The 144,179-nt window shown below is 44.1% G+C and overlaps 1 long non-coding RNA gene across 1 annotated transcript; it reads left to right on the top strand.

Moving 5' to 3' along the window:
* Nucleotides 1-55,956: 55,956 nt before the first annotated feature.
* Nucleotides 55,957-99,352, top strand: LOC138750350 (uncharacterized). Its single transcript, XR_011349276.1, has 3 exons — nt 55,957-56,049; nt 91,882-92,023; nt 99,057-99,352. It is a non-coding gene; the product is annotated as an uncharacterized lncRNA (long non-coding RNA).
* The last annotated feature ends 44,827 nt before the right edge of the window (nt 99,353-144,179 follow it).

Raw genomic sequence — 144,179 nt, 5'->3', positions numbered from 1 at the left:
GTATGGACAACAAAGTTTTTCAACAGGCTGAACTGAGAACTCACAACCCATCTTCAAAACAAGATGCCAGCTTGCCATCTCTATCTCTCTCTCTCTTTCTCTCTCTCTCATTCTTTTTAGAAAAAGCCTATTTGGTCTCTCCTCTCTGCTTGCAAAACCTTCTTAGAACAGCAAACTGGTACCAGCCAGATGACTGCACTGGACCCAAACTTCTGAGTCCATTCATCTGTTGCTTTAAAAACAATAATCCATTTACACCTGCTTTTGAAATTCTTTAGTAAAACAGTCTCCTTGTTTTGTCTTTGCAAAGGCTCTTGGTGCCAGAATGACTCACTCTCAGCAAAGCTCTTGCATTTTAAATAAGAGCTGTTTTGTGCAGTGTATGTGTTTGCTTGTGACCTAAACGACTCCTCCAATCCATCTCTTTCAAAAACATCTCTATATACAATGTAAAATATATAATCTGTCACAGGAGAGATGCAGCAGAGGAGTTGTGATAAAATCAATGGTGTCCTTCCAAAAAAAAAGTGGGAAGATGTATAATCTGGTGAGTGGAGTTTGTAATAGTTTGAAACTTGAACCTCTATCTCTATTTCAGGAGACAATTTACTGTCATGTAATTAAAAAGTGCCAGAAAAGTGAAAATTGCTTTTTTCCTGCTATAAGGCAGACAGACTCACCTCTGGCAGAAATTGCCTGAAAAGCCTCTTGCAGTCAGAGAAAGACTGAGTGCTTTCCCCCCCCCCCACCACCTCAAACCCTGGGCCAAGTCACTGAGGGTCTGTGGATTCTCTTTCAATGCTCACAGACCATCCAAGTCATTGGCAATGTGAGCTCCAGTTTTGAACCTCTGACATAATTAGGAACCATTTAGCACTCACTCGTATCCCAGGACTGATACCTGACACCCTTTTAGCCAGTTTAGACCCAGTCTCTAGCATTCCACAGCCTGGTGTGAGTTCCTTGACTGCTATGTCCAGAAGCCCGCAGCCTGCGTGGGTTCCTCTCTTGAAGTCACCAACAGGAGACTTCTTAGTTACAAATTAACTAAGAGGAGAATCTCACATGTCTAGAGGGATGGAAAGGGCATTATTACAAATTGAAGCCTTATATTTGAATATTCAGGTGCCAAATTTGCAAATGCATAGAATATATATTTCTCAAGCTATTTGTAATCTTTTTCCAAAGGAATACAACCTTGAATATTTGCATGTCATCTTGGAATCCCTAAAAATATATGTATATCTTATTTCCAAGTAAGTGCAATACATGTCCTCATCACCGCTAACGTTAATTTAACAAATTTCAATTGATATATTAATAGATTTAATTTGGGCCTTGTTCCTTCAATATTTCCTAATAAAAATAAGGTCAGATTCTGCGGAAAAACATCTCCTATAACTTGTTCCATTAATATTGTAATTCTCCCCAAAAAGATCTTGCATTAGGACAAAAATAAGTTTAATGCAAGAAAGTTGCGACATCTTCTCCACACCTAAAACATTGATCTGATAATTCTGATTTTATTCTATTCAATTTCACTGGTGAAAGAAGTAACTGAAGAAGAAAAACTAGTCGTGAATTCCTTCCTCACTGCTGCAGTGTGGAACTCTGGTCAATAGATCCAAAATGCTGTGTTGAAGTGAATTAATACAATTCCCCTGGATCACGTGATCTCTATTGCCAAATCAGCTTCCTGAGGAGCTTTTCAAATCCAACAGCCTGAGTCACCTGACTCCAGGTGCAGCTTTCAGATAAATTCCTTGCTGAAAACTGCTACATGACTGATGTAAAAACAATTATACTGAACTTATTTATATCTTGCATTGAGATCCTTATATGGATATATATATTTGCCAATCAATTACAATATTCAGATCCATTTCCCACCTTTGTCTCAACTTATGAACTTCTCATTTAAAAGTTCCTACTTGTAATAAAGAGGACATCATCAAATAATTTTTTTTTAACACTTCCTCATATAAGGAGTTCTATTTCAGTACAACATGGTTGGTCCTAACTTATCCTTCAAATATGCTCTTAGTTGGAAATAGCAAAAGAAATTGCGATAAGTTATATGATATTTATTTCTCAGTTGGTCAAATGACATTAATTGACCTCTTTCATAACAATCTTCAACATCTATAATCCCCTTACAAAACCAACTATCCAGAAATTGATGATCCTTTGAAAAAGATACGAGGAATTTGAATCAAAGCAATTCTGGGTGATATACATCCACTTGTCCGTGAACTACTCTTTGCAGATGATGCCGCTTTAATTGCCCATTCAGAGCCAGCTCTTCAGCACTTGACGTCCTGTTTTGTGGAAACTGCCAAAATGTTTGGCCTGGAAGTCAGCCTGAAGAAAACTGAGGTCCTCCATCAGCCAGCACCCCACCATGACTACCAGCCCCCCCCCCACATCTCCATCGGGCACACAAAACTCAAAACGGTCAACCAGTTTACCTATCTCGGCTGCACCATTTCATCGAATGCAAGGATCAACAACGAGATAGACAACAGACTCACCAAGGCAAATAGCGCCTTTGGAAGACTACACAAAAGAGTCTGGAAAAACAACCAACTGAAAAACTTCACAAAGATTAGCGTATACAGAGCCGTTGTCATACCCACACTCCTGTTCGGCTCCGAATCATGGGTCCTCTAGCGGCATCACCTACGGCTCCTAGAACGCTTCTACCAGCGTTGTCTCCGCTCCATCCTTAACATTCATTGGAGCGACTTCATCCCTAACATCGAGGAACTCGAGATGGCAGAGGCCGACAGCATCGAATCCACGCTGTTGATGATCCAACTGCGCTGGGTAGGTCACGTCTCCAGAATGGAGGACCATCGCCTTCCAAAGATCGTGTTATATGGCGAGCTCTCCACTGGCCACCATGACAGAGGTGCACCAAAGAAGAGGTACAAGGACTGCCTAAAGAAATCTCTTGGTGCCTGCCACATTGACCACTGCCAGTGGGCTGATATCGCCGCAAAATGTGCATCTTGGCGCCTCACAGTTTGGCGGGCAGCAACCTCCTTTGAAGAAGACCGCAGAGCCCACCTTACTGACAAAACACAAAGGAGGAAAAACCCAACACCCAACCCCAACGAACCAATTTTCCCCTGCAACCGCTGCAACCATGTCTGCCTGTCCCGCATCGGACTTGTCAGCCACAAACGAGCCTGCAGCTGACGTGGACATTTACCCCTCCATAAATCTTTGTCCGCGAAGCCAAGCCAAAGAAAGAAAGACATCCACTTACACCAATTTCATAATTTATTTTATTCCATATATTAATCAAATGTTTCAAAAATTGTGTATCTTTATCACCAACCATTAATTTTGATTCCCACTTGTACATAAATTCTTCTGCTTTTCCCTCTCCTATTTTATTTGATTCTATTTTAACCCTTTCAAAAAAAGAAGCAAGAAATCTCATTTGAGCTGCTCCATAACAATTTTTAAAATGAGGAAGCTGCAGTCCTCTCAATGCGGAATTTGCATTGGGTTATTTGTAACATGGAATTCAATCGGAAATGGGTTCACGTGACATAAAACCACGATGCAGAATGTTTTCTAAGAATGGAATACAAGAGGAGGGTTCACTAGGTCTCCAGCAGGATATAGATCACAAGATATAGGAGCAGAAGTAGGCCCGTTGAGTCTGTTCCACCATTCTTCCACTCACCCCCACTGCCCAGCACTCTCCCCGTTACCCTTAATTCCTTGATGTATCAAATATCTGTTAATCTCTGGGTTTCACGACCCACTGACAAAATCAATTTTTCCACATTTGTTTTAAATTGACACCCTTTTATCCTGAAATTATGCTCTCCTGTCCTAGAATCCCCAACCATGGGAAACATCTTTGCCATATGTACTCTGTCCAAGCCTTCCAGCATTTGAAATGCCTCTGAGGTCCCCCTTACCTTTCTGTACTCCAACTAGTAGTCAAAGAGTCGACAATTCACTAACCCTTTCATTCCTGATATCATTCCAGTAAATCATCTCTGACCTTCTCCAACACCAGCACATCTTTTCTCAAATATGGCACCCAAAACTCTAATTCTGATTGAATGGAAAGGGAATTCTCCAATGACACAAACACAACGGTTACATGATATTATGTCTTGTTGATATTTACCACTCGGGAAGGTTCTTGTTGGTTTTCAGATAGAGGTGTGTTGTTCAGGGAAGCATTAGTGTTTTGGTGACTCAACGTACCAGCATCTGAAGTCTGTTATCTCTTCAGAAAAGCTTGATAGCTTACCCCACTTCTAATTCTAAGTGCACGTGTGTGTAATGTGTGTGTAAGTTCAGAAAGGTTTTTTGGTTCACAGTCCAATCTCACTTCTCATTCCTCCAAGTTCACTAGTTGCAGGCCATTCTTATACTGTGCACAGAATTCAACATATATAAAGTTCACCAGATTTGGTGCTAGAAAGGTAAATAATTACTGTTCAGGATGGTTCTTGTTGGTTTTCAGAGAGTGGTGTATTGTTCATGGAAGTATTAGGGTGTGTTTGACTCGACATACCAGCATCTGAAGTCTGTTATCTCTTCAGGAAAGCTCTGATAGCTTTAGCATGGAGCAGAGCTGAGCCACAACTTTGCAGGTATTTAAGGGAGTGTGTGGGCAGGGTTTGTTCTGGACCAACAATCTCACAAAATTACTCTGCTTGAAATCAAGATTCAAACCATATTGAGGAATACAACAGGAATTGTTCAACAAGAGCCTTGTGTTCCCTGAGGAGTTTTCTTTCAATAGTGGAAATTATTTTTTTTTAAAGGCCCATTAATCTTCCTGATACAGATCTTTGTATTTAACTTTCAGGTTGCTATCTGTTGTTAACTTGGAGGCCTTTAATGGGGTGTCTGGGTGGAATCTGCTTTAACCAAGCAGTTCGCTGGCAATTTTCCAGCTGTAGAATGCAGTGCAGTTGCTTGAAAGTTTAGCAAGTGGGATTATGATGTGAAACTGCAAGTCACAGCGTCATTTTTGTTTTTGAAAATGCCAATGTGTAAATTTTAACTGGTCTCCTTGGTTTGTTTAAATTTACAGAGGAGACGTTGGGTCAAGCTGAGAAGACAGAGTTGGATGCCCATTTGGCAAATCGGCTGGGCAAAGGAAAAAGCACAAAATGAGGTACTTAAAAAATAATGAAGGAGACTGAAGTGCCGTTGAACCAAACCCAGGTAAAGAATTTAATTTTGTGCAGCGTACTTAAGAGGCTAAACAATTTGGGCTTTTAGTGGTGACCTATTTAAATGAACAAATCTGATTAGAATTGAAGTTTATGGAATGTTTGGAAGTTGCCACAAAAAAATGGAGCATATAAATTAGATGTTGTAATTAAGATAAATGAACAATACAATGAGCCTGGTGTCACAGTATCTGCCTCGCTCTACCGTACATCACCGTTAAACCTTCTCCCCAATATGAACCTTATGTCAAAATATCTGACTCTGTTAATCGTACATCAATGTTAAACCTTCTCACGAATGTGAATCCTGTCTCAAAGTTTCTGCCTCAGTCTATTGTACATCAACGTTAAACCTTCTCCCCACTGTGAACCTGGTGTCACGGTATATATCTCAATTTACAGTATATCACCGTTAAACCTTTTCCCCAACGTGAACCTGGTGTCACAGTATCTGCCTCAGTATACCGTACATCACCGTTAAACCTTCTCACTACTGTGAACTTGGTGTCACAGTATTGGTCTCAGTCTACCGTACATCACTGATAAACCTCCTACCCACTGTGCACCCGGTGTCACGGTATCCATCTCAATTTACCGTACATCACTGTTAAACGTTCTCCCCAATGTGAACATGGTGTCACAGTATCTAACACAGTTTATAGTAAATCACTGTTAAACCTTCTTACTACTGTGGAATCCATCTCACATTTTCTGCCTCAGTCTACCGTTCATAAACATTAAACCTTTTCCTCCTGTGAACCTAGTTAAAGTATCTGCCTCAGTTTAACGCACATCACCATTAAGCCTTCTTACTGCCCTGAACTCAGTGTCACAGAATATGCCAAATTCTACTGTACTTTACCGTTAAAACATCTCCCCACTCTGAACCTGGTGTCGCAGTATATCACACAGTTTATCGTACATGACTGTTAAACCTTGTTAATGTTGTGAACCCATTGTCTCAGTATCTCTTATCAGTCGACCATACATTATCGTTAAATCTTTACACATCTGTGAATGGGTGTCACTGTATCTGACACAGTTTATCGGACATTACTTTTCAATTTTCTCATTGCTGTGAACCCAGTGTCACAGTAACTGTCTCAGTCTACCGTACATCATCGTTGATCATTCTCCAACTGTAAACCTGGTGGCACAGTATCTGCCTCAGTCTTCCGTATATCACCATTAAACCTCCTCCCCACTGTGAACCTGGTGTCACTGTATCTGCCTCAGTCTACCATACATCCCCGTTAAACATTATCCACATTGTGCACCTGGTATCACTTTATCTACCTCAACATACCGTACATCATCATTAAACCTTATTCTCATGTGAGCCTGGTGTCACAGTATCTGCCGCAGTCTACAGTACATCACCGTTAAACATGATCCCCACTTTATTCCTGGTGTTAAATTATCTACCTCAACATACCATACATCACTGTTAAACCTTCTCCCTCTGTGATCCTGGTGCCACAGTATCTTACACAGTTCATAGTATATCACTGTTAAAACTTCTCACAAATGTGAATCCTACTATAAAATAATACTCCCCTTCTAAGTCTCGCTGTATTCGCATCCCACCTATTTTAAAAATTCCAATAAAAAGAGAAAAATCAATCCCAAAACAAACTAATCAAAAGTAGTAGCCCCCTAAATATCTGGGTGTGGTAAAGTCCACAAGTGGCAGGTGACTAAAGGACTCAGTGTCACCCACCCCCAGTCAGACTTTCACAAAGTACTGAAACAAACACATTCAACCCAATGATTCCAGTCCCACTGATTGTTCCAGATCTTCAATATCGAGAAGACTTTGCGTCAATTCAACTTTTTTCCCATTCTTTGCATATTTTTCAATCTTTCCATTTCCATTCCCATTGACCCTTCCCTTCGGTGACAATGGTGACGATCGCCCATTTCCTCGTACATCTGGCAATGAATTAGCAAATATTAAAGCATCTTGGTCATTTTCAAAAAACTGAGATTGAAAATTCCTGTAAAAATCTTTCAATACTGCCGCATAACGAAAAGCAAATTTATATCCTTTTCGCCACAATACTTCTTAGGCTGAATTAAATTCTCGGTCTCTTCTGATAATTTCTTGACTCAGATCTGCATTAAAAAAACCCTATTATTTTGAACCATCAGTGGATCCTGATTTTGCCGTGTTTTCTGCACCACCAATCGGAGGATCATCTCTCTGTCTTGATATTTAAAACAGCGAATCAAAACTGCTCATGGTAATTGGCCTGGAAACGGTTTCTTCCTTAAAGCTCTGTTCACTCGATCTAATTCCAGTCCATCTGGAACGAATTACCTGCCCTAAACTTCTGGGATCCATTTCTTCAAAACCTTCACCGGATCCAAACCTTCCATATCTTCCGGAAGACCTACTATCTTAACATTATTTCTACGACTTTGGTTTTCTAATGAGTCAAACTTCTTCAATAATTCCTTCTTCTGAATCCCCCAATCTACAAAAGGATCTTCCACTATTTCCATTTTATCTCTATTATGCTCCACTTGACTCTTGCATTCAAGAAAGCCTCCTCAATCTTTTTAAAATGATCTTGCACAGTATCCACTGATCGTGTCCATCTCATAACATCACTCTTAACTACATTAATATCTTGCTTCATAAAAGTTATTTCTTCACACACAGTGTTCATTTTAGTTTTCATTTCTGAAAATCCTTGAGTCATATGATGAGTCATCTGCATTGATATATTTGCCATATCTTCCATGAGCTGAGCAATCCCTTCCAGAATTGGAAACACAGAATCCAGTCCAGGATCCATCACCTCCCGTTGAAGCCGACCGTCTTTTGCCTCAGTCCCCAGTTCTTCAAACTCAAATGAAGTTGAGCTCTCTTCTTACTCCAAAGCAGTAGGTCCTCTTCCAGTGCGGCTGCGGGTCTGGACACCCGACAACAGTATGCCTACCTCGTCAGCTGGCCATCACTCGGGCTCCCCCATAGCCCACACCTTCTCCAAAGGTTCGTGGACCCTCGGCGCATGGCGCATGCCTGGTAGGGCCACCCACCGCACAGGTGCGTCTTCCGACGCTACACTGCACACCCCCGGACCACCAGGCAATGCTGCAGGTACGCAGCTGGCCCGCCCTCGCGCCCGAGTTAACAAGCGTATGAGTTGAAACCGGCCGAACACATCGCTGAGCCTGCACCATCTTGTGATTGCACAAGATGGTGCCGGTGTAATACTAAGCCGGGCAGGAGTCTTCTGAGGCTTGGGGACTCCAGTCAATGACTCCGTTGCTTCAACTTGAACTTGGCCTCGATTCTTCAACACTTTTGTAAGGTAATTTCTTCTGTAACTGAGTTTTCGATTTTTTCATATTTGCAGCCATTTCGATCCTCCACTATTCCAAAGTCTATAATCACTTTTACAACTTTTAAAATTGAGCATTTAATAGTCTAACTGGGGAAGGGTGGAACCACACGTCTACCCTCTGTGCCATCTGACACAGTTTATAGTAAATCACTGTTAAACCTTCACATTACTCTGAATCCCGTCTCTTAGTTTCTGCCTCAGTCTACCTTTAATCAACATTAAATATTCTCCCCCTGTTAACTTGGTGTTAAAGTATCAGCCTAAGTTTACCACACATCACCATTAAACCTTCCCCCCAGTGTGAGACTGTTTTTACTGTATCTGCCATAGTTTATCGTAAATCACTATTATACCTTCTCACTACTGTGAACTTGGTGTTACAGAGTCTGCCAAAGACTACCAGACATCATCAGTAAACTTTCTCCCCAATGTGAGCCTGGTGTTATTGTATCTGCCACAATTGATTGTACATCACCGTTAAACATTCTCCCCCATGTGAACCTGGTGTCACTATGTTCACCAAAGGTTATCGTACATCTCTGTTAAACATTTTCCCCGCTATGAACCCAGTGTCACAGTAACTGCCTCAGTTTCCCATACATCACCAATAAAGCTTTTTTTTTCCTACTCTGAGCCCAGTATCAACATATCTACGTAGTCTCCCGTACATCACCATTAACCTCCTCCCCATTGTGTACCAGATTTCACAGTATCTGCCACAGTTTATTGTACATCATTTTAAAACCTTCTCACTACTGTAAACCAGGAGTCATATAATCTGCCTTATTCTACCGCACATCTCTGTTAACCCTTCTCAATACTATGAACACGGTGTCACAGTATCTGCCAAAGTCGACTATACATCACCGTTAAACATTCTCCCCACGTTGACCCATTTTTCACTGTTTTTCTCACCATTTATCGTACATCACAGTTCAACTTTCTCCCCACTGTAAACTTGGAGTCACAGTATATTCCTTCTCTGATATACCTTCTCCTCATTGTGAAAGCGGTGTCACCGTATCTGCGTCAGTCTTCCGTACATCACCATAAACTTCTCCCCAATGTGAACTTGGTGTCACTTTATCTGACACAGTTAATATGACATCACCATAAAACCTTGTTCCAACTGTGTACCTGGTATCACGGTATCTACCACAGCTTATCATGCATTACTGTTAAACCTTCTCACTACTGTGAACTTGATGTCACAGTATCTGCCAAACTCTACCGTATATCACTGTTAAATAATCTCCCCATTGTGAACCTCGTGTCACAGTATCTGACACAGTTTATTGTACATTACTGTTAAACCTGCCGGATAAGCTCCAGATAGTGAAAGAGGAGTTCTCGCATCTGCAGGAACTGGGGCCTCGCCGCTCCATCTGGTCCACAGCCTCCGGTGGCTGGCGCCCCTGCAGAGATTAGCGATGGCTTAATGACACGACAGTATCTGACCGTTACCCCATTCCTCTCATTTAGGATTTTACAGCCAATCTGCATGGCGCAAGGTTATTCTCCAAGGTTAATCTGGTGTGCGTGTGTCATCAAATCCCATTGTAGCCTGAGGACATCCCCAAAACGGCTATCATCATCCCCTTCGGCTTGTTCGAATTTCTACGCATGCCTTTCGAGCTCAAAAACATCACCCAGACTTTCCAGCACCTCATGAATATGGTGCGCAGGGATTTGAATTTCATGTTCATTTATCTGGATGACATTCTTGTCGCTAGCAGAGACTGGGCACAAATCAAGTCTCACCTGCACTGGCCGAATTTGGCCTAACAATCAACCTGGTCAAATGCCAGTTCCGGAAAGAGTCCATGCAGTTTCTGGCCCACATCATCATGGCCGAAGGAGCTACACCAGCTGCTATAAAGGTCACTGCAATCAGAGATTTTCCATGCCCGGACAACCTCAAGGGGCTACAAGAGTTCGCAGGTATGGTCAACTTCTATAACCGATTCATTCCAGGAGCTGCACACATCATGCAGCCACTCTTCGCCAAGGACAAGATACTCGCCTGGACTCCAGGGCATTCAAAGCCACGAAGGTTGCCCTCGTGAAGGCTACCCTGCTCCTCCACCCACGTACCGACCTTCCTATGGTGCTCTCCATCGATGCCTCTGCCATTGCCATTGGTGCTGTCTTGGAGCAGCAGGTTAATGGACAGTGGAAACCACTGGAATTCTTTAGCCAACTTCTTCATCTGCCAGACCGCAAGTATAATGCTTTCAACTGTGAGTTGCTGGGCATGTACCTTGCTGTGCCTCATTTTCGCTATTTCTTGGAGGGGAGGCCTTTCACAATTTATACTGACCACAAACCCCTCACTCAGGCTCTCGCTATAGCTGGAGATCCCTGGTCGGCCCACTTACACCGTCACCTGTCCTTTGTATCGGAGTTCACCATCCACATTCAGCACAAGGCAGGGAAAGACAATGTGGTCACTGAAGCATTCTCCCAACCGGCCATTTGCTCGCTGATACCCAGCCTAGACTACGACCAGCTTGGCCCGCATCAGAAGTCCGATGAGGAGATGCAGGCCTTCAGGACAGCCATCATGGGCCTACAGTTCCAGATCCTCCTGAATCCTCTCAGTGATGAGCACCCTGCGACCACTGGTTCCACAGCAGTGGCGCAGGCAAGTCTTCACCAGATCCATGACATTTTCCACCCTTCCATCAGGTCCAAGGTTAATATGGTGGCAGAACACTTCGTCTTGCACGGGCTTCGAAAGCAGATTGTGGATTGGGCCAGAACCTGCACCCTTTGCCAGATTTCCAAGATACACAGCCACACCAGAATGCCCATGCAGGATTTTGAACACGTCCGAGAATGTTTCAGCCACATACATGTGGACATTGCCAGCCCCTTACCCGTTTCCTAAAGTAACTGCTACCTTTTCACAGTAGTAGACTGCACCACTCATTGGCCTGAGGTGATCCCAATGCCAGATGCCTCCACGGACTCCTGCTCCCAAGCACTTTTGACCGGTTGGGTTACCTGGTTCGGTGTCCCGGCCCACCTCACCAGCGAATATGGCACGCAGTTCACCTCTGCACTCTGGGCACAGCTCATCAATAGACTGGGAAATGAACTGCATCACACAACGGCCTATCACCAACTTGCGAATGGACTGGTCGAACGATTGCATTGCCACCTTAAGTCGGCACTTATGGCCTGCCTCACCGGCCGCAACTCGGTGGATGAGCTGCCTTGGGTACTCCTGGGAATCCGCTTGACACCCAAAGAAGACCTGAAGATATCATCTGCTGATCTGGTCTACGGTAAACCACTAGCCCTCCCTGGTGAGTTATCAATGCATCTCACAACCTGCAACGGTCACCTCACGGTTTACTTCTCTGCCTCCAGGCCCAGTTGGACTCCTTCACACTCCCACCACTGCCCAGACATGGCACACAAGCCTTTACATCCTCATTGAGCTGTATTTCGCAGAGTATGTTTTTATCAGATGAGGCCCTTCCACAGCACTCCTTCAAAGACCATATGAAGGGCCGTACAGAGTCATCCAGCATTCGGGATCAACCTTCACACCAGACGTCAGTGGTAAGAGGGAACTGTTTACTGTGGACAGATTAAACACAGCACACCTCGACCCCAACGAGCCAGTGGTCGCGGCTCAACCCAAGAAGCGATGCCGCCCGGCAAAAAAGGCCATTGGTGCCGGTTCTGGGGGGGCTGTGTGGCGGCAAGCCAAGAGGCAGGCGATCCAGCCCCTCATGTCACGCACGTGGCGGGGCAGCCAGCCAAAATGGCGCTGTCGGGGTTTTCTCCCTGACCTCGGCATCAGACTCAGAAGCCCGCAACCTGCGTCCTAAGTGACCCCCCAGCGACGTCAGGGCCCCCGGTGTGCTTCTCAGCCAGGTCCGGGCTGGGAGCATAAGACCAGCCAGGCAGACCTGAATAAAGGAGTTTTTGCTCACTGAACTCAACCCGTCTGGTTGTGAGGTCATTCAGTAACAGAGTAGCCGCCGCTACAGTAGTATCTTAGTTTATTTTCCTTTCTTTTCTTTTTTATATGTTATCAACATATATTTGTAAACACTGTAACATTGTGATTTGATATTAATTGTTATAATATTTGATTAAAAGGAGGCTGGTCCAAAAAAGGCATAAAAAAGATTTTAATATGGGGACAGGAATAAAAGAAAAACAGAGGGTACTGGTGTGAGGGAGGGAAGGGTAATATTGTTGTGGGGTAGGTTCAGATGGGTCAGCTGAAGGGACTCGACCAATCGATCCATAATTTGTCCAGCATCTTGCTGCCATGTAGTGGTGAACCAGGGTGTTGCCTGATGGGGACACGGTCCTCTGAGCTCTGCACAGATAGATTGTGCTTTTCTCTAAAACACACTTCTTCAGGTAAAGCAGAAGAAGTGGAAAGGCCCTAGTGTGAAGGGGTAGGGAGGGGGGTGATGGGAAGAGTTGGGACCCTCCAAAATCATTATGATCAGGCCTCGGAGACAGCATCTCTATCACTCGTATTTCTCTTCCCAGGAGAAGGAGCGATCTCAGAGACAAGACACGAGTCCAGAAGAACCTCGCATCCCAGCTGAACAGAGGACGGACAACATCATGATGGCTTGAATCTCTCCCCTTCTTCTCCCTCTGCCCTGCCAACCCCATTCCCTGCATCTTCCATGTCTCTTCACCCACTTGCCCCCCTTCTCCCCTACCCCTCCTCCATCCCAACCCCCTCCTGCTTACCTTCCCCTTCCCTCACACCTATGCCCTAACCCCAGCCCTCCTCCCTTCACCTCCCCTTCCCCCTCCCCCTTTCCCCTTCCTACCCTAACCTAGGGGAAGGAGTGGTAGGGGAAGGGGGTAGGAGAAAGGGGGTAATGGAAGTGGGTTGAGTAAGGGGTAGGCTTGGGGGTGTGGGTATGAGATAGAGGTAAGGGGTATGGTTTGGGGAAGGAGATAGGTGTAGGGGATAGGGGTAGGGTTTAGGCTTGGGTTGGGTGAGAGTCAGGGTTAGGGCCGGGATAGAGGTAACATCATGGTTAGGGTTAGGAGACATGGGCTAGGATTAGGTCTCGGTTTAGGGTTAGGTTTAGAGTTCGGGGAAGTGGGTTTGTATTAGGTTTAGGGGAAGGGGGTAGGAGTAGGAGGTAGAGGAGGGGTGAGGGTTTGGGTTATAGGAAGGTGGGTAGTATTAGGGTTGGGGTTAGGGGATGGGGTAGGGGTAGAGTTAGGGGATGTGGAGTAGTGATGGGGGTATCGGTAGTGTTAAGGTTAGGGTTTGTTAGGGGTTAGAGTTAGGAGTAGGGGTATGGGAAGGGGGAGGGGAACCGGGAGGCGAGCGGGGGAAGGAAATGGGGAGGGGAATGGGCAGGGGAATGGGGAGGGGAATGTAATGGAAGATTTAAACTGTGTTTTTTTTACTTTTGCAACCTTTGCTTCTGCAAGGCTGATAACCTGCTTGTGTTTTAGAATCAGCAGACTTAAGCTAAATTCCACCAAGGGGCCAGAGATGCAGTTATCTGACAAAAGGACATCTGTGTACCAAGAACATTTAATCTTCCTCCTTGTTTTGGAACAGACTGTCAGAGGCCTAGCCTTGATGCAAAATAACCATTGTATTCAAAGTGATAAGCTGAAAATTATGTTATTTGTTAGAAGCCTAACATGCTAGCTTGCTCGCTTATCTTTCTTACTGCGCTGGGAATAGATGCTTGGGTAAGCAGTTTTTGGGTAATATAAGCCATGGTCCCGCTGCTGAAGTTTGAGACTCTCCGAGAGGTGGCAACATCTTTCAGCAAGAAGAACTTCTAGGGTCCAGCTAACGTCCCAGTCGAGGGAGGTCGAGAAGCTGCTACCGGCGCCCGACAACCTAAGTGTGCAGTCATTGCCTTGCTTCGGCAGTTGGGACCAGTCCAGGCGTTGATAAGTATAATTGGGAAGGGCTTGCATAATTTAGTTTGAAATCAGCTTTTGAATTTGTAATAAACATTTGTTTAAACTGAACTACTCTCGGTGTGGGTGTTTATTTTCTTTCGGTAGCTCGAACACTGTGACCAATCTAAAATGAACAAAGTGAGAGGTACAAGTTGACCCAGGACAGGGAACAGGGTGGAGGAAAGGGGAGGTGAATGGAAGAAGGTATCTCTACCCCCTCCCTTCCTCACCCCTTCCCCTACATTATCCCTGCTTCTCCTCTCCTCCTTCTAGCAGAAGTGGGGCCTCATTCCGGCCAGAACCTCCCTGTAGTTTCAGAGCCTCGGTTTCAGGAAGTGCCTTCGATGCTCGCTGCTGGACAGACATCTTGTCTCTTGATTCATTCTGTACCATTATTATTAAATTAAAAAATGGTTGGGTTTTTGTAAGCTTGAACTCAAAAGGTGGTCCAGATAGACAACACAGAAACAAGCCCTTCAGCCCCTCTCTCCTGCTGGCTGAGCTGTTGTAATCAGTCCATATTCCTCTCCCCCTTTTCATTCTTTGCTCCCAGCCAGCTCATGTTGCCTTGTCAATCTCATGGCCTGTGGGAAGAAGCTGCCTGGCTGTCCTGCTTTTATTCCTCCATATCTCCTTCCTGATGGCAGGGGGACAAAGAGGCTATGTGCTCGATATCTATTTACAAATCCCATCCCTGCAAACAATCAGGGGTCCCTTGCCTTGAGGTGGCACCCATGTTGCCTCTCCCTCAGCACTCTCTCCTCAGAACATGACTGCACCCTCCTTCCCCTCCTCTGCCAAGTCTCAGTATCCCGCTGACAATTCCAGTCAGCTGCCATGTCTATACCCTGCCCCACCTAAACCGATGGATCGATCAGCACCTTCTCCCCTCAAGAGTTCGAGGAATCCACTCTCTCGCAATGTCCTGCTAATGAATGTCCTGCATTCTCCTTCCCCCTTGGTTTCCTCCTGTTATCAGGCACCTGGATGGACCCCACCCTGTTGAAACTACCCGTGTTCTCACTGATTTCTCTGCACCTCTGCCCTCCATCCAAAGGTCTTGGTTGTCTTGTGGGGCTGGTGGAGAACAAAGCACCAACTCAAGGAGATGGGGAGCAGTACAGAGACCCCCAGCTCCAGGAGATAGGGAGAACCACAGAGATGCCCAACTCTGTCAATTGAATAAATTCTGATCATCAGTTGCAAGGTGCAAGGAACTCTCGGTACTGCTGCACGTGGGGCAGGTGTGGCCCATCCCCATACCACCACCCTGGCAATTCCTAAAACAGATTTCCTATTCATGTGGGGGTCCAAAATGGATAGAGTCTAGAGAAGGACCATGTACATGTTCAATCAATGGGGGCAAGGGTATAACTAGCTTGGCCATCATTGTGTGTGGCTGTGTGTGGAACCAAAGTGCAAGGGCACCAAATGGCGCTATGTGCTGAGGTTCAGGTATTGCAAAAGAGTGGTCTGGCCCTGGTGCCGTTCAATGACCAGGTCAGCAGGACTTTGCCCCATCACCTTCCTAGGAATGTTTTCATAAACAAACACTTTTGACCACAAGGCTATCAGCCAGTGGTCAGCAGAGAATTGCTGACACAGAGACTCCAGGACTTGATGGGATACTGCGGGGTGGTCCACGGAGCAGAGCATCCAGAGACAGACATCCAGAACTGCTGGAAGACCAGAAACTCAGTAAAAGATGCTCTTCGGTCTGCCTGAAACCCAGATGAGAGTAGCAAACACTAGAAGGCATCTGGCAAAAGCAAACGGAGGAAGGATTAGGGCAATATCAGAGGTATTTCTTTTTACACAGAGTTGTGGGTGCCAGGAATGCCTTGCCAGGAGTGAAGGCCAAAACTTTAGGGGCATTTAAGGGGCTCTTATTCACATTGAGGGGCTGAGACCAAGGAATATATTCTCCAACAGCAGAGGGTGGCAGTAACCACAAGATATCAAGGTGGTGGCAAGGAAGCTAAACAGAGACCACCTAAGGCAACTGTTGGCCCGGCTGCAGGACTTTGGACTTACTATAAACCTTACTTAGTGCCAGTTCAGGCTGGATACGTTTGATTTCCTGGGGCATCAAATCAACAGGCACGGAACTAAGCCCCTGCTTGAAAAGGTAGAGGCTGTTCAGTGCTTACCCAAGCACACCATAATGAAGGGGCTGCAAGAATTCACCAGTACAATTAATTTTATAACCAATTCATACCAGTAGTGGCCCACATCATGCGGAGAAAGTTAAAGACATTACCTGGGACAATGAGGATTTGGAGGTGTTCCAGAGGGCCAAGGATGCACTGGCCAACACAACCCTTGTGGTACACACCAGGCCAGAGGCACCCACCACACTCACAGTAGATGCTTCCAGCACAGCAGTAGGGACAGCACTGGAACAATTCATTGAAGGGCAATGGCAGCCCCTGGCCTTCTTGAGCAGACACCTCTGGCCACCCGAACTCAACTACAGCACCTTTGGCTGAGATCAATCGGTGCTGTACCTGGCAGACTGAGGCAGGTAACCTGACCACAGCTTCACAGTGGGGAGAATGTTTCACGGAGATGTACGAAAAACTGTCACAAACACTGTGACACTGGGTTAACAGCAGTGAGAAGGTTTAACACTAATGTACGATAAACCGTGTAAGATATTGTGAAACCAGGTCCACAGTCGGGAGAAGGTTTAATGATAATGAGATAGATACTGAGACAATGGGTTCACAGCAGTGAAAAGGTTTAACAGTGATGTATCATTGACTGAGATAGATACTGTGAAACTGGGTAAACAGTGGGGAAGGATTTAGCGGTGATATATGGTAGACTGAGGTAAATATTGTGACACCGGGTTCACAGTTGGGAGAAGGTTTATCAGTGATGTAAGATAAACTGGGGCAGATACTGTGACACCAGGTTCACATTGGGGAGAATGTTCAACAGTAATGTACGATAAACTGTGTCAGATACTGTGACACCAGGTTCACATTGAGGAGAATGTTTAACAGTAATGTACGATAAACTGTGTCAGATATTGTGACACCAGGTTCACATTGAGGAGAATGTTTAACAGTAATGTACGATAAACTGTGTCAGATATTGTGACACCAGGTTCACATTGAGGAGAATGTTTAACAGTAATGTACGATAAACTGTGTCAGATACTGTGACACCAGGTTCACATTGAGGAGAATGTTTAACAGTAATGTTCGATAAACTGTGTCATATACTGTGACACCAGGTTCACATTGGGGAGAATGTTCAACAGTAATGTTCGATAAACTGTATCAGATACTGTGACACCAGGTTCACAATGGGAATAAGGTTTAACGGTGATGTAAAATAAAATGTGGCAGATACTGTGACACCAGGATCACAGTGGGGAGAATGTTTAACAGTAATGTACGATAAACTGTGTCAGATACTGTGACACCAGGTTCACAATTTGAATAAGATTTAACAGTAATGTAAAATAAACTGTGGCAGATACTGTGACACCAGGTTCACAGTGGGGAGAATGTTTAACAGTAATGTTCGATAAACTGTGTCATATACTGTGACACCAGGTACACATTGGGGAGAATGTTCAACAGTAATGTTCGATAAACTGTAGCAGATACTGTGACACCAGGTTCACAATTTGAATAAGATTTAACGGTGATGTAAAATAAACTGTGGCAGATACTGTGACACCAGGTTCACAATGGGAATAAGGTTTATCGGTGATATAAAATAAAATGTGGCAGGCAAAGTGACACCAGATTCACAGTGGAGAGAGGTTTAATACTGATGTATGGACGACTGAGATCCTTACTGTGACATTGGCTTCACAGCAGTGAGAAGGTTTAACAGTAATGTACGATAAACTGTGTCAGGTACTGTGACACCAGGTTCACAGTGGGGAGAATGTTTAATGAGATGTACGATAGAGGGAGGCAGATACTGTGACACCAGGCTCATTGTATTGTTCATTTATCTAATTTATATGCTCCATTTTTTTGTGGCAACTTCCAAACATTCCATAAACTTCTATTCTAATCAGATTTTGTTCATTTAAATAGGTCACCATTAAAAGCCCAAATCGTTTGGTCTCTTAAGTACACTGCACAAAATTAAATTTTTTACCTGGGTTTGGTTCAACGTCACTTCAGTCTGCTTCATTATTTTTTCAGCCCCTCGTTTTGTGCTTTCTGCTTTGCCCAGCCGATTCCCCTAATGAGCATCCAACTCTGTCTTCTCAGCTTGACCCAACGACTCCTCTGTAAACTTAAGCAAACCAAGGAGACCAAAGTTAAAATTTTCACATCTGCATTTTCAAAAACAAAAATGACGCTGTGACTTGCAGTTTCACATCATAATCCCACTTGCTAAACTTGCAAGCAACTGCAACACATCCTACAGCTGGAAAATTGCAAGTCAACTGCTTGGTTAAAGCAGGTTCCACCCAGTCACCCCATTAAAGGCCTCCAAGCTAACAACAGATAGCAACCTGAAAGTTAAATACAAAGATCTGTATCAGGAATATTATCGGGCTTTTTTAAAAAAAAATCATTTCCACTATTGAAAGAAAACACCTCAGGGAACACCAGGCTCTTGTTGAACAATTCCTGTTGTATTCCTCAAAATGGTTTGAATCTTGATTTCAAGCAGAGTCATTTGGTGAGATTGTGGGTCCAGAACAAACTCTGCCCACACACTCCCTTAACTACCTGCAAAGTCCTGGTTCAGGTCTGCTCCATGCTAAAGCTATCAGAACTTTTTTGAAGAGATAATGGAATTCAGATGCTGGTGCATTGAGTCAAAAACACCGTAATACTTCCCTGAACAACACACCTCTCTCCGAAAACCAAGAAGAACCTTCCTGAGTGGTAATCATTTACCTTTCGAGCACCAAAGCCTGGTGAACTTAATATACGTTCAATTCTGAGTATAAAATGGCCTGCAACAAGTGGACTTGGAGGAATGAGAAGTGAGATTGGACTGTGAACCAAAGAACTTTTCTGAACTTAAACACACGTGCACTTAGAATTAGAAGTGGGGTAAGTTAAGTAAATTAAGTTAAGTAGTAAAACAATGATAAGTTAAAATGTAAATCCGTGTTCATGTTTAAAAATAATTAAAATCAATTTTTGTTTCAGTAATCATTTGTTTTGGTGAATATCTATTGCTGGTTAGTTTTGGGATCCTCTGGTCTCGTAACACAGCACCAAGCTTCCGGTTATGATAATAGTCCAAAAAAGGGACCCGGCATCTTTTGCAAATTATTAATTGACTCTTCAATAATTTTTTGTAAATATCAACAAAACATAATATCATTTAACTGTTGTGTTTCTGTCGTTGGAGAATTCCCTTTCCATTCAATCAGAATTAGAATTTTGGCTGCCGTATTTGAGAAAAGATGTGTTGGTGTTGGAGAAGGTCAGAGATGATTTACTGGAATGATATCAGGAATGAAAGGGTTAGTGTATGAGGAGCAATTGTCGACTCTTCGACTGTACTAGTTGGAGTACAGAAGGATAAGGGGGACCTCAGAGGCATTTCAAATGCTGGAAGGCCTCGACAATTAAAAACAACATTTGTTAAACTATCGCTTTGTCTTGGTGATTTCCTATTGCTGCTAGGTTTTGGGGTCCTCTGGGCCTGTAAAAGTCCCAAGATGAGGTCTTCTACTCCAGGACACCCAAAATGTCTTATTTCTTCAATAAATGCAGTTTCCCCCATACTGACTTTGATAAAATCTGCACCCGTATCTCCAATTCTCTTTCTGCCCTTACCCCACCTCCTCTCCAGCCGAACAAGGACAGAATCCCTCAGGTTTCTCACTTACCACCCATCAGCTGCCACATCTGACACGTTAACCTTGAACACTTCCAACTTCAGCACCATCCTCTAACCTGCTCCACTCAGATCTTCTTTTCACAGGGGCACATCTTTCTGTGACTCCCTCGACGGCACTTTCCTCTCCACCCACCACCACCTGATGCACTTCCCATTGAAACCGCAGAAATTGCCAAACTTGTCCCTTCCTATCCTCTCACCTCCATCCAAGGCCACAATCAGACCTTCCAGTTGAGGCAGTGTTTCACATGCACCCCATCCAACTTAATCTCCTACATTTGGTTGACTCAGTTGACCTCGATATCAGCAAGACCAAATACAGACTGGGTGGCCATTTTGCTGAACACATGCACTCTGTGGATCTAAACTTGAGCCTCATGTGACCTACCATATCAATTCTCGAACCCTTCCAGCAACATGTCTGTTGGCCCCATCCTTCGCCAGGGTGAGGGTAAAATATCGTAAAGAAAACACATTATATTCCTCCTGGGCAGCCTTAAACTCTATAGCATGAACACGAAAGTTTCTAATTTTAAGCAGCGACTCACCTCTGACTGATTTCACTGTTTCCATCTCTTGATCCACTGCCCATTTGAATATAATCACTCCTTTAAGGTAGAAGAGTCGACATGGTGTTTTCCTCATATAGCTTGCCATTGAACAACTGGCAAAATTAAGCGGCAGTTATTGCAGAATGAATGGGGTTATTGATTAAAATCTGCCTGTGATTGAAAGTATTCTTGGACTGAATAGACATCTGGGACAAATGGCTATTTAAAGATAATCTGTACATGATTGTACATCCTAAAGTACAATGACTACTTCTATCCACTAAAGATTGTTAAAGAGCAAGAATAGACAATACAATCACGTAAAATTCCCATCCATACAGCACACATATTAATACACAAAACAATCACACCTCCTTATTTGTCAGGAAGTGCCTACACTTCCCAAGGAGACTGAGGAAGTCTAGGCCAACAGCTCTCATCTTGAGATTTTACAGGAGCACAGTTGAGTCTCCTGTCTGGCTGCATCATTGGATGGTCCAGTAGCTGTAAAGCATCAGACAGGAATGATGCAAAGTGTTCTGAGGATTACTGGGGTATCCTTTTCTTCTAACGATGACATTAGTGGGAGTGTTGTTCAAATAGGGCTCACGGAATTGTGCAAAGACCATGACCATGCAGTGCACAGCATCTTTAACCATGTCCATCATCAAAATCAGGACTGCCAGGCTGGGGAATAGCTTATTCCCACAGGGTGTGAGACGGATGAGAAGTATCTTGTAAGTGGGATAATCATCCAAAATATTTATATATGTAGCAGCTACTTTGATAGAGCTACTAAAGGAACACACATGCACCAGATTAGTCAACACAAGACTGCTTTATACAGACTTTACAGGCTTGTTTTATTTACAGCTTGTCCTGGGCTCCATGGGTCAAGGTGGGACATCATTATGAGTTTGCTGCCGATCCACGGGACCCTGTGAATGTTCTGCGCCTTCCGGCAGGAGAATCCACAGATCAGCATTCCATTCTTTGGCACGCAGCACCACGCGAGGTTTGTCAATTAAATGGATGTGTACCCAGCTCTCTGCCTTATGATTTCACGCACCCGCCAAAGAACCTTGCCCACTCGGCCCACTAGTAGACAGCTGCTACACCAACCCCCCATCCCCACCCAGAACCGTCGCCAGAAACTAAACCACCAGCTGCATGCACCTTAGGTGGACCCCCTCGCCGTCTGGGCTGGGGGCACTGAAGAGGTGAAGCAGGCTTGAGTCTGTCAACACTAAACAGCTGTGGATGCCCACCAATGTCCAAAGTATAAAGAACCCATCTATCTTCACCACGTGGAAAGGGCCCTCATACGGTCATTGTAACGGGACTCCTGGGATAAAAACAAAATCAGTATCCAGGAGTGGTGGGGGAAACATTCTGTTTAGGGGATCCAAGCCAGTGGTTAGGAAAAGGTTTGCTGATCGCGACACCATGTCGAAGCTACTGAAGGATGTTTGTGAAAGTCCAATGAAACTGTAAGGACCGTTCCATAAACCATCTCTTCGGACAATGCAGACCTATCTTCCTTTTGGAGCCATGCGCACTCCCAATAGAACCCAGGGCAACTCATCAACCTAATTGAGACCGGTGAGTTGGGCCTTAAGTGCGGACTTCAGTTGCCGGTGGAAACATTCCACAAAGCCGTTGGACCGTGGGTGAATTGTGTTCCGCGGTCTGAAGAAATGTGGGTCGGGAAACCAAATCTAGCCATCCAATTGACGATGAATGCTCTGGCCTTTGTCTCAGTGTCACTGGATGTCAAAGGGACGGCCACTGGCCAGCGTGCGAAACGTTCTACGACTGTTAGAATGTTTCTCATGTTGTGAGATACTGGCAATGGTCCAAGCAGGTGCACATGCACGTGTTCCAACCGCCTGCGTACCGCCGGGAAAGGTTGAAGAGGTGCCTTAGTGTGCCGCTGAATTTTGGCAGTCTGGCAGGAGATACATGTGCAGACCCATTGTGTGACACCTTTTTTCAGACCGTGCCATACATATTTATTTGACATGAGCTTGAAAGATGTTCTGATGGATGGATGAGACAAGCTGTGTATCTGGTCAAAAAGACGTTGACTCAAAGATGGTGGAATCACTGGTCGAGTGTAGCCCAAAGACATGTCACAAAGTAAGGTTGGCCACCCAGCTGTGTCGCCCCCTGCTGTATGTCCAGGTTAGTAATGGCCGTACTGTATTCCTGAACATCGGGGTCCATTGCCTGGACACTGGCTAATTCCGGAATATCAATGTCACCCTGAATATGATATACAGTCAATCTGGACAGAATATTCGGGATCCCATTGTTTTTACCAGAAATATAGAGCACATCCGTGGTAAATTCTGAAATATATGATAGTGACCCTGCTGTTTTGCCGACCATGGATCCATTATTTTGCTGAAGGCAAAAACGAGTGTCTGGTGGTCTGTGAACAGAGTGAAATGCCGACCCTCCAAAACTAATCAGAAGTGCCATGTGGCTTGATATAATGCACGATATTTCATCTCCAATGGCCAAAGATGTCAGGAAAAGAACACGAAGAGTTGGCAATGGCCATCGACGTACTACTCAAGAACCACACCCAGGGCCGTACTCGAGGCATCAGGACTAAATGTCAATGAAGTGTTGGAGTTAGGATGGGGGAAGCATTGCTGCATTGACTAAAGCATCTTTGGCATTGCAAACTCAACCTCTGCCTCTGTTGTCCAGGGATCATCCCTGTGCTTTGTAGTGAGGATTGGAAACCATGGTCGAAGAATGTCAGCAGCTGCTGGAATGAATCGGTGACAGAAGTTTTTCATGCCCAAGAATTTCTGCAGGCCCTGAACCGTGGTAGGTGTTGGAAAAGCACAGACTGCCTCTACCTTGATGGTTAAGGGAAAGACACCATTGACCATGATCTTGTGTCCCAGGAAGTCGATGGTGGACTTGCCAAATTGACATTTGCTATGGTTGATTGGAATTCCTGCAGCCATTGGAACAGACAGCCTAAATGCAGTTGGTTATATTCTGTTCAGTTTGACTGGATTTGAGGACGTCATCCAAGTAGATGGAAGTGAACTCTGCCCAAAGCATCTATAAGATGTTGGAAAGTTTGAGCGGCATTCTTCAGCCCAAATGGTATCTTTAAGAAATTCAAAAAGCCTGAAAGGGGTAACAATGTCATCCTTATAGACCAGGATCTGACGGTATCCCTTGACAAGATCAACTTTGGAGAAAACATGGAAAATGTGCAGATGGGCAGCGAAATCTTGCATATGAGGGAGAGGGTAATGGGACACACCCTGGTCTGTTTTGGAGGTGTTGAAATTAGGAGATAATGATGGGAAATTCATTGAGCAGGACAGCATACGCATCTTTGTGCGGGGTATGCATCCCGAGGTAGGAAATTCTCCCTTTGCTGCATACCAGTGGGTATGGTTTCAAAGTGGTGGAACGACCAATTTCCTCCACTTCACGTCTACTGGCAAATCATAGGACCTTCAAAAATTTGCACCCAAAATGACCTGTGCAACGGAAGACAATACGCAATTCCAACGGAATGTCACACCTCCTTTCCAAATCGTGACCTGTCCTTTGCTAAAGCAGGGAATTGTAGCCCCATTTGCTGCTTGAAGAGCCAGGTGTTGTTATTTATGTTTTTTTTTCAAAATAGGTTGGTTGGATATTTGCACTTACTAGCGTCGTCTTGAAGATACAATAGGCCAGTCAGTACTTGTGCCAGATGCTGAGGCCCCGACTGGCAGCCGGCCTTTTCATTTCCTGCCTTTTTTCTCTAATAGGTAAATGGCTTTTTATGGGCTTTTTTCCCCATTGGAGATGGTAAAAACACCATTCTTGGTGCCCATCAGTAGGTTGATCCTTCTTTGACGGAATTGCAGATATAGGAGGCTTGTAGGACACAGTAGATGGATCTACTGATCAAAGAGGCTGTTTGTGAGCAGACACTTGCGTTGGAGAATGATCGAGCCTGTCAGCCTCCCATGCTACATCATGGGGATGGCAGAAATCCATGTTAACGATTGGTATTGCGACACGACCTGGGAGTTTGGACAGGAATAGAGTCTCAAAAAGTAAACAATCAGAATGACCATCTGCTAATACGAGCATCTCATTCATTAGATCAGATGGATCCCTGTCACTCAGGCCCTCCATATTTAAAAGCTCATGTCTAGTCAATTCCAGGAGAAATAGGCAGAACCTGGTTTAACTGCAGCCGTGGTGGCGGCATCTGCTGTCGTTGTGTCCATGATCACTGGAGATTCAAGCTTCGGCTGAATCTTGCATTCGGGGGGTCACCATTTCTGGCAGCAACTTTGGTACAGCTACTAAAGTCATATACATACCCACGTTAGTCAACACAAGACTGCTTTATTCAAACTTTACAGACTTCTTTTATATACCGCATTACTTGTCAGGGAAGATATTACAGCGGTGCTCAGGGAAGAGACTGGAGGTCTCATCGAGGGAGGCAGTGTGGGTAAAACTAAAAAATAAGAAGGGTGAAGTTACTATTATAGGGGTATATTATGGGCCGCCAAATGGGAAGGGAGAACTTGAAGAGCAAATGTGCAAGGAATTAGCTGGAATGTGCAGTAGGAATAGGGTGGTGTTGGTTGGGGATTTCAATTCTCATAACATCAATTGGGAAACACAGTCAGTGGGAGGGCAGGATGGCTTAGAGTTCATACAAAGTGTTCAGGACTGCTTTTTGCAGCAGTATGTGGAGATGCCCATAAGAGGGGGGGCAATGTTCGATCTGTGGTTGGGGAATGAAATGGGGCAGGTGGCTGAGTGAGTGTTGGGGAGAACTTCAGATCTTGTGATCATGGGTCCATTAGCTTTTGTTTAATTATAGAAGGGGATAGGTCAGGTTCAAAGTCGAAGGTCTTCGAGTGGGGGAAGGCCGTATTTGAAGAAATGAGATGAGATTTGCAGAGAATTGTGTGGGCTGATTTTTTTGCCGGAAAGGATGTAGAGGAAAATTGGAGGGTATTAAAAGGTGAGATTTTGAGAGTACAGGATCATTATGTTCCAGTCTGGCCGAAAGGCAAGACCAAAAGTTCAAGGGTTTTCTTCGAGATAGTATGTACAAATATCTGGATAGTCAGGGATTGATCAGTAGCACCCAGCATGGGTTTGTGAAAGGAAATTCACGTTTGACAAACCTTGAGTTTTTTGAAGAGGTGACAAGAAAAATGGATAAAGGTAGGGCGGTTGACGTGATCTCTTTGGATCTTAGTTAGGCTTTTGATAAAGTTCCGCACGCAAGGTTAGTTAGAAAGGTTCAGTCACTAGGGATTAATACAGAGATAGTGAGATGGGTTGAGAGGTGGCTGTAAGATACACAGCAGAGAGTCAGGATGGAAGCCTGTGATGAGAGGTGTGCCTCAGGGATCGGTGCTGGGTCTCGTTGTTTATCATTTATATTCATGATTTGGATGAGGGGATGGTTAATTGGGTAAGCAAATATGCAGATGATACAAAAATAGGGGGAAAAATGGATAGTGAGGAAGGTTTTCTTGGATTACAGGATTTGGTTTGTTTGGAAAAGTGGACTGAAAGATGGCAGATGAAATTTAATGTTGACAAGTGTGAGCTGCTGCATTCCGGAAAAAAATAACCAAAATAAGATATATGCAGTTTAGGGGAGGGCGTTGAGGAATGCAGAGGAACAGAGGGATCTTGGAGTTATGGTACAGAGTTCATTGAAGGTGGATTCCCAGGTAGACAGGGTGGTTAAGAAGGCATATGGCAAACTGGCCTTCATCCATGTGTACATGGATATGAGAGGGTTGGAGGGATATGGATGGAGAGTGGTGGGGGGGAACTAGTGAGTTGTTCAAGTGAACCAGCGCGAACTCAAAGGGCCGATATGGCCTGTTTCCATGCTGTAAACTGTTAAATGGTTAAATGTGCCTGGTTCCATGAGACATGGTGAGACATCATTAAGAGTTTGCTATCGATCCATGGGACCAGCAGGTTTAAATTAAGCCCTGTGAATGTCCTGTATCTACCTGCAGGAAACTCCACAGATCAACATGCCATTCCTCGGCATGCAGCACCATGTGCGTGTGATCCATTAAGTGGGTGAGTACCCAGCTGTCTGTTTTATGGTTTTGCGCGACGTCGGAGAACCGTGTCAGCGACGGTTCACAATGTGGGCTGTGCGCCCTCTTGGCCCACTACATTTATTTATTTAGATTATTCATGTGGTCATTACGTGCTGCATATTGTGTGTTTTTGTGCAGACACCATGGTAGTTTTGTCGGGTTGCAGATGTACGACGAAGTGCATCACTCCATAGATTCACAGAACATTACAGCACCGATACAGGCCCTTTAGCTTTTCTAGTCTGTGCCAAACTCTTATTCTGCCTCGTCCCACTGACAAGCATCCAGTTCATCGCCCTCCATCCCCCTTGTATCCCAAATTCTTCAATGCTAACATTGAGCTCACATTTCCTCATGCAGCTGGCAGCTTGTTCCACTCTCCCACCACCTTGCGTAGAGAAGTTCCCACTCCTGTTTCCCCTAAACTTTTCCCCATTCATCCTTTGCCCATGTATTAACGACTTCTCCAAGAGGTGGAGTCTCAAGAAAACAACCTCTACCCTCAAGGACCCTCACCACCCAGGCCAGGCATTCTTCACCCTGCTATCACTAGGGAAACAGGTCCAGGAGCCTCAAGATGAACGCCCAATTGTACAAACGCAGCTTCTCTCCTTCTGCCATCAGATTTCTGAATGGACAAGGAACCACAGATACTCCCTCACTTACTCTTCATTTTGCACAAATGGATTTCTTTTTTTAAAATGTAATTTAGAACAATATTTGCCCCTATATTGCTGCTACAAAACGACAAATATTGTGACATATTCATCACAATAAATTTTTAATTCTGAACACTGCGCGTACATCAGAAAACAATCATAGCTCAAAAAACAATTTCAAAAGATGAATTAACTATTTCCATGCACCCTTCCCTTTTATGTCTATTTTTCTCAACCCACTCCATGATCGAGACATCTCCACTTAACCCAACCCACATTTCTTCTCCTATTCAAAGCACTCAGTAATACACCAAGGCAATAAAATAAAAACTCAATGCTGAAAATACTCAGCAGGTCATCTACTGTAAAAATAATTGGAGTTAAAACCTTCAGGTCGATAACCTTTCACTGGGATTCAGAAAGATGTTCAAATAAACCTGATTCTCTTTGCTGAGAAAAAGAAGAGGGGAAATAATAAATTGAATACGTGGGATCAAAAGCCCGAGCAGCAGAAATAGCAGTGGTGCTGGATGAGTGGATTCGACTCGTTGATCAACACATCTGTCTGGATGGAGGAGTAAAGGATAAACAAGACGAACATGATGTCGTCACTGTGAGGTACAATACGACAGCTGCAGAGAATCTGAAATGAAGGAATGGTGAAAATACTTGTTTTTGGATCAATGTGACAAAATTTGACCTGATAAAAGAAAACAAAATCGTTTTGCTCTGTCAGAATTCTCTAGATCAAGGGGCACAATAAAATAGTTCAGAAGCCAACATTACGAAATTGAACAGTGAAGTTAAAGAAATCGGCAGCAAGGGATAAAGCAGAGTTACATAATTCCCTGAAAATGGTAATAAATATGAAGGAAAGTTTGATAATAAATAGTCTCCCTTGCAGTTGGGGTACAATGTGTTTCTTGAGATCAGAGGAATCCTGGAGCCAGGACAAAGAGATCTTATGAAACCCAAGGATTTGATTGAGTTGTTGGGCTAGTTGGATGTGGAAGGGCTGAAGGGTCTCCTGCTCCCTCCACTGCCTCTGTTTTCTGTATTGCGATGCTGATTGGGTGCGCCTGTGTGTTTGCTCGCTCGCTGATTGGTTGCTTCAGTTGCGCAAGCCAATGGGTTGATTCGGTGTGTCCGCTATTGGATTGGACGCTGAAGTCAGGTTGGATTGATGGGCGAATTCATGGGCTGATTGGCTCTTGCTGTGAGGAGGCGGGATGTTGGCGGCGGCGTCGTCTGCTCGGAAGGAAGACAGGGTTCTAAAGACATCTTTTGTCATCTTGGCCTTTATTAATTAACATACTGAAAATAGGAGTTGGGAAGTTATGGTGAGGTTGTATAAGATGTTGGTGAGGCCACATTTGGAGTATTGTGTGCAGTTCTGGTCGCCTAGCTACAGGAAGGGTATTAGTAAGATTGAAAGAGTGCAGAGAAGATTTACTAGGAAGCTGCCAGGTCTTCAGGAGTTGAGCTATGGGAAAGGTTGAACAGGCTGGGAATTTATTCCTTGGAGTGTCGAAAAATGAGTAAGAGATTGCTTAAAGTGGAATAAGAATGGAAAAAAAGGCTGAGAAAGACTGCTGGAGACCCAATTGTGAAGGAAATATTTTGCTTGAGAAAAATTGTCATTGGTCTATTTCCTCTGGAGTTATGAAACCACGCACAGAACAAATCAATGAGATACGATTAAAAAAGTGGTTTTCAAACTTTCTTTCTACTCACATCCCACTTTAAATAATCCTTTACTAACAGAGCACTTCTGGCATAGGGATTAAGTAAAATATGAGCGGGGAAGGGAGGGTGGGGGGAGTTTGAAAATCACTTCTCTCGATGAAAAGGTTTCTCCATCTCCGTTCTAAGCAGACATCCTTTTATTCTGAGGTTGTGCCCACTGGTCCTAAACTCTCCCACTACTGGCAAAATCCTCTCTATCAAGCCCTTTCACTATTCGTAAGATTTCAATGAGGTCCTGCCTCATCCTTCTAAACTCGAGCAAGTTCAGGCCCAGAGCCATCAAATGCTTCTCAAACATTATTCCTCTCATCCCCAGGATCATTCTTGTAAACCACCTCTGGGCCATCACATCCTCTCTTAGAAATGGGGCCTAAAATTGATCATAACACTTACGAGACCAGGACAACCAGAAGGTGGTCGCGTGAGGTGAAGACAGCTGCAGGACTGCCTCAAGTCGTGTGTATTGAATGGTGTTTAAGAACTCAGCTGAGGAACTGAATGGCTGCACCAGGACCATTGAAAACTTTATCAAAACAGCTGTGGACGAGGGTGTCCCCACCAAATTGTTCAGGGGATTTTCTCAACCAGAAATCCTGGATGAACAACAATATCTGGAAACTGCTGAGAGCCAGATCACAGGCATTTGAGTTTGGAGATACAGATACACAAGGAGCCAATACGAACCATGGAAAGCCATCTCGCAGGTGGTGGAGATTCAGCATGAGAATGGAAACAACAAAGGATACCCATCAGCTGTGACAGGGGCCTAAATGTCATAAAGTGCTGCAAAAACAAATCTGGTGCAGTGGGAGGCGGCAAAGCCTCACTCCACATGAACTCAATGCCTTCTACACCTGATATGACCACTAGTACAGGGAAGAACCATCACAAATCACCCCTCCCCCACTACATCTCTTGATGATCTGCTGCTATCAGTAACCAAAGATGACAACATGGGTTGCCATCAGGATAGTGAATCAAAGGAAAGGATCAAGCCTGGATGGAGAACCCAGCAGAGGACTGATAACCTGTGTTGACCAACTGGCCATGGATATCTTCAACATCTCACTCCGACAGGGAGTGGCACCCACCTGTTTCAAATCGGCATCAAACATACCAGTTCCAAAGAGTGGGGTAACCTGCCTAAATGATGATTAATGAGTGACACTCACATCCAGTGATGAGGTGGATTGAGGGGATGGTGTTGAAGTACATCAACTCCTGTCCAAGGGGCGACATGGATCGATTCCAATTTACCAGACCTATGGCAGATGCCATCTTCACTGGCTCTGCCAAAACCCTGAAACACCCAGAAGACAAAGGTGAATCCATCAGAATGCTCTTTATTGACTAGAGTCTGGCATTCTATACCATTCTCCCATCAAAGCTGATGAGCAAACTCCAAAGTCCTGGGACTCCATAACATACTGTGCAATTGGATCCAGAATTTCTTCATCTCCAGACCCCAATTAGTGTGGATTGGCAAGAACAACTCTTCCAAAATCTCCATTAGCTCCCAAACTCCAGAGGGTTGCATATTTCACCCCTGCTCGACTTGCTTTACATCTACAGCTGCATGGCTTGGTATGACGACATCATCTACAAATTCTCTGACGATAGCACAGTCATGAGCTGCATGAGGAATGGCAACGAGTCAGCATTCAGGAGGGAGATTGAAAGCGGGGTTCAATCATGGACCAACAACAACCTCGCACTCAATGCCACCAAAACCAAGGAGATGATTGTCGACTGTTGGAAGAAAAAAGGATGGACATTGCCTGAATTGGAATGGTTTTGGTTTTAATACACACACACACACACACACACACACACACACACACACACACACACACACACACACACACACACACACACATATTTGTGCAGAGTGGAGTTAGAGTGAAGTAAAAAGTGTTGTTATTAATCTTTACCAATGAAAATTATTGTTTGAAGATGCCATTGTCCTGTGAATTATCATGGACCATTTTGTGCAAATATTAATCTTTAAAGTTACAATAGTTTATATATATTATCAAGTTATTTTGTGGGTTGGATTCAGGGTCCGCTCACAATCCTTTGAGATGCCAGAAGGCAAGCCATGTACGGAGATGAAACGTCTGCTCATTCTGCATCTGAAACCGAAAGAGGAAAACCTTCATGATGGTCCTTGAGATACTGGAGTGTTTGCTTTATTAAAAACGGAAGAATTTGTGTTGTCAGGAAAGACTGCTGATCAAATCGAGAGACCATCTGTTGATTATCTGTGTTCTTAAAATTGAAACTAAGTCAATAGAGTGCTGAGAGATGGCAGCTGTTCGAATAAGCGAGTTCTTGATTCAAGTACCTGCACAGACAGGCTGGAGTCCATTGGCTCATGATTCATACTTTTGAAGAGGTTGAATGGACTTCAAAGGCAGAAATGATGGCACGTGTCATGGGATGAGCCATTATGGAGAAACATTACAAATGAGAGGCAGAAGATGTTGTCCATGCTGTGGGGAAGAGAGGATTGAAGATACAGTCGTCAGAGAAGGTACAGTTACATCGTCTTCTCCTTTCACCAGGAGTAACAAGTGGATTTTGAAGGAGGAAGACCATTTCTAACCGTCTCTTTGAGATCAAGAGAGCAGCCTCGTTGTGACCATGGAAATGGCCACTTTTGATGAATATAGCCAAAGTAATCTTGCATTTGCAACATAACCATTTTTAAATGGTGACTTAGTTCAGCCCTTGACTGAGTTGATGAAATCTTGGTGGAAGAAAATAGCCACTCCACTGTCTCTTTGAAAGACAACAGATTCATCATGTGGAACAGATTCTGAAATCTCCCTGCAAGAGAGGAAAATAATCTCTCGCAAAGTAAGATTCAGAGCAATGATTTTTCATCCAAGAAATTCAGACGAGTTTGAAAGAGGACCGATGACGAGGTTTTGAAATCCTTCAGTTACTTTTGCCACAATTTAAAGAAATCGACATGGTGTGAAACGACTCAAATCCAGATACAACCCTTCACAAATTGAGCTCTTCCAGCTCCATTGGGTTCAACCAGCGAAAGATGAGGGGGTAAAGCCACAGGGTTAGAGAGAGTCAGCAGGTCAAACAGACATAGAGCAAAGAGAAAGAGACATCAAACACGTTGTGGGTTTGTCCCTTCATCAAGGAAAGATGAGGAAGAGAAGGTCAGAAATGGGACCATTAAATTGTGGGGGTGGAGGGCAGGAGGAAGCCAACACACACAGAGAGGGGACTTGGGTACCTGGGGCAAACAGGGGGGTTCCCTCCCCCGCCGGTCCGGCTCCCCCGCCGGCCCGGCTCCCCCGCCGGCCCGGCTCCCCCTCAGGCCCGGCTCCCCCGCCGGCCCGGCTCCCCCGCCGTCCCGGCTCCCCCGCCGGCCCCTCTCCCCCGCCTGCCCTTCTTCCCCTCCCCTCACCCTCCCCTGGCCCCGTCCCTCCCCTCCTTGACCTGCCCCGCCCCCTCCGGGCTCCGCCCCTCCCATCCCCCTCCCTCTCCCTCATCCCCCTCCCCTCCCCCTGCACCGACTCCTCGGCTCCACCCAAACACCGCGCCGGTACCGGCCACTCCCGGGTGGGGCACGGTGGACTGCGGGTCGCCTGCTTTCCCTGGACCGGGCGGCTGAGGAAGGTCCCGGCGCCGCCCCCAACTTCTTCCCTTTAGGCCCGAGGCGACGGACCCCGAGCAGACGACGCCGCCACCAACGTCCCGCCTCCTCACAGCAAGAGCCAATCAGCCCGCGAATCCGCCCATCAATCCAACCCGACTTCAGCGTCCAATCCAATAGCGGCCTCACCGAATCAACCCATTGGCTCGCGCAACTGAAGCAACCAATCAGCGAGCGAGCGAACACACAGGTGAACCCAATCAGCATCGCAAGACAGAAAACAGAGGCAGTGGAAGGAGCTGGAGACCTTTCGGCCCTTCCACTTTCAACTACCCCAACAACTCAATCAAATCCTTGGGAAACACAGGATCACTTTGTCTTGGCTCCAGGATTCCTCTGATCTCAAGAAATACATTGTACCCCAACTGCAAGGGAGACTATTTATTATCAAACTTTCCTTTATATTTATTATCGCTTCCAATTTAATGGAGGACACAAGTGGTTGTGTCAGACAGCTGGACCGCCTCGGGGAACCTCATGGAGCAGGCAATCATGGTGAGAAGGTAACTCATCCCGTGGGAGGCCGGTAGTGACCCTACAATGTCATTGTAGATGTGGCTGAACCTATGTGGTGCTGGCTCGAATGTCTGGGGTGGTGCCTTCACGTATGTCTGCATTTTGGTCATCTGGCAGAGTGTGCAGGCCTTGGCCCACTGACAACCTGTTTCTGGAGGCTCAGCAAGACCAACCGATTGACCACCATTTTGACAGTACTGATGGCCGGGTGCGTCAGGTTGTGCACCTCATCATAAAACTGCCATCTCCATGCTGTCGGCACGATGAGGTGGGGTTTGCCATTGGAATGTCGCAGAGGAGCGTCTACTTACCAGGGTCGATGTTAACATCCACCAGCCTGAGCCTGGACACTGCTGTCCTGCTTGCAAGGATCTCAGGGTCGTCCTGCTATCCCCTGCCGAGGGCTAAGTAGTCTATTCACTGGGACAGGGCCTTGATAGATTTGATTGCAGGGATGGGGCAGTGCGTCACCCATGATATGTTGAATGTCTGTAGTGAACTCAGACTCATAGGAGAGGAGTCGCTGCTGCTTGGCCGACCACAGGTCCAACACTTTATGGAAGGCAAAAGTTAATGGCTTCTGGTCCAGGAAGACACTGAATTGTCTACCTTCCAAAAATACCTTAAGTGCCTGACTGCCAGATACAGCACCAATTGCTCTCAGTCAAAGACGCTGTATTTGAGTTCAGTAGGCCAGAGGTATCTGCTAAAGAAGGACAGAGGCTGCCATTCCCCTTTGATGAATTGCTCCAGTGCACCCCCTACTGCTGTGCTGGAAGCATCTACTGAGAGAGTGGTGGGTATCTCTGGCCTGGCGTGTACCACAATAGTTGTGTTGGCCAGTGCGTCCTTGGCCTTCTGGAATGCCTCCAAATCCTCATTCTCCCAGGTAATGTCTTTACCTTTCTCCGCATGATGTGGGCCACGGGGGGCGTGGCAAGATGGCGTAAGGATCAGACGTGCCTTCCAGTTCTCTCCTGACTCTATCTTAATATTTTGTCTAGAAATGCCCGTTAAAATTCTTTAAAAGTTTAGATAACTTCAGTGTTGTTAATTTAACTTCTGATGGTACAATTGGTGAAAAAGAGCAAAAAAAACGACAACAGCTCATCAGAAAACTACATTTTCCAAAAGTTCAAGTTTTGGAGCCTACCTGTAGAAAAGACACCGGGACTCAGCGTGAAATGGATCCGAGGAGAGAGGTACAGTGTTCGGATGCAGAGCTCTATGTTACATCGGTAGAGACCCCTAAAGAGGGCGCCAAACAGACTTTAGAACAAAGTTACTCAGGTTTGCACATGCGTAGTAGCATCTGACGGCAATGTTATGAATGAACCGCTTGTAGTATCATCAGCTGAAGTATTACCAGCTGAAACACCGGCTGGGGAAAGGCATCTGTCAACTGTAGCGGTGGCGCTGCAAACTGCACCTTTTGAGATAAAAAGAACCTATGCAACTTGATGTACTGGGAGAAATTAATACATTCAGGACTGGGGAAAACCCCGGCCAGCGTCCTCCAGTCATTGCTGGAGAGGCTGTGGCTGGGGTTTCCACACGCAGCTATACTACAAGGAAGGCAACCAGAATGAAGGACGCAACATAAGAACCTTTGGTTATGCAGAAGAAGCAGGGATCTATTGAGCCAGAATCTCTTCCAATTGAAAAGATTCTTGTGAATCTTGAATCTAAATGATCTTAAACAACGCAGGGATTATCCAAGATTATGACTGAACTTGGTACTAGGTTTAATACTCTGGTGAAAATACATTCTCAACAGATGGATGAGTTTGGAGCTTTTAAGCTTGAAGTGAGAGATAAATTTAATTCGTGTGAAGAAGATAGAGACGAAATACGAGATCATGTTTCAGATGTGACCAAAATGGTCAAAGACTTACAAACTCAAAATAAAAATTTGGTGAAAAAGATTGATTATTTGGAAAACCAATCCAGACAGAACAATATAAAGATTATTGGTTTGCCGGAAGGAATGGAGGGACCAGACCCAAGAAAATTTTTTACTGAATGGATTCCGCAGGTGCTGGGTCAAGAACATTTCCTGGAAGGTATAATACTGGAACATGCTCACAGAGCCTTGCGTAGAAGACCTATTTCAGGTCAAAGTCCAAGACCTGTTTTGGTTTGTTGGTTGAATTATTACGACAGAGAAATAATTTTACGAGTGGCTATTAGAAATGCACAACAGAGAAAATCACCCTTGATGATTCAAAATAATCGAGTTTTCTTCAATGCGGATTTGAGTCAAGAAGTTATGTTCCAATGACGGGAATTCAATCCTGCTAAAGTGTTGTTGTGGAAGAAAGGTTATAAGGCAACCTTTAGATATCCAGCTGTTTTGAAGGTTTTTCAAGATGGTTGCCAACCAAAGTTCTTTGATTCTCCAAAGGAAGCTATAGCATTTGCTCAAGAGCTGCCAATTACTCGGTTTCAACAGAGACGTAGTCCGCCGCGAACTCTAAGGAGACAAGAGATGGAAGAAAAGAGCCGTGCTCCAAGAAGGAATGGTTGTAATGGTGACTCGGCAGTTGGAGCTGATTAAAAGAAGAGTTGTTCTTTTTTTTAATGTTTTTTTTTAAAAAAGGAATATTAAATAATGATGATGTTAGTTTAAGATGAAGTGAGAATTGGGGGAGAGAACTGGATGGGCACTATTTCCTGAAAGTCATCTGCTACGTGTGAGTTATCTCACACCCATTTTTTTTGGGAGTTACCGCATTGCGCGGTTTAGACGGCAGGGGTTATTTTTAACCTCCTACCTGTTTTTTTTTCCTTTTTTTGTATTATTAGATTAAAGAGTTAAGGGTTTTCTTTTGTGTTTAAAAAAAAAGCATAAGAAAGTATTTGATTGTTTAAAAAACTAAAAATTCATGTGGTTTTTTTTGTAAAGTTTATTCAGTAGATAAGGAATATTTGAAATTTAAATGTGAATGGGATGGATAAGTTTTTTTTAATATTTTTTCTTTTAACTTTAAGGTGAAAGGAGTGGTAATTCTGGTGTATATTATTTTGCTATTTTAGTTATAGAACGAAGGGAATAATGGTGAAAGTTATAAATTGAATTGTACAATTCTTAATGAGGCTTGAATTTTGTTTGTGGTTTATGCTCCATTTGTTGAAGATATAGATTTCATTGTAGATGTGTTTTTATTATTTGGATATCTGAATTTTAACGTAATGATTGGGGATATTTAAATGTGGTATTGGAGCTTTTATTGGATAATTATTCAAGGTTAAAATGGAAAAATGGTGGAAGAGTACCAAATTTGAATTGTACAATGTTTAATGAGGTTGGAATTTTGTTTTAAGATGGCGGTTTATGTGACTAATATGATGATAGATGTGAAGTTAGTTGATATTTGGTGAAGGTTTATCTCTATAGAGAAAGTATTTTTTTCATCTTTTTTTTCTCATGCTACAATTTTTTTTAAAGAATTGATTATTGTTTAAGAATTTTTGATAGACAATGTTACTAATTTTACTAAATGTTTATATTAAGTTTGAGTTAATTATATGTTTCATCTTAACTCTGTTAAATATAAGCATTTAAGTTTGATTTAAATATGTTTTTTAAGTCTGATATCTTAGTATTAATTACTTTTCTTTTTGTTAGTATTTTAATCGGTTATGTTTTTGTTTTTTTTTGTAAGTGGGTTTTTTTCTCACATATATTATTAGCTTTATTAATTTTTCACTCTTTATTTTGGGGGGGAAGGGGGGGTTGGACTAATTTGAGTTGGGTTATTAATGTGTAATAATTATTGGGGAGGGTATAGTTTATTTAGATTACTGATACTGTATTGTAATTTTATTATTTTGTTCATAATTTTTTTTAATGTAATTCTATATGTTATTCATGTTATAAAATCTTAAATCAAGTTTAAAAATAAAAAAATAATGTCGGCCACTACCGGTATGAATCGGTGATAAAAATTAATCGTACCAGTGAATTCTTGCAGCCCCTTCATTATGTGGGGTTTGAGGAAGCACTTAACAAACTCTACCTTTTCAAGCAGGGTTTAGTTCCGTGCCTGTTGATTTGACCCCCAAGGAAGGCGAACGTTTCCAACCTGAACTAGCACTTAGCAAGGTTTATATAGTAAGTCCAAATTCCCGCAGGCAGGCGCACAGTCACATTAGATGGTCTCTGTTTAGCTTCATTGCCACCACTTTGACATCTTGTGGTTACTGCCACCCTCTGCTGTTGGAGAATATCCTCCTTGGTCTCAGCCCCTCAATGTAACTAAGAACCCCTAAAATGCCCCTAATGTTTTGGCCTTCATCACTACTCCTGGCAAGGCATTCCTGACACCCACAACTCTGGGTAAAAGAAAATACCCCTGATATCTCCCCTAAATCTTCCTCCCTTTGCTTTGGACAGATGTCTTCTAGTGTTTGCTACTCCCATCTGGGTTTCAGGCAAACTGAAGGGCATCTTTCACCGAGTTTCTGGTTTTCCAGCAGTTCTGGATGTCTATCTCTGGATGCTCTGCTCCGTGGACCACCCCGCAGTATCCCATCTAGTCCTAGAGTCTCTGTGTCAGACATTCTCTGCTGACCACTGCCTGATGGCTTTGTGGTCAAATGTGTTTGTCTATGAAACCATTCCCAGGAAGGTGAAGGGGCAAAGTCCTGCTGACTGGAACATTGTGCAGCACCAGGGCCAGGCCAATCTTTCGCAACACCTGAGCCAGGTAGAACCTCAGCACAGAGCAGCATTTGGTGCCCTTGCACTTTGGTTGCAAGCACAGCCACACACAATTATGGCCATGCTGGTTACACCCTTGTCCCCATTGATTGACGACGTACACGGTCCTTCTCCAGACTCTATCCAGTTTGGACACCCACATAAATAGGAAATTTGTTTTGGGAATTGACAGGGTGGTGTGTGGGGATGGGCCAAACCTGGCCCACGTGCAACAGGACCGAAAGCTCCTTGCACATTGCACCTGATAATCAGGTTTTACCCGAATGACAGAGATGGGCATCTCTGTGGTTCTCCCTGTCTCCTGGACCTAGGGGTCTTTGTACTGCTCCCCATCTCCTTAAGTTGGTGCTTTGTTCTCCACCACCCCCACAAGAAATACAAGACCCCTGGATGGAGGGCAGAGGCGCAGAGAGATCAGTGAGAACACGGGTAGTTTCAACAGGGTGGGGTCCATCCAGGCGCCTGATAACAGGAGGAACCAAGTGGGAAGGAGGATGCAGGGCATTCGATAGCAGGACATTGCGAGAGAGTGGATTCCTCGAACTCTTGAGGGGAGAAGGCGCTGGTCGATCCATCGGTTTAGGTGGGGCAGGGTATAGACATGGCAGCTGACTGGAATTGTCAGCGGGTTACTGAGACCTGGGAAAGGAGGGGAAGGAGTGTGCAGTAGTGTTCTGAGAGTGCTGAGGGAGAGGCAACATGGGTGCCACCTCAAGGCAACGGTCCCCTGATTGTTTGCAGGGATGGGCTCTGTAAATAGACTCATAGATATCCAGCACGGAGCATCTTTGTCCCCCTGCCATCAGGAAGGAGATATGGAGGAATAAAAGCAGAGCAGCCAGGGAGGGAAATAGCTTCTTCCCACAGGCTGTGCGATTGACAAGGCAACATGAACTGGATGGCAGCTAAGAATGAAAAGAGTGAGAGGAATATGGACTGATTACAACAGCTCAGCTAGCAGGGGAGAGGGGCTGAAGGGACTGTTTCTGTTTTGTCTATCTGGACCAGCCTTTTGAGTTCAAGCTTTAAAAAACGCAATCATTTTTAAATTTAATATCAACGGTACAGAATGAATCAAGAGACAAGATGTCTGTCCAGCAGCAAGCGTCAAAGGCACTTCCTGAAACGGAGGCTCTGAAACCACAGGGAGGTTCTGGACGGAAAGAGGCCCAGCTTCTTCTGGAAGGAGGAGAGGAGAGGCACGGGAAATGCGGGGGAAGGGAAGGGGAGGGGAGGGGCTAGGGATGCCGTCCACCATTCACCTCCCCTTTCCTCTACCCCGTTCCCCTCCCCTTACCACTGCCCGTTCCCCTCCCACATCCCCTCCCCCTTCCCTTCCCCAGTTCCCGTCCCCCGCTCGCCTCCCCCATTCCCCTCCCCCTTCCCTTCCTCCTACTCCTAACCCTAACCCCTAACAAAATCCTAAAACTAACCTTAACACTACCGATACCCCCTACCACCACTCCACGTCCCCTAACTCTACCCCCACCCCGTCCACTAACCCTAACTTTATCCCTACGCCTATGCCGCCCCCTAACCCCAACCCTAATGCTACCCACCATCCCCTAACCCCAAACCTCACTCCTCCTCTACCCCCCTGCTCCTACCCCCTTCCCATATACCTAACACAAGCCCACTTCCCCGAACTATAAACCTAACCATAAACCAAGATATAGCCCTACCCCATGTCTCCTAACACTAACCCTAATGCTACCTCTACAATGCTCCTAACCCTAACCCTAACTCTACCCAACTTCCCCAACCCAAAACTAAACCCTACCCCTATCCCTTACAACCTACCCCCTTTCCATAACCCTACCTCCTACCCCTTCCCCATACCCGCACCCCCTACAACTACCCCCCCTAACCCTACCTCCTACCCCTTCCCCATACCCACACCCACTACAACTAGCCCCTACCCTATCCCTTACAACCTACCCACTTCCCCTAACCCTACCTCCTACCCCTTCCCCATATCTGCACCCCCTACCACTATCCCTACCCTATCCCTTACAACCTACCCACTTCCCCTAACCCTACCTCCTACCCCTTCCCCATCCCCGCAACCCCTACCACTACCCCCTACCCTACCCCTTACCACAACCCCTACCCTTACCCCCTTCCACTACCCCCTTTCTCCTACCCCCTTCCCCTCCCCCTCCTTCCCCTAGGTTAGGGGTAGGAAGGGGTAAGGGAAGGGGGAGGGGAAGGGGAGGAGGAGAAGGGGTGGGGAAGGGGGAGGGTTAGGGTAGGGGAAGGGGGAGGGGAAGGGGAGGGGGTAAGGGGAAGGGAAGGGGAGAGGGGAAGGGGGAGGTGAAGGGTGGAGGGCTGGGGTTAGGGCATAGGTGTGAGGGCAGGAGAAGGGGAAGGTGAGCGGGAGGGGGTTGGGATGGAGGAGGGGTAGAGGAGAAGAGGGGAAGTGGGTGAAGGGACATGGAAGAGGCAGGGAATGGGGTTGGCAGGGCCAGAGGGAGAAGAAGGGGAGGGGTTCAGGCCATGATGATGTTGTCCGTCCTCTGTTCAACTGGGATGCGAGGTTCTTCTGGACTTGTGTCTTGTCTCTGAGATCACTCCTTCTCCTGGGAAGAGAAATATGACTGATAGAGATACTGTCTCTGAGGCCTGATCACAATGACTTTGGAGGGTCCCAACTCTTCCCCCATCATCCCCCCTACCCCTGAACACTGGAGCCTTTCCCCTTCCTCTGCTTTACCTGAGGAAGTCTGTTTTTGTGAAAACCACAGTCTCTCTCTGCAGAGCTCAGAGCAACGTGTCTCCATCAGGCAACACCCTGGTTCTCCACGATATGGCAGCAAGATGCTAGACAAATCATGGATGGATCGGTCGAGACCGTTCAGCTGATCCATCTGAACCTACCCCACAACAATGTTACCCTCCGCTCCCTCACACCAGTACCCTCCATTTTTCTTTAATTCCTGTCCATATTGAAATCCTTTTCATGCCTTTTTTGGACCAGCCTCCGCTACTACCCCAGCAATGCATTCCAGCCACCCACTACATTCTGTGTGAATAAAATGTACCCCTCACGTCTTGCCTAAAATTCCCTCAGCTCACCTTATTTAGACGTCCTCTGGTATTCTCGCCCTAGGAATGCACACAATATTCCAAGTGTGGTCTGACTAGAATTTTATACATCTGCAATGTTACTTCTCAGTTCTTGAACTCAATACCCTGACTCCTGAAGGCCAGCACACAATACACCATCTTAAACTCCCTCTCAATTTGCACAGCAACCTTGAGTGATTTATGGAGCAGGATCGAAATATTTCTCTGTCCTGCACACTGTTCATTATCCTGCCATTAACCAAGTGCTCTGCCCACAAATTCTTGTAATCCATATTCAATAAAGATATTGGTCTATAAGAAGCTAATTTTAATGGGTCTCTAACCTTCTTTGGAATAACTGTTATTCGTGCCCTTGAAAATGGCTCTGGAAATAAACCTGGACCAGTTGCTTATTTAAGTACATCTGTATTTACAGGATTGAACTCCATCTGTCATTTCTCTGCAAACTGGATGACCTATGACAACCTTCTGCACTGTCTACAACATCTCTACCTCTGTGTCATCCACTGACGTACCCACCCTTCCACTCCCATCATCATTAATAAAAATCACAAAGAGCAGGGGTCCCAGAGCAGATCCCTTTGGAGATCCACTAGTCATTAATCCATCTACTACTACCGACTGTTTTCTGCAGACAAGCCAATTCTGAATCCACACAGCCAAGGCGCCATGGATCCCATGCCTCCGGACATTCTGAATGAGGCCACTGTGGGGACCTTGTTAAGCATCTTACTAAAATCCTCGTGCAGCACATACAGTCCTTGACCTTCATCTATTTCCTTTGACACCTCCTCGAAAAACTCAATTTGACTCGTGAAGCAGGACCTGGTCCTCACTAAACTATCCATGAGTTTCCCCAGCATGTTTGGGCATTGCCCTCGGCCCCAGCATCTGCAGACTTCCTTACCAGTGCCTCCGTTACCCCTTCCCAGAGCTTCCACATCCATTACAACATCAAGCATTGCTGCCCAGTACAGGCCCTTTGGCCCATAAAGGCTATACTGACCTTTGTCAATGTTCTCCATACCTTTACCTATACCACACCCATAGGAACATAGGAAGTGGGAACAGGAGTAGGACAAAAATGGCCCATCGAGCCTGCTCCACCATTCAATACGATCATGGCTGATCTAATTTATGACCTAACTCCACCTACCTGCCTTCTCGCCATATCCCCAAATTCCTCTATCATGTAAAAATTCTGTTCCCTTACATCCACATGCCCATCTCAGAGACTTTTAAATGTACCTATTCTACCAGCCACTACCACTTTCTCCGGTGACGCATTCAAACCACTCACAACTCTCTGCATAAAAAAAAATCTCCCCTCACCTGAAGCGGATGCTCTCTGGGATTTGCACCTGATACTTTCGGAAAATTTGCTGGCTGTTCATTCCATCTAAGCCCCCCACAATCTTATTTAGAATAAGTTATTAAGCTGTGGAAGGGGCAAGTTGGGAGAGGGAGGAGGGGAGAGAACTGGTGTGGGAGGGGTGAGAGCTGGTGCGGAGGGGACAAGGCCGTGTTGGGGAGAGGGATCAGGACCGCATTGAGGTGGTGAACGGGCAGACACTACCTGCCGAAATAAAGGAGCAATAAGAAGGCTATCTCGGGATCTGCCAGCATCTTCTGGGGCTTGATGTCTTAATGGCAAACCCCCTGAGGATGGATGTAGGCCAGGCTCTGCTACAGCTGGTACATGAACATCTGGCAACACAACGATATAACATGACCCACTCTGCCTCCACACTGGCCGGGTCTGGATCCTAAGGGTAAGGGGAGGTGGGTGAAGGGCCCCTCCCTGCCAATCAACATCCATCCTCATCATCCTCTCCACCCCTCTCCCCTCACTACGCTTTCTTTCCTCACCAATACCCATTGAGACCCTCATGCACCCTTCATCGATATCCAGTCCCCAGTGAGACTCAGCCAGTAAACTCCTTCATATCCTCCAACCCCACCATCCAAGCTTGCCCCAGTGGACAACTTGACCACCCAGACCCACAACCACCTTGATGTAGATCATGGGAATGGGCTGCTTGGCCTTGTTGAAGTGCTGGGCCATGCAGTGAACCGTCTCAGGAACATAGTCCAGACCCAGATTCAAATAAACCTCCTCTTTCTCTTGGACACAATACAAACATGTCAGCTGGATTTACCCTCCAACACCCAGCGCCTCTCCCAACAGGAGTGCCAGCCCCTCCTGCTCTCTGTAGGCCTGATGCCCCCAGTGCTCAACATAACGTGGCATGAATCCAAGGGCTCAGCGAGCAGAGCGTCAACAGGCCGTAGTGGACCCGTCCGCTGCCCCATCATTCGGCTTCTGGTGAGACTGCAGAAAATGGGCAGCTCTGACCGCCCTCCCTCGTGAAGCAAGGATTCGCCGGGAGAGAAAAACCATTGACGTTTCGAGATGAGAAATGTTTGCAGTCGGGTGTTGGCTGGGGTCGAACATGTGGAGGCTGAGTTGTTGGGAAAATTCAGAGCAGGCGTTGATTTGGAAGGGCACCAAAAGGTTCTGGGGAAGTGAGTTATGGGGGAAAATACATTCGTGAAATGATTTGTGGAAACAGACTGGAGGGGCTAAGTGGCCGAATTTGGCGACCTTGTCTTGTGGTCTTGGCTGCTGCTGTCTGGAGTTGAAATGGCAAGAGGTCATGAGTTAATGGGTGAGGAGCAGGGCAGCCAGCGTCAAAGAGTCGGCACTGGTCAGAGGGGCAGGATGGAGGCAACAGAGAGGCTGCAGCAAGACAGATCGATTGAAGGAATGGGGAAGGTAGCAGCAAATGATATGCATCAGAGTGGGGGTGGGGTGGGTGCAGGTGGATCTTACCTTGACTACAGTGGAGTAGAAGTTGAGAAGAGGGACGATGATGGTGTGATCCAACTTTCGCACGATATGCAGTTTGCGGTTCTATGGCGAGAGAGGAACATCAGCAAGGCTGGGCGATGGGTCGGGGCCCTGAGGGGCGACTTGTCCAAGTTGAGGGGGGAGGCGGGGAGGAGATTCGTCAAGAGGTCAGAGGTGGGGAACTCCTAGGGAGGCCGAAGTGGGGGACTTTTCGAGAGTCAGTGGGGGGGACTTTTCGTGTCGCTGGAGTGGGGACTCGTCAGGGGGTTCAATGAAGTATCATTTCAGTTTTTATGATTGTTTTCCCAGCTTCTACTAAACAATGAATTTGCAGAAAATCTCTGATATTTGCCAGGTGTGTGTGTGTGTGTGTGTGTGTGCGTGTGTGTGGGGGGGGGGTGGGGGGTTGTGTGTGGGGATGGGGGGACTGTTGTTGGTTTGTGTGACTTTCTCTGTTTCCAAACCCCATGGCTGCCTTGGTCTCTGTCAGATGCTCCTCTTTCCACCCACCCTTCAAAAATGTGTTTGGGGTGTTGTTTGTCAATTGGGTGTAATTCTGTGAAACGGGCTCATGTGTCGCAAGGGCCTGTGAACGTGATGTAGGCCTAAAGTTAAATATCAGGGTGTTCAATTTCCACACAACTGCTCCTCCCCCTCACCTTGAATCTCTTATCCTGCAAGATCTTCTTGATGGCAATCAGCTCTCCGGAGTCCACCAGCCTTGCCTGGTACACCACACCGAAAGATCCATTGTCGATGATTTTAACATCTGTGCAGGACACCACCTTGGGGACGTTGGGTCCATGACCCGGTGTGGCCACCTCTGTTGTGACCTTATTGCCATGTCCTCTGGGGCAGAAGCAGCAGCATTTACACACCCAGAGGGTACACAACAGGTCATTTATCCCAACCCAGCCTTGCTGTACAAGTTAGTCTCTACCCCTCCCTCTAACTCCCTTCTAAGGGTCACCTAAATGTCAGAATTGATCCTCTGGTGGTTCGTTCCAGCCTCTAAGTAGAAATATTGCCATCCCAGGTCCCTCTTTGATCACTCTCCTCAGACTGAGGCCAGTTCTGCAGACGTTCACTTTGTCTACAACCCTCCCTCCATGAGAGGATCGGGACATCCTTGACCTTCAGCACATCCCGGGGAGATGAACCACTCTGAACCCCACCACGGGTTTAGCAGAAGCCCTCCACATTCCCAGAAGCTCAGCAACACCGTGATCTTCCATGATGCAAGCGAGATCTCATCGCCTGAGGGAGCAGGTGGTGCGGAGAGAGCCTCACTCTTCACCGGTCAACTCTGCTAGGTCCGCCGCAGCAGAAACACTTTCTAGCACCTTGATCCAGGTCCACTGGGGGAAAGAATCCTATCCCGGTTGGGGGGGTGTGGGGGTGTATGCAAGGGTGGAAGGGATCTTGTAACCCGGGGGGGGGGGGGGGCGCGGGTAGAGGTGCGGTCCTGTCTCTCAGTGGACAGATCCCATTCCAGGTGGAGGGGGAGCTCTGTCCCATTTCTGTTGAAAGGTCTACCTTCCATCCCCCTCGCAACTTTTATTCTCAGACACCTCACACTCTCCCCTTCCCCGATTCCTCTACCACACTCTCATCCCCCACCCAACACCACCCCCATGGTTTCCCCAGTGCCTTCCATCCCCTCGCACCCCATCCCCCCAGCTCAACCCTATGTCCCCTACCTCTGATCCAATCTCCCTTGACATTAGCCTGTGGTGCAACCCCGTTCCTTCGTTCTCCCCTCCACTCCTACAGACCCCATCCCTGTATCCCCTCACATGCCATTGTTCTCCCCTCCCCAGTCCCCTCCAGCTGCCTCATAAAGTGCCCTGCACTCAGGATGGGGAGAGGGGATTAAATGCAGCCTCCATTCTCTCCGCCCACTCTGGGTGAAGGATGGTGCCAGAGGAGGCTCTGTCCCAGTAGGGGAGCCTGTAACAGGCTCTTTATCTCACCCATGGGCGCAGGGTGCTTCCAAACACAACCCTGTTGATCAGAGGGTCTCTGAGATGAGACAGTGTCCTACTCCGACATGCAGGCCAGAATCCCCTTCCAGGAGAGTCATCTTTCTCGTGTTGCTGTGCCATGGCACGACTCAGCTATGGCTGCCCCATGCAGTGACATCATCACCCCCTCTGTGTCATCATCTCCCCCCTCTGTGACACCTCCCCTCTCTGTGACACCACTAGTGTAATGGGCAGGGACATCCAACCATTTAAATCCTCCTCAATTTCCCCAAGCAAGGGGAGAATAATTGATCTGGTCTAAATTACTCGTTGTTATCTATTCTAACTCCTAGATATTTGATTCCATTTTGCCTCCACATTTGTTGACTATTTTCTTGACATTGGCTCTAATCCCCCTTCCTAAGTGACATGATTTTGCACATATCCCAAAAGAACTTATACCCAGAGATCTCCCCATAGTCCTCCAGGGTGGAGCACAACTTGGGCAATGAGTGTGTCAGGTCTGTCAGATTTATCAGAACAACTTCTGCAAATAAATTGATTTCATGCTCTTCCTGGCCTATACTGAAACCTTTAATGTCTGGATCCTGGCAAATGGCCGCGGCTAATCGCTCCATGGCCAGTACAAACTCACTCACTGGGGGTGTGGGGGAGGGGGTGTCTCACCTTGATTGGCATGCCTGTTGACTACCTCTGTCCCTCTCATCTCGACATCAGTGGCTCAGGTTGGGGGAGTCTGCGCTGCCTCCTGCAGTGCACAGCAGCACTGCTGGACCACCTTTATCTCCTTATTTTCCTGGGCCCTCTCTAAATCTTTCCTTTCTATGATCTCACATTGGTTTCTCAGGAGAAATACTGGCAGCCAAAAGGCACCCTCTGGTTCCCCTTAGATTTTGGGAACCCCGACTTCTTGAAGTGGGACAACACGTGGTGACCTATTTTCTAAAGATGTGGATCCAGGAGCTTGGACCAGTCTACCAGTTTGCCGTGGTCCGCCAGCATGCTTGCCAAGCTCCCCAACCCTGCACTCTCGTCAGTAGACACGCAGATCTTGTTCTCCCTGCCTGCACTTGATTTCCTGCCCCGATCCAAAGCATCTCCACTGCAGCTGTGTTCAGTCGGAGCTCGAAGGACCCTGCTCACTGCACCAATTATTATGTGTGTGAAACTGATTCAAGGAGTCCCAAGGGTGACGAATTTGAACACAGTTGTCTTTTATTGACACATGTAGTGCAGTCGCATGAGGAGTTAAAGACACACACAGAGAGAAACTCGCCGGGTTAATCGATACACTTGCAACCACTCGTGGATAGAAGACTTGACAATCAACTTGTCACATCTTTCTCTCTCTTTGGCTTGGCTTCACAGACGAAGATTTATGGAGGGGTAAATGTCCATGTCAGCTGCAGGCTCGTTTGTGGCTGACAAGTCCGATGCGGGACAGGCAGACACGGTTGCAGTGGTTGCAGGGGAAAATTGGTTGGTTGGGGTTGGGTGTTGGGTTTTTCCTCCTTTGTCTTTTGTCAGTGAGGTGGGCTCTGGTCTTCTTCAAAGGAGGTTGCTGCCCGCCGAACTGTGAGGCACCAAGATGCACGGTTTGAGGCGATATCAGCCCACTGGCGGTGGTCAATATGGCAGGCACCAAGAGATTTCTTTAGGCAGTCCTTGTACCTCTTCTTTGGTGCACCTCTGTAACGGTGGCCAGTGGAGAGCTCACCATATAACATGATCTTGGGAAGGCGATGGTCCTCCATTCTGGAGACGTGACCTACCCAGCGCAGTTGGATCTTCAGCAGAATGGATTCGATGCTGTCGGCCTCTGCCATCTCGAGTACTTCGATGTTAAGGATGAAGTCACTCCAATGAATGTTGAGGATGGAGCGGAGACAACACTGGTGAAAGCGTCCTAGGAGCCGTAGGTGATGCCGGTAGAGGACCCATGATTCAGAGCCGAACAGGAGTGTGGGTATGACAACGGCTCTCTATACGCTAATCTTTGTGAGGTTTTTCAGTTTGTTGTTTTTCCAGACTCTTTTGTGTAGTCTTCCAAAGGTGTTATTTGCCTTGGCGAGTCTGTTGTCTATCTCGTTGTCGATCCTTGCATCCGATGAAATGGTGCAGCCAAGATAGGTAAACTGGTTGACCGTTTTGAGTTTTGTGTGCCCGATGGAGATGTGGTAGTCATGGTGGGGAGCTGGCTGATGGAGGACCTCAGTTTTCTTCAGGCTGACTTCCAGGCCAAACATTTTGGCAGTTTCCGCAAAACAGGACATCAAGCGCTGAAGAGCTGGCTCTGAATGGGCAACTAAAGCGGCATCATTCCTCAACATGGTTATCCAACTGCACGAAAACCAACAAGGTCGGGTCAGATACAGCAATGAGCTCTCTGAACACTTCTCCGTTAACAATGGCGTGAAGCAAGGCTGCGTTCTCGCACTAACCCTCTTTTCAATCTTCTTCAGCATGATGCTAAACCAAGCCATGAAAGACCTCAACAATGAAGACGCTGTTTACATCCGGTACTGCACGGACGGCAGTCTCTTCAATCTGAGACGCCTGCAAGCTCACACCAAGACACAAGAGCAACTTGTCCATGAACTACTCTTTCCAGACGATGCCGAACTTGTCACATACGATACCTTGAACAGGTCATTCATTCACTCATTCATCTTGGATGCCTGTGGGTGGTAGGGGATATGCAGGTGGCCGCAAATACTTGGTACTACCTATCGGATGTTACCCGTTAGGGTATTCCACATATGGAGCACGCTTAAATGGTGCTTGGTCGGCCCGCTGGCAGGACATCCGAGTATGTGCTGAACATCATGAGAACATATCACTTTTTTTGGCAGGGGAGAGGCCTGATATAGTCAATTTATCAGACTTGGCCAGCACCCGAACCCCGGCGAATGCGGCCCTTGGTTTTACTTGCTGACAAATAGGGCATTTGGCCATCACAGTTCTTGCAACATCATGAGACCCCCAGATCCTCTGTCCATCATAGTGCCCCCATATGCCCACATTTATGATGCACCAATGCTGCCAAGGCTCCGGGGTCACTCTTCTTGGGGAAAATAGTGGCAGAGCATATTTGAGCAGCTCAGTCCACAGAGGCATCACGTCAGCTTCAGCGGTTTTCCTGGAGGTGTGTCCATCCACGTGGTGGACCCTGACTATTCTTTTGTTGTTCCACCTCTCAGAAGATCTGCCAGTGCTGTTGTCCTCAGAGCAGGCAGCCATGGATCTTCCTCCCTGTCTCCTGCCGCCGACCCAGCCCAGAAATCCTGTGGCACTGATTGGAAAAGAGGCTCCTGGGCCCGCCTGGTTGTCCCTTTTCAGATCAGTGCCACAGCTGCTACTTGGACAGTTGGCTCTCCCCTCCATTACATCCTCTTGTGTCAGTACTTTATCTGTGGTGGGCTGGAGCGCTGCCACCATACACCGCTGTTTTCCGCACCTCCACCAGCCGGAGCCGTCAGTAAACCAAGCTTTTTCCTGGTGTCCATCATCGAGGGTGTTGAATGGTTTGTCCCAGGCCATGGTGCCAGGCTCTTCTCTGGGTCATTCAGGTGGGAGGCTGTCACTTTCGGGCAGGAATGATCTGTTCTTGCAAGTGGCTCAGCCCTTTGCCCCGGCCTCTGTGCGGTCTGCCTTGTACCACTTCTTCAGTCTGCTGTGAGTGGCATTCGCAGATTTAACCCATCATATGATGGTGAGGTGTGCCTGGAGTGTGACTGTCTCTGCTGCCATCTGGTTCTCTGTGGTGAGCAGGCGAGCATCTGACACTCAAATGGGGAGTCGTGGGAGGCAGCTTCCAGAAAGCAATTGAACCAGAAGCTGTGTGGGACTCGGCGACCTTGCCTCTTTTGCTCGAGTCTCCACTAGGCCATTGTCTTCATGGCAGAGACGTCATTCAAAGGGTCTTCCAGTCTTGAGGGGTTGGGGGGTGCTTGTGGTCAGTGGCAGTGGTGTTCAACCGTGTTTTGCCATTAAGCCGTTTGTTGTTCAGGTCATCAATGAAACGTAGAGTTGTTTTTTCTGGGCAACAGATGGAGGGGCAGGGTGAGATGGGGAATATGTTGGCACCAGTAACCCAAAACACCCACAAAACTTTGTGCCTCAACTTGTTGGTGGGCACCGCAATGAGGATTTTGCTTTGAGCAACCATTGATATTTCTCTGCTGCCTGGATTCTCAGGAAAAGGACTGTTGGACTAGGACTCTGGACCTTTTCCAGGTGGTGCCTCCCTGGTGCCAGTGTCTAGGGTGTTGCTGCTGGTGTCCAAGACATCCTAAAGTGGGCCAGAGGTTGTGGTACATGGAGATAGCAATGAAATAGATAGGAAGAGGGAAGGGTTCCTGAAAAGTGGGTCCAGGGCGTTTGGTGAGAGCTGAAAAGAAATGCACAAAGGGAGTCATGTTGGGATGACTGTCTGGACCATGCGACAGTGAGAGCAGGAACAGAATGAGGTGGAGGATGAAGGTGTGGCCTGAAGGTGCGGGTTAAGAGCTCCTTGAGGGCATCCTATTTGCCTTGCTCGGGAGGCTGATGTCGGAAGTCGATGAGCCTTGCTGCCATGTCCTGATGAGCAAGATCATCATGGAGGAGTAATGGGTGTCATCAGCGGTGATCTCTTGGAGGTGAACTGGTCCTCGGCCTGTTTTCTGAAACCCACGTGTGGCTGCGACATCCAGAATGTTGACAGCTTCAACCAAACCATCTGAAGAGCCGCCTTGACCGTGATCTTCACGTCCAACTGAAGGGCTGGGTCCTGCTGAGGTCACCACTCTAGTAGGCGCGCTCCCGCAAACTCTGGAAAGAATGACATGCACCCAAGAAGTGGAAATGGAAGATAAGTTGCTTGAACAGGCAACTCCAGCCTCGGGTTGGAAGGCGATCCTCCCGTTGCTCATTGTTTCCCACCATGTGGGTTATCCCCTGGGATGAAGGGCATTGGCCCCAACGGGGTCTGCGCTGTCAGTGTGTTTGTCAGCTCTCTAGTGTAGTGGCTCGTGTCTCGGTTAACAGGCCACTCCAACTTGATATGTCAGAATAAAATGGAGCCCATATTTACCAAGGGTGGGTGTGGAAATTTACATGAAACCCTGACACTCCCTTTCACCTGAAGGCATCCGTTTATTCAATTTACTTTAAAGTAACAGACACTTCTGTTGAGGAGAGAAGGGGGAGGGGGTAGGATATTGGGGAAGGGGGTGGGGGGTGGTTTCTTTATTCTTTCTTTTATAGATGCCACACATTAGAAGAGCATTATTATTAATTGTGTGAATTTGTTGTGGTTTTAAGTTTATAAATATTTTTTTAAAATATTTTTTTGTGGGTGGCAGATAGGATCATGGGGACTCTCTCCCCCCCAACCCACCCACCCCAAATATCAATGGGATAAACCGGGTTCATTGTCAACGTCGTCGAGGATCCCTTCCACCTGCCCACAGCATTTGGCAGCTCGTCTCGTCAGGAAAGAGGTTGAGGAATATCGGAGCCAGTAGCACCAGGCCCAGAAACAGATTCTTCCTGCGAGCAGTGAGGATGGAGAATGATGGATGACCGGCTCAAAGACTCCATGACTCTGCTATTGATTAAACAGAATTTATTTCTTTTTTGGGAGGGACTGCACGTGTATCATTTGTCTCTCTGTGCGTAGGTCCGGTTGTGTGTTTGCAGAGGTTTCCACCATGAACACAGTTTCCTCGGGTTAAATTTGAACGGGTACAGAGGAGCTTTCCTGGATTGGAGAATGTATCTCATGAAACAAAGTTGACTGAGTTCGGGCTTTTCTCTTTTTCACCCCAAAATTAATTTTATTCTAAAATTATTGACCAAGAGGACAACTGTTCCATGTCTTTTCTCATCCTCGTGTTGCATGCCTATACTCCCTTCACTGCACACGTTCTCTCTTTAGCATCATTCCACCACTTTGACACCTTGTGGTTACTCCATGCACTCTGTGGTTGAAGGGGTTCCCCTTAGTCTCCGCCCCTCAAGACCCGGAGGATTAGAGTCCTTCCCGACAGTGCCCTCGTGTTGGCTGCACAAAGCCTCAGTGCATCTCTCAGCAACCTGGAATAGGCCGGTGGGCAGCGTTCCCTCACCCACATCTCCATGTGCTAAAAGACCAGCAGGTTAATGTCGAACAGTTATGCCCTTTGGACCTCGATGTTGTGCTGACCTATCAATTCCAAGCAAAATAAAAACTGGACCCGTCCTCCTTCATATCCCTCCATTCTTGCAATGGAGGGAGTGCAGAGGCGATTCACCAGGCTGATACCTGGAATGGCAGGAATGACTTATGAGGAAAGATTGTGCAAATTGGGATTGTACTCCCTGGAGTTTAGAAGATTGAGAGTGGATCTCATAGAGACATATAAAATTCTGGCAGGACTGGACAGAATGGATGCAGATGGGATGTTTCCAAGGATGGGAAAATCCAGAACCCGGGGCCATGGTTTGAGGATAATAGGCAAACCATTTAGGACCGAGATGAGGAGGAATTTCTTTACACATCACCCATTCCCTCTTGTTCATGTGCCCAACCAAATGCCTCTTAAATCGTGGCGATTTCACCACTATCCTGGCAGCGTGGGCCAGACCCCCACCACACTGTGCAAAAACCTGCCTCACTTCTCTCCTTTTCCCCTCTCATGTTCAATATAGGCATCAAAGTATTTTTACATCTCCCACGGGGGTGGGGGGGGAGTGTGGAAATAAGAAATCTACCTTCTCCAGGACTACAATAATTGGATAAATTTCAACCAGGTCATCACTCAGCTTCCAATGCTCCAGAGAAAACTATCCAAACTATCCTCTCCTCAGAGCCAATGCTCTAACCCAAGCAACCCCCGATAAACTCCTTTTGTCATGCAGCAACTAGAATTGCAGAAAACACTCAAAATGTGGCCAAAATAACACCAAAGTCCCTATATTTTTCAAGGCATTTGGACAAGTAACTGAGAAAAATTACATTTTAGACACATGGTATGTCAAGATCAGAAGGATTGGAGCATTATTGTTCAAGTGACACAACTTTAAAAAATAACATCTAACTTTATGAAGAATGTGATACAACAACAGGAAAAACGGGTGGAATCAGACACATTCTATGAGCATTGGGAAGCAAAGAAAAACGAATTGGTTTTCCATCTCTTCCAAAGCGACCCAATGACCCCGACAGGTCCTCACCGACCTGCGACCGTAGTACCACAATGGTCGCGTCCTGGGAGGGTGCCCACGATGGTCGCAAGTCGGGGTTTTGACCGCGTGTGAGGACCCCTGAAGTCTTAGAGCCTATTTTTAAAATCAAATGATTTGACAAACGAGAACAGAGACACAGGGCACAAAAGACCCAAAATGTACGGATTGACTTTGTGACTCAGGGTCCATTGGCTGGGGCAGCCATCTTAATTTCTGTACGCATGCGCCAGACGTCAGTTGGCGCTTGCGCAAACAGTTCGCTTCGTGGCCCTCAATCGGCACATGCGTATCTGCAAGATATGCGCGAACTCACCACGCATGCGCCAACTAGACTTGCCAATCACGTTCCCGCGCCCCCTCCCGCTGCAAGTAACCCCGCGGCCTCCAGCCTCGCCCAGCCGACGCCATCAGGCCTCGCACCGACGCCTCGGCTTCACCCAAACACCCCGCCGGTACCGGCCGCTCCCGGGTATGGCCCAGCGGGCTGCTGGTAGCCCGTTTACCCTGGACCATGCGGCTGTGGATCCCGGCGCCGCCGCCAACTTTTCCCGTTGGGCCAGCGGGGACGCGACGGACCCTGAGCAGACGATGCCGCCGCCAACGTCCCGCCTCCCCACAGCACGAGCCAATCAGCCCGCGAATCCGCCCATCAATCCAACCCGACTTCAGCGTCCAATCAAATAGCGGTCTCACCCAATCAGCCCATTGGCTCGCAAAACTGAATCAACCAATCAGCGAGCGATCGAGCGAACACACAGGTGAACCCAATCTGCATCGCAAGACAGAAAACAAAGGCAGTGGAAGGAGCAGGAGACCTTTCGGCCCTTCCACTTTCAACTACCCCAACAACTCAATCAAATCTTTGGGAAACACAGGATCACTTTGTCTTGGCTCCAGGATTCCTCTGATCTTAAGAAATACATTGTACCCCAACTGCAAGGGAGACTATTTATTATCAAACTTTCCTTTATATTTATTACTGCTTCCAATTTAATGGAGGACACAAGTGGTTGTGTCAACCAGCTGGACGGCCTCGGGGAACCTCATGGAGCAGGTAATTATGCTGAGAAGGTAACTCATCCCTTGGGAGGCCGGTAGTGACCCTACAATGTCATTGTAGATGTGGCTGAACCTATGTGGTGCTGGCTCGAATGTCTGGGGTGGTGCCTTCATGTATGTCTGCATTTTGGTCATCTGGCAAAGTGTACAGGCCTTGGCCCACTGACAACCTGTTTCTGAAGGCTCAGCAAGACAAACCTATTGACCACCATTTTGACAGTACTGATGGCCGGGTGCGTCAGGTTGTGCACCTCATCATAAAACTGCCATCTCCATGCTGTCGGCAGGATGAGGTGGGGTTTGCCATTGGAATGCCGCAGAGGAGCGTCTACTTACCAGGGTCGATGTTAACATCCTCCAGCCTGAGCCTGGACACTGCTGTCTTGCTTGCAAGGATCTCAGGGTCGTACTGCCGTCCCCTGCCGAGGGCTAAGTAGTCTATTCACTGGGACAGGGCCTGGTCAGACTTGATTGCGGGGGTGGGGCAGTGCGTCACCCACGATGTGTTGAATGTCTGTAGTGAACTCAGACTCATATGAGAGGAGTCGCTGCTGCTTGGCCAACCACAGGTCCAACACTTTATGGAAGGCAAAAGTTAATGGCTTCTAGTCCATGAAGACACTGAATTGTTTACCTTCCAAAAATACTTTAAGTGCCTGACTGCCAGGTACAGCACCAATTGCTCTCAGTCAAACACACTGTATTTGAGTTCAGGTGGCCAGAGGTGTCTGCTAAAGAAGGACAGAGGCTGCCATTCCCCTTCGATGAATTGCTCCAGTGCACCCTCTACTGCTGTGCTGGAAGCATCTACTGTGAGAGTGGTGGGTGTCTCTGGCCTGGCGTGTACCACAAGGGTTGTGTTGGCCAGTGCGTCCTTGGCCTTCTGGAACGCCTCCAAATCCTCATTGTCCCAGGTAATGTCTTTACCTTTCTCCGAATGATGTGGGCCACTACCGGTATGAATCGGTGATAAAAATTAATGGTACCAGTGAATTCTTGCAGCCCCTTCATTATGCGGGGTTTGGGGAAGCACTGAACATCCTCTACCTTTTCAAGCAGGATTTAGTTCCGTGCCTGTTGATTTGACCCCCAAGGAAGTCGAACGTTTCCAACCTGCACTGGCACTTAGCAAGGTTTATATAGTATGTCCAAATACCTCCAGCCAGGTGCACAGTCACATTCAATAGGGTAGAGAATTCCAAATATTTAATTTTCATTGAAGACATTTCTTAAAGTCTAAGCAGCCGATTGGTTATTGGGAAATTGTGACACTTGGTGAGCCTTTTAAATGCCCCTAAGATTTCAGCCTTCACCACCACTCCAGTTCTTGGGCTCGTCCCATGTCCCTGACCTGGTACGCATACATTGCATCCCCTCCCCTTGTCACCCTCCTGTTGCTCCACCCCGAGCCAGTGGTGAAAGTGGTTTCTGTCCCAACAGGTGTTGGGGACCTCAACCAGGGAGCAGACCCGGGAGATGAACCTCAACTGCATCTAATTCACATTCCCGCAGATCAACGCACGACCGTGGGCCAAGGTGAGTGACCCATTGGTGAACCGGAGCTCCGGGGGTGGTCTCCATCCTCTGGGTTCATCCCCAATACTGTCCCCTGTCACCTACCAGGCCCATCTCCAAACCCCCATCTCCCACCAGGCCCATCTCACACACCTCTGCCCTGGCTGGAGCAGTTTCCCTCTTCATGTGGGGGTCCAAAATGGATGGAGTGGGAAGGAGGTCCATGTACGTCACCAGACTATGGTGTTATGAGCCCAAAGGACCCCAAAACCCAGCAGCAATAGACATTCACCAGGACAAGTAGTTGCGCGAGTCAAGGGTTGATTCGGTGAGGCCGCTATTGGAGGAGACGCTGGGGTCGGGTTGGATTGATGGGTGGGTTCGCGGGCTGATTGGCTCTTGCTGTGAGGAGGCGGGACGTTGGCGGCGACGTCGTCTGCTCGGGGTCCGTCGCGTCGCCGCGGGCGCGAATGGGAGGAAGTTGGCGGAGGCGCCGGAACCTTCCTCAGCCGCGCGGTCCAGGGAAAACGGGCGACGAGCAGCCCGCTGGGCCCCACCCGGGAGTGGCCGGTACCGGCGGGGTGTTTGGGTGGAGCCGAGGCGTCGGTGCGAGGCCTGATGGCGCCGACAGGGCGAGGCCGGAGGCCGTGGGGTAACTGGCAGCGGGAAGGGGCGGGGGAGGGGCAAGAAGAAGTTTTGGAAGTCTGGTTGGCGCATGCGCGGTGGATTCGCGACTTGGAGTTGGGTTTGCGCATGTGCGGCTGATACGCACGTGCCGACTGACGGGCCACTCAGCAAAGCCACAAGTCGCGCATGCGCACTGAAATTAAGATGGCTTCCCCAACCGATGGACCCTGAGAAACTGAATCACAAAGTCAATCCGCACATTTTGGGTTTTACGTGTCCTGTGTCTCTGTTCACCTTTGAAAATCATTTGATTTTAAAAATAGGCTCTAAGACTTCAGGGTTCCTCGCACGGGGGCAAAACTCCGACGCGACCATTGTGGTATCTGACTGAACTTTTGAGTTCCATTGCGGTCGCAAGTCGGGAAGGACTTGGGGTCATTGGGTCGCTTAGGAAGGGATGGAAAACCAATCCATTTTTTTTTGCTTCCAAATGTTCATAGAATGTGTCTGATTCCATCCGTTGTTCCTGTTGTAGTATCACATTCTTCATAAAGTTAGATGATATTATTTTAAAAGTTGTGTCTTTTGAACAATAATGCTCCAATCCTTCTGATCCTGGCATACCATGTGTTTAAAATGTAATGTTTCTCAGTTACCTGTCCGAATAGCTTAAAAATATAGGTACTTTGGTGTTAAAAATACAGGGTAAATATTTCACCAATCCTTTTGAATTTATGATCTCTGGGATTTCTGGACATGTTTTCTATTTAGGTTAGTGTATCATGCAGACCTGTTTGGTTGCAGCAAGTAAGAAGTTATCGCCTTGTAGCATCCGCTGTGGCAGCGCTACCAAATAAAGAGACATCCACCCAAGGTGAGAGTAAACCAAAGACTGGCTTTACTGTTTTAAATTCCCCATGTGTGCTCGCTGGCCCACCCACTTCTGGTGACGTACTCCCTGACTTCCAGCTTTACGTCATTGTGTCATGGCGTCACTCTCCAACTGTCTGCCTCTACGTGGAAGTGTAGGGCTCCTCAGCCCATACATGGTGCTAGGTGCGGGCTCCTTCTTGGCAGTGAAGGGGAGTCCGTGCCATCTTGGACTATCCGAGTGTTGCAGAGATTTGGCCTCTTTTTGCTCACCTGGTCTCTTGGCATGCTACAATCTCAGTGTTTATAAGCGGGAAATTCTTTCAATGTTTCATTCAACTTTATTACAAAATTCTTCCTAGATTATCTGTGTACCATTGAAGGTTATGGGTTTTCTTGAACAGGGATCATGATTTTACTCATAATTTGGTGAGCCAATGGATGGGACATTTTTTGCTCATGCCCCATGAGAATCGAAATAAAAATGTAGTGACAAAATTAGGAAGGTTTGTTGACCCTTCTTTTTAAGCAGGATGTCATGATGATGTTCATCTTGCATATGATGTGTCAGTTCTTAATGGCAGCTGCCATATTGGCATTGTAAGGAGAGATGGGAAATGGGTCAGGTCCTTGGTGGTCCCAGTAATGCAACGTAGAAAGATGTCATGGGGCTGAATGTGGTTTAGGGAGGGAGAGGGTAGAGTATTAATTTTTAAGAAACGTATGTTGCCAGCCACCTATCAATATTTTTTGTCAAATAGAAACTCCTGCTGGTAGAACCCATTTCCTACTTTGAACATTCCCAATGTCATTATCCAAGCAGATATTGTTCAATCTCACTTCTCCTTCTTCCAAGTTATCTGGATGCAGGCAATTCTTCTGCTGTGCACAGAATTGAACGTTTCTAAATTTCACCAGGTTTTGGTGCTCAAAAGGTAAATGTTTCCCGCTCAGAAGGTTCTTGTAGGGTTTTTAAAGATTTGTTGTTCCAGGATTTCCACAACTGAGGTACCTTCATTAGTCATCTCAATATCTGGATGATGAAACTTGCCCCATCAGGATTTTCCAGATGGTAACTTATTTTTGCAAGCTACTACATAGTTCTATTCCTCTTATTCCAAACAACAGGAGTTCTTTCTTCTGCTCAAGCTGTTGTTAGATAAACAAAACCCACGTGTGACTTTCCTCTAAGCACCCTGCAGAAAAGTACTTGTAGCCATCCTGGCTCCATTTCCAAACAATGGTCATTCATTTTATGACATCAGTTCGACTAACACCAACTTGTGAATGTGAATAACTTTCTCCAGAGATCTTCAATATTTCTTCAGTCTTTCAAATAAAATGTTTTATAATGTATGTTTGTGTATGTATGTAACCTACTCTAAATCTTACCAAAATCCCAAATATTACCAAATTCTCCAAATATATTTATCCATTACAATATCGCGTAAGGTGCATTTAAGAGACTCTAAGACAGGTTTACATGGGTGAAAGAAAAACAGGGTTGTAGCGGACGCAATGCCACCGTCAGTTCACAGACTTACCTGACACGTCACAGGCTAACAGTGCTGGGCACCAAAGTACAGTGAGTGGATCAGATGAAGCCCCTGCCTAAAGGCACGGGGAACAAATGGCTGGTAGCTTTAACCTGCTGGTCCTCTGGACCAGGTGTTCACTAATGTTCTCATTGAGAGGCAGGGAATAAAAGGTCTGTATGTCTGCAATAAACCAGTCTTGAGTTGACTACCTTTGTATGTGTTTTCCTTTATTTAGTAGCATCTACCGCAGTAGCTGCTACAGGGTTTTTTTTTTGTTAATAATATCAAGATCAACAAAACATCGTGGGCCAAAGGGCTTGTACTGGGCTGTAATATTCTGTTATTTCTGTTATTGCTTGATTTGAATATCTGTTGTAAACACTGTGAGACTTCAATAATGTAGCAAATTTGGACAGCAACATTGCAGTCAGAAATTTGTATCTCCTGGTTGACTTGAGTTTTTTACCTTTTTACACAATGCTTTATAGTTCTGGTCAGTAAGAAAATAAATATTGTGCATGTTGAATATGTCATTATGTCTGAAAGTAACACTGGAAAAGAGTCATTAACACCAAGGTAAATAGCACCCTGTAGTGGGTGGTGCAGTTTCCTGATGGGCACAAGTTATCCCTCAGTGGCTACAGTGATGTGAAACTGTGGGTAAATTATTTTGATTTATACATGGCAAAATTAGCTGTTGTTTGTTCCAATTTCAGGTAGATGAGGTTGCAAAGAGGGTAAGGATAGAAAATAGTTGGGGAACAAAACTGGGGCTTGCATTTGATGGTGTGAAAGTCAAAATGGAAACTCAGAATAAGGCTAATCTGATTAAGCAAGCCACTGGCTCTTATACTTCCACCAGAAGTGAATTGAATTTTGAGGCATTTACGGTGGGTAATTTCAAAGTCTGTTGATTGTAAGAATAAATTAAGAGACCTTTTGCCCCTGGCTGTGCTGAAAGATTGTTTTGTTTATTAACTAAATCTTTCTGAGAGGGAGAATAGACTGAAGCTACTTTACTACTCGTTGTTGATGAATCTTGCAGTAGGATCTTTCAACTAATTACAGACTCCTAATTCCTCCCCCTCCTCGGTCATTTTCTCCTGCAATCTACATCATTTACCACCATCGAGGGATTCTCATGCAGGGTAAAGTTTCAAAATCACCTCCTCCAACCATGTCTGTTCTCTCTGTGGCAGGAAACCCAATGCAGAGTAAATGACAGATTGGCTGAGCACCTCCAATTTGATCACAATGGCCATCTTGGCTCATGGTCACAAGCTGTTTTAAGTTCCATTCCATTCCCACACTGACCTTTGTCTTCTGCCTCCTCCATTGTCAGGGTGAGATCAAATCCAGAGGAACCATCTCTTATTGCATTTGTGACTCGATAGTATGCATATGGAATTTTCCAAAATCATGTAACCTGTCCACCACCTCCCCCCTCCACAGGTTTCACTCTCTCTCCTGCTGATTCGCCCACTTCCCCTCGTATTCTCCCTTCCAAACCGATAACTTTTAAATGTGGGCAGAGAAATGGCAGATGGAGTTTAATCTGGACAAGTGCCTTGCTCTTCGAGAGGACTTGTCATACTGTTGCAAAGAGGGATCTTGGGGTACAAGCGTGAGCTCCTTGAAAGTGGCAACACAAGTGTAGGGTGTTAAAGAAAGTATTCTTCATTGAGCAGGGCATTAAGTATTAAATGTGATTAGGCCACATTTTGAATGTTTTCTGCAATTCTAGTTGCTGCAGCTCAGACGGCAAAGTCCTCCTCAGCGACAAGATCTCCATCCTCAACCGATGGTCAGAACACTTCCAATCTCTTTTCAGTGCCAACCGCTCAGTCCAAGATTCCGCCCTGCTCCAGCTCCCTCAACAGCCCCTAAGGCTAGAGCTGGAAGAGGTCCTCACCCTGGATAAGACATATAAGGCAATCGAACAACTGAAAAGTGGCAAAGCAGCAGGTATGGATGGAATCCCCCCAGAGGTCTGGAAGGCTGGCGGCAAAACTCTGCATGCCAAACTGCATGAGTTTTTCAAGCTTTGTTGGGACCAAGGAAAACTGCCTCAGGATCTTCGTGATGCCACCATCATCACCCTGTACAAAAACAAAGGCGAGAAATCAGACTGCTCAAACTACAGGGGAATCACGTTGCTCTCCATTGCAGGCAAAATCTTCGCTAGGATTCTACTAAATAGAATAATACCTAGTGTCGCCGAGAATATTCTCCCAGAATCACAGTGCGGCTTTCGCACAAACAGAGGAACTACTGACATGGTCTTTGCCCTCAGACAGCTCCAAGAAAAGTGCAGAGAACAAAACAAAGGACTCTACATCACCTTTGTTGACCTCACCAAAGCCTTCGACACCGTGAGCAGGAAAGGGCTTTGGCAAATACTAGAGCGCATCGGATGTCCCCCAAAGTTCCTCAACATGATTATCCAACTGCACGAAAACCAACAAGGTCGGGTCAGATACAGCAATGAGCTCTCTGAACCCTTCTCCATTAACAATGGCGTGAAGCAAGGCTGTGTTCTCGCACCAACCCTCTTTTCAATCTTCTTCAGCATGATGCTGAATCAAGCAATGAAAGACCCCAACAATGAAGACGCTGTTTACATCCGGTACCGCACGGATGGCAGTCTCTTCAATCTGAGGCGCCTGCAAGCTCACACCAAGTCACAAGAGAAACTTGTCCGTGAACTACTCTTTGCAGACGATGCCGCTTTAGTTGCCCATTCAGAGCCAGCTCTTCAGCGCTTGACATCCTGCTTTGCGGAAACTGCCAAAATGTTTGGCCTGGAAGTCAGCCTAAAGAAAACTGAGGTCCTCCATCAGCCAGCTCCCCACCATGACTACCAGCCCCCCCACATCTCCATCGGGCACACAAAACTCAAAACGGTCAACCAGTTTACCTATCTCGGCTGCACCATTTCATCAGATGCAAGGATCGACAATGAGATAGACAACAGACTCGCCAAGGCAAATAGCGCCTTTGGAAGACTACACAAAAGAGTCTGGAAAAACAACCAACTGAAAAACCTCACAAAGATAAGCGTATACAGAGCCGTTGTCATACCCACACTCCTGTTCGGCTCCGAATCATGGGTCCTCTACCGGCATCACCTACGGCTCCTAGAACGCTTCCACCAGCGTTGTCTCCGCACAATCCTCAACATCCATTGGAGCGCTTTCATCCCTAACGTCGAAGTACTCATGATGGCAGAGGTCGACAGCATCGAGTCCACGCTGCTGAAGATCCAGCTGCGCTGGATGGGTCGCGTCTCCAGAATGGAGGACCATCGCCTTCCCAAGATCGTGTTATATGGCGAGCTCTCCACTGGCCACTGTGACAGAGATGCACCAAAGAAAAGGTACAAGGACTGCCTAAAGAAATCTCTTGGTGCCTGCCACATTGACCACCGCCAGTGGGCTGATATCGCCTCAAACCGTGCATCTTGGCGCCTCACAGTTTGGCGGGCAGCAACCTCCTTTGAAGAAGACTGCAGAGCCCACCTCACTGACAAAAGGCAAAGGAGGAAAAACCCAACACCCAACCCCAACCAACCAATTTTCCCCTTCAGCCGCTGCAACCGTGTCTGGTTGTCCTGCATCGGATTTATCAGCCACAAACGAGCCTGCAGCTGACCTGGACTTTTACCCCCTCCATAAATCTTCGTCCGCGAAGCCAAGCCAAAGAAAGAAGAAGTTGCTGCATGACAAAAGGAATTCATCTGGGGTTTGCTTGGGATAGAGCATTGGGTCTGAGGAGAAGTTGGACAAATTTGGATACTTTTCTTTGGAGCATTGGAGGCTGAGAGATGACCTGGTTGAAATTTATCCAATTATTGTAGTCCTGAAGAAGATAGATTTCTTTTTTCCCAGCCCCCGTGGGAGATGTAAAAATACTACGATCCTTATATTGAACATGAGAGGGGAAAAGGAGACAAGTGAGGCAGGGTTTTGCACAATGCGGTGGGGGTCTGGCCCACATGGCCAGGATAGTGGTGAAATCACCACGATTTAAGAGGCATGTAGTTGGGCACATGAACAAGAGGGAATGGATGATGTGTATGGACCATGTGCTGACACATGGGATTAATTTCAATGAGCATCATGGTCACCACAGATATTGTTCACCAAATGGCCTATTCCTGGGCTGCTCTGTTGGGTGATGATTCATCTCTTTTCAAGGATTGTTGCCGATGGGCAATATACTTTTCACAGAGGTCTATCTCCAATTCATGTATTTAGAACGTTTCCATGAGTTAATTCCCTGGAGAAACACCAGTTTGTCATTCAAGCCACAGCAAAAATGCAAAGTTTGAAGGCCATCATTACTGAATCCATTTTAATCAGCCTTCACCTTGTACAATGTTCAGTTGAGACAACAAAATCAAAATGCAACTTTTAACCTCTAAGAAAGATGAGTAATCCTCTGTACCACAGAATTATTGCTGAAAAAATATTTGGAAAATTTTGTGAATTCAGCTTCCAAAGAGGTGATGAAAAGGAACCACAACATGATTTAAAAAATTTAAACCCAGAATATTTATTAGAAGATGTTTATCACAATAAACATGTTCATGTTCAGTAATGATCGATTCTGGAATGGCATGTGGCAGTAATAAAAGGAATGCAGGATAGATATATTCCAAGGAAAAAGAAATTAATGATTTGGATTGTGGTTTAAATGGTTTTGTGGCCAAATTTGTGGAGGTCACCAAGATAGGGGACAGAGTAGGAAGTGGAGAAACCGTAAAGTTGCAGAAGAATATAAACAGATTAGGAAACTGGGCAAAATGATGGCAGATAAGATTTAACACCAAGAAATTTACTGTTGTACATTTTGGCAGTGAAAATAAACAGGAAGCATACTATTTGGATGGGATGAAAATTCAGACCTTGGATGTGCAAAGGGACCTGGGTGTCCTTGTGCAAGGAAGCCTAAAAGTTAATGACCAGGTGAAATTGGTCATGAAGAAAGCGAATGCTATGATGGCATTCATTTCAAGAGGAATGGTGTACAAGAGTAAAGAGGTGTTGATGAGGCTCTATGGGGCACCGGTGAGACCTCATTTCAAGTACTGTGTGCAGTTTTGGGCCCCCTATCTGAGAAAGGATGTGATGTTGTTGGAGAGGGTGCAGAGGAGAATGACTAGGATGATTCCCAAAATGCAAAGGATAACGTACAAGGAGTGTTCGACAGCTCTTGGGTTGTATTCATTGGAGTAGAGGAAGTTAAAGAAGAAATCTCATGGAGGGATTTTGTGCATTGAAAGGTTTAGATAGGGTGGATGCGGGTAAGATGGTTCCCTTGGTGGGTGAATCGAGGACAAGAAAATTAGAGGTTATCCTTTAAAACAGAGATTAGGAAGAACTTGTTTCGCCAGAAGGTCGTGGATCTGTGGAACCGCTGCTACATACAGTAGTGGAAGCCAGATCACTGAGTATTAAAACAAGAAATAGTTTTGTGTCAGTTTACGGAGCAGATTCGATGGGCCTGGTGGCCTGGTTCTGTTCCTTTGTCTGTGATCTTGTTCTCATTTGGGAGAGATTATTGAAGGCAACGGAGAAAAATGGAACAATTCAGGCAGTTGTTAGAATAGGTTATTAGTTTGGCATCTCTGTGTAAAACTCCAAAACTATCTGTGACTCTGGAGCGGTGCCTGTCCCTCCAACACCTGAGGAACATAGATTTGCTAATATGTCATGTGTTCATTCAGCTACAAATGATTCTCTTATTCAAATATGCCCAGAGGTCACTCGCATTTCATTTCAGCTTCACATCGTTTTGGGTGGGTTTTCTGTTGTAAATGTGGCCAGTTCCACTTTGGGAGAGAATTTCTTGTCACATTTTTCAGTGATGTATTTGACAAAATGCCGTTGTGTGGACTGCAGCTCTTGAATGCAAGTGAGCTACATTTATTGTCCTTCCAATGCCATCTGCTGCCTGACAAGCCTTCAACCTGGCTCCTGCCCTTTCCAAGCCTTCCTCAAGTCTTTTCCTCGCCTCGTGTCCCCATCATAATGGTGTGCAGACATGCAATAAGCCACCATATAAAGGCAGGGTCTATGAGACGCAGGCTTATAATACCCCGGATTATCTTAAAATCTCAAAATTGGAATGGCAAGAATTGTGCCTAGCCCACAGATCTGACAGCTGCTGGGCTTCACGATTGTATGTGGTTCTGAACAAACTAGAGATTGGCAGCCTTGCAGAGATGATCGTCCCCTGAACAATTCCACCATGCCTGACTGATACAATATTCCAAATTTACAAGACTTCTCAGCAAACCTCCATGGCAAATCTGCATTTGCCAAAATAGATCTAGAACGTGCTTACTATTAGATTCCATTTGAGTCTTTGGATGTCACAAAGACAAAGATGCGCCCGTTCGGCATGTTTGTGTTTCTGAGAAAACCATTCGGTCTATGGAATGCAGCTCAGAAATTCCAGTGGTTCATGGACCACGAACTCACTGTCCATGGGTTTGTTTGGTGCTTGTGTTGATTGAGGAGATTCTGGTTGTAAGTGTGGATGAAGTGGAGCACAAGAGCCACCTTATCTCATTGTTTCTAAGGCTTGAGGAATGTGGTACCGTGATCAATCCCTGGAAAATGTTTCTGGTGTTTCTGATCTTGTATGTTTGGGAGCTAGCGTTATGCAACATGGTATTTTGCCTGATGAATGGAAAGTGCGTGAAATTTGAGAATTTCCTCCCTCTGTTACGTTTGGCCAGTTGTGATGGTTTTGAGGTATGAGGAATTTTTATTGCTGTTTCCTGCTGAATGCCACTACACCTCTTGCTGAACGACTCAAAGGATCTGATCTCTGCTTCAAAAAGACATTATCTTTGGGAGACCATCCTATTTATGCTTTCCATGATGTGAACACTGTTCTGACAAATGTCACTAAGGTTGTACATCAAATGCCCAAGATCTTGCTCTCTTACCACAGATGCATCTGTCAGTGCTGTGGGAGCAGTGTTCGAACAACGAGTCTGTGGGAAATTGGAACCTCCGGTGTTTTTTTTCAGCCAAGCGGTCACCGGCTCAGGCAAAGTATAGTACATTTGGGCAAGAACTCTTAGCTATCTATCGCGCAGTGAAACATTTAAGTTTTTTTTAAAATTTATAGTTTTGTATACAGTACAATATAATACCAGAATCGTATCCAAATGATACATTGATCAAAATAGAATAACAAATAAATGGTTGTACTGTCCATAAAAGTGAGAAGAGAAGAAAAGTATAATGAAAAAAAAAACAGATCTAGGTTCAAAGCTCCTGTGATAACTATTCCCTCCCAAAAGGAAAGGCAGGACATTTATAAAATATTAGAATTAAACCAACATGATAAGGTTCAACCATTAAGATTAATGAAAAGTGGTGGTGGGGTGGAGAAGTAAATACATTAGATATCCAAACCCATATCTATATATGGTTTCCATATTTTGAATAATGTATCATACCCAGTTAATATTATACGTCACCTTTGCTAAGGGAATACAATTTTGCATTTCCTCCCCACAATCAATTTTAAGATGGGATTCAGATTTCCATGGAATTGCTATACATCTCCTGGCCACTGTCAATGCAACTTATAAAAATAATTAATTGTTCTTTGAGAAATTGAATTCGGCTTCCAAATCATATACATTTCCCAAAAGTAAATGCTCAGGTGTTGATGGTAAACATTATTATAATTTGTTCCAAAAACTTGCCCACATCTTTCCAAAATGATGTCACCTTGAGACATGACCAGAAAGAATGTATAAACGTACCAATTTCTGTGCCACATCTAAGACATAAATTTGAAAAAATTGCAATAAATTAATTGATATGGCATTAAATATAATTGAGGAATAAATTTGTAATTAACTAATCTATTAAAAACATTAATTACTGTCTCAACAAATGTCAGACAAGCAAAAAGGGTCAATTTCAGTTCCCAAATGCAATTCCCATCTTTCTTTTGATTTATTCAAGTCTGGGTTTGGAATTTCCTCTTGAAATATTAGATACAATTTTGAAACAAATTTATTTGTAATTCTCTCATGAATCCAAATTTCCAATTCAGTATTTCAGCTTTTTATTGGAAGGTCATTCTTACACAATTTGTACAGACCACCAGCCTCTTCTGCATACTGAAAGTAGAAGCACACATCTCTATTTGCGCAGAGAGATTTGGCACTTGGGAGTTCATCCTACAATTTTCATCGGACACACAGCATATCTGAGGAAAAGCGAATGCTGTGGCTGGTGCCCTATCCAGGCGCGACATTACATCCAACAATTGCCATCGATTTCAGTGCCATGGCTCATGCACGGCACACTGATGCTGATTTCATCAGGTGAAACCAGATCAACTCTGGTCTCCATCTTCAAGATGTGACCCTGGATGAATCGGGTGAAAAGTTGGCCTGTGATTTTTTTTCCCCCAACAGGAAGGACTCTGCCGTTTGTGTGGCAGGTATGAGGCAGGAGATTTTCTCTTCACAATCTATCTCTTCCTGGTCGAAGAGCATCAATCAAACTGGTTAAGGAAGATTTTATCTGGTTTCATGTTGAACAGAATGTTGGATTATGGGCAAGGACTCGCTTGCTGGTTCAACGCCCTAAAGTCTCCAGGCACATGAAATTCAAGCTGGGGGATTTTGTTGTTTTGGATTCCCATTTCCAGCACGTGCACCTTGTGCTTGGAAGGTCCACTTCCGCCATCTCGACAATGTACTTATCTGCTCACGGGTTAGGACTGGACGACCAGGTGGAAGGATGAAATTCCTAACATCGGCATCTCTGCAGAGACAATTGCTTGGGCTTTTGTGGATCATTGGATTCCATCTTTAGATGTTCTGGGCACTATTACAACAGATCAAAGGTTTCAGTTCAAGTCAGCATTGGTCCGAACTCTCATTGATCCTCTGGGCACGACCTGAATTATTGCTAAGCATTTCAGGGCCAACAGCTTCTTTGAGCATTTTCATTGACAATTGAAAGCAGTTGCCGATGCATCTACATGAAGCAAACGTTTGGCCATGGTTCTCCTTCGACTGCCTACTGCTGTTAAGGCAGATCATGGATGTTTAGTGGTAGAGCTTGTCAATGGCTGTATGCTGACCTTGCCAGGTGAGTTTGTGAATCTGTGTCCAGGCATAGTGCTCCATGAACAGGTTAGTTATCTTGATTGTCTTCAAGAAAATGATTTGGCAGAGAATGATTCCAACTGAAACGGTATCTTCTTATGAACCAAAGTAGCAACACCTCGAGCTTTCGAATTAAATGGAGATGAAAAACATGTCCGACCCAATCTCTTTTCAATTTCATATGTTCTTTCTCAGACAAATGAGTTTCTTGCAAAAAAGCAAGATCAACCGTCATTTTCTTTATATATGCCAATATTCACTTTCTTTCAATCGGATTATTGTCCTTTAACATTAAAGATCACAAAATTGAAATGAGCCAAAACTTAATTTCCTCCTGAGATTGACACTTAACACAGCAATTACAATTATCTATCTATAAAAAAACCCAAACCCTTCTTTTCAAAGAAGAAAATCCTGTAAAAAAACCTACGAGTATAAGAGTCGGATCCCCCTCTGTGGACCAGGTGCAGCTAATACCACAAGTGGCAGATGACTTTAGAAGTAGTCGAGTCAACCACCACCCCCCAACTGAACATTAAAACCCATCAGTCATCCCAGTGATAACACCCACATTGAGCTTGAGCTTCATCTTCAACATCACTCACCAATTCTGATTCCAACTTCTTTTCCCCATACCCATCCCAATTTTATCCTCTGATATTTTCCCCATTGATTCCTTCAAATCTGGGAAGGAATTCACAAAAGTTAATGCACCATAAGGACTCTCAAAACATTGAGACAGATCTGGCCCATAAAGTAAAGTAAACTTATACCCTTTCTTCCACAGAACTGCTTTGGCCAGATTAATCTCTTTCCATCACTTAATAATCTCCTGACTTAAATCAGCATAAAATAAAACCCTATTGCCTTGAACCATCGTAGGGCTTTGATCAAGGCGAGCTTTCTGAACCGCAAGCCGCAAAATCATTTCTCTATCCTGATATTGCAAACATCTTAAAAGAACCGCTCTTGGCATTTGACCCGGAAAAGATTTTCTCCTTAACGCCCTCTGAGCCCGATCTAAAAAAACTCAACTCCCAACATCTCTGGAATCCATTTCCAAAAATAATTTTACAGGATCTGAATCTTCAATATCTTCCAGCAGACCAACTATCTTAATATTATTATGACAACTTTGATTTTCCAACAAATCAATGTTTTGTAACAAATCTCTCTTCTGGACATCCCAGCCTGTAAATAAATCCTCAATATGATCCATTCTCTCTGCATAATGGTCCACACGGTCCTTACAGTCATTAAAAACTTCTTCTATCCTCTTAAATTGATCTTGTCCAGTGTCCACTGCTGTTAAACTCTTATTAATATCAACTTCAATAGATGTAATTTCTTCACACATACCAGCCATTTTTTTCCTTCATACCAGCAAATTGATCATTAAAAGTTTCAAAACCTTAGTTCACAGAAGACATCGTATTTTCATTTTGATGGATCAGTTCTGTAGAGGGGCCTTGAAGTCTGGGGAAGGTATCTGGTGAAACAACAGCTTTCATTGGAGAAGGAGATGTTCTTCAAGCCTTAGGCCTCCCTTCATTGAGTCCAACTGCAGCAAGTAGTAATTCTTGCTCTTCTTCTTCTTGAACCTCTAAGTTGTCCTCCTCCACCTCTTCTCTTCCACATCATACCTGGCAGCCGGACTGTAGATCGGATCCAGAATTTCCTGCAAGTGAGAACATCTCCAGATGCTCCGCTGCAAACAGGCAGTCCCCTTCCCGGTATCTAGAGCTCGCATTCGGGCATTCACCCCCCACTCTCCTTAGTCAAGCCCGGCTCATGTCGAATTCCTTACTTGCGCTCCTCCTGGCCTGGCCAAAAGTCTTGGCACCATCTTTCATCTCCGGATGGCAGAGGTTGCAGACATTTCTTCCAGCTGCTCCCGACTTGCATGTTGAGGATTCAGATCCATGTCTAACTTGTCCTGAGGTTCCTTCTGGAAGGTCGTCCTTGCTTCTTCTGCACTTTTCACAGGTTGACAACCTAGGTTTTTTCGAAGTTACTTGTAATGAAATGGTATTGTATGTACTGACCAGTACAGGCACGGGCTGGCACCACCCCCCCCCCCCCCACCGATTACAAGCTCTCCTGGATCCTCCCTGGACTCCTCCCCTGTGATCCAGGCCTTCACTTCCCTCACTTGGACGCGGGCCTGCAGTCTTGTGTGTAATAAAGCCTATCGTTCCCCTCAGTCTTTGTCTCTGTGATAATTGGGGCAACTGATCGTGCCCAACACTGTTTTTTTTCTTTCTTCATTTCCAGAATTCTACAGTAGAAAATTATTGTTCAAAACATTGATAAAGTCAAACAAGACATAACAGTTCGAGTATTGAACAGTTCAGTCAGGGAGAGGTGTCTTCGAACTTCTTTTTCCTACGCCATCTTGCCACAAGACCCCCGCCCCCCCCACCTCAGCTGACTCCTTGAACACCATCCAATCCATGGACTCTAGGCAGACCTACAGCTGTCTTCCCTCCCGTGACCACCTTCTGGTTGTCCTGCTCTCGTAAGGGTTGTGAGCAATTTTAGGCCCCATTTCTAAGAGAGGATGTGATGGTCCAGAGGTGGTTTACAAGAATGACCCTGGGGATGAGAGAAATAATGTTTGAGGAGCATTTGAAGGCTCTGGGCCCGTACTCGCCCGAGTTTATAAGGATGAGGCAGGACCTCATTGAAATCTGATGAATAGTGAAAGGGCTGGATAGAGAGGATTTTGCCAGTAGTGGGAGAGTTTAGGATCAGTGGGCACAACCTCAGAATAAAAGGATGTCTGCTTAAAACGGAGATTGAGAAATCTTTTCATCTAGAGCAGTGATTTTCAAACTCCTCCTCCACACCCCCACCCCCCTGGATCATATTCCACTTAATCCCTTTGCCAGAAGTGCTCTGTTAGTAAGGAATTACTTAATGAGCTATGTGATTGGGAAAAAAAGTTTGAAAACCACTGTTTTAATCGTATGACATTGACTTGTTCTGTGCGTGGTTTCATAACTCGAGAGGAAATGGGCCAATGACAATTTATCTCAAGCAAAATCTTTCCTTCACAATTGGCTCCACTGCAGTCTTTCTCAGCCTTTTTTCCCATTCATATAACACTTTAAGCAATCTCTTACTCATTTTTCGACACTCCAAGGAATAAAGCCCCAACCTGTTCAACCTTTCCCTGCAGCTCAACTCCTGAAGACCTGGCAGCGTCCAAGTAAATCTTCTCTGCACTCTATCAATCTTACTAATACCCTTCCTGTAGCTAGGTGACCAGAACTGCACACAATACTCCAAATTTGGCCTCACCAACATCTTATACAACCTCACCATAAGTTCCCAACTCCTATTTTTAACATTTTAATTAATGAAGGCCAAGATGACAAAAGCTGTCTTTAGAACCCTGTCTTCCTGTGACACCACTTTCATGGAATTATGTAACTGTGTTTTATCTCTTGCTACCAATTTCTATAACTTCGCTGTTCAATTTCATATCGTTGGCTTTTGGATTATTTTATTGTGTCCCTTGATCTAGAGAGTTCTGGCAGAGCAAAGGAATTTTGTTTTCTTTTGTCAGGTCAAATTTTGTCACATTGATCCAAAAACAAGTATTTTCTCCATTCCTTCATTTCAGATTCTCTTCAGCTGTCGTATTGAACCTCACAGTGACGGCATCATGTTTGTCTTGTTTATCCTTTATCCCTCCATCCAGACAGATGTGTTGATCAACGAGTCGACTTCACTCATCCAGCAGCCAATTCTGCTGCTTGGGCTTTTCATCCCACTTATTCAGTTTGTTATCTCTCCTCTTCTTTTTCTCAAAAAGAGAATCAGGTTTGTTTGATCATCTTTTTGAATCCCAGTGAAAGGTTATCAACCTGAAGGTTTTAAAGCCGATTATTTTTCCAGTAGATGGCTTGCCGAGTATTTCCAGCATTGAATTTTTATTTTACTGCCTTGGTGTATTACTGAGTGCTTTAAATAGTAGAAGAAATGTGGGTTGGGTTAAGTGGAGATGATTATGGAGTGGATTTAGAAAAATAGACATAAAAGGGAAGGGAGCATGGAAATAGTTAATTCATCTTTTCAAATTGTTTTTTGAGCTATGATTGTTTTCTGATGTACGCGCAGTGTTCAGAATTAAAAATTTATTGTGATGAACATGTCACAAAATTTGTCATTTTGTTGCAACAATATAGGTGCAAATATTGCTATAAATTACATTTTTAAAAAAGAAATCTATTTGTGCAAAATGAAGAGTAAGTGAGGGAGTGACTGTGGTTCCTTGTCCATTCAGAAATCTGATGGAAGAGGGGGAGAAGCTGTGTTTGTACCATTGGGTGTTCGTCTTCAGGCTCCTGGACCTGTTTCCCTGGTGATAGCAGGGTGAAGAAAGCCTGGCCTGGGTGGTGAGGGTCCTTGAGGATAGAGGTTGTTTTCTTCAGACTCCGCCTCTTGGAAAAGTCCTTAATACGTGGGCCAAGGATGAAAGAGGAAAAGTTTAGTTGAAACATGAGGGGGAACTTCTCCACACAAGGTGGTGGGAGAATGGAACAAGCTGCCAGCTGCATGAGGAAATATGAGCTCAATGTTAGCATTGAAGAATTTGGACAAGTTCAGGGATACGAGGGGAATGGAGGTCTCTGGACTGGATTCTCGTCACTGAGACAAGGCAGAATAAGAGTTGTTCAGTGGGCGCACGAAAACATAAGACAGACAGCTGTGTTCTCAACCATTTAATGGACTGCACTTGGTGCAGTGTGCCAAGGAATGGCACGTCGATCTGTGGAGACTCCTGCTGGAGAGTGTGGGATGCTCACGGGGCTTAATTTAAACCTGCCGGTAGCAAACACTTCATTATGTCCCACCTTGTCTCGTGGAGCCCGGCACATATAACCATATGACAATTTACAGCACGGAAACAGGCCATATCAGCCTTTCGAGTCCATGCCATTTCACATGAACCACTCCACTCCCTAACCATTCCCCAGCCCCATCCCACACTCTGCCCATATCCTCCAACCCCCTCATATCCATATACACATCCAACAATCTCTTCAATGACAGAAAGGACCCTGCCACAACTATCTCTTCTGGAAGATCATTCCATTCTGCCACCACTCTCTGAGTGAAGAAACATCCTCTAACATTTCTCCTGAAGTTTTACCCCCTTACCCTTAAGTCATGCCCTCTTGTTCCAGCCTCCCCTGCCCTCAGTGGCAAGAGTCTACTCATGTCTTGCCTATCTATTCCCTTCATAATTTTAAATACCTCTATCATAACCCCCTTCAATTGTCCACATTCCAATGAATAAAGTCGCTGTCTCCTTCATCTTCCTCTGTACCCTAGGCAACATTTTTGTAAATCTTCTCTGCACATGGCTTCACCAATGCCTTAAACAGCTATACTCTAGTTTATGCTATGATTTATGAAGGCCAGCATGTCACATGCCTTCTTAACTACCGTGTCTACATGGGAAACCACCTTCAAGGAAATCTGTACCATAACTCAGGATCCCTCTGTTCCTCTGCCTTCCTCGATGCCCATCCCTGAACTGCATATGTCATATTAAGATTATTTTTTCTGGAATGCAGCACCTCATACTTGTCAACATTAAATTCCATCTGCCATCTTTCAGTCCACTTTTCCAAACAAACCAAATCCTGTAATCCAAGAAAACCTTCCTCACATTCCACCAGTCCCCCTATTTTTGTATCGTCTGCCTATTTGATTACCCAGTTAACCACCCCCTCATTCAAATCATGAAAATAAATGATAAACATCAGGGGACCCAGCACCAATCCCTGAGTCACACCGCTCGTCACAGGCTTCTATCCTCACAGACAGTTGTCCACCATGACTCTCTGCTGTCTGTTTTACAGCCACCTCTGAACCATCTCACTATCTATTAATCCCTAGTCACTGAACCTTCCTAACTAACTTTACATGCGGAACCTTATCAAAAGCCTTACTAAAATTCAAATAGATATCGTCAGCCGCCCTACCTTCAGCCACTTGCCTTGTCACCTCTTCAAAACATTCAACAAGATTCATTAAAATGATTTTCTCTTCATAAACCCATGCTGGGTGCCCCTGATCATTCCCTGCCTATCCAGATATTTGTACATACTATCTCTGAGAATACCCTCCATAACTTTTACCACCACCAAAGTAAAACTTACTGGCCGATAATTATTTGGCCTGCACCTTCTGCTTTTTTTAAATAGTGGAACAACATTTGCAACCCTCCAATCCCGCGACACCACACCCTTCTCCAGTGATGTTTGAAACATCACTGTCAGAGCCCCGGCTATTTGCTCCCTGACCTCCCTTAATGTCCTGGGGAAAATCCCATCAGGACCAGGAGACATCCAACGCTATTGACCCGAGAAGCTCCAAATTCCTCTCTTTACTAATCCCTATCCTTTCCATAACTAAGCCATTCACCTCATTTATCTCACATAGTCCAGTGTCCCTTTTGCTCGTGAATACAGAAAAGAAAAAAAATTGTTCAATATCTCCCCCATCTCATACAGCTTCTCACTTACACATAGTCCACCGTTCCCATTTTCCAGTGGACGTACTCTATCCTTAACCCTCTTTGTACTGTTCTCGTATCTGTAAAAACCCGAAGGACTCACTTTCACCTTATTAGCTATGGATACTTCATACCTTCTTTTTCCCTTTCTAATTTCCCTCTTGAGGTTCTTTCTTCAATATAAGTAAGGATCATAAATCTCATCAATCTTTTGTTTCTTATATTGAGCATGGGACTCCCTCTTATCCCGAATCATTCATAATTTTTCTAGAAATCCACAGCTCCCTTGAACTTCTTACATTTCAGCCGATATGGAACAAAATGATCCTGTACTCTCAAAATCTCACCTTTAAATACCCTCCAATTTTCCTCTTCATCATTTCCGGCTAAAAGATCAGCCCACACAACTCTGCAAATCTCTTCTCATTTCTTCAAATCTGGCCTTCCCCCACTCGAAGACCTTCGACTTCAGACATGACCTATCCCTTTCCATAATTAAGCTAAATCTAATTAACCCATGATCACTGGATCTGAAGTTCTTCCCAATGCTCACCTCCGCCACCTGCCCCATTTCATTCCCTAACCACAGATCAAACACTGCCCCCCATCTCGTGGGCATCTCCACATACTGCTGCAAAAAGCAGTCCTGAACACGTTGTCTAAACTCTAAGCCATGCTGACCTCTCACTGACTGTGTTTCCCAATCGATGTTAGGACTTCACTTGCCTCCTTTCCAGACCAATCAACCAAGGATGAAACTTAGTTTTGTCTTGTGTCATAATGGCAGAGGACATGAAATTCTGGTACATAGTAGGTGCATTGGATGCTGCTAAAGCATGTCGTAGAAGAGAATTTGTTGCTAATCCCCTGGCAGAAAACCAGTACACGAGGCGTCGCGCAATTTGTCTGCACATGTACCTCATGCCAGACTGCCAAAATTCAACGGCACACTAAGGCACTTCTTCAACCTTTCCCGGTGGTACACACGCGGTTGGAACATGTGCATGTGGATCTGCTCGGACCATTGCCAAAATCTCAAAACATGAGATACATTCTAACAGTCGTAGAACGTTTCACACGCTGGCCAGAGGCCATCTCGTTTCCATCTAGTGACACTGAGACAAGGGCCATAGCATTCATCATTAATTGGATGGCTAGATTTGGTTTCCTGACCCACATTGCATCAGACCACGCACCACAATTCACCCACAGTCCAACGGCCTTGTGGAACGTTTCCATTGGCAACTGAAGGCCCTACTCACCGGACACAATATAATCGATGAATTGCCATGGGTTCTATTGGGAGTGTGCACGGCTCCAAAGGAAGATGTCTGCATTGTCCGCAGAGATGGTTTATGGTACGGTCCTTACAGTTTCATGGGACATTCATTTCACACCAACTCTGACCTGAACGTCCTTCAGCAGCTTCGACATGGTGTTGTGATCAGCAAATCTTTTCCTACCCACTGGCATGGTTCCCCTAAACAGAATGTTCCCCCAAAACTCCTGGACACTGATTATATTTTTGTGCACAGACAGGTCCCAGGAGCGCCATTACAATGACCGTATGAGAGCCCTTTCCGCGTGATGAAGAAGGATGGGGTTGTGTATACTTTGGACATTGGGGGGCATTCACAGCTGTTTAGTGTGGACAGATGCAAGCCTGCCCATGTGGATCCCACTTCACCCTTTCAGTTCCCCCAGCACAGATGATGAGGGGGTCCACCTAAGGTCGATGCAGCTGGGGCTTTAGTTTCTGGTGACAGTTCTGGTGGGGGGGGGGTCGGGTAGCAGCTGTGTAGCGGGCTGAGTGGGGATGGTTCTTTGGTGGGCGCGTGAAAGCATAAGACAGACAGCTGTCTATTTAATGGACCACACGCACGTGGTGCTGCGTGTCAAGGAACGACACGTTGATCTGTGGATTCTCCTGACAGAAGGTGCGAGACACTCACAGGGCTTAATTTAAACCTGTGGTTCCGTGGATCAGTAGCAAACTCATAATGATGTCCCATCTTCTCCCATGGAGCCCGGGACACACGGTAAATAAAAGAAGCCTGCAAAGACTGAATAAAGCAGTCTTGTGTTGACTACATATATAAATATTTAGGGTAACTATCCCATTTACAGGATACTTTTCATCCATCTCACAGCCTGTGAGAAGAAGCTATTCCCCAGCCTGGCAGTCCTGATTTTGATGATGGATGTGGTGAAAGATGCTGTGCACTGGATGGAAATGGTCTTTTTACAATTCCTTGAGCCCTATTTGAACAACACTCCCAGTAAATGTCATCTGCAGAAGAAAGTGAGACCCCAGTGATCCTCACAATTCTGCATCATTCCTGTCTGATGCTTTACAGCTACTGGAGCGTCCAATGACTTAGCCAGACAGGAGACTCAACTGCGCTCCTGTAAAATCTCAGGAAGCATAAATCCAAATGAGTAAATCCATATTTTTTTAACTTTTCTGGTGTTTAATACAACTGAAGTAGAAAATTATAGTTCACCAAATGTAGTCACACTATCTTCACACATAGTAGTCCATTCTTCTTGGGATAATTCTAAGGATAAATCTTTCTCCCATTTAATATTTTATTTATCTAAATCCAGTTTGCCCATTTTCTCTTGCAACAAAGAATACATTTCTGAAATAAATCCCTTTTTTCCCCATTTACAATTACTTTTTTAAATTTAGTTAACTTAGGTATCTTCAATTCCCACCCAAAATACTTCAGTACTGGAGCACATACTTGAAAATATGCAAGCAAAGAATTTAACAGTACCACAATTTTTTTCCCCAAGCCTATCAAAAGAAAGAGTTGTCCCATTTCAAAACAATCTGCTAACACTTGAATACCTTTCATTTGGCAAATCTTTAAATACTAAAATTATTCATCGAGAAGAATATGAACTTGACATGGAATTTGAAATGAAACCTTATCTCCAGTTTCTGTTGCCAGATTTCTTTTATACCAAACATCACATAAATGTCATAATAGTGGGAAATTATAATAATGCAAAAGATGAGGAGTCCATCTAAATATACATTGATGTATAGTAGAATGAGAAATCTGTGCTAATTTCACTTTATCCAGGCGAGGAGGTTGATTAATTTTGAACATCATATTCATAAATTTTAACTGATAATTAATTAATAATTTAACAAATAATTCTGAAAATGAGGCCATTGTAGTCCCTAATGCATATTTCCATGTCAATTTTTGCAATAATACTCTAGCCAAAGTACCTTTCTATAAAAATATTCTGATGGCTGCATAACTCTTTAAAAAATATCTTTGGAAGCGAACATGGAATTGATTGAAAAAGATATTGAATACAAGGAAAAATGTTCACTTCAACACAATTCACACGTGCCATTCGTGTCAAAGGAAGATTTTTCCATTTAATTAAATCAGCTTTAATTTTATCAATAGAGAAACATAGTTCAGCTTACACAAATGTTGATAATCCGCATCAACCATTACCTCTAAATATTAAATTTTCTTCGTCCATCTAAGCTGTGTAATCTGTTTACAAGCAGGATAATCTTCCTCTGTAATTGGTAATATGTTCCTCTTATCCCGATTAACCTGATAACCAGACATTTCTCCATATTGAACCAAACAGGTTTGCAGATGTCATAACAATTACTGAGGATTTGTTAAATATATTACTACGTCATCTGCAAACAAATGAATCTTATATTCTCTTCATTTATTTTAATCCCAATAATTTTATCGTTTTGCCTTTTTGCTTGGGCTAGCAGTTCTATCACCAATGGTGACAAAGGACCACCTTGCTTAGTCATTGATTGATTCAAACAATATCTTTATCCATTAATCAAAGTCACAGTTGAACAATATTTTCAGAAGAAAATCTATTCTTAATAAAACCTGCTGGATCAACATGTATTAAACGTGATAAATACTTTGCAAGTCTATTAGCTACTATCTTATAATCTACATTTAATAAAGATATTGTTCGATATGAGGCAACTTTCAATGGGGCTCTTCCTTTTTTGCAATAACTAATTCTAGCTCTAGAAAAGAATTCTGGAAATGCTTTTGCTCTTCTGTAGATTGTTTAAGAACATCCATCAAAACAGGAGACAAGACTTCATAAAATTCTTTATAAAACCCTCCTGTAAACCCATCTTCTCCAGGTGATATTCAATATCGCTTCTTCAATTTCAAAATCATTGAAAAGAACTTCCAATTCTGTCCTATCTTTATCGTCCAAAACCGATAACTCCAAACTACCTAAAAAAGACTCAACACGTTCCTCATCCTGACTTACATCAAAAGAATATAAATTCTGGGAAAATGAGTGAAATTCATCATTCATTTCCTGAGGTTTATTATCTCATCGCATTTATTGTCCTTGATGCCTGTTCAGTCTTTAATTGCCGAGCGAAAACCTTATGCGCTCTTTCTCCTTACTCATAGTAACGCTATTTGGATCATTGTATTAATTTTTCATATTTATATGTTTGCATTATATTATAACAGTTTGAACTGAATCAAAAAACTATTTTTATCCACAGTCAAATTTCATTGGAATTGCTTTTCCAACATTGTTATATCCTTCTCCAAATGTTGGCTCTCCGCCAAATACTGTGTCTTAATTCTTGCAGTATAATTGATTATCACACCTCTTCAATAAGCGTTTGAAGCATCCCACAAAACAAATTTACTTTGGACTGAATATGTATTAATTGGCAAATAAGTCTGAATATGGTCTTTGATATAACTTACAAACTTTGGTTGCTTCAATAACATCCCATTAAACCTTCACCGATAAGGGTCTCTACATTATGCAAACCAGAACATGTGCAGGTGCACAATCCTTTATCCAGAACCCTTTGTGGGGGGGGGTGGGTCACTGTGTTCTGTATTTCAGATTTTTCTGGATTTTGGAAAGCCAGATTTAAGCCCACCCAAATTATGCTGCTGTATCCACCCCCACTCCCTTTCAGTCACACTGCCATTTTCCCCCCACCCCTCGCCCGCCTGACTCGCACTCCCATCTCTCTCCCCACTTGCTCATGTTTGGTAAAAGGATTGTGTACTTCTACTTAACAATGAGGAATGATCAGACAATTCCTACTCTTATACTCTGCATGTATAAATCTACCCTGTAATTGTGCTGACATTAAGCAAAAGTCGATTCTCAAAAAAGGATCATGTCTAGGTGAATAAAAATAAAAGACTTTTTCTGTCAGAATTAACTCCCTCCACATTTCCACCAAATTCAAATCTTTCATTGAGTCTTACATCCATTTAGCTATTTTGGTTCTTTGTACAGTTTTTGGAAATGTATCCAACACACAATTAAAATCCCCACCAACCAAAATATTTTCATTAGCTTGACCCAGATTCCAAAAAGTTTCAGAAATCGCGTCTTCATTATTTTCATTGGGTGGATAAACATTCATCAAAGTCCATGCTTCAGCAAAAATTTTACAATTCACCAACAGCTCTCTACCCAATGTGGCAGAGAATGATTCCAACTGAAACGGTATCTTCTTCTGAACCAAAGTTGCAACTCACCTCTAGCTTTCGAATTAAATGAAGATGCAAAAACATGTCCTACCCAATCTCTCATCAATTTCATATGTTCTTTCTCAGACAAACGAGTTTCTTGCAAAAAGGCAACATCAACCGTCATTTTCTTTATATATGCCAATATTCACTTCCTTTTCATCTGATTATTAAGTCCTTTAACATTGAAGGTCACAAAATTTAAGTGAGCCATAACTTAATTTCCTCTTGAGATTGGCACTTCACAGAGCAATTACATATTTTAAAAATCCTAACCCACCCCCCCCTTTCAAACAATAAGAAACCCCTGTAAACAATGTAAAAATCTACAAGTACAAAAGTCGGACCCCCCTCTGTGGACCAGCTGCAGTTAATGCCACAAGTGGCAGTTGGCTTTAGAAGTAGCAGAGACGACCATCACCCCCCAACCGAACATTAAAACCCATCCGTCATCCCAGTGATAACACCCACATTGAGCATGAGCTTCATCTTCAACATCACTCACCAATTCTGATTCCAATTCTTTTCCCTGTTCCCTTCCCAATTTTAACATCGGGCATTTTCCCCATCAATTCCTTCAAATCTGGGAAGGAATTTGCAAAAGATAATGCACCATAAGGACTCTCAAAACATTGAGACTGATCTGGCCCATAATTCACCTTAAATATCGTCGGACACCGAAAAGTAAACTTATACCCTTTCTTCCACAGCACTGCTTTGACCAGATTATACTCTTTCTGTCACTTAATAATCTCCTGACTTAAATCAGCATAAAATAAAACCCTATTGCCTTGAACCATCATAGGGCTTTGATCAAGGCGAGCTTTCTGAACTGCAAGCCGCAATATAATTTCTCTATCCTGATATCACAAACATCTTAAAAGAACTGCTCTTGACATTTGACCCAGAAAAGGTTTTCTCCTTCACACCCTATGAGCCCTATCTAAAAAGACTCGACTCCCAACATCTCTGGAATCCATTTCCAGAAATAATTTTACAGGATCTGAACCATCAATATCTTCCGGCAGACCAACTATCTTAATATTATTACGACAACTTTGATTTTCTAACGAATCAATGTTTTTTAACAAATCTCTCTTCTGGACATCCAAGCCTGTAAACAAATCCTCAATATGATCCATTCTCTCTGCATAATGGCCCACACGGTCCTTACAGTCAATAAAAATGTCTTCTATCTTCTTAAATTGATCTTGTCCAGTGTCCACTGCTGTTAACCTCTTATTAATATCAACTTGAATAAATGTAATTTCTTCACACATACCAGCCATTATTTCCTTTATAGCAGCAAATTGATCATTTAAAGTTTCAAAATTTAAGGTCATAGAAGACATAATCTTTTCATTTGGTTGGATCAGTTCTATAGACATGAAGTTGACTTCCATCCCTGTTGCAGGGGCCTTGAAGACTGGGGAAGGTGTCTGTGGTTAAACAACAGCTTTCATTGGAGAAGGAGATGTTCTTAAAGCTTAAGGCCTTCCTTCAGTGAGTCCAACTGCAGCAAATAGTCATTCTTGCTCTTCTTCTTCTCGAATTTCTGAGTTGTCCTCCTCCACCTCATACCTGGCAGCCCTACTGCAGATTTCCTGCATGTGAGAACATCCATCCATGCTGAGAAGCTCAGTAGCACCAGAGGAGCATCTTCAGATGGGCCGCTGCATACAGTCAGTCGCCTTCCCGCGAACTCGCGCTCACATTCGAGCACCCACCCCCCTGCTCTCCTTAGTCAAGCCAGGCTTGGGTCGGATTCCACGCTCACTCTCCTGGCCCACCCCCAGGCCAAAGATCTTGGTGATATCTTGCGTCTCTGGAGGCGCAGAGGATGCAGACATTTCTTCCAGCTTCTCTTGGGTTCCACGTTGAGGATTTGGATCTATCTCTAACTGCTCCTGAGGTTCCTTCTGGAAGGTCGGCCTTGCTTCTTCTGCACTTTTCACAGGTTGAAAACCTAGGTTTTTTTCTAAGTTGCTGGTAATGAAATGGTATTGTATGAACTGACCAGTATAGGCATGGGCTGGCCCACCCTCCTGATGACATCCTCTCCGAGACTCCTCCCTGGACTCCTCCCCTGTGACCCAGGCCATAAAGGTCGAGCCACCTCTTCCATCCCTTCACTTACCTAGCTTGCACGCGGGCCTGCAGTCTTGTATGTAATAAAGCCTATCGCTCCCCTTAGTCTTTGTCTTTTTGATTTTTAGGGCAACTGTCAGTGCCCAACACTGCTGTTTTCCTTTCTTCATTTCCAGAATCCTACAGTAGTAAATTAATGTTCAAAACATTGATAAAGTCAAAAAATTCACTACAGTTCGAGTATTGAATAGTTCAGTCAGGGAGAGGTGTCTTCTCACGTCATTTTCTGATGCCATCTTTCCACGACCCCCCACCCCACCTCCCCTCAGCTGACTCCTTGAACACCATCCAATCCACAAACTCTAGGCAGGCCTGCAGCTGTATTCCCTCACGTGACCACCTTCTGGTTGTCCTGATCTCGTAAGTGTTGTGAGCAATTTTAGGCCCCATTTCTAATAGAGGATGTGATGGGCCAGAGGTGGTTTACAAGAATGATCCTGGGGATGAGCGGAATAATGTTTGCGGAGCATTTGATGGTTCTGGGCCTATACTCGCCTGAGTTTAGAATAAGGAGGCAGGACCTCATTGAAATCTGATGAATAGTGAAAGGGCTGGATAGAGAGGATTTGGCCAGTAGTGGGAGAGTTTAGGACCAGTGGGCACAACCTTAGAATAAAAGGATGACTGCTTAAAACTGAAATGGAGAAACATTTTCATCTCGAGCAGTGATTTTCAAACTCCTCCTCCACACCCCCACCCCCCGGATCATATTCCACTTAATCCCTGTGCCAGAAGTGCTCTGTTAGTAAGGGATTACTTAAGGTGGAATGTGATTGGAAAGAAAAAGTTTGAAAACCACTCTTTTAATTGTACGTCATTGACTTGTTCTGTGCGCGGTTTCATATCTCCAGAGGAAATGGGCCAATGACAATTTTTCTCAGGCAAAATATTTCCTTCACAATTGGGTCCACTGCAGTCTTTCTCAGCCTTTATTCTCATTCATATTCCACTTTAAGCAATCTCTTACACATTTTTCGACACTCCAAGGAATAAAGTCCCAACCTGTTCAACCTTTCCCTGTAGCTCAACTCCTGAAGATCTGGCAGCTTCTTAGTAAATCTTCTCTGCACTCTTTCAATCTAACTAATACCCTTCCTGTAGCTAGGAATTATTTTTTTTATATAAAGAAAAATCCGATTATTTTTCCAGTAGATGACCCGCTGAGTATTTCCAGCATTGAGTTTTTATTTTACTGCCTTGGTGTATTACTGAGTGATTTGAATGGGAGAAGAAATGTGGGTTGGGTTAAGTAAAGATGTCTAGATTATGGAATGGATTTAGAAAAATAGACGTAAAAGTGGAGGGTTCATGGAAATAGTTAATTCATCTTTTCGAATTTTGGAGTCTCCTGCCGAAAAGCATGGGATAATCGCGGGGCTTAATTCAAACCTGCCGGCAGCAAATTCTTAATGATGTCCCACCTTGTCCCGTGGAGCCCAGCACATATAACCATAGAACAGTTTACAGCACGGAAACAGGCCACGTCGGCCCTTCGAGTCTGTGCCAGTTCACATGAACAACTCCACTATTTTTCCCCTCAACACTCTGGCCATATCCCTCCAACCCCCTCATGTCCATGTACACATCCAACCTTCACTTAAATGACAGAAAGGACCCTGCCGCAATGATCCCTTCTGGAAGATCATTCCATTCTGCCACCACTCTCTGAGTGAAGAAACATCCTCTAACATTCCTCCTAAAGTTTTGCACCCTTACCTTGAACTCATGCCCTCTTGTTCCAACCTCCCCTGCCCTCAGGGGAAAGAGTCTACTCTCGTCTAGTCTATCTATTCCTTTCATAATTTTGACTACCTCTATCATAACTTCATTCATCCATCTACGTTCCAATGAATAAAGTCACTGTCTCCTTAATCTTTATCTGTACTCGAGATGTTGTAAGCCACGTAACATTTTTGTAAATCCTTTCTGCACCCTCTCCACCTTATCTATTTCATTCCTATATTTGGAGACCGGAACTGAAAACAATTCTCTAAACCTGGCCTCACCAATGCCTTAAACAGTTGCAGCATCACTTTCCAGCTATACTCTAGTCTATGCTATGATTTATGAAGCCCAGCGGACCATATCTCTGGTTAAGACCCACTGTCTTAACGTCCCTCATATGCAAGATTTTGCCTCCCATCTGCACAATTTCTGTGCTTTCTCCAAGGTTGATCTTGTCATGAGATACCATCAGATCCCATCCACAAGGAAGACATTCCTAAAACGGTGATTATTACCCCTTCTGGTCTTTTTGAATGTCTTAGGATGCCACTTGAGTTGAAGAATGGTGTTCAAACCTGCCAGCGGGTTATAGACAGTTTGGGCAGAGATTTAGAGTTCCCTACGATCTACTTGGATAACATCTGGTAAAAACAATGGCATCACGAATATGCTGTCCAGACCGACTATATATCATATTCAGGGTGACATTGATATTTCTGAATTAGCCAGTGTCCAGGCAATGGACCCCGATGTTCAGGCATACAGTACGGCCATTACTAACCTGGACATACAGCAGAGGGCAGCACAACTGGGTGGCCAACCTTACGTTGTGACATGTCTTTGGGCTACATTAGACCAATGTTTCCTGCATCTTGGAGGAAACACCTTATTGACCAGATACACAGCTTATCTCATCCATCCATCAGAACATCTGTCAAGCTCATGTCAAATAAATATGTATAGCATGGACTGAGAAAATGCGTTGTGCAATGGGTTTGCACATGTACCTCCTGCAAGACTGCCAAAATTCAGTGCCACACTAAGGCACCTCTTCAACATTTCCCGACGGAATGCAGACAGTTGGAACACGTGCATGTAGACCTGCTTGGACCATTGCCAGAATCTGAAAACATGAGATACATTCTAACAGTTGTAGAACATTTCACGTGCTGGCCAGAGGCCATCCCGTTGCCATCCAGTGACACTGAGACAAGGGCCAGAGCATTCATCGTCAACTGGATGGCTAGATTTGGTTTTCCCACATTAATTCCGTCCGCGGAAAACAATTCACCCACGTTCCCACTGGCAACTGAAGTCCACTTTTAAGGCCTGACTCACTGGTCCCAATTAGGTTGATGAGTTGCCATGCGTTCTTTTGGAGTGCACACAGCTCAAAAGTAAGATATGTCTGTGTTGTCCGCAGAGATGGTTTATGGTCTGGTCCTAACAGTTTCATGGGACATTCATTTCACAACCAACTCTGATCTGAATATCCTTCGGCAGCTTCGACATGGTATCACGATCAGCAAAGCTTTTCCTACCCACTGGCTTTGATCCCCTTAACAGAATGTGCCCCACAACTCCTGGACGCTGATTTTGTTTTTGTGCACAGACAGTACACAGGAGTGTTGTTACAACGACCGTATGAGAGCCTTTTCTGCGTGGTGAAGAAGGATGGATTTGAGTATACTTTTGACATTGGGGGACATTCGCAGCTGTTTAGTTTGGACAGACATAAGCCTGCCCATGTGGAATCCGCTTCACCCATTCAGTGCCCCCATCCCAAAAGATGAGGGTGTCCACCTAAGTTGCATGCAGCTGGTGTTTTTCTTTCTGGCGACGGTTCTGGGGGTGTAGCAGCTGTGAAGCGGGCCGACTGGGCAAGGTTCTTTGGTGGGCACATGAAATCATAAGGCAGACAGCTGGGTACTCATCCATTTAATTGACCGCATGCACGTGGTGCTGTGTGCCGAGGAACGGCACGTTGATCTGTGATTTCCCCTGCTGGAAGGTGCGGGACACTCAAAGGGCTTACTTTAAACCTGTGGTCCCGTGGATCTGCAGCTAACTCATAATGATGTCCCATCTTGACCCATAGAGCCCGGGACATGCTGTAAATAGAAGAAGCCTGTAAAGACTGAATAAAGCAGTCTTGTGTTGACTAACCTGGTATGTGTGTGTGTGTGTGTGTGTGTGTGTGTGTGTGTGTCTGTTGCTTTTCATAGCTCTATCGAAGTAGCCACTACATATATTAATATTTGGGAGGATTATCACACTTACAGGATACTTTTCATCCATCTAACAGCCTGTGGGAAGAAGCTATTCCCCAGCCTGTAAGACCTCTTTTTGATGATGTACGTGGTTAAAGATGCTGTTCACTAGATCAAAATGGTCTTTGCACTATTCCTTGAGCGCAATTTGAACAACACTCCCAGTAAATGTCATCTACAGAAAAAGGGAGAGCCCAGTGATCCTCACAACTCTGCATCATTCCTGTCTGATGCTTAACAGCAACTAGATCATCCAATGGTGCAACCAGACAGGAGACTCAACTGCGCTCCTGTAAAATCTCAGGATGAGAGCCGTTGGCCTTGACCTCCTCAGCCTCCTTGGGAAGTGTAGGCACTTCATGACCAATGAGGAGGTGTGATTGTTTTGTGTATTAATACGTGTGCTGTATGGATGGGAATTTTATGTGATTGTATTGTCTATTCTTGCTCTTTAACAATCTTTAATGGATAGAAGTAGTCATTGTACTTTAGGATGTACAATCATGTACAGATTGTCCTTAAATAGCCATTTGGCCCAGATGTCTATTCAGTCCAAGAATACTTTCGATCACAGGCAGATTTTGAACAATAACACCATTCATTCTAAAACAAACATTGGTTTTAATTTTCTTTAAACAGAAAAACAAACAGGATCAAACTTTAACTTATCACTATTAATTTAACAGCCTTCCATTACCGCCTTCTAATTTTAAGTGCAGGTGTATTTAATGTGCATAAAGTTCTTTGACACAACTCCAAGTTCACCGGCATCTATCAATTCTTATACTGTGCACAGAATTCAACATTTATGAATTTTCACCAAGCTCTGGTGCTAAGAAGTAAATGTGTACCCTCCAGGAAGGTTTTTGTTGGTTTCAGAGAGGGATTTCATGCACATTGGACACACATAAAGTGATTCCCTCTGATCAGCCACTTTGGTGTCTTGCCAAAGAAACTTGACCCATCAGGGTTTTCCAAATGATAACCTCTTCTGCAGGTCACAATTGATTTCCTTTTGTTTCCCTTATTTCAGGTGAAACATCATTTCTAGCCAGCCATTTCCTCTTGTATGGACAACAAAGTTTTTCAACAGGCTGAACTGAGAACTCACAACCAGTCTTCAAAACAAGATGCCAGCTTGCCATCTCTCTCTCTCTCTCTCTCTCTCTCTCTCTCTCTCTCTCTCTTTTTTAGAAAAAGCCTATTTGGTCTCTCCTCTCTGCTTGCAAAACCACATGACCTTCTTAGAACAGCAAACTGGAACCAGCCAGATACTGCACCAGACCCAAATTACTGAGTCCATTCATCTGTTGCTTTAAAAACAATAATCTATTTACACCTGCTTTTGAAATTCTTTAGCAAAACAGCCTCCTTGTTTTATCTTTGCAAAGGCTATCGGCGCCTGAATGACTCACTCTCAGCAAAGCTCTTGCGTTTTAAATAAGATCTGTTTTGTGAAGTGTATGTGTTTGTTTGTGACCTAAACGACTCCTCCAATCCATCTCTTTCAAAAACATCTCTATATACAATGTAAAATATATAATCTGTCACAGGACAGAAGCAGCAGAAGAGCTGTGATAAAATCAATGGTGTCCTTGCAAAAAAAAAAGTGGGAAGAGGTATAATCCAGTTGGCTCTGGTGAGTGTAGTTTGTAATAGTTTGAAACTTGAACCTCTCTCTCTATTTCAGGAGACAATTTACTGTCATGTAATTAAAAAGTGTCATATCACACAAAATTGCTTTTTTCCTGCTGTCAGACAGACAGACTCACATCTGGCAGAAATTGACTGAAATGCCTCTTACGGTCAGAGAAAGACTGAGTGCTACCCACCACCCCCACCACCCCAAACCCTGGGCCAAGTCACTGAGGGTCTGTGGATTGTCTTTCAATGCTCACAGACCAATCCAAGTCATTGGCAATGTGAGCTCCAGTTTTGAACATCTGACATAATTAGGAACCATTTAGCACTCACTCGTATCCCAGGTCTGATACCTGACACCCTTTTAGCCAGTTTTGACCCAGTCTCTAGCAATCTACAGCCTGTTGTGAGTTCCTTGACTGCTTTGTCCAGAAGCCCGCAGCCTGCGTGGGTTCCTCTCCTCAAGTCACCAACAGCCTGCCACCTATGTGGGTCCTTCAGCTGCAAAACCCCTCACTGGTCTGCTTCCTTGGACACTGACCCGTGGATTGAATCCTCTGCTTCTGAGATGTTGGTGGGGTGTGGTCTTTATGTTTTCTGGTGCTCTGCATTAGTCGTCCGCTTCCCCAGAGTTCACGGTGGTGAGGAAATCTAACAAATCTAAATTTAAAAAATGTAACTAAGAGGAGAATCTCACATGTCTAGAGGGATGGAAAGGGAATTATTACAAATTGAAGCCTGATATTTGAATATTCAGGTGCCAAATTTGCAAAAGCATATTTCTCAAGCTATATGTAATTTTTTCCAAAGGAATACAAGTTTGAATTTTTGCATGTCATCTTGCCATCCCTAAAAATATATATATATCTGATTTCCAAGTAAGTGCAATACATGTCCTCATCACTGCTAATGTTAATTTAACAAATTTCCATTGATATATTAATAGATTTAATTTGGGCCTTGTTCCTTCAATATTTTGTAATAAAGATAAGGTCAGATTCTGCTGGAAAACATCTCCTGTAACTTGTTCCAAAAAATTTGTAATTCTCCCCAAAAAGATCTCACATTAGGACAAAGCTAAGTTGAATGCAAGAAAGTTGCGACATCTTCACCACACCTAAAACATTGATCTGATAATTCTGATTTTATTCTAATCAATTTCATTGGTGTAAGAAGTCACTGTAGAAGAAAAACTAGTTGTGAATTCCTTCCTCACTGCTGCAGTGTGGAACTCTGGTCAATAGTTCCAGACTGCTGAGTTGAAGTGAATTAATACAACTCCCCTGGATCATGTGATCTCTTTTGCCAAATCAGCTTCCTGAGGAGCTTTTCAAATCCAACAGCCTGAGTCACCTGACTCCAGGTGCAGCTTTCAGATAAAATCCTTGCTGACATCTGCTACATGACTGATGTAAAAACAATTATACTGAATTAATTTATGGATCTCCCCATATTTGCCAATCAATTAAATTATTCAGATCCATTTCCCACCTTTGTCTCAACTTATGAACTCCTCATTTAAAAGTTCCTACTTGTAATAAAGAGGATATCATCAAATAATTTATTTTTAACAATTCCTCTTATAAGGAATTTCTATTTCAGTACAACATGGTTGGTCCTAACTTATCCTTCAAATATGCTCTTAGTTGGAAAGAGCAAAAAAGATTGTGATGAGTTATACGATATTTATTTCTCAGTTGCTCAAATGACATTAATTGTCCCCTTTCATAACAATCTTCAACATTTATAATCCCCTTACGAAACCCGCTATCCAGAAATTGATGATCCTTTAAAAAAGATATGAGGATTTTGAATCAAAGCCATTCTGGGTGATGTACATCCATTTACACCAATTTCATCATTTATTTTATTCCATATATTAATCAAATGTTTCAACAATTGTGTATCTTTATCACCAACCATTAATTTCGATTCCCACTTGTATATAAATTCTTCTGCTCTTCCCTCTCCTATTTTATTTGATTCTATTTTAACCCTTTCAAAAAAAGAAGCAAGAAATCTCATTTGAGCTGCTCCATAACAATTTTTAAAATGAATAAGATGCAGTCCTCTCAATGCAGAATTTGCATTGGGTTACTTGTAACATGGGATTCAATTGGAAATGGGTTCACGTGACATAAACCCACAATGCAGAATGCTTTCTAAGAAGGGAATACAAGAGGAGGGTTGTCTAGGTCTCCAGCAGGATATAGATCACAAGATATAGGAGCAGAAGTAGGCCCGTCGAGTCTGTTCCACCATTCTTCCACTCACCCCCACTCCCCAGCTTTCTCCCCATAACCCTTGATTCCTTGACTAATCAAATACCTGTCAATCTCTGCCTTAAATACACCCAATGATCTCACATGGGTTTCACGACCACTGACAAAATCAATTTTTCCACATTTGTTTTAAATTGACACCCTTTTATCCTGAAATTATGCTCTCCTGTCCTAGAATCCCCTACCATGGGAAACATCTTTGCCATATGTAATCTGCCCAAGCCTTCCAGCATTTGAAATGCCTCTGAGGACCCTCTTATCCTTCTGTACTCCAACTAGTACAGTCGAAGAGTCGACAATTGTTCCTCATATACTCACCCTTTCATTCCTGATATCATTCCAGTAAATCATCTCTGACCTTCTCCAACTCCAGCACATCTTTTCTCAAATTCGGTACCCAAAACTCTAATTCTGATTGAATGGAAAGCGAATTCTCCAACGACACAAACACAACAGTTAAATGATATTATGTCTTGTTAATATTTACAAAAATTATAGAAGAGTCAATTAATAACTTTCAACAGATGCTGGGACCCATTTATGGACCATTGTCATAACCTAAAGCATTAGGGTTGTTCTGAAGCTTGGTGCTGTGTTACGAGTCCAGAGGATCCCAAAACCCAGCAGCAATAGATATTCACCAAGACAAATGGTGACTTAAACAAAAGCTGATTTTAATTATCTTTCAAGATGAAAATGGAATAACACTTTAACTTATCACTATTTTATTACTTTAACTGACTTTACCCAACTTTCCCCCCATCTAATTCTAAGTGCACGTGTGTGTAAGTTCAGAAAAGTTCTTTGGTTCACAGTCCAATCTCACTTCTCATTAATCCAAGTTCACTGGTTGCAGGCCATTCTTCTACTGTGCACAGAATTTATCAAATATAATGTTCACAGGTTTGGTGCTCGAAAGGTAAATAATTACTGTTCAGGAAGGTTCTTGTTGGTTTTCAGAGAGAGGTGTGTTGTTCAGGGAAGTATTAGGGTGTTTGTGACTCAACGTATCAGCATCTGAAGTCTGTTATCTCTTCGGAAAAGCTCTGATCGCTTTAGCGTGGAGCAGAGCTGAACCAGGACTTTGCAGGTATTTAAGGGAGTGTGTGGGCAGGGTTTGTTCTGGACCAACAATCTCACCAAATGACTCTGCTTGAAATCAAGATTCAAATCATTTTGAGGAATACAACAGGAATTGTTCAACAAGAGCCTGGTGTTCCCTGAGGAGTTTTCTTTCAATAGTGGAAATGATTTATTTAAAAACCCCATTAATCTTCCTGATGCAGATCTTTGTATTTAACTTTCAGGTTGCTATCTGTTGTTAACTTGGAGGCCTTTAATCAGGTGACTGGGTGGAATCTTTGCTTTAACCAAGCAGTTCGCTTGCAATTTTCCAGCTGTAGGATGCAGTGCAGTTGCTTGCAAGTTTAGCAAGTGGGATTATGATGTGAAACAGCAAATCACAGCGTCATTTTTGTGTTTGAAAATGCCAATGTGAAAATTTTAACTTTGGTCTCCTTGGTTTGCTTAAGTTAACAGAGGAGACGTTGGGTCAAGCTGAGAAGACAGAGGTTGGATGCCCATTTGGAGAATCAACTGGGGAAAGAAGAAAGCACAAAACGAGGGTCTGAAAAAATAATGAAGCAGACTGAAGTGCTGTTGAACCAAACCCAGGTAAAGAATTTAATTTTGTACAGCATACTTAAGAGACCAAATGATTTGGGTTTTTAATCATGGGTCCTCTACCGGCACCACCTACGGCTCCTAGAACGCTTCCACCAGCGTTGTCTCCGCTCCATCCTCAACATCCATTGGAGCGCTTACATCCCTAATGTCGAAGTACTCGAGATGGCAGAGGTCGACAGCATCGAGTCCATGCTGCTGAAGATCCAGCTGCGCTGGATGGGTCACGTCTCCAGAATGGAGGACCATCGCCTTCCCAAGATCGTGTTATATGGCGAGCTCTCCACTGGCCACCGTGACAGAGGTGCACCAAAGAAAAGGTACAAGGACTGCCTAAAGAAATCTCTTGGTGCCTGCCACATTGACCACTGCCAGTGGGCTGATAACGCCTCAAACCGTGCATCTTGGCGCCTCACAGTTTGGCGGGCAGCAACCTCCTTTGAAGAAGACCGCAGAGCCCACCTCACTGACAAAAGGCAAAGGAGGAAAAACCCAACACCCAACCCCAACCAACCAATTTTCCCTTGCAACCGCTGCAATCGTGTCTGCCTGTCCCGCATCGGACTTGTCAGCCACAAACGAGCCTGCAGCTGACGTGGACTTTTTACCCCCTCCATAAATCTTCGTCCGCGAAGCCAAGCCAAAGAAGAAGAAATGAACAAAATCTGATTAGAATAGAAGTTTATGGAATGTTTGGAAGTTGCCACAAAAAAATGGAGATATAAATTAAATGTTGTAATTAAGATAAATGAACAATACAATGAGCCTGGTGTCTCAGTATCTGCCTCCCTTGACTGAACATCACCGTTAAACCTTCTCCCCAATATGAACCTGATGTCAAAGTATCTGACACAGTTAATCGTACATCAATATTAAACCTTCGCACGAATTTGAATCCTGTCTCAAAGTTTCTGCCTCAGTCTATCGTACATCAACGAAAAACTTTCTCCCCCCCCCACCCGTGATCCTGGTGTAATAGAATCTGCCTCAGTCTACCGTCCATCACCGTTAAACCTTCTCCCCACTGTGAACCTGGTGTCATGGTAGATATCTCAATATACAGTATATCACCGTTAAACCTTCTCCCCAATGTGAACCTGGTGTCACAGTATCTGCCTCAGTCTACCGGACATCACCGTTACACCTTCTCACTACTATGAACTTGGTGTCACAGCATTGGACTCAGTCTAACATACATCACTGATAAACCTCCTCCCCACTGTGCACCCTGTGACACAGTATCTGATGCAGTTCATGGGTATATCACTGTTAAACCTTCTCACAAATGTGAATCCTACTATAAAATAATACTCCCCTTCTAAGTCTCTCTGTATTCTAATCCCCACCTATTTTAAAATTCCAAAAAAAAGAGAAAAATCAATCCCAAAACAAGCTACTCAAAAGTAGTAGCCCCCTAAAAATCTGGGTGTGGTGAAGTGCACAAGTGGCAGGTGACTAAAGGACTCTGTGTCACCCACCCCCAGTCAGACTTTCACAAAGTCCTGAAACAAAAACATTCAACCCAGTGATTCCAGTCCCACTGATTGTTCCGGATCTTCAATATCGAGAAGACTGCGTCAATTCAACTTTTTTCCCATTCTTTCCATATTTTCCAATCTTCCCATTTCCATTCCCATTGACCCTTCCCTTCGGTGACAATGGTGACGATCGCCCATTTCCTCGTCCATCTGGCAATGAATTAGCAAATAATAAAGCATCGTGGTCATTCTCAAAAAACTGAGATTGAAAATTCCCATAAAAATCTTTCAATACTGCCGCATGACGAAAAGCAAATTTATATCCCTTTCGCCACAGTACTTCTTAGGCTGAATTAAATTCTCGGTCTCTTCTGATAATTTCTTGACTCAGATCTGCATTAAAAAAACCCTATTATTTTGAACCATCAGTGGAGCCTGATTTTGCCGTGTTTTCTGCACCACCAATCGGAGGATCATCTCTCTGTCTTGATATTTAAAACAGCGAATCAAAACTGCTCGTGGTAATTGGCCTGGAAATGGTTTCTTCCTTAACGCTCTGTTCGCTCGATCTAATTCCAGTTCATCTGGAACGAATTACCTGCCCTACACTTCTGGGATCCATTTCTTCAAAACCTTCACCAGATCCGAACCTTGCATATCTTCCGGAAGACCTACTATCTTAACATTATTTCTACGACTTTGGTTTTCTAATGAGCCAAACTTCTTCAATAATTCCTTCTTCTGAATCCCCCAATCTACAAAAGGATCTTACACTATTTCCATTTTTTCTCTATTACACTCCATTTGACTCTTGCATTCAAGAAAGCCTCCTCAATCTTTTTAAAATGATCTTGCACAGTATCCACTGATCGTGTCCATCTCGTAACATCACTCTTAACTACATTAATATTTTGCTTCATAAAAGTTATTTCTTCACACACAGTGTTCATTTTAGATTTCATTTCTGAAAATCCTTGAGTCATCTGATGAGTCATCTGCATTGATATATTTGACATATCTTCCATGAGCTGAGCAATCCCTTCCAGAATAGGAAACACAGAATCCAGTCCAGGATCCATCACCTCCATTTGAGGCTGACGGCTCTCTTCTTCCTCCAAAGCAGTAAGTCCTCTTCCAGTATGGTTGCGGGTCTGGTCACCCGACAACAGCGTGCCGACCTCATCAGCTCACTGTCGCTCAGGCTCCCCCACAGCCCACATCGTCTCCAAAGGTTCGTGGACCCTCAACACACTTTGCATGCCCAGTAGGGCACCGACTGCGCAGGTGCATCTTCTGATGCTACATTGCACTCCCCCGGACCACCAGGCAATGCTGCAGGATCACGGGCCTGTCCTCGCTCAGCTGGCCCACACTCACGCCTGTGTTCATGAGCGCACGAGTCGAAACTGCCAAAATCATCGCTGAGCTGGTGCCATCTTGCGATTGCAGAAGCCGGGCAGGAGTCCTCTGAGACTTGGGGACTCCAGTCGATGACTCCGTTGCTTCAACTTGAACTCGGCCTCAATTCTTCAACACATTTGTAAGGTAATTTCTTCTGAAACTGAGTTTTCGATTTTTTCACATTTGCAGCCATTTCAATCATCCACTATTTCAGTTTTTTTTATCAGTATTTTAAATCACTTTTACAACTTTTAAAATCGAGCATTTAATAGTCTAACTGGGGAAGGGTGGAACCACCCATCTACCCTCTGTGCCATCTTGTCACAGTATCTGACACAGTTTATAGTAAATCACTGTTAAACCTTCACATTACTGTGAATGCTGTCTCTCAGTTTCTGCCTCAGTCTACCATTCATCAATGTTAAACCTTCTCCCCCTGTTAACCTAGTGTTAAAGTATCAGCCTAAGTTTACCACACATCACCATTAAACTTTATCCCCATTGTGAGACTGGTTTTACTGTATCTGCCAAAGTTTACCGTACATCACCAGTAAACCTTCTCCTCAATGTGAGCCTGGTGTTACTCTATCTGCCACAGTTTAGTGTACATCACCATTAACCTCCTCCCCACTGTGAACCAGGTTTCACAGAATCTGCCACATTTATTGTACATCATTTTTAAACCTTCTCACTACTGTAAACCTGGAGTCACAGAATCTGCCTTATTCTTCCATACATCTCTGTTAAACTTTCTCAGTACTGTGAACACGGTGTCACAGTATCTGCCAAAGTCGACTGTACATCACCATTAAAATTCTCCCCACATTGACCCATTTTTCACTGTTTTTGCCACCATTTATTGTACATCACAGTATATTCCACAGTTTATTGTACATCAGTGATATACCTTCTCCTCATTGTGAATGTAGTGTCACCATATCTGCATCAGTCTTCTGTACATCACCATAAACTTCTCCCCAATGTGAACCTGGTGTCACTTGATATGCCACAGTTAAGATTACATCACTGTAAAACCTTCTTCCAACTGTGTACCTGGTATCACAGTATCTACCACAGCTTATCGTGCATTACTGTTAAACCTTCTCGCTACTGTGAACTCGGTGTCACAGTATCTGCCAATGTCTACCGTATATCACCGTTAAATATTCTCCAAACTGTGAACCTTTTGTCACAGTGTCTGCTCAGTTTATCGTACATTACTGTTAAACCCGCTGGATAAGCTCCAGAGAGCGAAAGAGGAGTTCTCACATCTGCAGGAACTGGGGATCATTCATCGCTCCAACAGTCCTTGGGCTCGCCACTCCACCTGGTCCCAAAAGCCTCCAGTGGCTAGTGCCGCTGCAGAGATTTTCGACGGCTTAATGACACGACAGTACCTGACCGTTACCCCATCCCTCACTTTCAGGACTTTACGGCCAATCTGCATGGCATGAGAGTATTCTCCAAGGTCGATCTGGTGCAAATCCTGTTGCACCCCGAGGATATCCCCAAAGCAGCTATCATCAACCCCTTCGTCTTGTTCGAATTTTTATGCATGCCTTTCAGGCTCAAGAACACCACCCAGACCTTCCAGCACCTCATGGATACGGTGCACAGTGATTTGAATTTCGCGTTCATTTATCTGGATGACATTCTTGTCACCAGCAGAGACTGGGCACAACACAAGTCTCAACTGCACACCCTCTACTCCCGACTGGCCGAATTCGGCCTAATGGTCAGGCCGGCCAAATACCAGTTTTGTGCAGAAGAAAATTTGGATGGGATGAAACTAATCCAGAATCCATCGCACAAGATTGGAGAAATTGGATTGAGCATCTTCAAATACTTGGAAGTTTTGAAGTTAACAGACTTTGGAGTGGCCACATTTGCTCAGTTACACCATTTTTCTGATGTAAGTGAAGATGGTTTTGATCCTGTCAGTTAGAGTCCTGTGAAATAACCAAGTGCGAGGACATGGTGGATTTATAATGGGAAAAGCCAGAGTGGCTCCATTAAAGTCAGTCACCAGACCTTGAATGGAATTGACTACTGCTACTATGGCGAGCAAAATGGACGCTATGTTAAGAAGAGAATTACAGATGGAGTTAGCAGATCCTGTGTTTTGGACTGATAGAACATCAGTGCTTAAATACATTAATAATGAAATCATGAGGTTTCATCTCTTTGTGACTGACAAAGAGAATGAAAACCTGGACAACAACAAATGGCAGATTTACCACAGGACAGAGTTTCACCTGATGAATTCCCATTTACATCCGTGGAAGTTGATTATTTTGGTCCTTTGCAAGTAAAGTGAGGACGAAGTGTTGAAAAATGATATGAAGTTATTTTCACATGTTTGACTATGAGAGCAATTCATATTGAAGTAGCGTCATTGCTTGATACAGACTCTTTTATTAATGTTCTTTGGCGTTTTATTCCTAGACGTGGTCAAGTAAAAGAATTATGTTCTGATAATGGATCTAACTTTAAAGGAGCTTATCGAGAATTATGAAAAGTTATTCAAAATTGGAATCAACATCAAATTCATGATACATTACTTCAGAAAGAAGTTAATTGGATATTTAATCCACCCATAGTTATGGGTGTGGTACGGGTAAGGGTTAGTTGGTTGTGGAGAACGTTTACAAAGGTCTGTTCTGGGCAGTACTGGGCAGCAATGCTTAATGTTGTAATGGATGCGGAAGCTCTGGGAAGGGGTAAGGGAGGGACTGGCCAGGAAGTCTGCTGATGCTGGGGCCGAGGGCAATGCACAAACATGCTGGGGAAACTCATGGATAGTTTTGTGAGGAGCAGGTCCTGCTTCACGAGTCAAATTGAGTATTTCGAGGAGGTGTCAAAGGAAATAGATGAAGGTCAAGGTCTGTATGCACTGCACGTGGATTTTAGTAAGGTGCTTGACGAGGTCCTCACAGTGGCCTCATTTAGAACGTCAGGAGGCATGGGATCCATGGAGCCTTGGCTGTATGGATTCAGAATTGGCTTGTCTGCAGAAAACAGAGGGTAGTAGTAGATGGAACAATGACTAGTGGCTCTCAAAAGGGATCTGCTCTGGGACCCCTGCTCTTTGTGATTTTTATGAATGATGATGGGAGTGGAAGGGTAGGTACGTCAGGGGCTGACACAGAGGTAGAGATGTTGTAGACAGTGTAGAAGGTTGTCATAGGTCATCTAGTTTGGAGAGAAGTGACAGATGGAGTTCAATCCTGTAAATCCAGATATACTTAAACAAGCAACTGGTACAGGTTAATTTCCAGAGTCATTTTCAAGGGCACGAATAACAGTTATTCCAAAGAAGATTGGAGACCCATTAAAAGTAGCTTCATATAGACCAATTTCTTTATTGAATGCGGATTACAAGAACGTGAGGGCAGAGAACTTGGTTAGTGACAGGATTATGAACAGTGTGCAGGACAGAGAAATATTTAGATCCTGCTACATAAATCGCTCAATGTTGCTGTGAAAATTGAGAGGGAGTTTAAGATGGTGTATTGTGTGCTGGCCTTCAGGAGTCAGGGGATTGAGTTCAAGAACTGAGAGGTAATGTTGCAGATGTATAAAATTCGAGTCAGACCACACTTGGAATATTGTGTGCGAGAATACCAGAGGGCGTCTAAATAAGGTGAGAGGAGGGAACTTTAGGCAAGATGTGAGGGGTACATTTTATTCACACAGAAAGTAGTGGGTGCCTGGAATGCATTGCCAGGGGTAGTAGCAGAGGCTGGTCCATAAAAGGCATGAAAATGATTTTAATATGGGGACAGGTATAAAAGAAAAACAGAAGGTACTGGTGTGAGGGAGGGAAGGGTAATATCGTTGTGGGGTAGGTTCATATGGGTTAGCTGAAGGGATTCGACCAATCCATCCATGATTTGTCCAGCATCTTGCTGTCATGTCGTGGTGAACCAGGGTGTTGCCTGATGGAGACACGGTGCTCTGAGTTTTGCAGAGATAGATCGTGCTTTTCTCCAAAACACACTTCCTCAGGTAAAGCAGAGGAAGGGGAAAGGCCCTAATATGCAGGGGTAGGGAGGGGGGTGATGGGGGAAGAGTTGGGACCCTCCAAAGTCATCGTGATCAGGCATCGCAGACAGCATCTCTATCACCCATATTTCTCTTCCCAGGTGAAGGAGCGATCTCAGAGACAAGACACGAGTCCAGAAGAACCTCGCATCCCATCTGAACAGAGGTCGGACAACATCATGATGTCCTGAATCCCTCCCCTTCTTCTCCCCCTGGCCCTGCCAACCCCATTCCCTGCACCTCCCATGTCCCTTCACCCACTTCCCCCCACTTCTCCTCTACCCCTCCTCAATCCCAACCCCCTCCCGCTCACCTTGCCCTTCCCTCACACCTATGCCCTAACCCCAGCCCTCCTCCACCTCCCTTTCCCCCTCCCCTTTCCCCTTCCAACCTTAACCTAGGGGAAGGAGGGGTAGGAGAAGAGGGTAGGAGAAAGGGGGTATGGAAGGGGGTAAGGGTAGGAGTAAGGGGTAGGGTTGCGGGTGTGGGTATGGGTGAGGGGTATGGTTAGGGGAAGGGGATAGGTGTAGGGGATAGGTGTAGGGGATAGGTGTAGGGGATAGGGGTAGTGTTTAGGTTTGGGTTGGGGAAGGTGGGTAGAGTTAGAGTTAGAGAGGGCTGGGATAGAGGTAGCATTATGGTTAGGGTTAGGAGACATGGGCTCAGATTAGGTCTAGGTTTAGGGTGAGGTTTAGAGTTCGGGGATGTGGGTTTGTGTTGGGTTTAGGGGAAGGGGGTAGGAGTAGGAGGTAGAGGTGGGGTTAGGGTTAGGGTTAGGAGAAGGTGGGTTGGATTAGGGTTGGGGTTAGGGGACGGCATAGGGGTAGAGATAGAGTTAGGGGACGTGGAGTAGTGATAGGGGGTATCGGTAGTGTTAAGGTTAGGGTTTGTTAGGGGTTAGGGTTAAGAGTAGGGGAATGGGAAGGGGGAGGGGAATGGGGAGGAGAATGTAATGGAAGATTTAAACCGTGTTTTATCCTTTTGCAGACTTTGCTTCTGCAAGGCTGAGAACCTGCTTGTTTTTTACAATCAGCAGACATAAGCTAAATTCTACCAAGGGGTCAGAGATGCAGTTATCTGACAAAAGGGCATCTGTGTACCAAGAACATTTAATCTTCCTGCTTGTTTTGGTCACAGACTGTCAGAGGCCTAGCCTTGATGCAAAATAACCATTGTATTCAAATTGATAAGCTGAAAATTATGTTATTCAAACGAAGCCTAATATGCTAGCTTCCTCGCTTATCTTTCTTACTGTGCTGGGAATTGGTGCTTGGGTAAGCAGTTTTTGGGTAATATAAGCCATGGTCCCGCTGCTGAAGTTTGAGACTCTCTGAGAGGTGGCAACATCTGTCAGCAAGAAGAAGAATTTCTGGAGTCCAGCTAACGTCCCAGTCGAGGGACGTGGAGAAGCTGCTACCGGTGCCCGACAACCTACTACAAGTGTGCAGTCGTTGCCTCGCTTCGGCAGTTGGGACCAGTCCAGGCATTGATAAATATAATTGGGAAGGGTTTGCATATTGTAGTTTGAAATCAGCTTTTGAATTTGTAATGAACCTTTGTATAAACTGAACTGCTCTCGGTGTGTGTGGGTGTCTATTTTCTTTCGGTAGCTCAAACACTGTGACCAATCTCAAATGAACAAAGTGAGAAGTACAAGTTTACGCAGGACATGGAACGGGGTGGAGGAAAAAGGATGTGAACGGAGGAAGCCAACCCTACCCCCTCCCCTCCCCACCCCTTCCCCCACATTATCGCTGCTTATTTTCTCCTCCATCTAGCAGAAGTCGGGCCTCATTCCGGCCAGAACCTCCCGTGGTTTCAGAGCCTCCGTTTCAGGAAGTGCCTTAGACGTTCGCTGCTGGACAGACATCTTGTCTCTTGATTCATTCTGTACCGTTATTATTAAATTAAAAAATGGTTGAGTTTTTTAAAGCTAGAATGCAAAAGGCTGGTCCAGATAGACAACACAGAATAAGGCCCATCGGCCCCTCTCTCCTGCTGGCTGAGTTGTAATCAGTTCATATTCCTCTCCCCATTTTCATTCTTTGCTCCCATCCAGTTCATGTTGCCTTGTCAATCTCATGGCCTGTGGGAAGAAGCTGCCTGGCTGTCCTGCTTTTATTCCATATCTCCTTCCTGATGGCAGGGGGACAAAGATGCTCTGTGCTGGATATCTGAGTCTATTTACAAATCCCATCCCTGCAAACAATCAGGGGTCCCTTGCCTTGAGGTTCCACCCATGTTACCTCTCGCTCAGCACTCTCTCGTCAGAACACTACTGCACCCTCCTTTCCCTCCTCTCCCAAGTCTCAGTATCCCACTGACAATTCCAGACAGCTGCCATATCTATACCCTGGCCCACCTCAACCAATGGATCGATCAGGACCTTCTCCCCTCAAGAGTTCCAGGAATCCACTCTCGCAATGTCTTGCAAATGAATGTCCTGCATTCTCCTTCCCCCTTGGTTTCCTCCTGTTATCAGGTACCTGCATGGACCCCACCCTGTTGAAACTACCCGTGTTCTCACTGATCTCTCTGCACCTCTACCCTCCATCCAAGGGTCTTGGTTGTCTTGTGGGGCTAGTGGAGAACAAAGCACCAACTCAAGGAGATGTGGAGCAGTACAGAGACCCCCAGCTCCAGGAGACAGGGAGAACCACAAAGATGCTCAACTCTGTCAATCGGATAAAACCTGATCATCAGTTGCAAGGTGCAAGGAACTCTCAGTACTGCTGCACGTGGGGCAGGTGTGGCCCATCCCTACACCTCCACCCTGGCAATTCTCAAAACAGTTTTCCTATTCTTGTGGGGGTCCATGTACGTGGTCAATCAATGGGGGCAAGGGTGTTACAAGCATGGCCATCATTGTGTGTGGCTGTGCATGGAACCAAAGTGCAAGGGCACCAAATGGCGCTATGTGCTGAGGTTCTACCTGGCTGAGGTGTTGCGAAAGATTGGTCTGGCCCTGGTGCCACTCAATGTCCCAGTCAGCAGGGCTTTGCCCCATCACCTTCCTGGGAATGGTTTCATAAACAAACACATTTGACCACAAAGCCATCAGCCAGTGGTCAGCAGAGAATTGCTGACACAGAGACTCTAGGCTTGATGGGATACTGTGGGGTGGTCCACTGAGCAGAGCATCCAGAGACATCCAGGAAGTGTTCCAGAGGGCCAAGGACTCACTGCCCAACACCACCCTTCTGGTACATGCCAGGCTAGAGACACCTACCACTCTCACAGTAGATGCTTCCAGCACAGCAGTAGGGGGCGCACTGGAGCAATTCATTGAAGGGCAATGGCAGCCTCTGGCCTTCTTGAGCAGACACCTCTGGCCACACGAACTCATCTACAGCACCTATGGCTGAGAGCAATCGGTGCTGTATCTGGCAGACTGATGCAGGTAACCTGACCTCAGCTTCACCGTGGGGAAAATGTTTCACGGAGATGTACGAAAAACTGTCACAAACACTGTGACACTGGGTTAACAGCAGGGAGAAGGTTTAACACTAATGTACGATAAACTGTGTAAGATATTGTGAAACCAGGTTCACAGTCGGGAGAAGGTTTAATGATAATGAGATAGATACTGAGACAATGGGTTCACAGCAGTGAAAAGGTTTAACTGTGATGTACGATAAACTTTGGCAGACGCAGTGACAAATGGTTCACATTGGGGAGAACGTTTAACTTAATGTACGGTAGATATGGCAGATATTGTGACAACAAGTTCACAGTAGTGAGAAGGTTTAACGGAGATGTACGGTGGACTGTGATGGATACTGTGAAACCAGGTGCACATTAGTGAGACGGTTTAATAGTGAGGTTCAATGAACTGTGGCAGGTACTGTAACACCGGGTTCACAGTATGGAGGAGGTGTAAAGGTGACACGTGATACATTGGTGCAGATACAGAGACACAGATTTAACAGTGGGGAGAAGGTTTAACGCTGATGTATGGTTGACTGAGATAAATACTGTGAAACTGGGTAAGGAGAGGATTTAGCGGTGATATATGGTAGACTGAGGTAGATATTGTGACACCGGGTTCACAGTCGGGAGAAGGTTTATCAGTGATGTAAGATAAACTGGGGCAGATCCTGTGACACCAGGTTCACAGTGGGAAAGAGGTTTAATGGTGATACATGATTCAATGTTGCAGATACAGTGATACCGGTTTCACAGTAGGTAGAAGGTTAATGTACAGTAGAATTAGGCAGATTCTGTGACAGTGGGTTCACATTAGGGAGAAGGTTTAACAGTGATTTTCAGTAGATTGAGGCTGATACTATGACACAGGGTTCACAGTAGTGAGAAGGTTTAACAGTGATGTCCGGTAAATGTTGGCAGATACCATGAAAATGAGTTCACCGAAGTGAGGTTTAATATTGATGTACGATTAACTCTGGCTGATACTGTGACACCAGGTTATCAGTTGGGAGAAGGTTTAATGGTGATGTACAGCAGACTGAGGCAGACACAGTTACACCGAGTTCTCAGTGGGGAGAAGGTTTATCAGTGATGTATGATAAACTGTGGCAGAAAATCTGACAACAGGTTTCCAGTGGAGATAAGGTTTATCAGTGATGTATGATAAACTGTGGCAGAAAATCTGACAACAGGTTTCCAGTGGGGATAAGTTTTACGGTGATATAAGATAAACTGTGGCAAATACTGAGACACAAAGTTAACGGAGGTGATAATGTTTAACAGCACTGTACAGCAGACTGAGGAAGATACTGCTACACTGGGTTCACAGTGGGGAGAAAGTTTAACGGAGATATACGGAGGAATGAGGAAGATACTGTGTGACCGAGTTCACAGCAGTAGTTAGGAGGTTTAACAGAGATGTACAATAAACTACAGCAGATGGTGTGGCATCAGGTCAACAGTGGGGAAAAGGTTTCATGATGATGTATGTTATAATGTGGCAAACACTGTGACAATGGATTCAGAGTTGAGAGATAGATCAATGGTGATGTATGGTAGACTGAGACAGATAATTTGACACCAGGTTCACAGTGGGAAGGAGGTTTAACAGTGATACACGATTCAATGTTGCAGATACAGTGATACCTGTTTCACAGTAGTGAGAATGTTCAATACTGATGTCCAATAAACTGTGTCAGATACTGTGACATCAGTTTCACACTGGGGAGAAGGTTTAATGTTGTTGTCCAGTGGGCTGAGACAGATACTGAAATGCATGTCCTTCAATCCAAAAAGCAGAGTGACAGGTAGATGAGCTTAGAGCCTGGATTGGCACTTGGAATTATGATGTGGGGGCTTATAGTGAGACCTGGTTACGGGAGGGACAGGACTGGCAACTCAATATTCCAGAATACAAATGTTTTAGATGTGATAGAACAGGGGGTAAAAAAGGGGGAGGAGTTGCTCTGCTTGTGAAGGAGGACATTACTGCCGTGAGGTAGCAGGATGGTTTGGAGGGATCGTCCAGTGAGGCAGTTTGGGTGGAATTGAGGGGTGGAGGAGGCATGAGGGCACTAATAGGAGTGTATTATAGACCACCAAATGGGCCAAGAAGATTGGAGGAACAAATTTGTAAGGAGATAGCATATATGTGTAATAAACATAAGGTAGTGATCATGGGAGATTTTAACTTCCCTCACATTGATTGGGATACCCATACAGTAAGAGGGCTGGAAGGGCTAGAGTTTGTCAAATGTGTACAAGATAGTTTTCTTAATCAATACGTAGAGGAACTGACTCAGGACGGTGTAATACTGGATCTCCTGTTAGAGTACGAGATAGGTCAGGTGTCTGAGGTTAATGTTGGAGAACAAATTGAGTCTAGTGATCACAACTCTATTAATTTTAGGGTAGTTTTAGGGAAGAGCAAAGAAGGGCCTAAAGTTGAGGTTCTGGATTGGAGAAAAGCAAATTTCGAAGGAATAAGAATGGATTTGGGGAGTATTGAGTGGGACATGATTTTTTCAGGAAAGGATGTAAATGAAAAATGGAGAATATTCAAAGAAGAAATGTTGAGAGTACAGAGTAGATGTGTCCCAGTGAGGATCAAAGGAAAGGCTGGAAGTCATAGGGAGCCCTTGGTTTTAGAGGAATATTAGAAATTTGGTTAGGAGAAAGAGGGAGGTGTACAAGAGGTATAAACAACAGGGTGATGAGAAATTGAAAGAGGACTACAAGGAGTGTAGAAAAAATCTTAAGAAAGAAATAGGAAAGGCCGAAAAGAGACACAAAGAGGCTTTGGCAGGCAGAGTAAAAATAAATCGAAAGGGTTTCTATAGGTACATTAAAATAGTGAGGGATAGAATTGGACCCCTTTAGATAGGGAGGGTAGGCTATGTGAGAAGTCAGAGGAGAAGGGGGAAATTTTAAATGATTTCTTTTCCTCAGTATTCACTAGGGAAAAAAATATTGTACCAGTTGAAGTAAAGAAAAATAGTGGAGAGGTCATGAATCATATAAGGATAACCGAGGAGGTAGTGATGGCAGTGTTAAAAAAGATAATGGTGGAGAAATCTCTGGGTCCAGACAAAGTATTCCCAAGGACACTCAGGGAGGCAAGTGTACAGATAGTGGGGCCATTAACAGAGATATTTAGGATGTCACTGGTCATGGGGGTAATGCCAGAGGATTGGAGGGTGGGTGGCTCATGTTGTTCCGCTGTTTAAGAAAGAGTCCAAATGTAAACCTGGAAATTATAGACCCGTGAGTCTGACGTCTGTGTTGGGTAATTTAATGGTAAGTGTTCTGAGGGATGGCATTTACAAATATTTGGAAGAACATGGATTGATAGGGAGTAATCAGCATGGTTTTGTCAGGGGTAGATCATGCTTAACAAACCTTAAAGTGTTTTTCTAGGGGGGGGGTTACAAAAAAGATTGATGAAGGGAAGACTGTGGATGTTGTCTATTTAGACTTTAGTAAAGCTTTTGACAAAGTTTCCCATAGGAGGTTAGGTAAAAAGGTAGAGGCATTAGGTATAAATAAGGAGGTAGTGAAATGGATTCAGCAATGGTTAGATGGGAGGTGTCAGAGAGTAGTGGTAGAAAATTGTTTGTCAAATTGGGGGCCGGTGACTAGTGGAGTTCCTCAGGGATCGGTCCTGGGTCCACTGTTGTTTGTTATACATATTAACGATCTGCAAGAAGGGGTGGTGAATTGGATAAGTAAGTTTGCAGATGATACAAAGATTGGTGGTATTGTGGACAGTGAGGAAGATTACCATAGCTTAAAAAGAGATATAGGAAAGCTAGAGGAGTGAGCTGAGAAATGGGTGATGGAATTTAATACCGATAAGTGTGAAGTGTTGCATTTTGGAAAGGCAAATCTAAATAGGTCATATACATTGAATGGTAGACAATTGAGGAGAGCAGAGCAACAAAGGGATTTGGGAGTTATGGTAAATAGTAGCCTCAAAGTTGATACTCGGGTAGATAGAGTGGTGAAGAATGCATTTGGAATGTTGGCCTTCATAAATCGGAGTATTGAATTCAAGAGTTGGGATGTTATGATGAAATTGTACAAAGCATTGGTGAGGCCAAGTTTGGAGTACTGTGTGCAGTTTTGGTCACCAAATTATAGGAAGGATTTAAACAAAATAGAGAGAGTGCAGAGAAGGTTCACGAGAATGTTGACAGGATGTCAGGGTTTGAGTTACAGAGAAAGGTTGAGCAGCCTGGGCCTTTTTTCTCCGGAGTGTTGAAGATTGAGGGGGGATTTGATGGAGGTGTTCAAGATTTTAAAAGGGACAGAGTCAACGTGATTAGGCTTTTTCAATTAAGAGTGGGGGATATTCAAACCAGAGTCCATGGTTTGAGTTGAATGGGGAAAATTATATGGGGAATATGAGGGGGAAATTTCTTTACGCAAAGGGTGGTTGGGATGTGGAATAAGCTTTCAGCGGAGGTGGTTTTAAAATTTTTTTATTTATTTTTCATACTATAAACCACATTGATCAAGATACATACATTTTCCTTTTCAAATATATACAGTGTCATTTTCTCCCCCCCCTCCCTCTTCCCTTCCCACCCTCCCTACCTGCCCTCCCATTCATTCAAAGCTCAGAATCCAAGATACATCAAACCCGCCAAACAATGTTGTCACTCAACAAAAACAAACAAAAAATTCCACTGAGTCAGTTCTTTTCATTTTCTTCTCCTTCTGTCATTTTAGGTGGTAGATGTCCCCAGTAGGTTTTCTCTATTATGTTTCATGTATGGCTCCCATATTTGTTCAAATATTGTAATATTATTTCTTAAATTATATGTTATTTTTTCTAATGGAATACATTTATTCATTTCTATATACCATTGTTGTATTCTCAAGTTATCTTCTAATTTCCAGGCTGACATAATACATTTTTTTGCTACGGCTAGGGCTATCCTAACAAATCTTTTTTGTGCACCATCCAAATCAAGTCAAAATTCTTGTTTTTTATGTTACTTAGGAGGAAGATCTGTGGGTTTTTTGGTATATTGCTTTTTGTGATTTTATTTAATATCTGGTTTAGATCTTCCCAAAAATTTTTCACTTTTTCACATGTCCAGATTGCATGAATTGTTGTTCCCATTTCCTTTTTACAGCGAAAACATCTGTCAGATACTGTTGGATCCCATTTATTTAACTTTTGAGGTGTAATGTATAGCCTGTGTATCCAGTTATGTTGTATCACACGTAATCTCGTATTTATTGTATTTCTCATAGTTCCTGAGCATAACTTCAGCGGAGGTGGTTGAAGCAGGGACGTTATTTACATTTAAGGAAAGACTGGATGATGACATGGAGGGGAGAGGATTGGAGGGTATGGACCAGGTGCTGGTCAGTGGAACTAGGAGGGTGGGGATTTGTTCCGGCATGGACTAGTAGGGCCACACTGGCCTGTTCTGTGCTTTATATGGTTGTATAGCAATGAGAGTTTTAACAGTGTTGGATGATAAAATGTGTCAGAAAATGTTTCATGAGGTTCACAGTGGGGGGAAGCTTTATTGGTGATGTACAGTGCATGGAGACAGATGTTATGACACCCAGTTCACAGTGGGGAGGTTTATCAGTGATGTATAATAAACTCTGGCATAAACTGTTATAATGAATTCACAGAGGGGAGAAGTTTTAAGTGTGATGTTCGGGAGACTCAGACGGATACTGTGAAACCAGGTTCACATTAGTGAGAAGGTTTAACAGTCAGGTTCAATTAACTGTGGCAAGTATTGTGACACCAGGTTCACAGTGCGGAAGAGGTTTAAAGGTTGCAGATACAGAGACACAGAGTAAAAAGTGGGGAGAAATTTTAATGGTGATTTTCGAGAGACTGAGGCAGATATTATTTCACTGGGTTCACAGTAGGGAGAAGGTTTAATGGTGATGTATGGTTGGCTGAGGTAGATACTGTGACACCAGGTTCACACTGGAGAGGAGGTTCATCAGAGATGTACAATTAACTGTGGCAGATCATGTAACACCAGGTTCACAGCAATGAGAAAGTTTATCAGTGATGTACAATAAACTGTGGTGGATAATGTGACACCAGGTTCACAGTGGGGAGAATGTTTAACAGTAGATTGAGGCAGGATATCAGACACCAGATCACAGTACTGAGATGGTTTAACGGTGAGGTACAGCAGACTGAGGCAGATACTGTGACACCGGGTTCCCAGCAGCAGTGAGAGGTTTAACATTGATGAACAATATAGCAGATGCTGTGGCACTAGGTTAACAGTGGAGAGAAGTTTTAATGGTGATATACTGTAGACTGATGCAGATACGGTGACACTGGGTTTGTAGTGGGCAGAAGTTTTGTCAGTGATGTTCAATAGAGTAAGGCAGATTCTTTGATACCAGATTAACAGTTTTGAGAATGTTTAACAGTGTACGATAAATTTTGTCAGATGCCGTGAAACCAGGTTCACAATGGGAAAAGAGTTAATTGAGATATACGGGAGATATACAATAGACTGAGGCAGATACTGTGACGCCGTGTTCACAGTGAGGAGAATGTTTAACGATGATGTATGGTAAATTGAGGTAGATACCATGACTCCAGGTGCACAGTAGGGATAAGTTTTAAAAGTGATGTACGGTAGACTGAGGCAGATACTATGAGATCATGTTCACAGTGGGGCAAGGTTTAACTGTGATGTACGATAAACACTGGCAGAAACTTTGACAAATGGTTCACATTGGGGAGAAGGTTTAATGGTGATGTATGGTAAATTGAGATAGATACTGTGACACCAGGTGCACAATGGGAAATAAGGTATAACAGTGATGTACGGTAGACTGAGGCAAATACTGTGACACTGTGTTCACAGTGGGGAGAAGATTTAATGATGATATACAGTAAATTGAGGTAGATACCATGACTCTAGGTGTACAGCACGGAGAAGGTTTAATGGTGATGTACGATAAACTGTGGTAGGTACAGTAAAACCGGCCTCACAGTGGGGGAAAAGTTTACTGGTGATGTACGAGAAACTGAGGCAAATGCTGTGACAGTGGGGAGAACATTTAACAGTTCTGTATGATAAACTGTGGCAGAGAAAGTGACACTGTTTTCACTGTTGGGAGAATGTTTCATGGTGACGTACGATAGACGTACGCAGATACTCTGACACCAGCTTCACAGGGGGGAGAATTTTTATCAGGGATGTACGGTGGACTGAGATAGATACTGAGACAATGGGTTCACGGGAGTGAAAATGTTTAACATTAATGTACGATAAACTGTGTCAGATACTGTGTCACCAGGTTCACCGTGGGGAGAATCTTTAACGAGATGTACAATAAACTCTGGCAGATTCTGTGACGCTGAGTTCACAGTGTGGAGAACGTTTAATGGTGATGTACAGTAGACTGGGACAGAAACTGTGACACCAGGTTCAGGGCAGTGAGAATGTTTAACAGTGATGTATAAAAAAACTCTGGCATATACAGGATCACAGTGGAGAGTATGTTTAATGGTGATATATGGGAGTCTGAGGCAGATACTGTTACATCAGGTTCGCAGTGGAGGGAAAGTCTATGGGTGATGTAAGGTCTATTGAGGCAGGTATTGTGACTCCAGGTTCACAGTGGGGAGAAGGTTTAAGTGTCCTGTACGGGAGACTGAGGCAGATACTGTGACACCGTGTTCAAAGTGGGGAGAATGTTTAACATTGATGTAGGATAAATTGTGGCAGATCGGGTGACACCAGTTTCTCAGTTGAGAGAAGGTTTTATGGTGATGTTCGGTAGACTGAGGCATATACTGTGACACTGTGTTCACAGTAGGGAGTTGTGTCAGTGATGTACGATAAACTGTGGTAGATACTGTGGACACCAGGTTCACAGTGGGTTGAAGCTTGAACGGTGATGTATGGAGGTGTGACAAGGATAATGTGACACCGTTTTACATTAGTGAGAAGGTTTAACAGTCAGGTTCAATGAACTGTGGCAGGTACTGTAACACCCGGTTTACAGTACTGAGAAGGTTTATAAGTGATGTACGATAAACTGTGGCAGAAATTGTGAAACCAGGTTCACAGTGGGAAGAATGTTAAAAAGTGATGCATATAACACTATTGCAGATACATTTACACCAGGTTCACAGTAGGGAGGAGATTTAAGGGTGATGTATGGGAGACTGAGGTAGATGCTGTAACACCAGGTTTACAGTGGGGAGAAGGTTAAAAGATGATGGACGGTAGACTGAGGCAAATACTATTACACCAGGTTCACAGGGGGGAGAAAGTTTAACGTTGATGTCCGATAGACAGAGACAGAAACTATGAGACAGGATTCAGATTCGTGAGAAGGTTTAACAGTCAGGTTCAATGAACTGTGGCAGGTACTGTGACACCAGGTTTACAGAACTGAGAAGGTTTAAAAGTGAGGTACATTAAACTGTGGCAGATACTGTGAAACCGGGTTCAGTGTGGGAAGAATGCTGAAGGTGATGTACAGTTAACTTTGACAGATACTGCTGACACCGGAATCAGTGCAGTGAAAAAGTGATGTACAATAAATTCTGGCCTATACTGTGACATCAGGTTCATATTGGGGAGAAGGTTTAACGGTGATATATGGTAGAGGGAGGCAGATACTGTGATACCAGGCTCATTGTATTGTTCATTATCTTAATTACAACATCTAATTTATATCTCCATTTTTTTGTGGCAACTTCCAAACATTGCATAAACTTCTATTCTAGACAGATTTTGTTCATTTAAATAGGTCACCACAAAAAGCCCAAATCGTTTGGTCTCTTAAGTACACTGCACAAAATTAAATTTTTACTTGGGTTTAGTTCAACGGCACTTCAGTCTGCTTCATTATTTTTTCAGTCCCTCGTTTTGTGTTTTCTGCTATGCCCAGCCGTTTCGCCAAATAGGCATCCAACCTCTGTCTTCTCAGCTTGACCCAACATCTCCTCTGTAAACTTAAGCAAACCAAGGAGATCAAAGATAAAATTTTCACATTTGCATTTTCAAAAACAAAAATGGTGCTGTGATTTGCAGTTTCACATCATAAGTCCACTTGCTAAACTTGCAAGCAACTGCATCGCATCCTACAGCTGGAAAATTGCAAGAGAACTACTTGGTTAAAGCAAAGATTCCACCCAGCCACCCCATTAAAGGTCTCCAAGTTAACAACAGAGAGCAACCTGAAAGTTAAATACAAAGATCTCTATCAGGAAGATTAATGGGCTTTTTAAAAAAAATCATTTCCACTATTGAAAGAAAACTCCTCAGGGAACACCAGGCTCTTGTTGAACAATTTCTGTTGTATTCCTCAAAATGGTTTGAATCTTGATTTCAAGCAGTGTCATTTGGTTAGATTGTTGGTCTAGAACAAACCCTGCCCACACACTCCCTTAAATACCTGCAAAGTCCTGGTTCAGCTCTGCTGCATGCTAAAGCTCTCAGAGCTTTTCTGAAGAGATAGCGGACTTCAGATGCTGGTACGTTGAGTCACAAAAACACTAATGCTTCCCTGAACAACACACCTCTCTCTGAAAACCAACAAAAACCTTCCCGAGTGGTAATCATTCACCTTTTGAGCACCAAAATCTGGTGAACTTGATATATGTTAAATTCTGTGCACAGTATAAGAATGGCCTGCAAACAGTGGACTTGGAGGAATTAGAAGTGAGATTGGACTGTGAACCAAAGAACTTTTCTGAACTTACACACACATTACACACACGTGCACTTTGAATTAGAAGGGGGGTAAGTTAGATAAAGTAAGTTAAAGTAGTAAAATAGTGATAAGTTAAAGTCTTATCTGTTTTCATGTTTAAAGATAATTAAAATCAGCTTTTGTTTAAGTAACCATTTGTCTTGGTGAATATTTATTGCTGCTGGGTTTTGGGATCCTCTGGTCTCGTAACACAGCACCAAGCTTCAGAACAACCCCCATTCTTTAGGTTATAATAATATTCCATTAATGGGTCCCGGCATCTTTTCAAAGTTATTAATTGACTCTTCAATAATTTTTGTAAATATCAACAAGACATAATATCATTTCACTGTTGTGTCTGTATCGTAGGAGAATTCCCTTTCCGTTCGATCAGAATTAGAGTTTTGGGTGCTGTATTTGAGAAAAGATGTGCTGGTGTTGGAGAAGGTCCAACATTAGTGAGAAGGTTTAACAGTCAGGTTCAATGAACTGTGGCAGGTACTGTGACACCAGGTTTACAGTACTGAGAAGGTTTAAAAGTGATGTACGATAAACTGTGGCAGATACTGTGAAACTGAGTTCAGTGTGGGAAGAATGCTGAAGGTGATGTACAGTTAACTTTGAAAGATACTGCTGACACCGGAATCAGTGCAGTGAAAAAGTTTAACAGTGATGTACAATAAATTCTGGCCTATACTGTGGTGAGTGTATGAGGAACAATTGTCGACTCTTTGACTGTACTAGTTGGAGTACAGAAGGATAAGGGAGACCTCAGAGGCATTTCAAATGCTGGAAGGCTTGGACAGAGTACATATGGCAAAGATGTTTCCCATGGTAGGAGATTCTAGAACAAGGGACATAATTTCAGAATAAAAGGGTGTCAATTTAAAACGGATGTGGAAAAATTGATTTTGTCAGTGGGTCGTGAACCTGTGGAACTGAGGTCATTGGGTGTATTTAAAGCAGAGATTGACAGGTAGTTGATTAGTCAAGGAATCACGGGTAATGGGGAGAGAGCTGGGCAGTGGGGGTGAGTGGAAGAATGGTGGAACAGACTCAATATGCCTACTTTTCCCCTATATCTTGTAATCTATATCCTGCGAAAGACCTAGACAACCCTCCTCTTGTATTCCATTTTCAGAAAACAGTCTGCATCATGAGTTTACGTCACGTGAACCCATTTCTGATTGAATCCCATATTACATGTGACACAAAACAAATTCTGCATTCAGAGGATTGCAGCTTCCTCATTTTAAAAATTGTTATCGAGCAGCTCAAATGAGATTTCTTGCTTCTTTTTGTGAAAGGGGAAAAATTGCCTTTAAAATGTATAAAATAGGAGAGAGAAAAGCAGAAGAATTTTTATACAAGTGGGAATTGAAATTAATGGTTGGTAATAAAGATACACCATTGTTGAAACATTTGATTAATATATGGAATAAAATAATTGATGAAATTGGTGGAAGTGGATGTACATCACCCAGAATGGCTTTGATTCGAAATCCTCGTCTCTTTTTCAAAGGATCATCAATTTCTGGATAGCTGGTTTCGTAAGAGGATTATAAATGTTGAAGATTGTTATGAAAGGGGTCAATTCATGTTATTTGAGCAACTGAGAAATAAATATCGTATAACTCATTGCAATCTTTTTTGCTATTTCCAACTAATAGCATATTTGAAGGATAAGTTAGAACCAACCATGTTGTACTGAAATAGAAATTCCTTATAAAGAGGAATTGTTAAAAAGTTTACTTCTGTGATGTCCTCTTGATTACAAGTAGGAACTTTTAAATGAGGAGTTCATAAGTCGAGACAAACGTGGGAAATGTATCTGAATATTGTAATTGATTGGCAAATATTGGCAGATCCATACAAGTTTCTCAATGTATGATACCAATTAGTTCAGCATAATTGTTTTTACATCAGTCATGTAGCAGATGTCAGCAAGGATTTTATCTGAAAGCTGCACCTGGAGTCAGGTGACTCATGCAGTTGGATTTGAAAAGCTCGACAGGAAGCTGATTTGGCAACAGAGATCATTTGATCCAGGGGAGTTGTATTAATTCACTTCAACTCAGCAGTCTGGAACTATTGACCAGAGTTCCACACTGCAGCAGTGAGGAAGGAATTTACAACTCGTTTTTCTTCTACAGTTACTTCTTCCACCAGAGAAATTGAATAGAATAAAATCAGAATTATCAGATCGATGTTTGAAGTGTGGTGAAGATGTAGCAACTTTATTGCATTCAACTTAGCTTTGTCCTAATGTGAGATCTTTTTGGGGAGAATTACAAATTTTTTGGAACAAGTTACAGAGTTGTTTATCCGCAAAATCCAACTCTATTTTTATTAGGAAATATTGAAGGAATAAGGCCCAAATTAAAACTAGTAATATATCAATTGAAATTTGTTAAATTAGCATTAGCAGGGATGTGGAAATGTATTGAACTTACTCGGAAATCAGATAAATTTTTAGGGATGCCAAGATGACATGCAAAATTTCAAAATTGTCTTCCTTTAGAAAAAATTACATATAGCTTGAGAAATATATACTCTATCCTTTTGCAAATTTGGCACATGAATATTCAAATATTAGGCTTCAATTTGTAATAATGCCCTTTCCATCCCTCCAGACATGTGAGATTCTCCTCTAAGATGTAAAATTTTTAATTAGGTGTGTTAGATTTTCTCGCCACCGCGAACTCTGTGGAAATAGAGGACTAGCACAGGGCACAAGAAAACATCAACATCTGAGAAGCAGAGGATTCAATACAGTGACCATGGAAGCAGACCAGTGAGGGGTTCTGCAGCTGAAGGACCCACATAGGTGACAGGCTGTTGGTAAATTGAGGAAAGGAATCTACGCAGGCTGTGGGCTTCTGGACAAAGAAGTCAAGGAACTTACACCACGCTGTGGATTGCTAAATACTGGTTGGAAATTGGCTAAAAGGGTGTCAGGTATCAGACCTGGGATAAGAGTGGGTCCTAATGGGTTCCTAATCATGTCAGAGGTTCAAAAGTGGAGCTCACATTGCCAATGACTTGGATTGGTCTGTGAGCATTGAAAGACAATCCACAGACCATCAGTGACTTGGCCCAGGATTCAGGATGGTGGAGGGGGGGAGCAGGAGAGTATGAATTTTTTTTGCTTCCTTCTCTGACCGCAAGAGGCATTTCAGGCAACTTCTGTCAATGGCGAATCTGTCTGTCTTACAGCAGGAAATCAAATCAATTTTGTATCATATGATACTTTTTAATTACATGACAGTAAATTGTCTCCTAAAATAGAGAGAGAGGTTCAAGTTTCAAACTATTACAAACTCCACTCACCAGAGCCAACTGGATTATACCTCTTCCCATGTTTTTTTTTGCAAGGACACCATTGATTTTATCACAACTCCTCTGCTGCATCTGTCCTGTGACAGATTATATATTTTATATTGTATGTAAATACGTTTTTGATGGACGGATTGTAGGAGTCATGTAGGTCACAAACAAACACTAACAATTCGCAAAACATCTCTTACTTAAAATGCAAGAGCTTTGCTGAGAGTGAGTCATTCAGGCGCCGAGAGCCTTTGCAAAAACAAAACAAGGAGACTGTTTTGCTAAATAATTTCAAAAGCAGGTGTAAATGGATTATTGTTTTTAAAGCAACAGATAAATGGACTCAGAAGTTTTCTGTTCTAAGAAGGTCATGTGCTTTTGCAAGCAGAGAAGAGTCACCAAATAGGCTTTTTTCTAAAAGATAAAGATGCAAACTGGCATCTTGTTGAAACCCGATTTTGAAGACGGGTTGTGAGTTCTCAGTTCAGCCTGTTGAAAAACCTTGTTCTACATACAAGAGGAAATGGCTGGCTAGAAATGGTGTTTCAACTGAAACAAAAGGAACTCAATGGTGTCCTGCAGAAGAGGTTATTATTTGGAAAACCCTGATAGTGAAAGTTTCTTTGGCAAGTCACCAAAGTGACTGATCAGAGGGAATCAGTTTTGTGTGTCCAATGAACAAGAAATCCCTCTCTGAAACCAACAAGGGCCTTCCTGGAGGGTAAACATTTACTTTTAAGCACCAGATCTTGGTGAAAAGTCATAAATGTTGAATTCTGTGCATAGCATAAGAATTGATAGACACCAGTGAATTTGTAGGAGTGTCAAAGCACTTTATACACTTTAAATACACCTGCATTTAGAATTAGGAGTTACATTAATAGTGATAAGTTTAAGGTTGATTGTTTTTTTGTTTAAAAAAAATAAAAATTTCATTTGTTTAAGTATCCATTTGTCTTGGTGATTTTCTATTGCTGCGAGGTTTTGGGGTCCTCTGGGCCTGTAACAGTCCCAAGATGAGGTCTTCTACTCCAGGACACCCAAAATGTCTTGTTTCTTCAATAAATGCAGATTCCCCCTTACTGTCATTGAAAAAGCCTGCACCTATATCTCCAATTCTCTTTCTGCCCTTACCCCACCTCCTCTTCGGCACTACAAGGACAGAATCTCACAGGTTTCTCACTTACTACCCAACAGCTGCCACATCTGACACATTATCTTTTAACACTTCCAACTTCAGCACCATCCTCTAACCTGCAACATCTAACCTGCTCCACTCATATCCTCTTTTCACAGGTGCACGTCTTTCTGTGACTCCCTCGACGGCACTACCCTCTCCACCCACCACCACCTGATGCACTCCCCATTGGAACTACAGAAATTGCCAAACTTGTCCCTACATCTCCTCTCACCTCCATCCAAGGCCACAATCAGACCTTCCAGTTGAGGCAGAGTTTCACATGAACCCCATCCATCCTAATTTCCTACATTTGGACGACTCAGTTGACCTCGATATCTGCAAGATCAAATACAGACTGGGTGAACACTCTGCTAAACACCTGGGCTCTGTGGATCTGTGAACACAAATGTTTCTAATTTAAGTCGCCACTCACCTCTGTCTGATTTCACTGTTTCCATCTCTTGATCTATTGCCCATTTCAATATATTTACTCCTTGAAGGCAGAAGACTTGACAGTGGTGTTTTCTCCATATAGTTTACCTTTGAACAACTGGCAAAATTAAGTGGCAGTTGTTGCAGAATGAATGAGGTTATTGTTCAAAATCTGCCTGTGATCGAACGTATTCTTGGACTGAATAGACATCTGGGCCAAATGGCTATTTAAAGACAATCTGTACATGATTGTACATCCTAAAGTACAATGACTACTTCTATCCACTAAAGATTGTTAAAGAGCAAGAATAGTCAATACAATCACATAAAATTCTTATCCACACAGCACACGTATTACTACACCAAACAATCACTCCTCCTTATTGGTCAGGAAGGGCCTACACTTCCCAAGGAGGCTGAGGAGGTCAAGGCCAACGCCTCTCATCCTGAGATTTTACAGGAGCGCAGTTGAGTCTCCTGTCTGGCTACACCTTTGGATGGTCTAGTAGCTGTAAAGCATCAGTCAGGAATGATGCAAAGAGTTGTGAGGATCACTGGGGTGTCCCTTCCTTCTGTAGATGACATTTACTGGGAGTGTTGTTCAAATAGGGCTCAAGGAACAGTAAAAAGACCATTTCCGTGCAGTGTACAGCATCTTTAACCACGTCCATCATCAAAATCAGGACTGCCAGGCTGGGGAATAGCTTCTTCCCACAGGCTGTGAGATGGATGAAAAGTATCCTGTAAGTGCGATAATCACCCCAAATATTTATGTATTTAGCGGCTACTTCGATAGAGCTACTAAAGCAACACACACACACACACACACACACACACACACACACACACCACACACACACCAGGCTAGTCAACACAAGACTGCTTTATTCAGACTTTACAGGCTTCTTTAATTTACTGCATGTCCCGGGCTCCATGGGTCAAGGTGGAACATCATTATGAGTTTGCTGCCAATCCACAGGACCACAGGTTTAAATTAAGCCCTGAGAGTGTCCCACGCCTTTCAGCAGGAGAATCCATAGATCAATGTGCCATTCCTCAGCACACAGCACCACGCGTGGTCAGTCAATTAAATGAATGAGTTCCCAGCTGTCTGTCTTATGAATTCACGCACCTGCCAAAGAACCTTGCCCACTCGGCCCACAAGACAACTGCTACATCCCCCCCCCCCCCCAGAACCGTCACCAGAAACTAACCCGCTGTCTTGCTGACCATGGATCCGTTATTTTGCTGAAGGCAAAAACGAGTGGCTGGTGGTCTGTGAACACAGTGAAATGCCGACTCTCCAAAACAAATCAGAAGTGCCGTGTGCCTTGATACAATGCACGATATTTCATCTCCAATGGCCATCAATGTCGGCTAAAGAATGTGAGATGTTGGCAATGGCCTTCGATGTACTGTTTTGGAGGTATTGAAATTCGGAGAGATAATACCGGGAAATTCATTGAGCAGGACAGCGTAGGCATCTTTGTGCAGGGTCTGGACCCCGAGATGGGAAACTCTCCCTTTGCTGCAGACTAGTGGGTATGTTTGAAAAGTGGTAGCATGAACCAATTTCCTCCAATTCACGTCTACTAGCAAGTCATGGGACTTTAAAAAATTTGCACCCATAATGGGTTGTGCAATGGAAGCCAATACGCAATTCCAATGGAATGTCACACCTCCTATCCCAAACATGACCCGTCATGTGCCAAAGCAGGGAATTATCATCCCATTTGCTGTTTGAAGAGCCAGGTATTGTTATTGATGTGGTTTATATTTCAAAATAGGTTGGGTGGGAGCAAACGGACCTCAGCACTTGTGTCTACAAGAAACGTGTCGTCTTGAAGATAAAATAGGCCCGTTCTTGTACCAGCTGCCGAGGCCAATAATAGAAGCTGGTTTTTCGTTTCCTGCCTTTCTTCTGTAATAGGTACGTGGCAGGACACATTTATGGGCATTTTTCCCACAATGGCGATGGTAAAAACACCATTTTTGCCGCTCGTCAGCGTCTTCATCCTTCTTTGACTGAACTGCTCTTCGAGGGAGGCAGTGTGGGTAAAACTAAAATATAAGAAGGGTGAGGTTATTATTATAAGGGTATATTATAGGCCGCCAAATGGGAAGAGGGAACTAGAAGAGCAAATGTGCAAGGAAGTAGCTGAGATGCCCAATAGGAATAGGCTTGGGGAAAAAGAGACCCCCATTCAAAGTTGTCTCATATCGACCAATTTATTTTTTAAATGTAGATTATAAGATAGTAGCTAATAGACTTGCAAAGTATTTGACACGTTTAATACGTTGATCTAGCAGGTTTCATTAAGAATAGATTTTCTTCTGAAAATATTGCTTGACTGTTGACGTTGTTTGAATCAATCAGTGATAGTGGTATTAGATGCGGAAAAAGCCTTTGATCAAGTTGAAAGGTACTTTTTATTTAAAATATTTGAAAGGTTTAAGTTTGGACCTTTTTTACCTTTTTTGGGTTAAAGCCTTGTATAAAAATCCTTTGGCGAGTATGGTGACGAATGGACAAATTTCAGATATGTTTAATTTAACACGCTCCACAAGGCAATGTTGTCCTTTGTCGACATTGGTGATAGAACCGGTAGCCCAGGCTAAAAGATAAAATGATAAAATTAGTGGGATTAAAATAAATGAAGAGGAATGTAAGATTCATTTGTTTGCAGATGATGTACCAATATATTTAACAAATCCTCAGCAATCATTATGACATCTGCAAACCTGTTTGGTACAATATGGAAAAATGTCTGCTTATAAGGTTAATTGGGATAAGAGGTACATATTATCAATTACAGAGGAAGATTATACTGCTGGTAAACAGATTACACAGCTTAGATGGACTAAGAAAATTAAATATTTATGGCTATTGTTTGATGCGTCTTATCAATATTTGTGTACGTTGAACTATGTTTTACTAAAGACAAAAATTAAAGCTGATTTAATTAAATGAAAAGGTCTTCCTCTGACATAAATGACACATGTGAATTGTGTTAAAATGAATATTTTTCCTTGTATTCATATCTTTTTCAATCAATTCTATGTTCACTTCCAAACATATTTTTTTAAAGAGTTATGCAGCAATCAGAATATTTTTATAGAAAAGTATATTGACTAGAGTATTATTGCAAACATTGACAGGAAAATATGCTTTCGAGACTACAATGGTCTCATTTTCAGAATTATTTATTAAACTATTAGTTAATTATCAGTTAAAATTTATTAATATGATGTTAGATGTTAATCAATCTCCTCGCTGGGCTAAAGAGGCATTTGCACAGATTTCTCATTCTATTATACATCAATGTATATTTTGATGGACTCCTCATCCTTTGCATTATTATAATGTGCCAGTATTATGACGCTTAAGTGATATTTGGAATAAAAGAAATCAGGAAATAGGAACTGGAGATAAGGTTTCATTATAAATTCCATTATATCAGGATAAATTCATATCCTTCTTGATGAATAATCTCAATATTTAAAGATTTGCCATTTGAAAGGTATTCAAGTGTTTGCAGATTGTTTTGAAGATGGGATATTTCTTTCTTTTGATAGGCTTGAGGAAAATTTGAGGTACCATTAAATTCTTTCTTTGCATATTTTAAAGTATGTGCTCCAGTAGTGAAGAATTTTTGGCAGGAATTGAAGATGCCTAAGTTAACTAAATTTAAAAATGTAATTGTAAATGGGGCAGAAAGGGATTTATTTCAGAAATGTATTCTTTGTTGCAAGAGAAAATGGCTAAACTGGATTTAGATAAATCAAAGATTTAACCTTAAAATTATCTGAGGAAGGATGGACTACTATGTGTGAAGATAGTGTGACTAAATTTGGTGGACTATAATTTTCAACATCAGCTGTATTAAAAGCCGCAAAAGTTAAATAGATATGGATTTAGTCATTCAGATTTGTGTATTCATTGTGGGACTCAAATTGGTACTTTTTTTTTCAATTCTGTCTGGTTGTGTGATAAAGTAAGTCTTTTTGGAGAAAAAAATTAAAGAGTTTAAGGCGGATTTATGAGAGACTACTTTAATGTTAGATCCACTGCTTTTTTTAAATAGTGTATATTACAACTTTAACAATGGGTTTAAGAATGGATAAATCTCAAATTGAATTTATTCGGTTCTCATTAGTATTGGCTAGTGAATGTATTGTTATTACGTGGATAAATTATGTGGATTTAAATATGAATCGTTGGCATAAAGAAAGCTTGTATTTGTTTGGAAAAGATAACATAATTTTCATAATAATTTTTTTTATGTGAAGACATGGTCTAAAATTTACAGTCTTTTGCCTCTCTTCCTTCTTAAAGAGTGGAGTAACATTTACAATTTCCCAGTGCAGACTTGGCAGACAAGGATAGATGGACTTTAAACATGAACATGGTGAGTAATTAGTGAAGCTATTCATTCAGATATACTCCTCACAACAAGGTAATTCCAAAACACACAAGTTATAGGGTTCCACATGAGAGGCGAGGCCAATAGCCGCAGTGATCAAGACAAAGCAGAATCATACACACCATTACTACCAAGATTTACATTAGTAACATATCAGAGTCAATGCGATACTTTAAGATGAGTTACAGCACAGTAACAGACCCTTTAGGCCCACAAGCCTGTGCCTCCCAATTCACCTTCAACCACCCCCCCATACTTTTTGAACAGTGGGAAAAATCCAGAGCCCCCCCCACCCAACGATGGAAGTGCTCAAAAGGCTGTTAGCCTGAAATACTTAGCCGTAATTCATGTAGTGCCCAGAGGCTCTGTGAGAACTCAAACCAATGCTGACTCGAACTGAACCCCTCAATCTGTTGTAATAGTGCCCAGAACACCAAAAAATGGAATCCAATGATCCATGAAAGCCCAAACAATTGTCTCTGCAGAGATGCCGATGATAGGAATTCCATCCTGCCACCTGGTTGTCCTGTCCTCAAACGTGATCAGATAAGTACATTGCCGAGATGACGGAAGTGGACCTTCCAAGCCACAAGGTGCACATGCTGGACATGGGAATCCAAAACAACAAATTCCCCCAGCTTGAATTTCATGTGCCTGGAGACTTTCGGGCGTTGATCCAGCAAGTGAGTCCTTGCCCATAATCCAACATTCTGTTTAACATGAAGCCAGGTAAGATGTTCCTTAACCAGTTTGATTGATGCTCTTCTACCAGGAAGAGATAGATTGTGAAGAGAAATCTCCTGCCTCATAGCCGCCCACACAAATGGCATAGTCCTTTCTGTTGGGGAAAAAAAATCACAGACCAACTCTTCACCCAATTCATCCAGGGTCACATCTTGAAGAAGGAGACTAGAGTTGATCTGGTTTCACAGGATGAAATCGGGATCAGTGTGCCGTGCATGAACCATGGCAGTGAAATCAATGGCAGTAGTTGAATGTAATGTCACACCTGGATAGGGCACCAGCCACAGCATTCGCCTTTACTCAGATGTGTTGTGTGTCCAATGAAAATTGTAGGATGAAGTCCAAGTGCTGAATCTCTCTGGGCAAGTGGAGATGTGTGCTTCTACTTGCAGTATGCAAAAGAGGCTGGTGGTCTGTACAAATGGTCAAAGGATGACCTTCCAATAAAAAGTTGAAATATTGATTTGGAGATTGGGATTCATGAGGGAATTACAAATAAACTTATTTCCAAATTGTATCTTCTACTTCAAGAGGTATCTCCAAATCCAGACTTGAATAAATAAAAAGATGGAAATTGGATTTGACAACTGAAATTGACCCATTTTGCTGGTCTGACATTTGTTGGGACAGTAATTAATGTTTTCAATAGATAAGTTAATTATAAACTTATTCATCGATTATACTTAATGCCACATCAATTAATTTATTCCAAATTTTTCAAATTTATGTTTTAGATGTGGCACAGAAATTGGTACGTTTATAGATTCTCTCTGGTTATGTCTCAAGGTGACATCATTTTGGAAAGATGTGAGCAATTTTTTGGAACAAATTATAATCATGTTTCCCATCAACACCTGAGCTTTTACTTTTGGGAAATGTAAATGATTTAGAAGCCTAATTCAAGTTCTCAAAATACCAATTAAGTATTTTTTAAAGTCACATTTGCAGTGGCCAGGAGTTGAAAAGCAAATCCATGGAAATCTGAATCCCATCTTAAAATTGATTGTGGGGAAATGCAAAATTGTATTCCCTTAGCAAAATTGATGTTTTATATTAGAAATGGTTATGATACATACATCAAAATATGCAAACCATATTTAGATATGTGTTTTGATATCTAATGTTTTCACTTCCCCACCCCACCACCACTTTTCTTTAATCTTAATGGTTGAACCTTATCATGTTGGTTTAATTCTACTATATCAAATTTCCGGCCTTTCCTTTTGGGAGGGAATAGTTATCACAGGAGCTTTGCACCTAGATCTGTATTTTTTTCTTTTATACTTTTTCTCTCTTCTCACTTTTATGTACCATTTATTTTTAACCATTTATTTTTTATTCTATTTTGATCATTGAACGTATCATTTGGATATGATTCTATTATTATATTGAACTGTATACAAAACTATAAATATATATTTTTTAAAACAGAAACGTTTCACTGCGAGATAGATAGCTAAGAGTTCTTGCCCACATGTACTATACTTTGCCTGAGCCGGTGACCGCTTGGCTGGAAAAAAAGCATCTCCCAAAGATAATGTCTTTTTGAAGCAGACATCATATCCTTTGAGTTGTTCAGCAAGAGGTCATAGAGATGCTGCGACATTCACCAGGGAACAGTAATAAAAATTCCTCATACCTAAAACCATCACAACTGGCCAAATGTAATGGGGGAGGAAATTCTCAATTTCATGCACTTTCCATTCATCCGGCAAAATACCATGTGGCATAACTCGAGCTCCCAAAAATACAAGATCAGAAACACCAGAAACACTTTCCTGGGATTGATCACGATGCCACATTCCTCAAGCCTCGGAAACAATGAGATAAGGTGGCTCTTGTGCTCCTCTTCATCCACACTTACAACCAGAATCTCCTCGATCAACACAAGCACCAAAAAAACCCAAGGCCAGTGAGTTCATGGTCCATGAACCACTGGAATGTCTGAGCTGCATTCCATAGACCGAATGGTATTCTCAGAAATTCAAACATGCCGAACGGAACCATCACTGCTGTCTTCGTGACATCCGAAGACTCAAATGGAATCTAATAGTAAGCACTTTCTAGATCTATTTTGGCAAATGCACATTTGCCAAGGAGGTTTGCTGAGAAGTCTTCTAAATTTGGAATATTGTTTCAGTCAGGCACGGTGGAATTGTTCAGGGGACGATCATCTCTGCAAGGCCGCCAATCCCTAGTATTTTTCAGAACCATATGCAACCGTGAAGCCCAACAGCTGTCAGATCTGTGGGCTACGCCCAACTCTTGCCAATCCAATCTTGCAATTTTAAGATAATCTGGGGGTTTTACGAGCCTGCGTCTCAGACCCTGCCTTTATATGGTGGCTTATTGCATGTCCGTACACTATTACAATGGGATCACGAATCACTTGAGCAAGGCTCGGAAAGGGCAGGAGTCAGGTTGAAGGCTTGTCAGGCAGCAGATGGCATTGGAAGGACAACAAATGCAGCTCACTTGCATTCGAGAGCTGCAGTCCACACAACGTTTTTTCAAATACATCACTGAAAGATGTGACAAGAAATCCACTCCCAAAATGGAATTTGCCACATTTACAACTGAAAACACACCCAAAATGATTGCAAGACTGATATGAAATGTGAGTGACCTCTGGCCATGTATGATTAAGAGAATTATTTGTAGCTGAAAGAACACATGACATATTAGAAAGTCCATGTTCTTCAGGGGTTGGTGGGACCGGCACTGATCCAAAGTGACAGACAGGTTTGGAATTTTACAGAGATATGCCAAACTAATAACCTACTCTAACAACTGCCGAGTATTTTTCCATTTTCCCAGTTGCCTTCAATAATCTCTCTCAAATGAGAACAAGCTTCCAAGACAAAGGAACAGAACCAGGCCACCAAGCCCATTGAGTCTGCTCCGTAAACACTAAGCTACTCGACACTCCTTCCAATTTCTAGACTTTTCCATATATCCCTTCATGCTCTCACTACGAGATACTTGTCTATTTCTTGTTTAAATACTCCCAGTGAACTGTCTTCCACTGCTGTAACAGGCAGTGAGTTCCACAGCTCCATGACCCTCTGGTTAAAGAAGTTACTCCCAATCTCTATTTTATATGGATAACCTCTCATTTTCTTGTCCTCGATTCACCTACCAAGGGAAACATCTTACCCACATCCACCCTATCTAAACCTTTCAAAATACAAAATGCCTCCTTGAGATTTCTTCTTTAATTTCCTGTACTCCAATGAATACAACCCAAGAGCTGTCACACACTCCTCGTACGTTATCCTTTGCATTCTGGGAATCATCCTAGTCATTCTCCTCTGCACCCTCTCCAACAACATCACATCCTTTCTCAGATAGGGGGCCCAAAACTGCACATGGTACTCGAAATGAGGTCTCACCAGTGCCCCATAGACCCTCATCAACACCTCTTTACTCTTGTACACTATTCATCTTGAAATGAATGCCAACATAGCATTCACTTTCTTCATGACCAATTACACCAGGTCATTGACTTTTAGGTTTCCTTGCACAAGGACACCCAGGTCCCTTTGCACATCCAAGATCTGAATTTTCATCCCATCCAAATAGTATGCTTCCTGTTTATTTCCACTGCCAAAATGTACAACTGTACATTTCTCGGTGTTAAATCTCATCTGCCATCATTTTGCCCAGTTTCCTAATCTGTTTATACCCTTCTGCATCTTTACGGTTTCTACACTTCCCACTCTGTCCCCTATCTTGGGGACCTCCGCAAATTTGGCCACAAAACCATTTAAACCACAATCTAAATCATTAATTTCTTTTTCCTTGGAATATATCTATCCTGCATTCCTTTTATTACGGCCACATGCCATTCCAGAATCGATCATTACTGAACCTGAACATGTTTATTGTGATGAACATCTTCTAATAAATGTTCTGGGTTTAATCTTTTAAAATCTTGTTGTGGTTCCTCTTCATCCCCTCTTTGGAAGCTGAATTCACAAAATTTTCCAAATATTTTTTCAGCAATAATTCTGTGGTACAGAGGATTATTCATCTTTCCTAGAGGTTAAAAGTTCCATTTTGATTTTCTTGTCTCAACTGAACATTGTACAAGGTGAAGGCTGATTAAAATGGATTCAGTGATGATGGCCTTCAAACTTTGCATTATTGCTGTGGCTACACATCTTGAATGATAAAATGGTGTTTCTACTGGGAATTAACTCATGGAAATGTTCTAAATACATTCATTGGAGTTAGGCTTCTGTGACAAGTTTACTGCCCATCGGCAACTATCCTTGAAAAGAGATGAATCATCACCCAACAGAGCAGCCCAGGAATAGGCCATTTGGTGAACAATATCTGTGGTGACCATGATGCTCATTTAAATTAATCCCATCTGTCAGCACATGGTCCAAACACATCACCCATTCCCTCTTGTTCATGTGCCCAACCAAATGCCTCTTAAATCGTGGTGATTTCACCATTATCTTGGCAGCGTGTGCCAAACCCCCAACGCACTGTGCAAAACCCTGTCTCACTTCTCTCCTTTTCCTCTCTCATGTTCAATATAGGTATTGTAGTATTTTTACATCTCCCACAGGGGTGGGGGAAGAAGAAATCTACCTTCTCCAGGACTAGAATAATTGGATAAATTTCAACCAGGTCATCTCTCAGCCTCAAATACTCCAAATTTGTCCAACCTCTCCTTAGACCCAATGCTCTAAACCAAGCAACCCCCTGATAAACTCCTTTTGTCATGCAGCAACTAGAAATGCAGAAAACACTCGAAATGTGGCCTAACCACATTTATACTTCATGCCCTGCTCAATGAAGAATACTTTCTTTAACACCCTCCACTTGTGTTGCCTCTTTCAAGGAGCTCGCGCTTGGACCCCAAGATCCCTCTTTGCAACAGTATGACAAGTTCTCTCAAAGTGCAAGACACTTGTCCAGATTAAACTCCATCTGCCATTTCTCTGCCCACATTTATAAGTCATCTGGTTTGGAAGAGAGAATACAAGGGGAACTGGGTGAATCAACAGGAGTGAGAGTGAAACCTGGGGAGGGGAAGGGTGGTGGGCAGGGGTGGTGGGAAGGGTGGTGACCTAGGACAGGGAGGAATGTGTGGAGAGAGATTAGCAAACCAGAATGACAGGATGAAAGCAGTCCCTGGTAAAAGCAGAAAGGGGGAGGGGAAGATGTGACTCCAGCGTGTCGTAGGTGGCAGAAATGATAAAGTGACTGGGGATTGCATGTGGTAATTAGGAGTCCGTAATTATTTGAAAGATATTACTGCAAAATATATCAACAATGAGTAGGAAAGTAGCTTCAGTCTATTCTCCCTCTCAGAAAGAATTAGTTATAAACAAAACAATCTTTCAGCACAGCCAGGGGCAAAAGGGCTCTTAATTTAGTCTTACAATCAACAGACTTTGAAGTTACCCACCGTAAATGACTCAAAATTCAATTCTCAATTCACTGGTGGAAGTATAAGAGCCAGTGGCTTGCCTAATCAGATTAGCCTTATTCTGAGCATCCATATCGACTTCCACGCCATCAAATGCAACCCCAGTTGTTGATCCCCAATATTTTCTATCCTTACCCACTTTGCGACCACACCTACCTGAAACTGGAACAAACAACAACTAATTTTTCCATGTATAAATCATATGCAAAATAATTTACCCACATTTTCACATCACTGTAGCCACTGAGAGATAACTTCTGCCCATCAGAAAACTGCACCAGCCACTACAGGGTGCTATTTACCTTGGTGTTACTGACTCTTTTCCAGTGTTACTTTCAATCATAATGACATACTCAACATGCACAATATTTCTTTTCTTACTGACCAGAACTATAAAGCATTGAGTAAAAATGAGAAAAGCTCAAGTCAACCAGGAGATACAAACTCCTGACCGCAATGTTGAGGTGCACATTTGCTACATTATTGAAGTCTCACACAGCTTACAACAGATATTCAAAGTCAAGCAATAACAGAAATAACAGAATATTACAGCACGGTACAAGCCCTTTGGCCCACGATGTTGTGTTGATCTAGATATTCCTAACAAAAGAATAATACACTGTAGCAGCTACTATGGTAGATGCTACTTCTTTTCTTTTGCTTGGCTTTGCGGACGAAGATTTATGGAGGGGGTAAAAAGTCCACGTCAGCTGCAGGCTCGTTTGTGGCTGACAAGTCCGATGCGGGACAGGCAGACACGGTTGCAGCGGCTGCAGGGGAAAATTGGTTGGTTGGGGTTGGGTGTTAGGTTTTTCCTCCTTTGCCTTTTGTCAGTGAGATGGGCTCTGCGGTCTTCTTCAAAGGAGGTTGCTGCCCGTCAAACTGTGAGGCGCCAAGATGCACGGTTTGAGGCGATATCAGCCCACTGGCGGTGGTCAATGTGGCAGGCACCAAGAGATTTCTTTAGGCAGTCCTTGTACCTTTTCTTTGGTGCTCCTCTGTCACGGTGGCCAGTGGAGAGCTCGCCATATAACACGATCTTGGGAAGGTCCCAAGAAGGTAGATGCTACTAAATAAAGGCAAACACATACAAAGGTAGTCAACTCAATACTGCTTTATTGCAGACATACACAGACCTTTTGTTCCCTGCCTGTAAATTAGCTCGTTAGTGAATACCTTCCGGTCCACAGGATCAGCAGGTTAAGGCTACGAGCCATGAGTGCCCCACGCCTTTAGGCAGGGGCCTTCATCTGATCCACTCACTGTACTTTGCCTCCCAGCACTGTTAGCCCACGATGTGTGAGATAAGTCTGTGCACTGACGGTGGCAGTTCGTAATACCGTACTGTGCGCCCGCTTCAACCCTGTTTTTCTTTCACCCATGTATGCCTGTCGAAGAGTCTCTTAAATGCTCTTTATGTTATTGTAATGGATAAATATATTTGGAGAAGTTGGTAATATTTGGGATTTTGGTAAGATTGAGTGTAGGTTACATAAATACACACACACATTTTAAAACAGATCTTATTTGAAAGACTGAAGAAATATTGAAGATCTCTGGAGAATGTTATTCACATTCACAAGTAGGTGTTTATCGAACTGATGTCATAAAATGAATGACCATTGTTTGGAAATGGAGCCGGATGACTTAAAGTACCTTTCTGCGGGGTGCTTTGAGGAAAATCACTCCTGGGTTTTGTTTATATAGCAGCTTGAGCAGAAGAAATTAGTTCTGTTGTGAGCAATGAACTCTGTGGTAGCGAGAAGAAAGAAGTTACCATCTGGAAAACCCTGACGGGGCAAGTTTCATCAGCGAGACATTGAGGTGAATAATGGTGGTACCTCAGTTTTGGAAATCCTGGAACAACAAATCTCTCTCTAAAAACCCTACAAGAACCGTCCTGATTGGTAAACATTTACCTTTCAAGCACCAAAACCTGGTGAAGTTTGTACATGTTCAATTCTGTGCACAGCAGAAGATTTCCATGCATCCAGAGAACTTGGAAGAAGGAGAAGTGAGATTGAAATGTGAACCAAAGAACTTTTCTTAAATTTATACACATTACAAACATGTGCACTAAGAATTAGAAGGGGGTTAATTTGGGTTAGTTAAGTATAGAGTTAAATTAAAATTTCATTCTATTTTCATGTTTAAATTTGATTAAAAATAACTTGTTTTAAAAACCACTTGTCTGGGTGAATGTCTATTGCTACTGGTTTTGGGATCCTTTGGGCTCGAAACAATATCTGCTTGGGTAATGACATTGGGCCTGTTTAAAATAGGAAATGGCTTCTACCAGCAGGAGTTTCTATTTGAGGGAAATATTGATAGGTGGCTGGTCACATACGTTTCCCAAAAATTAATACCCTCTCCCTCCCTAAACCACATTCAGCCCCATGACATCTTTCTACGTTGCATTACTGGGACCACCAAGGACCTGATCCATTTCCCATCTCTCCTTGCAATGCCAATATGGCAGCTGCCATTAAGAACTGACAAATCACATTTTAATTCAGCAAGCAAGATGAAAATCATCCTGACGTCCTGCTTAAAAACAAGGGTCAACAAACCTTCCTAATTTTGTCACTTCATTTTTATTTGGATTCCCATGGGGCATTAGTAAAAAATGTCCCATCCATTGGCTCACCAAATTATGAGTAAAATCATGATCCCTGTTCATGAAAACCCATAAAATTCAATGTTACACAGATAATCTAGGAAGAATTCTGTAATAAAGTTGAATGAAACATTGAAAGAATTTCCCCCTTATAAACGCTGAGATTATGGTGCGCCAAGAGACCAGGTGAGCAAAAAGAGGTCAAATCACTGCCACACTCGGATAGTCCAAGATGGCACGGACTCCCCTTCACTGATGAGAAGGAGCCCACTCCTAACACCATGTATGGGCTGAGGAGCCCTACACTTCCACGTAGCGGCAGCCAGCTGGAGAGTGACAACACGACACAATGACATAAAGCTGGAAGTCGGGAAGTACGTCACCAGAAGTGGGTGGGCCAGCGAGCACACATGGGGAGTTTAAAACAGTATGTGGTAGCACTTCCACAGCGGATGCTACAAGGTGATAACTTCTTACTTGCTGCAACCAAACAGGTCTGCAAGATACACCAACCTAAATAGAAAACATGACCAGAAATTCAAGAGATCATAAATTCAAAAGGATTGGTGAAATATAACCATATAACTATTTACAGAGCGGAAACAGGCCATGTTGGCCTTTCGAGTCCGCACTTGTTCACTGATTTTGTGCACCCTCTTCAGGCATTGGTCCTGGTAGATCTTCATTCAATAACGATGGACGAATTCCTTCTTCAGCTCCCTGAGCAGCGCTCTCTCTTACTCTGTATTGTTAACACCAAAGTCCCTATATTTTTCAAGGCATTCGGACGTAACTGAGAAACATGACATTTTAGACACATGGTACGTCAGGATCAGAAGGGTTGGAGCATTATTGTTCAGGTGACACAACTTTAAAAAATAACATCTAACTTTATGAAGAATGTGATGCTACAACAGGAAAAAGGAATGGAATCAGACACATTCTATGAGCATTGGGAAGCAAAGAACATTGGATTGGTTTTCCATCCCTTCCTAAGCGACTCAATGACCCCGACAGGTCCTCCCCGACCTGCGACCGTAGTACCACGTCGGGGGAGGGTGGGTCCACGATGGTCGCAAGTCAAGGTTTTGACCGCGTGCGAGGAGATCTGAAGTCTTAGAGCCTATTTTTAAAATCAAATGATTTGACAAATGAGAACAGAGACACAGGACACGTCAAACCCAAAATGTGTGGATTGACTTTGTGACTCAGTGTCTGGGGGTCCATGGGCTGGGGGCAGCCATCTTAATTTCAGTGCACATGCGCGAGTCCTCGGTTGGTCCTTGCGCAAAAGGTTCACTCATTGGCCGTCCGTTGGCACATGCGTATCAGCCGCACATGGTCGAACCGAACACCAAGTCGCGAACCCACCACGCATGCGCCAATCTCCTTCTTACCCCCTTGCCCACCCCCTCCCTCTGGGCAGCTCCCAGCCTCGCCCTGTCGGCACCATCAGGCCCTGCACCAACGCCTCGGCTCTGGGGCCTGGCGGGCTGCAGGACCGTGTGGCTGAGGAAGGTCCCGACGCCGCCACTAACTTCTTCCATTTTGCGCTCGCGGCGACGCGACAGACTCCGATCAGGCGATGCTGCCGCCAACGTCCCGCCTCCTCACAGCAAGAGCCAATCAACCCGCGAACCCGCCCATCAATCCAACCTGACTCAGCGTCCAATCCAATAGCAGCCTCACCGAATCAACCCATTGGCTCGCACAATTGATGCAACCAATCAGCGAGCGAGCGAACACACAGACGCACCCAATCAGCATCGCAAGACAGAAAGCAGAGCCAGAGGAAGGAGCAGCAAACCATTTGGCCCATCAACTTACAACTACCCCAACAACTCAATCAAATCCTTGGGAAACACGGGATCACTTTGTCCTGGCTCCAAGATTCCTCTGATCTCAAGGAATACATTGTACCCCAACTGCAAGGGAGACTATTTATTATCAATCTTTTCCTTCATATTTATTACCACTTACAATTTAATGCCTGTTACTTTTTTCAAAGTATCTGCATCTAAGTTTGATGCATATTATCCCGCTACGAATGGATATGGCAATAAACTCATCACAAGTCCATGGATCCCAATTTCAAATGAACCTTCAACAGGGAAGAGAATTCCAATGATATTACATTTTCATTGAAGACATTTCTTCAAGTCCAAGCAGCCGATCGGTTATTGGGAAATTGTGACACTTGGTGTTCGGCTTCTTTGCATTATCCTCTCTCGATCCAAGCTACCGTGTCCTCTCATAATGTTGTCAGGTCATCTCCCTCGTTCCCAACGACAAAGAGATCCATATTCAAACTTTCCTCCTATCACCCGCTTAAAACAAACCAGAAACAAGTCTGACGATCTTTGCTGCACTTCTCACGCTTTAGGTAAGGAAACCATACATGTGACTCCCGATGTAAATGAGGAAGACCATTTGATGTTTAATTGGAGCATGCGCGCTACTGTGAAGGGTGGAAAGAAGGACACACACTCAAGAAATCAAAGTCAAAGACTCCTTTATTACACTGGCAGCTCTACTTCTATTCTCTCCCCGCTACTGTCAACTAGAGTGTTGTCACATCCGTGTCGGCCTCCAATTGGTCAGTGTTCCCATCCTTGTTGATTCCTGCTGTGTGGGTTCGCCCCTGGGACGAACGTTGTTGGTCCCCATTGACTCTGCGTGGTCACCACATTCATCGGCCATCTTGTGTACAGGGTGGCATCCCAGTTAACATGATCCCCCACCACCCCAGAACCAGTGATTGGAGCACTGTTCGCTGCTTTTGGTCACCTATATCTGCATTGTTGGGGCTGAGTGGAGACCAGTTTGCTAATGTCCAGATGTGGTGGCTTGAGGTGTTCAATGGTGAAAGTCTTCACAGTTACCGTGAAGTGTGGAATGAACGATACACACCCAAGAAGTCAAAGTCGAAGAATGGTTTGTTGAACAGGAATCTCTTGTATACCCTCCCGCTGCTGACGACAGGACTTAAGAGACGGCAGCACTGGCCTAGGATTGGTGGGTGTTCCCGCCATTGCTCATTGCTTCCCTCTGTGCAGGATGTCACCTGGGATGAAGTTTGTTGGTTCCCGCGTGATCTTCGCAGTCACCGGGTTCGTCAGGCATCTTGTGTACTGGGTTGCGTCCCGGTTAGCGGGAGGCAACAACCATATATTATGGAAGAATGTGGAGCCCATATTTACAAAGGGTGGGTGTGAATATTCCCTTTCTCCTTTAGGCCTCAGTTTATGAAAAGGGACAATAAAGTAATCAATGCTCCCGTTGGTGGTCCCTTGTACTCATTTTTCTTCTTTTCCTTTTAGCAAGGGGATGGAGGGGGCAATGGGGGTGGTCTATGGGGAGATTTCTTTCTTCTTTCTTTTAACTATGCCACATGTATTTGTATTTGATTTGTTTCATTATTAAGTATGTGAATTCTTTGGAACCAGACTGTTGGAACACCTTTTCCAATTTCCAAATTTGTTTCCAGCTCTTCTATTTCTGACATGTATTTCTTCTTCATCCCTTTTGTATGTGATATTGTTTGTCCCCATAATATACAAAACTAGTGGGCGAGGAGGTACAGTTTGACTTCCAGAATAACTTTATCTGGTCACTAATATCCTTGCCAAAATCTGGTTTTTGAAGATGGGTGGGGTTCAAAGGCCATCTCTGTGAATTAGTTGTTTTTTTTCTGGCATCAAGATAGACAGGGTCAAAGGTTCAAGATAAGTATTCGCACGAATGTTCTCCGAATTTGCTGTGTTGATAACAAAGAAAGGCCAATCCGAGTCGAGGAATAATGGGGGGATTGGCCTCCACACATCTATATCAAATTTCAATCTTTCAGAAAAGCCAAGGTAGTTTTGGCTGCTTTTATTTGGGATATTGTCGAGGTTGACTTGTCCAGAACAGGATCCAGCAAAAACTAAAGTCACCCCTCCAAGTATATTTTGTCGTTCCCCCGATACCATGAGAAAAATATCCTGAATAAAGAATCATCACTGTTAGGTGGAGGGAAATTTAAAAGTATCCAGGATTCTGAGTAAATCTGACCATCAACTAATACATCTCAGCCTTGTGGATCAATCATCGTCTCTCAAAGTGTTGTTATTGATCGCCCTGGCCTTGGAGTGAAAGAATGACGATGATGCCTGTCCTACCGATTCTTTCCTCAGTTTCTTATGCTCCTGTGTGGGAAGATGGATTTCTTATAGAAAGGCAATATCAATTTGCAGGTTTTTTTTCTGTAGGGTGAACTGGCCACTGACTTCACCAGCAGGCCTCGAAGTGACCCCGCCATTTTCATCACCATGAGACACCTCGATCTATTCTGGAGGTTTCCATTTCTATTCCTTACCGTGTTTGCTTTCAGATTTACTTTTTATGTCATTCTGCTGATCCAAGTTCTTTCCTTCTTTATTTGTAAGTATTTGGACTCCTTTTTCTTGGCAGCCAGCCCCAAGAATAGTTTTCTCCACAGATGTTGGAATTTGCTCAATAGCTGAATCTAGTTGCTTCGACTTTGGTCTCTGGTCCATACTGCAGCTGTCTGACCATAAGTGGGGTTGAGGGTGTTTAAAAGATGTAAAATGTATGTGTTTGGAGAGCCCCTGGGCCAGCGTCCGTCTCACTTCACTACATCATGTGACCCTCACGAGGAGATTTTGATGAAGGTTTGCTTGGATGGGAATTTGTGGAGGTACACCACCGGCCTACTGCAGGGGGAATCTTCTGTACCTGTAAGGGGACTGGACAACACCTGGCCGGCTGTCAATCAGTCGGCCTGAATGGATCAAGCCCCACCCAATCGGGTGTCAATTACCCTATGGGATATAAGCCTGCGCCAGCTTCCCAAAGCTCACTCAGAGTTACTACAGCTACAGCCAGCCTGGCTCTGTGGAAGTCTTTGTGATTTAAAGCTTGTTGTGCAGTCTTGTGTGTGTCTGATTCTGGCTAACAGCGCACCACAATTTAATCCACAAAATTTTCCCATGGCTGCCATGGAAAAACTCCTGAGTGCAGGGAGCCTTGAAGTCGTCCCAGAAGCCCAGACATGCTTCGAGATCTGGCAGCACGCGGTCAAGGCAATCATGGAGGCACACACAGGCGGCATCCTGGACTCAGATCGGAAGAGGCTGGACCTACTCCGGTCAAAGCTGGGTCCCCATGACTTCCAGGCACCAAAGGCTGCTCCACGTACAAGAGCACAATGGACACTCTCAAGAACTTGTACAAGCCCCCCATGAATGCGGTCTGTGCAAGATACCTCCTCAGCTCCCAAGCCCAGCAACCCAGGGAGATGGCTGAGTCTTACCTGGGACACATGCGAGAATTTGCCTGACCGTGTCTGATTGAACCCAGGGAAGGCTGATCCGGGACCCCTTCGTCTGAGGGCTACACTCAAGGGCCATCCAGCAGAAGCCGCTGGAAGATAATATCTACACCCTAACTAAGACAGTGGAAGTGGTCCGAACCCTGGAAACCTCAGCCCTGCACCTCGAAGCCTTTGATTCCAGGTTCCCCCAGGCTCCCTCATGGCCTTCTCACACTACAGCTGCAGCCCTAGACCGAGCTGGGGAGGAGAATGTCGCTGCGGCAGGTGCTCTTAAAACCAGCCGGCAGCTCAGCGGCCCTCTATGACCTCCCTGCTACAACTTCTGCCTTCCCTGACTACAAAGGTGCAGCATCCGGCTACGCCAGCGACGATTGCCATGTGTGCCCTGAGCACCTGGACCAGACCCCGCCCCTGACAGTGCCGCTCGGCGACAACTACAGCGACGTCATTTCCAGCTCATGGTGTGACGTCACTTCTGGCTGATGTAATGGCGTCGATGCCACCATCTGCAATGACGTCACTTCTCCCGGCACAATGAACATGAGTGGGGAAGGAGGACAGCCACACAGCGGGCCCCCACGTGCTGACACCAGATTGGGTCAGGCAGTGGACGACACGGAGGGCTCCCGACAATGATGAGAATGACGTAGTCAACACAGGTGATTACCAGGCCGCTCTGCCGATGCTCTCCATGCCTGTGTCCACCATCGGCTGCCGCACGCTGCATCCTTCAGCCCAGGACGACGCCATCTGGGCGTACATCCCCATCTCCAGGCAGCTATGGGGTGCGCAGGACCTCCTTGACCACCAGGGGCCGCTTCAGCCCTGGGGGACGAACATATTTATTTATGAATATTTTCAAAAATATACTTAATAAATGTTTCAATATCATAATATATGAAACTTTTTCTTACAAACAATAAACAAAAGCCAAATGGTCCCTCCCTCCCTCCCTCCTTCCAAACAAATGAATCCGCTCACCATCAAAGTTTATATATCTTTAAAATATATAGTATCCAATTGGGGAAACCATGCTTAAATAAATTTAATAGTTGCATTTATTGACCTTTTTCTTTTTTGGGCCCCAATGTGGTCCAGGTCTGGCTGCCAGATCTTTATAAAAATGTCATATTTGTTCTTTACGTTAGATGTGATGTTTCCATGTGTTTCCAGCTGTCCATTTCTGCCGTCCATTCTGCGATAAGTAGAGGGGAGTCCGACATCCAAGTGATCGCACCACTTTTTTTTGCTCCAGCCAATGCTATTTTTATCAATGAGATTGTATATTTGTTCAATTTGTTGCTGACATCCATAACATTACCTAGTAGATAGCACTCTGGGCTGCCTGTGAAAGCCACTCCTGTTATCCCGATTAATTTTTCGGTGATGTCTTGCCAAAATGGCCTCACCTTCACCCACGTCCATGTGGCCCGTCAAAAGGTTCCTGTCTCAGTCCCACATCTTTTTTTGTTTATCATTTACATCAATTCAAGCGTTAACTCAATAAAGAGAATATCATATAACAACAGAATACAAAATGATCCAAAACCTTTGGTCTATTTTCTCCCCACACCCTCCCTCCTCCTCCCCAAAGAATAATACAGTAGGTATTATTCCCAGAGTTATTTGATTTTCTAGCTAATAATTCTTAACCATGAACTAAAAAGAGTGGGTGATGTGGAGGATGTGGATGGACTTTTATTCTCCATATCCATGTACCGTTCCCGATCTGATTCCTTCAACCAGAAGTCTTTTTTTTAACGTGACACCGTTTTGCATTTCATTGTCCCATCCCTCGTTACAAAACTCTCTGCTCTCCACGTTAGTGCTGCACATTGCTTCACTGCTATGTTTGATGTTTATCTAACTTCAGTTTTGTATCTGCTTCATATATATGACCAAGCACAAATATTCTCACGTCCTTTTGTATTTTAATCTTCATAATTTGTCCTTATAATTTACTGAAATCCTTCCAAAATTCTTCCACTTTTACACAGCTCCAAACCGAATGGAAAAAAAAGTCTCGATCACCTGATTACATTGAAAACATTTCTCGGAATAATTGGAGATAAGTCCATTTAATTTATATGGAGTATAGCAGAATTGATGTGGAGATTTTTATTTTTATATCTGGCATTAATCATATTTGTAACTCCCTTGACACAATCTTGACCCTATTCTTGAATTTGTATATTTCAATCTGCTTTCTACCTTTGTTTCAATTTATATAAATCCTTTTCCCCATATTATATTTGATATCTAGAAAAACTCCTTCCCACATCTGAAACACATTTCTGATGTTTAGGTCATTTCTCTGGGGTAAGATAAAATTGGTGTAAAATATTAGACTGAACCAGTCCATATCCTGCTTTTCTAATTGATGTCGTGCTGTCCTTACACCAATCTGACCAGCTTCTTTCTGAAATCGTCAAATCCAAGTCCGACTCCCATCTTTTTCCTGTGAACTCTGCTATCCTGGTTTTAAATTTTCTCTCTGGAGAGCATCGTACATTTCATTGATAAATTTGGGTGTATTCCCTATCCAGACTCTTTGTTCCATTTAACTAATTTTAGGTGGGGTCAATGTTGGTCCCCATCTTTCTCTTAAGAACAATCTAAGCGGGAGAAAATAGAAGAAGGTCCCATTGGCCACTCCAAATTTGTGTTTAATTGTTTGAAGAATTTCTTCCGTGTTGCAATCTTCAAAATATCTTATACCTCTGTCATAACACAAATTTAATATTCTATTGCCTTTGTTCATATTTTGACACATTGGTACTTTTCTTGAGATCCCTACCTTTTTTCCCTACATTAATTTCTTGCCATGTTCTGAACGGATATATCTGTCTTTTTTTCTCGTGATTTGATTCTCCATTTATTGATAAAATACTTTGCTTCCCTCCTCCATTGTTGTCAGGTTCATGTGGGTCCCACAGGTTGAGAACCAGACCAAAGCAAAGGTACAAAGCACACATTTATTTCCGGGATGGAAGCAGGACAAACCTCAACACACACAGTACGCAGGGGGTAAATATACACTTCCAATAACAAGGGAAAAACTGACAGACTGGGGGAAATTACATGAACGTACACATTCAACAGTCAGGATCAAGGTTATACTACGAACCCCCACTCCTTGACTGGTACAGACACGGCTCTTGCTACCTGACCTCGAGTCTCACCCCAACCCAGTGTGGAAGGTGCTACTTATGAGCGACGAGGACTCGAAAGAGGCCAACCAAAGGGGCACATGGTCCTTATAAATTCTGGGGGCAGTACTGGGAGGGCCAGTCACTCAGGGCAGGCTGGGCCCCATTGGCTGCTGTGGTCAATGGCTCAAAGCTAAGTGCAGGGGCTCAGCAGGGGCCAGTCGAGGTGATACACCTGGGCCATTTGGGTGAAGGTCAAGGCTGAGTCTGAGTCTGGCCGGGCTGCCTGCATTGCAGCTCCTGGTGATTTAGGTGGGCCAATTGGGTGAAGGTGAGGCGTGAGTCTGGCCGGGCTGCCTGCACTGAAGCTCCTGGTGATTTAGGTGGGCCAATTGGGTAAAGGTCAGGGTTAAGTCTGGCTGGACTGCCTGCACTGCAGCTCCTGGTGATTTAGGTAGGCCAAATGCAAGGGTCACCTGGGTGACCTTGATTGGCAGGTAGTGTGTCCTCTGAACATGAGTGCAGCAGCGCCACCTGGTGATGGACACTGCCTCTCCATAACACACACACATGTGAAGGCATAAATGCGCACACACAAACACACACACAATCATACAGATGTATACATGCATACACGCATATACACTCACCCACTCCTGCACACACTCACACACAGGCATGCAGATTGATGTACACACACACACGAGTGCATGCACACATATACCTTCATACAAACATGCACACACACATTCATGTGCACACACAAATGAACAGATACACACACAGGCGTGCAGTCACACACACATGCACCTACGCCTCCATCCTCATGAACTCGTGCACAAACACATGTACACATGCACATGCACTCACACATGGTCTCACAGACTCTCACACACAATTGCATAAATCAAGATGAAAGTGGGAAAATGTTTTAGGCAGAAAAATAGATCAAAATGATTGGAAAATGTTACGTAAAGATAATCCCACGACTGCGGAGATCGGGCCGGCACAACGTGCGGAAATAAACAGTGGCATAGAATCATAGAAGATAGGAGCAGGAGTAGGTCATTCGGCCCTTCGAGCCTGCTCCGCCATTCAACGAGATCATGGCTGATCTTAAAGTTCAGTACCCCGTCCCCGCCTTCTCTCCGTAACCTTTAATACCCTTATACTGAAGAAATAGATCTAACTCCCTCTTAAATATATTTAATGAACCTGCCTCTACTGCCCTCTGTGGCAATGAATTCCACAGATTCACCACCCTCTGGGTAAAGAAATTCCTCCTCATCTCGGTCCTAAATGGTTTGCCTATTATCCGCAAACCATGGCCCCGGGTTCTGGACTCCACCACCATTGGAAACATCCCATCTGCATCCATTCTGTCCAGTCCTGCCAGAATTTTATATGTCTCTATGAGATCCCCTCTCAATCTTCTAAACTCCAGCGAGTACAATCCCAATTTGCGCAATCTTTCCTCACAAGTCATTCCTGCCATTCCAGGTATCAGCCTGGTGAATCGCCTCTGCACTCCCTCTATTGCAAGAACATCCTTCCTTAGATAAGGTGACCAAAACTGCACACAATACTCCAGGTGTGGTCTCACCAAGGCCCTGTACAGCTGCAGTAAGGTATCCTTGTTCCTGTACTCAAACCCTCTTGATATGAAGGCCAACATACCATTTGCCTTTTTAACCGCCTGCTGTATCTGCATGCTCGCCTTCAAAGACTGGTGTACAAGTACCCCTAGGTCTCTCTGCACTTCCCCATCTCTTAATCTATTGCAATTCAAATAGTAATCTGCCCTCCGGTTTGTATTACCAAAGTAGATAACCTCACATTTATCCACATTGTCGTGCATTTGCCATGTATCTGCCCAGTCCCTCAATTTATCAAAATCACACTGGAGCTTCCTGACCCCCTCTTCCATCCACACAACCCCTCCTAGCTTAGTTTCATCTGCAAATTTGGAGATATTACATCCAATCCCCTCATCCAGATCATTAATGTAAATTGTGAACAGCTGGGGTCCCAGTACAGATCCCTGTGGCACCCCACTGGTCACCGCCTGCCACTCAGAAAACTCACTAACATGATCCCCAGGATCGCAAACCAGCGTGGTTGGAGGCTCGGGCAGTACAAGACACGCAGCCCTAGAATGGGGCTGGCCAGACTGCCCATTACCAAAGCAAGATCAGGTTGGGGAAGAAGGCAAGAATGCAAGAATATTCCCATGGGCGGGAATCCCATTTACGTTAATCATGCGGCTGATTTCAGCCAATCAAACCAACGGCGAGAATTCCAACTGTATAAAAGGAGCCTTTCCAGCCACAGTAAAGTCAGAGTGTGTGGGTTTGTTCATAGTAGACTCTACAATCACCTACGTGAGTTGGGCCTTACAATCAACCTGGCCAAATGCCAGTTCAGACTGAGCAAGATTGACTTCCTGGGTCACAGGATTAACAAAGACGGGGCCACACCACTACCCAGCAAGGTGGAGGCCATCCGCAAATTCCCGAGCCCCAGAACGACCAGAGGACTACAGGAGTTTGTGGGGATGGTCAAGTTTTCTCACAGGTTAATCGCTGCAGCTGCTCGAGTCATATGCCCAATTTTCACCCTAGCAAAGGACTTGACCTGGGATGACTCTGCACGAGTATTTGTGGAAACTACGCTCCAGTCTACCCAGGCCAAACGCACCCACAGCCCTCACAGTCGATGCCTCAGGAACAGCGATTGGTGAAGTTCTGGAGCAGCAGAAAGGAGAAAGTTGGCTTCCGCTAGCTTTCTTCAGCAAGCATCTGCAGCCCTCAGGATTTCGACAGAGAGCTACTGGCGCTGTACTTAGCCATCTGCCACTTCCGGTACTTTCTCAAGGGAAGGGCTTTCACGGACCTCAAGCCACTGACATTCACCCTGGCTAAGATCTCCGATCCCTGGTCGGTACCCCGATGGAGACACTTGTTTTACATCTCGGAGTACACCACTGATGTGACACATCTCAGGAAAAGACAACATGGTCACGGACGCCTTGTCAAAGCAGAGTATCTACTGTCTGGCTAATGGACTGGACTTCGTGACACTGGAGAAGGCACAGGAGCAAGACGACGAGATCCCTCAGTACGGTCCGCCGTCACGGGGCTCCAGCTTCAGGACATCCCAGAAGATACAGGTAACACTGACCTCCTGTGTGATGTGGCCGCCAGACAGGTTTGACCCATCGTCCCAAAGGCATGGAGGTGACAAGTTGTCAACTCCATCCACGGGCTGGTGCAGCTATCAATCAGGACTACGGTCTTGCTAAAGACCAGGAAGTCAGTGTGGCATGGATTGTGGAAACAAGCCAGTGGGTGGGCCAAGATGTGCACGCAGTCCCAAACAGACAAGATACAGCAACACACCAAGGTCCTCCCACAGACTTTCAAGTCAATGGAAGGAAGGTTTGACCACATCCACGTGGACATAGTGGTGCCTTCACCAATCTCACAGGCTTTCCACTGCCTGTTCATGGTGGTTGACCGTTTCACCCGGTGGCCAGAAACAATCCCCTGGCTGACACATCCACTAGGTCCTACTCCAAAGCACTCCTCTAGTCCTGGGTACCAAGGTTTGAACTACCACACCACATAACCTCTGACATAGGAGCACAATTCACCCCCAGCCTGTGGAGTGATGATGCCAACCAGTGGGGCATTCAGCTACACCACATGATAGCATACCACCCGCTGTCCAACGGGATGGTGGAGCACTTCCACAGGCACCTCAAGGTTTCCCTTAGGACCAGACTCAAGGACTCCAACTGAGTGGACAAACTTCTGTGGGGTCTGCTAAGCATTCATACAGCACTGCAGAAGAAGACCTCCATACACCCTCCACCGAGCTCGTCAACGGAGCACCACTCATGGTCCCTGGGTATTTTGTCCCACTGTCCAGAAGACAACAGGAGGATACAATCACCTTCCTGGATAGCCTGTGTGCACAGGTCAGTTACCTGGCTCCGATCCCACCCTCCAGACACAGGCAAGCCAACTTCAACATCTCCAAAGTCCGTAAAGACTGTGAGTCCATGTTCGTGCACAGAGGGCCAATACAGAAGCCTTATGAAGACCCCTTCCAAATCATCCCAAACAACAGAGCCATCTTCGAATTAGACATTGGTGGCAAACCATAGGTTTCCACCACAGACAGGCTCAAGCTGACACACGCGAACCCGACACAACCTGTGGAGATGCCAGCACCTCGTCACAGAGGCAGATCTCCAAAGGCATTGAGGACTGCATCCACGGACACTAGAAACTGTAGCAATGTTTCTTAGGGGGCGGGGTGGGTCATGAACCGCCACCACGGAAATCAGGCTGGCACAACGCACAGTAACAAACAGCGGCATAACTCATTAACTTGACACCCGTATCACGAACCAGCGTGGTTGGAAGCTGGGGCAGTACAAGTCAGGCAGCCCTAAAATGGGGCTGGCCAGGCTGCCCAGCTAACAGAGCAACACCAGGCTGGGGAAGAAGGGGATTCGTATGGAAGAATTTTCCCGTGGGCATGAATCCTGCTTATGTTATTCATGCGGCTGATGTCAGCCAATCAATCTAACGGCGGGAACTCCAACTGTATAAAATGCACCTTTCCAGCCTCTAAAAAGGCAGAGCTTCAACTCCCAGGGCTACAACGCAAATCATTAATGTTACCTACAGATTTGTACAAAATCATTGTTTGCATCAACTCTCTTTAATGCCTCAAAAATTAAAAAGATTTAATATCTTCAGAATTATGTCTCAGATGTTATAAAGAGATAGGTTCTTTTTGTCATTTGACTTGTCTGTGTCTTAAGGTTCAACCATTTGGGATATAAATTAAAGTATTTTTGGAGGAAATATATTAAGGTTAAACTTCCATTGGATCCAATGTTAATTTTGATGGGAAATATAGAGATGAAAATGAAGGTTTACAATGTCTCAAACTGAATTTTAACGATCAACTTCAGGTGTTTGAAGGAAATGTGCAGCCATGATTCGGAGATGGGGGATGGATTTGGGGATTCAGAGCTGGGATCTCGAAATGAGATCTTGTATTCCTCTGGAAAAATAACATAATTTACATGATAAATATCACTTTGGTTTGGAAAATATGGAGCCATATATACAAGAGGTTGGTTGGAAAACTGAAGCTCTCAATGGCTCATCCTGGTGGAGATTCGCGGTTTCATGACAATTGGTTCGAATTTATATTTCTCTTTGATAAGCTCCTTTTCCTTTTTTTTCTTTTTGGTCGACTTGTGAGGGAAGAGGTGATGGGTAGGAAGGAGTTGTGGGGTAATGGAGAGGGAGGGGGTAATGGGTAGGGAGGTGTTGGTGGGCAGGGAGGGGGTGGTGCGTAGGGAGGGTTGTTGGGGAGGGAGGGGTGATGGGGAGGGAGGTGGTGATGGGTAGG

This window comes from Narcine bancroftii, unplaced genomic scaffold (assembly GCF_036971445.1).
Source record: "Narcine bancroftii isolate sNarBan1 unplaced genomic scaffold, sNarBan1.hap1 Scaffold_121, whole genome shotgun sequence".
NCBI lineage: Eukaryota > Metazoa > Chordata > Chondrichthyes > Torpediniformes > Narcinidae > Narcine > Narcine bancroftii.
Note: the sequence above shows the minus strand (reverse complement) of the source record. Positions and strands in the feature narration are given on the sequence as shown.